Source organism: Oncorhynchus nerka, linkage group LG11, assembly GCF_034236695.1.
Source record: "Oncorhynchus nerka isolate Pitt River linkage group LG11, Oner_Uvic_2.0, whole genome shotgun sequence".
NCBI lineage: Eukaryota > Metazoa > Chordata > Actinopteri > Salmoniformes > Salmonidae > Oncorhynchus > Oncorhynchus nerka.
Window position 1 is genome coordinate 55,858,347 of NC_088406.1, and position 137,974 is coordinate 55,996,320.

The 137,974-nt window shown below is 43.2% G+C and overlaps 4 protein-coding genes and 3 non-coding genes across 14 annotated transcripts; 1 reads left to right on the top strand and 6 right to left on the bottom strand.

Moving 5' to 3' along the window:
* Nucleotides 1–11,894: 11,894 nt before the first annotated feature.
* atg16l1 (ATG16 autophagy related 16-like 1 (S. cerevisiae)) lies at nt 11,895–71,098 on the bottom strand. Of its 4 annotated transcripts, XM_029673314.2 has the most exons (20): nt 70,786–71,098; nt 55,034–55,145; nt 54,819–54,912; nt 54,346–54,451; nt 48,060–48,133; nt 41,821–42,072; nt 41,211–41,276; nt 40,680–40,766; nt 38,577–38,639; nt 38,260–38,304; nt 36,778–36,880; nt 35,407–35,512; nt 26,509–26,579; nt 23,479–23,550; nt 20,870–20,990; nt 20,575–20,680; nt 19,036–19,185; nt 18,602–18,649; nt 18,205–18,306; nt 11,895–14,944 (listed from the first exon to the last, which is right to left on the bottom strand). In XM_029673314.2, exons 2-20 carry the CDS (start codon nt 55,137–55,139, stop codon nt 14,851–14,853), a joined length of 1,866 nt encoding a protein of 621 aa, XP_029529174.1. In that variant the 5' UTR covers nt 55,140–55,145; nt 70,786–71,098; the 3' UTR covers nt 11,895–14,850. The 4 variants fall into 4 exon arrangements, with proteins under 4 accessions (XP_029529174.1, XP_029529175.1, XP_029529177.1 ...); XM_029673315.2 differs by lacking the exon at nt 38,260–38,304 and having other exon boundaries at nt 70,786–71,097; XM_029673317.2 differs by lacking the exons at nt 54,819–54,912; nt 55,034–55,145.
* Nucleotides 21,207–21,470, bottom strand: LOC115137830 (small Cajal body-specific RNA 6). Its single transcript, XR_003864860.1, has one exon. It is a non-coding gene; the product is annotated as a small Cajal body-specific RNA 6 (non-coding RNA).
* On the bottom strand, nt 35,091–35,358 carry LOC115137829 (small Cajal body-specific RNA 6). Its single transcript, XR_003864859.2, has one exon. It is a non-coding gene; the product is annotated as a small Cajal body-specific RNA 6 (non-coding RNA).
* Nucleotides 36,377–36,643, bottom strand: LOC115137828 (small Cajal body-specific RNA 6). Its single transcript, XR_003864858.1, has one exon. It is a non-coding gene; the product is annotated as a small Cajal body-specific RNA 6 (non-coding RNA).
* A 6,713-nt stretch (nt 71,099–77,811) lies between the features above and the next one.
* LOC115137517 (claudin-15-like) lies at nt 77,812–81,860 on the bottom strand. Its single transcript, XM_029673845.2, has 6 exons — nt 81,644–81,860; nt 80,710–80,874; nt 80,501–80,582; nt 80,236–80,331; nt 79,845–79,904; nt 77,812–77,878 (listed from the first exon to the last, which is right to left on the bottom strand). The coding sequence occupies exons 1-6, from the start codon at nt 81,858–81,860 to the stop codon at nt 77,812–77,814; spliced, it is 687 nt and encodes a 228-aa protein (XP_029529705.2).
* Nucleotides 81,861–90,601: 8,741 nt separating this feature from the next.
* Nucleotides 90,602–104,056, bottom strand: parlb (presenilin associated, rhomboid-like b). The gene is made up of 10 exons (XM_029673325.2): nt 103,946–104,056; nt 99,853–100,072; nt 99,528–99,668; nt 98,799–98,847; nt 98,333–98,428; nt 97,713–97,862; nt 97,530–97,600; nt 97,350–97,451; nt 91,850–91,947; nt 90,602–91,371 (listed from the first exon to the last, which is right to left on the bottom strand). The coding sequence occupies exons 1-10, from the start codon at nt 104,014–104,016 to the stop codon at nt 91,248–91,250; spliced, it is 1,122 nt and encodes a 373-aa protein (XP_029529185.1). The 5' UTR covers nt 104,017–104,056; the 3' UTR covers nt 90,602–91,247.
* Nucleotides 104,057–104,298: 242 nt separating this feature from the next.
* On the top strand, nt 104,299–133,083 carry LOC115137183 (nucleotidyltransferase MB21D2). 5 transcript variants are annotated; one of them, XM_029673320.2, is made up of 7 exons: nt 105,004–105,089; nt 112,109–112,184; nt 112,396–112,493; nt 112,641–112,658; nt 112,774–112,815; nt 113,494–113,597; nt 130,355–133,083. In XM_029673320.2, the coding sequence occupies exons 6-7, from the start codon at nt 113,561–113,563 to the stop codon at nt 131,617–131,619; spliced, it is 1,302 nt and encodes a 433-aa protein (XP_029529180.2). In that variant the 5' UTR covers nt 105,004–105,089; nt 112,109–112,184; nt 112,396–112,493; nt 112,641–112,658; nt 112,774–112,815; nt 113,494–113,560; the 3' UTR covers nt 131,620–133,083. The 5 variants fall into 5 exon arrangements, with proteins under 5 accessions (XP_029529178.2, XP_029529182.2, XP_029529180.2 ...); XM_029673321.2 differs by having other exon boundaries at nt 112,448–112,493; XM_029673319.2 differs by having other exon boundaries at nt 112,109–112,493.
* Nucleotides 133,084–137,974: the final 4,891 nt, after the last annotated feature.

The window sequence follows — 137,974 nt, forward strand, 5'->3', positions numbered from 1 at the left end:
AGTGACTATGCATATATGATGAACAGAGAGTAGCAGCAGCGTAGAAAATAGGGGTTGGGGGGGGGGTGGGGGGTGCACACATTGCAAATAGTCCGGGTAACCATTTGGTTACCTGTTCAGGAGTCTTATGGCTTGGGGGTAAAAACTGTTGAGAAGCCTTTTTGTCCAAGACTTGGCACTCCGGTACCGCTTGCCATGCGGTAGTAGAGAGAACAGCCTATGACTGGGGTGGCTGGGGTCTGACAAATTTCAGGGCACTTCCTCTGACAACGCCTGGTGTAGAAGTTCTGGATGGCAGGCAGCTTATCCCCAGTGATGTACTGGGCCGTACGCACTACCCTCTGTAGTGCCTTGCGGTCGGAGGCCGAGCAATTGCCGTACCAGGCAGTGATGCAACAGGTCAGGATGCTCTCGATGTTGCAGCTGTAGAACCTTTTGAGGATCTTAGGACCCATGCCAAATCTTTTTAGTTTCCTGAGGGGGAAATAGGCTTTGTCGTGCCCTCTTCACGACTGTCTTGGTGTGTTTGGACCACTCTAGTTTGTTGTTGTGGACACCAAGGAACTTGAAGCTCTCAACCTGCTCCACTACAGCCCCATCGATGAGAATGGGGGCGTGCTCTGTGCTCCTTTTACGTTGAGGGATAGGTTAGTATTCTGGCACCACCCGGCCAGGTCTCTGACCTCCTCCCTGTTTTGTCGTTGTCGGTGATCAGGCCTACCACTGTTGTGTCGTCTGCAAACTTAATGGTGTTGGAGTCGTGCCTGGCCATGCAGTCGTGGGTGTACAGGGAGTACAGGAGGGGACTGAGCACGCACCCCTGGGGAGCTCCAGTGTTGAGGATCAGCATGGCAGATGTGTTGCTACCTACCCTCACCACCTGGGGGCAGCTCGTCAGGAAGTCCACGATCCAGTTGCACAGGGAGGTGTTTAGTCTCAGGTTCCTTAGCTTAGTGATGAGCTTTGAGGGCACTATGGTGTTGAACGCTGAGCTGTAGTCAATGAATAGCATTCTTACATAGGTGTTCCTTTTGTCCAGGTGGGAAAGGGAAGTGTAGAGGGCAATAGAGATTGCATCATCTGTGGATCTGTTTGGGCGGTATGCAAATTGGAGTGGGTCTAGGGTTTCTGGGATAATGGTGTTGATGTGAGCCATTACCAGCCTTTCAAAGCACTTCATGGCTACGGACGTGAGTGCCACAGGTCTGTAGTCATTTAGGCAGATTGCCTTTGTGTTCTTGGGCATAGGGACTATGGTGGTCTGCTTGAAGCATGTTGGTATTAGACTCAAATCAGGGACATGTTGAAAATGTCAGTGAAGCCACCTGCCAGTTGGTCAGCACATGCCCGGAGCACACGTCCTGGTAATCCATCTGGCCCCGCAGCCTTGTGAATGTTGACCTGTTTAAAAAAAGGTCTTACTCAGGTCGGCTCCAGAGAGCGTGATCACACAGTCGTACTGAACAGCTCATGCATAACTCAGGTTTGAGTAATGGAGGAAAGTTTTGTTAGCAGCCAGGAACCCACCCACCCAGTCCCACGGTAGAAATCTTGATCAAGAACAGGGTTGAAGTGGTGTGACTGAATAGGATGAGAATCCTGAAGAGGGCACGGCTTGTCCAACAGAAGTCCACCAGTGAAGCTTATAGTGGAACGGATTCTGAACATAGTATGGGCAACACACAAAGCCTAGATCAAATCCAATTTTATTGGTCACATACATATGGTTAGTTGATGCTTTTGTGAGTGTAGTGAAATGCGTGTGCTTCTAGTTCCGACAGTGCAGAGATATCAACAAGGAATCTAACAATTCCACAAGAACTACCTAATACACACAAATCTAAGTAAAGGGATGGAATAAGAATATGTACAGTTGTAGTCGGAAGTTGACATACACCTTGGCCAAAAACATTTAAAACTCAGTTTCACAATTCCTGATATTTAATCCTAGTAAAAATGCCCTGTTTTAGGTCAATTAGGATCACCACTTTATTTTAAGAAAGTGAAATGTCAGAATAATAGTAGAGAGAATGATTGATTTATTGCACCACATTCCAAGTGGGTCAGAAGTTCACATACACTCAATTAGTATTTGGTAGCATTTAAATTGCTTAAATTGGGTCAAACGTTTTGGGTAGCCTTCCACAAGTTTCGCACAATAAGTTGGGTGAATTTTGGCCCATTCCTCCTGACAGAACTGGGGTAATGGTCAGCTTTGTAGGCCTCCTTGCTCACACAGGCTTTTTCAGTTCTGCCCACAAATGTTCTATGGGATTGAGGTCAGGGCATTGTGATGGCCACGACAATGCCTGGACTTGGTTGTACTTTGGCCATTTTGCCACAACTTTGGAAGTATGCTTGGGGTCATTGTCCATTTGGAAGACCCATTTGCGACCAAGCTTTAACTTCCTGACTGATGTCTTGAGATGTTGCTTCAATATAGCCAAAATGTTCCTGCCTCATGATGGCATCTATTTTGTGAAGTGCACCAGTCCCTCCTGCAGCAAAGCACCCCCACACATGATTCTGCCACCCCCGTGCTTCACGGTGGGGGATGGTGTTATTCGGCTTGCAAGCCTCCCCCTTTTTCCTCCAAACATAACGATGGCCAAACAGTTCTATTTTTGTTTCATCGGACCAGAGGAAATTTCTCCCAAAAATCTTTTCCCCCATGACGTGCAGTTGCAAAACCGTAGTCTGGCTTTTTTATGGCTGTTTTGGAGCAGTGGCTTCTTCCTTGCTGAGCTGCCTTTCAGGTTATGTCAATATAGGACTTGTTTTACTGTGGTTTTACTGTACCCGTTTCCTCCAGCATCTTCACAAGGTCCTTTGCTGTTGTTCTGGGATTGAGTTGCACTTTTAACACCAAAGTACGTTCATCTCTAGGAGACAGAATGTGTCGCCTTCCTGAGCAGTATGACGGCTGTGTGGTCCCATGGTGTTCATACTTGCACATGTTGGAGCAAAACTCATTACTATGATTACATTTCCATTATTAGCAGCATCTAGGCTGTCCAGTTTGAAGAGCTAAGTCAGAATGGCTATATAAGGAATGGAACATATGACCAGGGCCTGCTACCATTATAACCTATACAGCTGTCAGATGTGGGCGTTAAGCAAGAACTGAGAAGAAAAGATAATGATTAAAAAAGGTCAAGGAAAGCTATTTTCATATAGAGGGAGGGAACTTTATACGTAATGCAAAGAGAGAATCCTATAAAGGCAGGACTCTGTAATATGAGAATTTAGTCTCAGCTACGTATGTAATGAAGTCCTTCCATGGAAGGGCTCGGCTTTCCAACTCTGTATTACAGCCTATATTGAATTCACAGGTTCTAGTAAAAGTGTTATATTTCTGAGTCGATATTCCACAACACGTTCTATTGTCTGTACAGATTAACGTGGTACCTTCAGGAGTTTGGAAATTGCTCCCAAGGATGAACTAGACTTGGAGGTCTACAATTTGTTTTCTGAGGTCTTGGCTGATTTCCCCATGATGTCAAGCAAAGAGGCACTGAGTTTGAAGGTAGGCCTTGAAATACATCCACAGGTACACCTCCAATTACTCAAATGATGTCAATTAGCCTAATCAGAAGTTTCTAAAGCTGTGACAATTTTCTGGAATTTTCCAAGCCGTTTAAAAAAGGCACAGGCAACTTAGTGTACGTAAACTTCTGACCCACAAATTGTGAATTATAAGTGAAATAAAATATATGTAAACAATTGTTGGAAAATGTACTTGTGTCGTGCACACAGTAATGTCCTAACCAACTTGCCAAAACAATAGTTTGTTATCAAGTGGAGTGGTTGAAAAACGAGTTTTAATGACTCCAACCTAAGTGTATGTAAACTTCCGACAGCAACTATACACATATGGGATGAAAAATCAAGATATGAAAACTTTAAAGTGACTAGTGATCTATTTGTTAGTGACCAATGATTTCAAGTCTGTACAGTCGTGGCCGAAAGTTTAGAATTACACAAATTTTCAAAGTCTGCTGCCTCAGTTTGTATGATGGCAATTTGCATATACTCCAGAATGTTATGAGGAGTGATCAGATGAATTTCAATTAATTGCAAAGTCCCTATTTGCCATGCAAATTAACTGAATCCCCAAAAACATTTCCACTTCATTTCAGCCCTGCCACAAATGGACCAGCTGACGTCATGTCAGTGATTCTCTCGTTAACACAGGTGTGAGTGTTGACGAGGACAAGGCTGGAGATCACTCTGTCATGCTGATTGAGTTCAAATAACAGACTGGAAGCTTCAAAAGGAGGGTGGTGCTTGGAATCAGTTCTTCCTCGGTCAATCATGGTTACCTGCAAGGAAGCACATGCCGTCATCATTGCTTTGCACAAAAACGACTTCACAGGCAAGGATATTGCTGCCAGTAAGATTGCACCTAAATCAACCATATATCGGATCATCAAGAACTTCAAGGAGAGCGGTTCGACTGTTGTGAATAAGGCTTCAGGGCGCCTAAGAAAGTCCAGCAAACGCCAGGACTGTCCCCTAACGTTGATTCAGCTGCGGGATCAGGGCACCACCAGTACAGAGCTTGCTCAGGAATGGCCGCAGGTAGGTGTGAGTGCATCTGCACACACAGTGAGGCGAAGACTTTTGGAGGATGGCCTGGTGTCAATGTAACAGTATAGACTTTACGTCCATCCCCTCGCCCCGACCTGGGTGCGAACCAGTGACGCTCTGCACACTTCAACAGTCACCCTCGAAGCATCGTTAACCATCGCTCCACAAATGCAGCGGCCCTTGCAGAGCAAGGGGAACCACTACTTCAAGGTCTCAAAGCGAGTGACGTCACTGATTGAAATGCTATTAGCTCGCACCACCGCCAACTAGCTAGCCATTTCACATCCGTTACATCAAGAAGAGTAGCAAAGAAGCCACTTCTCTCCAGGAAAATCATTAGGGACAGACCGATATTCTGCAAATGGTACAGGGATTGGACTGCTGAGGACTAGGGTGAAGTCATTTTCCCTGATAAATCACCTTTCCGATTGTTTGGGGCATCCGAGAAAAAAGCTTGTCCGGAGAAGACAAGGTGAGCGCTACCATCAGTGCTGTGTCATGCCAACAGTAAAACATCCTGAGCCCATTCATGTGTGGGGCTGCTTCTCAGCCAAGGGAGTGGGCTCACTCACAATTTTGCTTAACACAGCCATGAATAAAAGAATGGTACCAACACATCCTCCGAAAGAAACTTCTCCCAACCATCCAGGAACAGTTTGGTGACAAACAATGCCCTTCCCAGCATGATGGAGCACCTTGCCATAAGGCAAAAGTGATAACTAAGTAGCTCGGGGAACAAAACATGGATATTTTGGGTCCATGGCCAGGAAACTCCCCAGACCTTAATCCCATTGAGAACTTGTGGTCAATCCTCAAGAGGCGGGTCGACAAACAAAACCCCACAAATTCTGACAAACTCCAAGCATTAATTATGCAAGAAGGGGCTGCCATCAGTCAGGATGTGGCCCAGAAGTTAATTGACAGCATGCCAGGGCAGATTGCAGAGGTCTTGAAAAAGAAGGGTCAAATCAGCAAATATTGTCTCTTTGCATCAACTTCATGTAATTGACAATAAATGCCTTTGACACTTATGAAATGCTTGTAATTATATTTCAGTATTCCATAGTAATATCTGACAATATTATATAAAGACACTGAAGCTGCAAACTTTGTGAAAATGTATGTGTTATTCTCAACTTTTGGCCACGACTGTAGGCAGCGGCCTCTCCTGTGTTAGCGATGGCTGTTTAACAGTCTGATGGCCTTGAGATAGCTTCTATCAATAGCTTCTGTTGATGCACCTGTACTGACCTCACCCTCTGGACGGTAGCGGGGTGAACAGGAAGTGGCTTGGGTGGTTGTTGTCGATGATCTTTTTGGCCTTCCTGTGACATCGGGTGCTGTAGGTGTCTTGGAGGGCAGGTAATACTGAATCCAGAGCCTCACATGTAGTGGAATCGTCACTTTCATGACATTGTTAGTTCCAGAGCAGGCCATATCATTAACCTGTGAATAAGCTTATTTACAAGATGAGCAAATCAGAAGCTTTTGCACAGCAGACAAATAAGTATAGAACATGAGCCAGTTCACTATTCAGCATTAATTGATTCAGGTCCAAAGGAACAGAGATTATTAGTTCTCTTTATTATGAGTCCTAAAAGGTCATATTTTAAAAGTGACTTGAGTTTGAATTGAATATGAGTTTTGTAGACTGGTACATGTAATCACTTAAGGGTTAATGACAAGCACTCTCCCTCATGAATTCTTATGATACAGCCTTGTGGTTTGACATTGTTGAGCAAAGAAAAATTCAATTTAAGTGTAATCTGAGGGAAAAATGAACTGTTGCACTAAAACTATTGAATATGTTCTGATATTTTGCCGTATTCAAGGAGGGGGAGAATATAGCAGGAGCAGTTTTCACCTGCAAGTAATTGTATGAAGTGTGAGAATGGGTCAAGATGTTTTTCCTTTAGTCAAAGCTATTATGCAATGTTCTTACACCCCCTCCTGGTATAAACTGGTATTGGTCTTGTGTCAAGTTCACCGTTGAGGCCATCATTTGAGTTCCCTTTCATTTATGATTAGGGCAGAGACGGTACGGAGAAAGTTGAGCTCCGCTCCTTTTTGTGCTATAACATGTCATAATCCTCATACAAGTCTAGTCTAACTGTATAAGACCCAAATGAATATACACTGCTCAAAAAAATTAAGGGAACACTGAAATAACATCCTAGATCTGAATGAAATATTCTTATTAAATACTTTTTTCTTTACATAGTTGAATGTGCTGACAACAAAAATCACACAAAAATTATCAATGGAAATCAAATTTATCAACCCATAGAGGTCTGGATTTGGAGTCACACTCAAAATTAAAGTGGAAAACCCACACTACAGGCTGATCCAATTTTGACAATAATGTCCTTAAAATAAGTCAAAATTAGGCTCAGTAGTGTGTGTGGCCTCCGCTTGTCTGTATGACCTCCTTACAACGCCTGGGCATGCTCCTGATGAGGTGGCGGATGGTCTCCTGAGGGATCTCCTCCCAGACCTGGACTAAAGCATCCGCCAACTCCTGGACAGTCTGTGGTGGATGGAGCGAGACATGATGTCCCAGATGTGCTCAATTGGATTCAGGTCTGGGGAACGGGCGGGCCAGTCCATAGCATCAATGTCTTCCTCTTGCAGGAACTGCTGACACACTCCAGCCACATGAGGTCTAGCATTGTCTTGCATTAGGAGGAACCCAGAGGCAACCACAGCAGCATATGGTCTCACAAGGGGTCTGAGGATCTCATCTCGGTACCTAATGGCAGTCAGGCTACCTCTGGCGAGCACATGGAGGGCTGTGCGGCCCCCCAAATTAATGCCACCCCACACCATGACTGACCCACCGCCAAACCGGTCATGCTGGAGGATGTTGCAGGCAGCAGAACGTTCTCCACAGTGTCTCCAGACTCTGTCACGTGCTCAGTGTGAACCTGCTTTCATCTGTGAAGAGCACAGGGCGCCAGTGGCGAATTTGCCAATCTTGGTGTTCTCTGGCAAATGCCAAACGTCCTGCACGGTGTTGGGCTGTAAGTACAACCCCCACCTGTGGACGTCGAGCCCTCATACCACCCTCATGGAGTCTGTTTCTGACCGTTTGAGCAGACACATGCACATTTGTGGCCTGCTGGAGGTCATTTTGCAGGGCTCTGGCAGTGCTCCTCCTGCTCCTCCTTTCACAAAGGCGGAGGTAGCGGTCCTGCTGCTGGGTTGTTGCCCTCCTACGGCCTCCTCCACGTCTCCTGGTAGCGCCTCCATGCTCTGGACACTACGCTGACAGACATAGCAAACCTTCTTGCCACAGCTCGCATTGATGTGCCATCCTGGATGAGCTGCTCCGTCTCATGCTACCACTAGAGTGAAAGCACCGCCAGCATTCAAAAGTGACCAAAACATCAGCCAAGAAGCATAGGAACTGAGAAGTGGTCTGTGGTCACCACCTGCAGAACCACTCCTTTATTGGGGGTGTCTTGCTAATTTCCTATCATTTCCACCTGTTGTCTATTCCATTTGCACAACAGCATGTGAAATTTATTGTCAATCAGTGTTGCTTCTTAAGTGGACAGTTTGATTTCACAGAAGTGTGATTGACTTGGAGTTACATTGTGTTGTTTAAGTGTTCCCTTTATTTTTTTGAGCAGTGTATATTTATATCAAACTGTGAAGATCACACTCAGATATTTGAATATCTCAGTATCTTGATGCTATCTGAGCTAACGTTCTGAATGTTTACTTTGTTAGCCATTTCACGCCTGATTGGCTAACGTTAACACGAGCAGTCAAGACAGTTGAAACTGTTACATTTTCATGTACAGGAGCTGGAGGAATTTACATTCATAATGGTCTGGGTCTAACTTCAACCCCTGTTGCGTGCTTCATTGCCAGACTACAATAAAACGGGGCACTCGCCTGAACCCAAAGATCCTGTGTGTGCGCGTCTCACGGAACCCAAACCGTATTGTGAATACATGTATTTTGTCCCCCTACACCAAACGCGATCACGACACGCAGATTAAAATATCAAAAACAAAAAAACTATTATATTACATTTGGGGACAGGTCGAAAAGCATTAAACATGGTCAATTTAGCTAGAAAGACCTCTACTCCAACAATTAACCCACACAAACAGGTCAACCGAATCGTTTTTAGTCATCTCTTCTCCTTCGACTTTTCCTTCTCTTGACTTTATATTGAGTTTGGCAATTTTCATAATTTTCAGTCACCCACATGGGTATAACCAATGATGAGATGGCACGTGGGTACCTGCTTCTATAAACCAATGAGATAGGAGAGGCAGGACTTGCAGCCCTTGGCAAAAAAAGATGCTCGTTGGTAAGGGCGAGCAGTGTGGATAAAATCATTTAATAATCTATATTTCTAAATTTATTTTGCTACGCTGGAGAGTAGTCAGGGTATCAGTTCTGCAACGTAGCGCCAGTCAATAATTGAGGGGTTACACATGCGCAAGCAAAATCACAATTTGAAATCACCAATCCTGTTCCACAATCTCACTAAAACATATTCAGCCATCACTCAGATGCTACGGTACACACGCTTTACTCACCGATGCATTGTAGAATTGAGGCATCTTCCTTAAATTGGATTATTCTCCTTGAAGTGAATACTTTACCCTGGGAAGCAGCCCTTACACACGTGACAGCCCCCAAGTGTCACACTTAAGATTACTTCATTGGTCAATTCCACACAAGGTTCAACCAAAACTTGACTCCTGCTCTTAACCCGAACCCTCCTAAAGACAGTTTTTTTTTTGAGAGGTGCTGCTGCGGCCAAGGGCACAACGACAGGCAATGGAATCTAGGAACCTACAGTTGCCAACTCACTGCACGCCAGATTTTTCCCGTCATACCCGAGATTTGAACTGGCAACCCCTGGCCACTGGCTCGCCTCTCTAACCGCTAGGCTACCAGCCACGCCAGTAGGGTAGCAGGGTGGTGGCCCAAGAGCAGCTAGGGCTTTTGCCACGTTCCTTTTCTTGCGTAAGTTGGCCTTATTGGAAGCCTCCTAATAGAACAGGAAGAACAGTCGGAAAACAGGAGACATATCTATCCCTACCACACACCTCAAGTTAAACCATAACTAGACGGAGATGCTCTTCCTCCCTGGAAAACCTGCCCACGCAAAGACCTTTGACGAGACTGTCGTTCTCTGCGACAGATACTTCCCTTGAGGAAAAGTCTTAGCTGATTCTGTTGTGTGTAGAGCATGAACCCACAGGTGCGGGTCACCACTGCAATTAAACTGCAACTCCCTGTTAGCTTATGCCATCAGTGGCCGTATGTGTCCAGTGTCTCACAGTAGGAGTTCTGATTTAAGGTCTCAATGAATAAGATTACATGAACATGGGGGGGGGGACCTTCTCCTAGATCAGCACTTTTACTCATAGACCTCTAACTCATCTAGAATACTGAAGTCGATCTGCATGTTACAACTTATTTAATACATAATTCACACAGCAAGCTTTTGATGGCCATTGTGTTCTGCCAGTATATTACCATAGGGCACCATACATTCTATAAGTATGTCTAAAACAGACACTACCCCCTTTCTGAAACACATTATCAAACTTTCCAACGACCTAATGCAGGCACAAATGTGTCATCTGAAAGGAAATGGACAACAATTCTATGGATGCAGGGCCTAAAATAGTCCATGAGATCATGATACACTATAAATATATACACACACACAAAAGTACATGGACACCCCTTCAAATGTGTGGATTTGGCCATTTCAGCCACATCAGTTGCAGACAGGTTTATAATAAAAATCGAGCACACAGCCACACAATCGCCATAGACAAACATTGGCCTTACTGCAGAGCTCAGTGACATTCAACATGGCACCATCAAAGAATGCTACCTTTCCAACAAGTCAGTTAGTCAAATTTCTGCCCTGGTCAACTAAGTGCTGTTATTGTGAAGTGGAAACATCAAGGAGCAACAATTGCTCAACTGCGAAGTGGTAGGCCACACAAGCTCACAGAACGGGACCGCAGAGTGCTAAAGCGCATAAAAATCGTCTGTCCTCGGTCGAACTCACCGAGTTCCAAACTGCTTCTGGAAGCACAATAACTGTTCATCGGGTACTTCACGAAATGGGTTTCCATGGCAGAGTAGCCACACAAGCCTAAGATCACCATGCGCAATGCCAAGCGTTGGCTGGAGTGGTGTAAAGCTCACCGCCATTGGACTCTGGAAACGTGTTCTCTGGAGTGATGAATCCCCCTTCGCCATCTGGCAGACGAATCCGAGTTGAGGATGACAGGAGAATGCTACCTGCCCCAATGCATAGTGTGAACTGTAAAGTTTGGTGGAAGAGGAATAATGGTTTGGGGATGTTTTTCATGGTTCGGGCTAGGCCCTTTAGTTCCAGTGAATGGATATCTTAACGCTACAGCATACGACATTCTAGACGATACTGTGCTTCCAACTTTGAGGCAACAGATTGGGAAAGGCCCCCAAGCGAGGTCCATACAGAAATGGTTTGTCGAGATCGTTGTGGAACAACTTGACTGGCCTGCACAGAGCCCTAACCTCAACTCCATCGAACACCTTTGGGACAAATTGAAACAGCGACGAGCCAGGCCTAATCTCCCAACATCAGGGCCTGACCTCACTAATGCTCGTGGCTGAGTGGAAGCAAGTCCCTAGAGCAATGTTCTAACATCTAGTGGAAAGTCTTACCAGAAGAGTGGAGGCTGTTATAGCAGCAGCCAGCCCTGCATTAGACAGTTAAATGAGATGCCGCATGAGCTTAGTTTAAGTTATATTCACCAAGAATCCATGGGTATATCATGAATTGAAATGGCAATAAATATTGCATTTGTACTTTCAAGGATCCAATATTTCTGAATGAAACTACTTTGACATTATGCACCCATTAATCTCTAGTGGACAGATTTAGTTAAACATAACTGGTACCGTAGAATCTGTCACCATCATATGGGATGCGTGATAACAAGCAGCAATTAGTGCCGGCTCTTGGGTTTCGTCACTGGTAATTCGGACCTAACAGGATTGGGTGAAGGCGGTGCTCAAACTGCTTTGGTTCGACGGATGACAAACAGGCTGAGAGTTCCCTTTTGTGAGGATGAGGACTTCGCATACAGGAAATCTCAATTTCTAACACGCTTATCCCCAGAACCTAATCGAGAACAAATCACAGAATATTTTACGGGCTAACCATTACACAATTTGTGGAAAAGCTGTTCGCTGTATTGAGAAGACCATGTGCCTAAATAGAATCTCTCATATGACTAATAATTCTGTAGTTTGTTGTAGTGCACATCACCAACAGTAAGATAGTAATTTTATTGACACACGTCATCTGTAGTCAGCTACCATCTGCCTCACCCCAAAAAACGATATAACACAAATGTTCCCACACTTTCTCAGTGTGCATACATTAACACATACATGTTTCATATACATACATAATATAACTTAAGCTTTACAATCTTTTTGCTGATCGCAGAGGGGTGGGGTAAAGGACTGCTGATCAGCAGTTTACCAAGCACATTTCAAAACCAACCTCCCCTTCCCCTGGCCTGTACACAATGACTGAAGCTTGGAGTTAACTGTGGGAAAAGGAGTCCTGGGTCATGTTCATAAGAACATGGAACAAAAAAATAAATAAAACTGGAAACGAAAATTAGCTGTCTTATTGGACAAGTCCAGATAGTCCTCCCCGGTTTCAGTTCATTTTCTCCTATTTGGTGCCTACTGAACATGACCCCGAAGAGGGCAGGATATGCTGGCCTGTTTCAACAAAACACTCTTAAGAGAGAATCCCCTGTTCGATCTTATCAGTGCCTTGCATCCTCCTGGGCATGTATTCATACAACTCAGATCAGATAGTGAACATTTCATTATTAATGAGTGAAAGACACTTTTCTGGGCCAGCTTTACTCAGTGTTTGCACCAGTTATTGTCAGAGTGGAAAACATGACCAACAAAGCCAAAAACATGACACCATTGATCTTCAAACTTTATCTTAAACTTTTCCCCTCTGGAAAAATTACAAGTGCAAATTTGGGTGCTTTCAGCAGACGTGTATATTACAAGCAGGATCAATGAGTTAGCCAGCTAACTTTGATAAACAGAAATAAATCAGATTTTCTGGTTCATTAGGAAATCTAAACTAAGATATGTGCTTCTGGTTGTTAGTTTAATCAGACCATGCATTTTCAAACGTGTCCTTCAAAAAAATGTTATTTCAGAATATTTAGGCAAGTTTGCTGGCTAAAGCATTGATCTTGCTTTGTACTAGACCCCTCAGGACTCAACGTTGTGGAACTTTCAGATAGAAATAAGTAGAACATGGCTCTGACATATTGAACAAAGGAATCATTGATTCTATTTATGGTATTTCTACCCGCAATGTTCGACAATATTTCACTACTGAACCTGGCCCTTTGTCAGCAGATCCCATTGGACCGAGTGATCCTTGCGGGACTGGGGTTCCCTGCCCATGTGGTGAACGATAGATACTAGTCATTGATATTTAGAACAGCATCATGTAAACATGACACATGTCATGTGTGTCAACAAGTCCATTGAAATAAAAAAGAAAAACAAACAAAAACAGCATGCAAGTGTTAAGGAGTGGAGCTAATCCCCAGGCTATGGAGGACCACAGTATCTGCTTAACGTCTTCGGACGATGGGGTCAGCTTTAGGCCTACATAAAAGTTCCGATACAAATACATTATGTAGATTAGAACATACTGTACATGCTTTTATAGTGGGGAATCATGTCAGCTCTACAGGAAACATCTCTTGCAACGTCCTGAACTATGCATCCCTCCAGAACGCGGCCCAGCATTTCACCCCTGGAATCGAGGTGAGCTGACCAATAAAACGGGTCTAACAGTTGACCGATCAATAACAGAATTTCAAAAAGACCAGCACATGCTGTGGCCCTCCAAGACCGGAACATGGCATTATTTTAATGTTGACAGTGACTGATAGGACATAACACTGAACAAACACCTGAATAAATAGTATTAAGCAGATGTGCCAAGTGTGTGGGTTCATTCCAGCTGTCTAGAGAATTGTCATCTCAAACAGCATTCCCTGTTTAAATGTTACATGGGGGGCATGGTCATTGTGATTGGCACATGAGTTTGTTTTAGAGAATTGTGTTTACTCTTGTTCACAACACGTGTTCACTCCTTACAGCAGTGTTCTTCAATCCTGGTCCCAAGGACCCACGAGGTGTGTAAGGCTTTTGTTCCAGCCCAGTACAACTACTTAAACTTGTTGTGGTGTGTTGGTGCAGAGCTATATAACAGGCCCTGTGGGTATCCAGGACAAGGTTTGAAGAGCACAGCATTACAGTATTAACTTGACAACTCAATGCTCCCATACAGTTGGAGACAACCAACCAATCACCCACCTTGTGCCATTTCAGACACAGCAAAGGTGGTGCAAAGTGAATGGAAACACCGCTACATTAGAAAGACAGGGAACTGCACAAAATGCTTTCCGTTATTGTTGCCATGCATTCATTTTTTTTAAGGACAAAAAAAGGAATTGTACTTAAAACTGAAACCTGGGCCCAGTTTTTCAAAGTTACCTGATCGGATTTTGGCAATTTGTTTAGATTAAATACATATAAATAGAACGAATCTAACAGACGTCCCCATTCAAGTCAATGATGCACGTGTTCTATTAATTCTATTTCTACAGATGAATTCTATCCAATTACCGAAATACGATCAGATCAGTATGGAAAAAGTGGGCCCAGGAGACAGACTTAAACTTTAAAAGCTTCTGCCCACCCCAAGGTCTTGTAAAACTAACGACGTGTCCAATTGCAGCCTTAAAAACCAGACAATCCAGCTCTGTTTATAGTGGCAATTTGGCAACAACTGTTTTATAATGTCATCTTTTAGTTAAACTGTCTAACTCATTCGCCTTGCCATGGTTGGATATAATTTCAAATGGATATATAATTTTGTTTAACTTTGAGAAAACTCTGCCTTCATGGCTCACCACTGACACGTTCAACTGGACACTAAAACTCTGCTGTCACCCATTGGCCACCGGATGACCTCCTTTGGGTAAGAAAACAACTCCCCCAACGTATCGGAGCACAGAATGGTCCAATGCCAGTGAGGCAAAGTTGATGCGGGGGTTGGCCGTTAGAGGGTGGGGCTAGGGAACCCCCGTCCAGTCTGTGCCTCCATTGAACAGTCCAGACAGAGCCAGTCACCCATGGCAGAGGGCCAGAGCAGAGCATAGCCAATCACATATCAGACCAGAGGACGGCCTTGCTGCCCTTCTCCACACTGACCACGTAGGCTCCCGATGGCGACCAGGACACCGAGTTGATGGCAGAGCTGAGAGAAGAGACAACAGAACGTCAAACCTGAGCAGGACGGCATAATGGGAGTGTCAGGTAGAAGTTGCACCTTTACCCCAAAGAGATAGAAAAAGTGCCTTTCCTTGCATCTGCGCCAGCATGGGCTGCGCCATTGAGGGCTAACTTCATTTTAAAGTACAATCTCTTCTACCATGAGTCGGTCAACAAACAAAGGGGTCATACTGCCACCTGGAGTGTGTTGTCTGAACAGGCAAAACACACGGTTGGTGATTTAATGCCATTGCAGTAATTTAATGTTTGCTGACGAGTAGAGCATTTGGAAAGTACTCAGACCACTTGACTTTTTACGTTACAGCCTTATCTAAAATGGATTAAATACATTTTTCCTCGTCAATCTCTACACAGTACCACATAATGCCAAAGTTAATTTTTTATTTACCTTTATTTAACTATTCTTATTTTCAATGACGGCCTAGGAACAGTGTGTTAACTACCTTGTTCAGGGGAAGAACGACAGACTTTTTACCTTGTCAGCTCGGGGATTTGATCTTGCAACATTTCAGTTACAAGACCAACGCTCTAACCACTAGGCTACCTGCTGCCCCAAATGTACACACACAAGTTTGGACACCTAGTTATTTAAGGGGTTTTCTTTATTTTTACTATTTTCTGCATTGTAGAATAGTGAAGACATCACAACAATGAAACATATATTTTATATTTCAGATGTTTCAAAGTAGCCACCTTTTGCTTTGATGACAGCTTTGCACTCTTGGCACTCTCAACCAGCTTCATGAGTCACCTGGAATGTATTTCAATTAAAAGGAGTGCCTTGTTAAAAGTTAATTCATACCTTCTTAATTGATTGGATATGATTTGGAAAGGCAAACACACCTGTCTATATAAGGTCCCACAGTTGACAGTGCATGTCAGAGCAAAAACCAAGCCATGAGGTCGAAGGAATTGTCCGTAGAGCTCCGAGACAGGATTGTGATAAGGCACAGATCTGTGGAAGGGTACCAAAACATTTCTGCAGCATTTAAGGTCCAACACAGCCTCCATCATTCTTAAATTGAAGAAGTTTGGAACAACCAAGACTCTTCCTAGAGCTGGCCGCCCGGACAAACTGAGCAATCAGGGGAGAAGGTATTGGTCAGGGAGGTGACCAAGAACCCAGTGGCCACTTTGATAGAGCTCCAGAGTTCATCTGTGGAGATGGGGGAACCTTCCAGAAGGACAACCATCTCTGCAGCACTCCAGCAAATCAGGCCTTTATGCTAGAATGGCCAGACAGAAGCCACTCCTCAGTAAAAGGGACATAACAGCTTGCATGGCGTTTGCCGAAAGGCACCTAAAGGACTCATACCATGAGAAACAAGGTTCTCAAGTCTGATGAAACCAAGCTTGAACTCTTTGGTCTGAATGCCATGCGTCACGTCTGGAGGAAACCTGGCACCATCCCTACGGTGAAGCATGGGTGGCAGCATCATGCTGTGGGAATGTTTTTCAGCAGCAGGGACTGGGAGACTAGTCAGGTTGGAGGGAAAGATGAACAGAGCAAAGTACAGAGATCCTTGATAAAAACCTGCTCTAGGGCACTCAGGACCTCAGACTGGGTCGAAGGGTCACCTTCCAACAGGACAATGGCCAGAAGCACACAGCCAAGACAATGAAGGACTCCATATCCAACCTGACAGAGCTTGAGAAGATTGGGAGAAACGTCCCAAATACAGGTGTGCCAAGCTTTTAGCACAATACCAAAGAATAATCAAGGGTTTAATCACTGCCAAATGTCATTCAACAAAGTACAGAGTAAAGGGTCTGAATACTTATGCAAAATTTCAGTTTTTTTTATTTTATACATTTGCAAAAACATCTAAAAATCTGTTTTTGCTTTGTGATTGTAGGGTATTGTGTGTACTTTTTTGAAAAAAAAAATAAAAAAATATTCAGAATATGGCTGTAACCTAACAAAATGTGGAAAAAGTCAAGGGGTCTGAATACTTTCCAAATGCACTGTATATTTAAGCAATAAGGCCAGAGGGGATGTGGTATACAGCCAATAAGGGCTGGTCTTCTGCACGAGGAGAGTGCTGGGACACAGCCCTGAGCCGTGGTATATTGGCCAAATATCACAAAACCCCGAGGTGTCTTATTACTATTAGAAAACTGGTTAAAAAAACAAACATAATTAGAACAGTAAAAATAGATGTTGTCACACCTGTGGTATAGCATGGCTTTCAGCCAAATCAGCATTCAGGGCCCAACCCACCCAGTTCATATTGGTTGATACAGAATTCCATCCAGGATGGCAGCAGGTGATATTTCCGTAACCCATAGCATCAGCCAATATAAACTTTGAAGAGTCTTGAACTGTCAACATGTACTTTTCCTCTGCCAACAAGAGTAATGAACAGCAACAACCCCATAGTAGAATAGTTTACCGAGGTATTTACCTAGTCAGCTTGTCGTTGTGTGTGTTCTGTGTGAGAAATAAATATTCCTTGAGGTGCATTCAAGTTGCGAGTGCCACAAGGAGAGAAATATGTATTCTGATAAGCAGTCAATGCACATTTCTTAATGCAATTGCAGTAATCTTCTGAAAGCAATTTTGATCGACTTTGTTAAAAAGAGGGGAATCCCAGCTTTCCATGGCTACTACTCCTTCTCAACTCCTAAAACGGAGCGCTCAGTGCTGTATACGAGCATGGTTTAGGCGCATTTAGCCTCCATAATTCACTGTGTGCATAGGTGAGACCAGGGGATAAATGTAACACATTCACTGTGTTTATGTTAAGTTTTTGGTGGAACACTAAACACATTGATCATGTTTAGAGTTTGGGATCTAGCTACTGATTAGCCCAATTGAGTATGTATATGGTTAACCCTGTGTCTCAGCCTATTTAATTATATTTTCATTAATTTTTGAGTAGAATATCACTCCCCAGAACTGCCTTTCTCAGTCCTTATACAAGTCTCCAGGTGGTTCATGCCCCTGGGACCCTCAGATAATCCTTACCCGAAACTTTGCCACTACAGCTAAAATTCTATGGGAAACACCACATAGAAAGTCCCACCCAGTTCACTACTTCAAAATGGTCAAAGTCCTCAATGGCACTGCTCAAGTTAAAACAGGCTTTGTGGTACTAAAGCTGTATATCCAGGTCTATGGCTTACCTTCAAATCCTGAACCTGAAACCATTACAAAAAGTGCAAAACTGACTAGAAAACAGTGCGGAAGGAAGACTTGATCCTACTCCGGAAGTTCAAACTGACCAGTGGTTCTTGTCCAGGGTGCGCTCCAACTTGCCCGTCAGGACATTCCACACATACAAGGCGCCATCTGCAGAGCCCCCCGCCACGTAACTGCCATCAGGACTGAGTACACAAGGCAAATAATAGGGTCAAAATAAGGGGCTCAAATGGAGTCATGGGACTGTGGTTGGAGAGGTGAGCATGTGCACACTTGCATGGAGAAAGGTAGGGAATTTGACCACAACCGATGTTAGTAAAAACTAAACCAATAATAGCCATTTGGGACACAGTCCAATCTATTCCCTACCTAGTGAACTCCTTTTGACCAGGCCCAATGGGCTCTGGTCAAAAGTAGTGCACTATGTAGGGAATAGGTTGCCATTTAGGACACAATATTGGTGTAAAAGGTGTCACTCACCTGAAGGTGACTCGGGTCCAGTCAGCGCCACACTTGAAGCCCTGAGCACTGGGAGGAGAGATGAGAACACACAACATAAACCTCCAACACCACTAATCCACCACTAATCCGCGTCAAACATGGGTTCAAATAGTATTTGGTTTCCTTTGAAATACATTGAGTGTTTGATTGCGCCTGGATTGCCAGACATGCAGGGTTTGCACTATTAGGACAATTCCATTGCCTAGATATAGCATCTATTCACCAATAAGAATAAAGAGAATCTCTGACTACCAACGCATCCGATTGCTCAATTGACAATATGGGTGAGGCTCTCCATAACTAAATATATTAAATGAAAACCCTGAGCGCTGGCTTGACACAGCAATTGGTGTGTGGTGGTCAAGTGAGTGATCTGTAGTGTGCAGTACTAGAGCAGTGACATGTCCCCGTACCTGAAGGTCTGGCGGACCGCGTTACTGCGCAGGTCGATGATCTTAACCAGGTCGTCCCGGGAGCAGGTGAGCAGCTCGGTGCGGTCGTGGTTCAGGTCAAGAGATGTGACTCGGCCCAGGAGCTCCAGCTCGCAGACTATACTCTCCGCTCTAAAAAAACGAACAATCAAATGATTCAGCAGACACCACAGCTAAAAAATGTGTTAGGAGAGGGGGGCATTCATGATAGCACACGGTAGCAAAATAAGTTTATTGGCCACATTCATGTAGGTCCCTCCCAGTTTATGCATGTATGCTTCCGCTTGGTTCCTAGTGAGTACATCCCAGGACAAAAAGCCAGTGTCACGACAAGAAAATTACCCTCAAGGCAAAGAGCCTATACAACCATTGCCCACGACACAATTACACTGGGTATGTATGATTTTCCCCAGCTGGGTTCTCCACTTCCAGTATTTGGATACTCTCCTATCGCAGCATGAGAGCAACATGTTCCCCCTTTTCTAGCATGAGTACTACTTTTAAGTTTGGTAGGGCGCATGCTAAATCGGTTAGCATGCTAACTGGAATTTAAGCAAAGTCAGGGGGACCTACTGGCTAAATTAGCGAGCTAGCCACGTAGATTAGCTAGCTATAGCCATTTACATTTCTTTTTCCATTTTAGGTAGTTTTTTTGTATGTTTAACTAGCTTAAGTTGAAATTGTGCTGCATATGAAATCTATTTCATGTCCATGTTGCTCATTAGTGCACTCATACCCTCCATTTCCAGCAACATTGCGATATTGCTATTGTATCATAGTCTTAAGGGGGTACTGTAAAATGTAAATTTTCCCCAAAAACTGTTACATATCTTCCGTTTTATTTTTCCTTGTTTTTGATTATTTTGCATTTTACTGCTCAAAATTACAATCATTTATAGAGAAACCAGTCCAGATGTTCAGGTTCAGATGACCTTTGGAGGTCTGGGCAAAAAAAAAAAAAAAACATTTTTATTTGAGTGTAATTCCCCTTTAATTCCACATCTAGGAGAGAAGAATGCATTTGCCGAGAAGTTTCTGTACTGCTGCTGCTAATTTCACAGAAGACTTTGAAAAACAAATGGGAAGCATACATTAAGCATTACTAGGGATATGGTTATGTTTACAGTTTGTCAGGTTAAAGGGGCAATCTGCAGTTGCGCCATCCATTTTCGGACTTCAAAATTGATAATATGTACCTATTGATTCTTGAAGAATATAACTTAAACACATCATGAGCTTAGTTCAAACAACGAACCCCATCAGAACCCGAAATAAGGTTATTTTACTACAATGTTTGTTTACAAAGTAAATATACAAAAACACTAAATAACCTCAAAATATGGTTAAAACTAATTTTGATATCATGGATGGTAAGTCCCATTTCTCCAGCCCTATCCCACAGTACTTTACCGAAATAGGGGAGGGGAAATCGCTTGATTGTTTCCCCTGCGGATTGCCCCTTTAAGGTTAGTTGGATGTATACACCCCATCTAAAAATGGGGACTATCCCTCCACACTCACCTGATGTCCCAGAACCGCACTTTCTTATCAAAATGGCCGCTCATGACACACTGCTCTGTGCAAACTATGTCATTACAGCTGGACCCAGCAAACACAGTCTTCATGCCTGAGGAAGAAACAGACTGGGGGTTCCTAACAAGAAAAACTAATCCGCAATGCGGATCTGCGTTAAAATCTTAAAAGCCATTTTGTGTGGCTGAAAAAATACAAATCCTTTTAAAAAAGGGGAACCAGAGACGAGGAACAAACAAAATGCTAAAACTAAAAGGGGATAAGAAAAAAAGTAAACTCTTACAGACTTTGCTGCGCAGGTCCCACAGTTTCAGAGTCCTGTCGTAGCTCCCGGAGACGATACGAGCGTTGTCCAGGAGAAAGCGAGCCGCCAGCACCTTCCCGCTGTGGCCTGTCAGCGTGTGCTGGGGGGAACGAATGAAAACAAGCATTTATTGGCCAAGCTCAGATAGCGTTTCACTGAGCATTTTCTTCCATTTCGTGCCAAGTGAACACAACCCTGCTCAGCACAATCTCTGGGCCATAGTTGGAGCCTATAACTAAATAGGCCTGGAGATTTCACTCAGTCACGTTAAGGTGAAGGAAAACTCATGGCCCTTTGTGTTTGAGAACACAGGTGTGGTCTCAGTTTGAAAGTTGAGATCAGCGGCCCAGCCCCATATCACAGCCTGATACTCCTTAGGGATTGGTTCTGTTGGACTTGTCACAGTGACTCCATGGTTTCTTAAAGACACAGGATGTGACATCATCCTCCATGTCAGCAGCCCGTGTCCAACGATGCACAACTAGAGCAGGCTGGGCGTAGAGCAGGAGCTGTTAGGAGCCGATGGATAGCAGGCAGTGGAGCTGTGCATCAGACCTTTTACATCATCACATCATTGACCATCAGCACAGGATTTTTGACGTCTCTCACAAACAGACTAAAACAAAGTTATTTTAGGCCCCGAAAGGGGCTTATGTTCTTCTGTACATTGCATTCGGAAAGTATTCAGACCCCTTGACTTTCCATATTTTGTTACATTACATTAAAATGTATCTACACACACACACACACACACACACACTACCCCATAACCTGCAAAAACAGGTTAGACATTTTGCAAATGTATAAAAATAACAAATAATTTAAATAAGTATTCAGACCTTTCTTGAAGCACTTTTGGCAGAGATTACAGCCTCAAGTTGTCTTGGGTATGATGCTATAAACTTGGCACACCTGTATTTAGGGAATTTCTCCCCCTTCCTCTGCAGATTATCTCAAGCTCTGTCAGGTTGGATGGAGAGCGTCGCTGCACAGCAATTTTCAAGTCTCTCCAGAGATGTTCGATCGGGTTCAAGAACAGGCTCTGGCTGGGCCACTCAAGGACATTCAGAGACCTGTCCCAAAGCCACTCCTGCATAGTCTTGGCTGTGTGCTTAAGGTCGTTGTCCTGTTGGAAGGTGAACCTTTGCCCTGGAGCAGGTTTTCATCAAAGATCGCTGTACTTGTATTCAAGGAGTTCAATCTTGGTTTCATCAGACTAGAAAATCTTGTTTCTCATGGTCTGAGTGTCCTTTGGGTACCTTTTGCCAAAAACTCCAAGTGGGATGTCATGCGACTTTTACTGAGGAGTGGCTTCCATCTGGCCATCCTACCATAAAGGCCCGATTGGTGTACCACTGCAGATATTGTTGTCCTTCTGGAAGGTTCTCCCATCGCCACAGAGGAACTCTGGAGCTCTGTCAGACTGACCATCGGGTTCTTGATCACCTCTGACCAAGGCCCTTCTCCCGATTGCGCAGTTTGGCCGGGAGGCCAGCTCTAGGAAGAGTCTCCGTGGTTCAAAGAGTCTTCCATTTAAGAATGATGGAGGCCACTGTGTTCTTGGGAACCTTCAATAGTGCAGAAATGGTTTGGTACCCTTCCACACAACTGTGCCTCGACACAATCCTGTCTCGGCGCTCTACAGACAATTCCGTTGACCTCATGCCTTGGTCTTTGCTCTGACATGCACGGTCAACTGTGGGACCTTATATGGACAGGTGTGTGCTTTCTAAATAGTGTTCAAATCAATTGAATTTACCACAAGTGGACTCCAAGTTGTAGCAACATTAACATTGATCAATGGAAACAGGATTCACCTGAGCTCAGTTTCAAGTCTCATAGCAAAGGGTCTGAATACTTACGTAAGGTTTCTCTTATAAATGTGCAAACTTTTCATTATAGGGTATTGTGTGTAGATTGGTGAGGAAAATATTTAATTCATCCATTTTAGAATAAGGCTGTAACGTAACTAAATGTGGAAAAAGTGAAGGGGTCTGAATACTTTCCTAATGCACTGTATGTATTGAGCTTGTCTGATACTTTAAAGCACACTGATCAAATAATTATGACACACAAATGACTCAAGAGGAAGCCAGAGATGATGGCCTAACCAGGAGAAAAAAAAAACATTTTTTAAATGTTCCTGATACCCCCTCCTGCCGGACATCGCAGATTCTGCGGTTAACACCTCTAAAGTAACCGGTAATAGGCTACACCAGAGGTCGGCAACCTTTTCCATTGAGAGCCAATTTATCTTACAATTTCTACCGATGTGCGAGCCAGTTATGATTTTCATTTGCACATTTGTGGAATGTTTAATTTAGTTTGTAGTCTTTAGCTCAAAATCACTTACATTTTGGTTAATCTAAATGATACAAATCTAAAAATAACCTACATAAAACAAACAGAAACGTCGCAGCCTGCAGGTAGAAAATATACTGATAAAAATAAACATTCTATAAATCACATTGGCTATGCATGGCCTGTCAGCCCTACAACCTTCATTTGCATGCTAGAACAATAAGGACAAGCTAATTGGGTTTGTTTTGTCCTGGATGTATAGAAGGGCCCTTCTGAGGCATACTTACCCTCAGTCTGTAGTCATCCACAGTCCAGATCCTACTGGCAAAGTCATTGGATGCAGCCAGCAAGTAGGAGCCCTGCGACACACATCACCCAGTTAAACAGTGGAGTGGAAGAGCATCATTGCAGTCAGACATAGGTTATTCAATTACATTTTCTAAACCTGAACTCTGAGGCCCACTGAAAAGAAACAAGAAATCTAGTTCAGAGTAAGACAAGAAAAATAGTTCAGGTTGCAACAGCTCACAAAAGACCAAAGATGGACAGTCGTGACTCATTAAACTTGCTGTGCAAGTATCCACAAGCAAAAAAAAAAAAAAAAAAAAAGTCAACATGTCATCCCCCACGCATAATGCAGCCCTTTGGCCAATTATTGCCAACAATTCAAGTTCAAACAGGACAGGAGATATGCTTGTTCAAAGTTTATAAAAGCCGGATCCCTATGGAAAAACGTGTCGTCATTCACAAGTTTGTCAAAATTGGGCTAGTGGTGTCATAATATCGTGTATAACTAACGCACGTATGAACGGAGACAGATCCATAGTCTCCCCTCAGATTTCTATTACTGGTCATGCTGCAGGGTTGGGGTCAATTCCATTTAGACCTTCAATTTCTGAAATGTAATTGATCCCAACCCTGCTGCAGAGGTAGCAAAACAGAAGGCAGAGGTTGCCTGTGATCTGAATAGGGGAAATGAGATATTGCCTGAAATGGTAGCCTATTTCCTATAAAGTGCGCTTCACTTTATAGGGCAGGGTCCTTTTTATTTTCTTTGTTGGACATGACTAAAAACACAAGCAAATCAGCTCCAAGTGATTTCATAGTGAAATATACTTTCCAAATGCAGTGAACTCAGACCTCGACTTTTTCCACATTTTGTTATGTTACAGCTGTACTCGAAAATGCATTCAATTGTCCCCCCCAAGTCCACACACACAAATATCCCACAATAACAAAGCAAAATACAGAAAATATCACATTTAGACAAGTATTCAGGACCCTTTACTCAGTAATTTGTTAAAGCAACTTTGGAAGCAATTAAAGCCTCAAGTCTTCTTGGGTATGAAGCTACAAGCTGGGCACGAAGCTACAAGCTGGGTACACTGTATTTGGGGAATTTCTTCCATTCTTCTCTGCAGATCCTTTCAAGCTCTGTCAGGTTGGATGTGGAGCGTCGATGAACAGCTATTTTCAGGTCTCTCCAGAGATGTTTGATTGGGTTCAAGTCCGGGCTCTGACTGGGCCACTCAAGGACATTCAGAGACCTGTCCCAAAGCCACTCCTGCGTTGTCTTGCTGTATACTTAAGGTCGTTGTCCTATTGGAAGGTGAACCTTTGCCCCAGTCTGAGGACCTGAACAGAAAAAAATGGATCTCGCTGTACTTTGCCCCATTCAGCTTTCCCTTGATCCTGACTAGTCACCCAGGCTCTGCCAAAAACATCCCCACAGCATTCTACCACCATACGTCACCCTAGTGATTGTGCCAAGTTTCCTCCAGACGTGGCGTTCGACATTCAGGCCAATGAGTTCAACCTTGGTTTCATCAGAGCAGAGAATCTTGTTTCTCATGGTCTGGGAGTCTTTAGGTGGCATTTGGCAAACTCCAAGCGAGCTGTCATGTGCCTTTTACTGAGGAGTGGCTTCCATCTGGCCATCCTACCATAAAGGCCCAATTGGTGGACCACTGCAGATATGGTTGTCCTTCTGGAAGGTTCTCCCATTTCCACAGAGGAACTCCAGAGCTCTGTCAGAGTAACCATCGAGTTCTTGATCACGTTCTCCACAGACTGCTCAGTTTGACCGGGCGGCCAGCTCTAGGAAAAGTCTTGGTGGTTACAAACTTCTTCCATTTAAGAACGGAAGCCACAGTGTTCTTGTGGACCTTTAATGCTGGAGAAATTGTTTGATATCCTTCCCCAGAGCTGAGCTCTACGGACAATACCTAAGACCTCATGGCTTGGTTATTGCTCTAACATGCATTGTCAACTGTGGGACCTTATACATACACAGGTGTGTGCCTTTCCAAATCATGTCCAATCAATTGAATTTACCACAAGTGGACTCCAATCAAGTTGTGGAAACATCAAGGATGATCAATGGAAACAGAATGCACCTCAGCTCAATTTCGAGTCTCAGAGTAAAGGGTCTGAGAATACTTATTTAAATAATATGTTTCTTATTTAATACATTTGCAAAAATTCTTAAAAACCTGTTTTCACTTGGTCATTACAGGGTATTGTGAGTAGATTGATGAGGAAAATATTGAAATCAATTTTAGAATAAGGCTGTACCGTAACAAAATGTGGAAAATGTCAAGGGGTCTGAATGCACTTTATATACAAAAGTGGACACCCCTTCAAATTAGTGGATTTAGCTTTTTCAGCCACACCCGTTGCTGACAGGTGTATAAAATCGAGCACACAGCCATGCAATCAATCTCCATATACAAACATTGGCAGTAGAATGGCCATACTGAAGCGCTCAGTGACTTCCAACATGGCACCGTCATAGGATGCCATCTTTCCAACAAGTCAGTTCGTCAAATTTCTGCCCCGCTAGAGCTGCCCCGGTCAACTGTAAGTGCTGTTATTGTGAAGTGGAAACGCCTAGGAGCAACAAAGGCTCAACCACAAAGTGTTAAGCCGCACAAGCTCACAGAAAGTGACTGCCGAGTGCTAAAGCTGGAAGCAACGTCAGAACAAGAACTGTTCGTCTTCATAAAATGGGTTTCCATGGCCGAGCAGCCACATTCAAGCCTAAGATCACCATGAACAATGCCAAGCATCGGCTGGAGCAGTATAAACGCATTCTCTGGAGTGATTGATCACGCTTCACCATCTGGCAGTCCGACAGACGAGTCTGGGTTTGGCGGATGCCAGGAAAATGCTACCTACCCGAATGCATAGTGCTAACTAAAGTTTGGTGGAGGAGCAATAATGGTCTGGGGCTGTTTTCATGGTTCGGACTAGTTGATGATCCATGATATAGGGTGCCATTTTAGACAGGCTAGGAGATTAATCAGGATGACACTCACAGCACTGTCAAACTCTATACTGGTGATCCCGGCGTTGCTGCCAGTCAGAGCACCCTTAGGCTCACAGCGACCTGCATACAGGAAGAAAACAGGGGTATTCATTAGTGCACACACACCGTAGCAAAAAATGTTGCATAAGAAAACGTTTAGCAATCAAAACAAGCTTTTCTTATTGGACAAATTCAGGTTAGTTTATCGCCGTTTCCATCCATTTGCTTCCATCCATTTGCTTCCTTTGGGTTGCTAGGGAATATACCCCAGAACCATATCTAACCGGTGCCTACGGAAGTCCCTGACCAGTCTACTCAAATCTTAGAGACAAATAAATGGCAGTCAATTTGAAAGGGGGTGATGTCTGGGCCATGTTAAATTGTAGCACGTGACGGAAAACAAAAATTAGAGTTTCGTATTGGACGAAACCCCCCCCCCCCTCAAGCCGTTTTTTTTGGTGACGAATGAACAAGACCCATGACAGACTGCTACAACACAGAACAAAAGAGTACCCATTAAAATACGCACCAACTGAACAGTCAACCATTTCAAAATTACAACCTTTGTGCAATTCTATGTAGCTATGGTAAATAATCTGCATTGACATAAGGGGTGGGAACGTTTAAACGAAAATTGGGATCCTTAATTTTAAGAAAAATCCCTGACAGAAAGCTGTTCCCCTCCCCCAAAAAATGTATCACAGTGCAGCTGGATAGCCCGCGCTGCTCTTCGCTAATGATGTGAGCGTGTGTTCAGTCTTCGGTCTGTTTCGTGTAGAATATCCTGGCCTATTCATTGATAGGCCCTGCTTTACTGAATTTGAGAGACATTGCAAGCAAAGAAATTGCGAAATACAGCTTTTGATTGCCGACAGATGGGCCTAGTGTGTGGTTCTGACTCGGACAGCCTGGTGGCCAACCTGCCTATACTTTGCCCCTCCCCCGCAATGAAAGCTGCGCCTGTGGTAACAGAATCAGAATTCTTTAGGTAACATCTGAAAATGAATAAAAAACATCTTATTTATCGAAGTATGCTGATGTGGAAAAGTTACTTGGGCCCAGAGAGGGGAGAGGTTGGGTTGGTCTTATCTGTGAATGTGTCTAACTATTCCTAAACCATGTGAAGGGATGGTGTGATTAATGGGGAACCAGTTAGGTGGCTCCACAATGTCTGTGTGCAAGTCACTCATCTCTCTGTAAGCTTGTCCAGGAGGGGTTGTATTTTTTATGGGAGTATCTAGAAATTGACAATTGATATACATGTCATTGGATGAGATAATGTTTTGGTTCTAAGTGGTACCAAGAACGAGATAAGAAATTCGGTTTAGGAGACCAAACTGAAGGATAATTTATAGCCAATGCTGTCTGGCTATAGGATACTCCTTTTCTTCAAGTAAAAGGTTCTTTGTGTAATGTTCCTAAGATCTGTTATTTGTCATGCGAGTTTAGATGGGTGTGTCTTTGCTATAAAGGATCTCAGTTGCCATTATGTTGACACTCTGAGAATTCATTTATAGACACTGAATTGATTTGAGAGTCACAGGGCTATGGTGAAGCTCATAATTAAAGATGGACTTTATGATAACTCTGACTTGTGTGTGGTTTCCTCTCATGACTTGGTAATACAGGAAATTTCCATGACACGTCTCTCATAGAAGTACGGCAACTAATATCAGTCTCCTCCAGTCCAAAAACATTTCATCTTTGGAGTCTATTCCTAGTGGACGATTCCTACCAAAAAAACATCCTTCCCTGGCTTTTCCAAAATGATTGTATTTTGCATTACTTATTTTAAAGCATTTTTATAAAGGTTTTCATACCTATTCACAACTTAACCCACAAAGACAACGCGCTGTATGACATTGGTACCCAGCCACGTGCAAAATACCTCACTGAATGACAAATGTGACCCGTTTCAGGAAACTAGGCGTATGTCGCAAGTCAACTTCACAGGAGAGCCGTTTGAATGTAACAAATATTTTATTGGGCAGAAATGCCTACTGGAACATGTGAACTTTCATGTGCCTTAATAACAAACAGTATGCCATCTGTAAATACGAATACAATTGTGAAATTACGAGCCTTGTTGGTTAACTTCTTATGGCTGGGGGCAGTATTGAGTAGCTTGGATGAATAAGGTGCCTAAAGAAAAACAGCCTGCTCCTAAGTCAGTTGCTAATATATGCATATTATTATTAGTATTGGATAGAAAACACTGAAGTTTCTAAAACTGTTTGAATGATGTCTGAGTGTAACAGAACTCATATGGAAGGCAAAATCCTGAGTTGAAATCAAAACAGGAAGTGAGAAATCTGAGCTTTGTATGTATTCAGAGTCCCCAATGAAATCCCCTTGAGATAATGTTGCACTGCCTAGGGGTTCCACTAGATGTCAACCATCAATATAAATTATAATGAGACTATGGTGTTGTGGGAGTAAATGATAGCAGAATGAGTCAGGTGTCTGGCAGTCAGCCATTTTCTGATCATGCTTATTCCTCATGGTAGTCACTTGCGTTCCATTGCTCACGAAGACCAGGAGTACTCCGGTTGGAACTTTATTGAAGATATATGTTAAAAACATACTAATGATTGATTCTGTACTTAGTTTGATAGTTATATTACAGGTCGAAGAAACTGAAGTTTTTGTCCGATATAACGCTGACCAGAATGAGCGTTTGGATATGTATACCAAACGCGCTAACAAAAGAAGGTATTTGGACATGAATAACGGACATTTTCAAACAAAACAAACATTTATTGTGGACCTGGGATTCCTGGAGTGCTTTCTTATTTAGATCAAAGATAAGGGAATATTTATCATGCAATTTCTTGTTTATGTTGACGTCAATATGTCAGCTATTGTGACAAATTTTTCTGAGCGCCATCTCAGATTATTGCATGGCTGGCTTATTCCGTAAGGTTTATTTGAAATCAGACACAGCAGTTGCATTAAGGAGAGGTATATCTATAATTCCATGTGTATAACTTGTATTATCAACTACATTTATGATGAGTATTTCTGTTGAATGATGTGGCTATGGAAAAAAAAAATCACTGGATGTTTTTGGAACTAGTGAATGTAACGCACCAATGTAAACTCATATTTTGATAAATTAACTTTTTCAAACAAAACACATGTATTGTGTAACATGAAGTCCTATTAGTGTCATCTGATGAAGATCAAAGGTTAGTGATTAATTTTATCGCCATTTCTGCTTTTTGAAACTTTTTAGGAAAAAAAGCCTGTGTTTTTCTGTGGCTGTGGTGACCTAACAATCGTTTGTGGTTTTGCTGTAAAGCATATTTTAAATCGGACACTGGTGGGATTAACAACGAGAATAGCTTTAAAATGGTATGACATACATGTATGTTTGACGAATGTTAATTGAGATTGTGTTTTGAAAATGGCGCCCTACACTTTGGCTGTTGTCATATCGCTCCCGTTAACTGGATTGCAGCCATAAGAAGTTAAGCCACAGAAAGACAGCACTCTTCCCACTAGCCATTGTTAGCCGAGATAATGAGTGGGCTGGACATGCCGAGAGAGGAGTTTGGATTGGTCTGCCATATAGGATGCTTCTGTCCATTTGAGCTGGTCAGTGTGTGTTGGTAATCCTGTTGAAAGCGGCTTTTTTTTAATGTATAGTGGAGCTGCATAAGTATTGCTCTCCACTTTCTGGAGGATCAAGTTTTGAAATCAGTGGAATTACAGTATGATAGCTAAAGAGAGGGAGAAAACACCCGTCTCCTGATCACATCTTCAAACTAAGGGCAACCGTGGCATGGCATTCGTGAAGGGGAGACTGTTCCATCATGCATGATGATATATGGGTAAGATAGTCTATCTAGCTACATTCAGATATTACACATTTCTACTTGAGAGAAAGTAGTTTCATTTCAAACTAAAGTGCACTGTTAGCTGGCTGGCTCCCTAGCTAACATGTATGACATTGGTATCCCAGAACTGTTTGCTTTGCTAGCTAACATTAGGCTCGAACATGGAACTTGGTTGGTTAGCTCCCAGCAGATTCATGCAGGATAGTAACGACATGATTTGGCACTATGTTCATTGTTGTTTCACTAGCTAACGATAGCTGGCTGGCTTCTTAGCCAACTTTACGTGTGTGATCTTATGCCGCTTACCTAGCTAGGTTCATTGTTTACTTAGCTAGCAACATGTCTTAAGCTAAAGTGTACTGTTAGCTAGCTAACGTTAACCTTTTGGGATAGGGGGCAGCATTTCACTTTCGGATGAATAGTGTTCCCAGAGTGAACTGCCTCCTCCTAAAGATTCATTCCATACATCGTTTAGCTTGTTTCTATGACCTGTAACGGAACTTTGAGTTTTTGTCTGGACGAAGTGCTCGTGCCTCATGAAGATGGATTGCTGGGCTGAACACGCTAACAAGTGGCTAAATGATAGACTTTATGGAACAAAGTCATTTATTGTCGAACTGGGATTCCTGGGAGTCCCTTCTGATGAAGATAAGTGAATATTTAGTGTTTTTTCTAACTTCTGTAGACTCAAATGGAGGACATTCCTCTGGCTGTTTTTGGGTTCTGAGAGCCGTTCTCAAGTTATGCTTTTTCTGTAAAGTTTTTTAAAAATCTGACACAGCGGTTGCATTAAGGAGAAGTCTATCTTTCATCAATGTTTATTGTTTAAGTATTTCTGCAAAATCACCAGATGTTTTTGAATCAAAACATTACTGCACGTAACGCAGCAATGTAAACTGAGATTTTTGGATATAAATATGCACATTATCAAACAAAACATACATGTATTGTGTAACATGATGTCCTATGAGTGTCATCTGATTAAGATCAAAGGTTAGTGATTAATTTTATTTATATCTCTGCTTTTTGTGACTCCTATCTTTGGCTGGAAAAATGGCTGTGTTTTTTTTGACTTGGCTATGACCTAACAATCATATGTTGTGCTTTCGCTTTAAGGCCTTTTTGAAAATGGACACGATGGGTAGATTAACAAGAAGTTTCTCATTTGCTGTATTGGACTTGTTAATGTGTGAAAGTTACAGTATATCACAAAAGTGAGTACACCCCTCACATTCTCGTAAATATTTGAGTATATCTTTGCATGTGACAACACTGAAATTACACTTTGCTACAATGTAAAGTAGTGAGTGTACAGCTTGTATAAGTGTAAATTTGCTGTCCCCTCAAAATAACAACACAGCCATTAAATGTTTAAACCGCTGGCAACAAAAGTGAAAATGTCCAAATTGGGCCCAAAGTGTCAATATTTTGTGTGGCCCCCATCATTTTCCAGCACTGCCGTAACCCTCTTGGGCATGGAGATCATCAGAGCGTCACAGGTTGCCACTGGAGTCATCCTTCATGCCTCTATGACGACATCACGGAGCTGGTGGATGTTAAAAACCTTGCACTCCTCCACCTTCCGTTTGAGGATACCCCGCAGATGCTCAATAGGGTTTAGGTCTGGAGACATGCTTGGCCAGTCCATCACCTTTACCCTCAGCTTCTTTAGCAAGGCAGTGGTCGTCTTGGAGGTGTGTTTGGGGTCGTTATCATGTTGGAATACTGCCCCGCGGCCCAGTCTCCGAAGGGAGGGATCATGCTCTGCTTCAGTATGTCACAGTACATGTTGGCATTCATGGTTCCCTCAATGAACTGTAGCTCCCCAGTGCCGGCAGCACTCATGCAGCCCCAGATCATAAAAATCCCACCACCATGCTTGACTGTAGGCAAGACACACTTGTCTTTGTACTCATCACCTGGTTGCCACCACACACGCTTGACACCATCTGAACCAAATAAGTTTCTTGTTCTCATCAGACCACAGGACATGGTTCCAGTAATCCATGTCCTTAAGTCTGCTTGTCTTCAGCAAACTGTTTGCGGGCTTTCTTGTGAATCATCTTCAGAAGAGGCTTCCTTCTGGGACGATAGCCATGCAGACCAATTTGATGCAGTGTACGGCGTATGGTCTGAGCACTGACAGGCTGACCACCCACCCTTCAACCTCTGCAATGCTGGCAACACTCATACGTCTATTTACCAAAAGACAACCTCTGGATATGATGCTGAGCACGCGCACTCAACTTCTTTGGTCGACCATGGCGAGGCCTGTTCTGAGTGGAACCTGTCCAATTAAACCGCTCTATGGTCTTGGCCACCGTGCTGCAGCTCAGTTTCAGGGTCTTGGCAATCTTATAGCCCAGGCCATCTTTATGTAGAGCAACAATTATTTTTTTCAGATCCTCAGAGAGTTCTTTGCCATGAGGTGCCATGTTGAACTTCCAGTGACCAGTCAGTATGAGGGAGTGAGAGCGATGACACCAAATTTAACACACCTGCTCCCCATTCACACCTGCGACCTTCTAACACTAACAAGTCACATGACACCGGGGAGGGAAAATGGCTAATTGGGCCCAATTTGTACTCACTTTTGTTGCCAGCGGTTTAGACATTAATGGCTGTGTGTTGAGTAATTTTTAGGGGACAGCAAATTGACACTGTTATACAAGCTGTACACTCACTTTACATTGTAGCAAAGTGTAATTTCTTCAGTGTTGTCACATGAAAAGATATACTCAACTATTGACAAAAATGTGAGGGGTGTACTCACTTTTGAAATACTGTACATATTTATAAAAAAATAAAATAAAAAGATTTGCCTTTTCACCAGAATGTTGTGGAAAGGTTAACTTGCTGGCTCCCTAGCTAACTTTATGTGTATGACATCACACCCGTTGAATATGGCCAGTGTCAGTAAAGTCGGCAAAAAAGCGTAATGAAATTGTCAGCAGAGCAGGTTAGGCTGTTCTCATGTTATCCAGTGGTAAACAAATCATTGGCCAGAGCATCAAGTGTGCTCTCTGAATGCTCAGAGTGAAACGAGATGGGTGGGGCTAAAGCTTAAGAGGGTGTGAACAATGCTGAATGGGTGAAGACAGCTCTTCACAAGAGAAAACATTCAAAAGACCCTTTTCTCAAGTGAGTTTACAAGTTTAACTTTTAAAAACAGAATTACTTTCCCATTGTTCCTCAAATGCAGTGCATGACATTGTGTAGCTCTGATTCTCTACTTTAATGAAATGTAAAAAATTACAATTTCAAATTCTGCTACATAAAACCAAATCCAGGTGGTGAGTCAAATGGATTAATGGCAATGATCATGCACATTACCACACAATTGAATTTAAATTAGGCCTAACTGAATGATAACGAGTGCTTATTTATCAGCATTGGCACTCACATTTAAAGCAAATTATTTGACCGCACGCCTTATGGGTAGATAAGATACTCTTCTGTTTTAATTTGTGAAACGCAGCAGTTAGGGTACCACTTTATTTACTATAAGAAACAAAAACATGCTACGTATTGCAGTAGGCTTTTAGAATATTGCAAAACGTATGCTTGACTCTATCCGAGTTGATGCGTGAGGGGAAGCAAATGATAGCCAGCCTGTGCAGCCAGCCCATCAAAACCACATTTAAAGTATACAGAAACTAATTTCACACATAAGAGTTAGCCTAAAGACAAGATTAAATTGACAGTCTGATGAGTGACAATATTATCAGTGTACACGAGATGGGCACAGCTTAAAATTGACAGATGCAGGGAAAGGAGCATCACAATTAAATCCTGCTTCAGAAAGACTCCATGCAGGTAAGACGTTTTGATTTCTATATAGTATCAGAAAGAGCATATTCTGCAGTTTGTGACACTTAGTTGTTAAATAACCAATTCAAGAGATGCAGCTCTATTTCCAAATAACCTCCCCCAAGAATATCCACGCTGTCCATGCATTCAGCACCACTCGAGCAGCAGCATAGCTCTGACTATTAAGCAAAGACGAGTAACTTTAAAAACAAATAAACAGAAAAGCATATTTTAATACATTCTTATTTCCACAATGTTTCTTTAAACCTGACAAAACAAAATAATGGATTTAACTCTTGAACTAGCTTTTTTCTTTTAATTAGCCTAGCCTATGAGATTTGGAGCCTGCTGGTTCTGTTCTACCCGATAATAAATTGCACACACACGGTGTCCCGGGTATAAATCAGTCCCTGATTATATGGGAAAATGAAAAAAAAAAAAAGCAGTGTAACTGGCTTCAAGGTCCAGAGTTGAGGGCCTTTAAGTAAAAAACAAATGCCATGTTTAAAAAAGGTTTTTAAAAAAATAAAAAAATAAGTTTAAGTATTCTAATGTGATCTTCATAAACAACCAAATGATTATTCTTCAGGTCACATAATTGAAATGTATTCATTGGACTGTTAGAATGTTGAGTCATTGGCTGGAAAAGGGGATCCCGAGTGGCGCAGTGGTCTAAGGCACTGCATCTCAGTGCAAGAAATGTCACAGTCCCTGGTTTGAAACCAGGCAGTATCACATCCGGCCGTGATTGGGAGTACCATAGTGCATTAACCCAGCGTCGTCCAGGTTTGGCCAGGGTAGGCAGTCATTGTAAATAACAATTTGTACTTAACCGATTTGCCCATTTAAAGATTTTTTTCTTAGCGTTTTAATGGAAAGACTAAAATTGTCACATACCTAATTGACACTCCATTTGGTGCACTAATCATTCTCCTGTCATGAAGGTCTCAGCTTGAAAACTTGAGATAATCTACCTATACCAAACCCACACCCTGATACTCCTTGATGATTGGCCATGTTGGATGTCCAACATCACTGTGACGCCTTGGTCTCAGAGACACAGGATGCGAGGTCTTCCTCTCTGTCAGCAGCCCCTGTGAGCAACAATGCACAACTAGAGCATGCTGGGAGTACAACCAGGGCTGCTGGGAGCAGAGGGGACAATGGGAAGAGACTTGGGCAATCAGACCTTTTACATTTCATCACTGACCTCCAGATCAACAAGTCACACACTTTCCTCATACAAAGACGTCACATACCCGAGACCACTTCCCACAGTTTGACCCTGCGGTCCATCCCTCCGGTGGCCAGGAGTCGGGAGCCTGGGCTGAACCGTACCGCATTCACTTCCCCATCATGGGCTTCCTGAACAGACAAATGCCACACTCAGTGGTGACCAGAGGTCATCAGCGTCATTCATGTTGATATAGGCACACACGCAACTGAACATTTTTCAAAAAGGGGTTTGCGACAGAAAACATCTTATTTGCAGAATTCGTCCATTTGGTGCCAAATAAAAACTAAAATTGGGTTTTCACAGTAAATACAGGCAGTGACTGTAGATACAGAGGTTGTTTTTAAACCACAAACAAATGTCATACACACTTTGCCAATTGGTCCACAGTTCCTTTGAAAGTCCATAAAAGCCATTTGTGACTAGTTTAGCCGTATGTCGCCAAGTTGTTTTTGCAGAAATGCTTTCTGGAACATGTTAACTTTTATGTGCCTTGTACTTGTACGCCATCTGTAAATACGAATAAAGTTGTTAAAGTGTCATCTATTTATAAAATATTTTTATCTGGACACTTTGTTCACCTGGAATTTTTCATCATTGTAGGCTACTACTTTTACCACTTAGTCTTAATCTTTACTACACTACTCACCGTTAGCACATGACCTCACATGTGAATCCTTAAAGAAATGGGTGGGGCTGGCTTAAAAAGGTGTGAACAATCCTGAATGGGTGTACACAAAGAGCTCTCCAGTAGGTGTCCCAAAATAGTCAAGGGCCATTTTCTCAAGTGGGGTTACAAGTTATCAACGTTCAAAGCAGAATTACTTTCCCATTGTTCCTCAAATGCAGTGTATGATATACCATTTTGTAGTTCTGTGTCTCTGCATTTATTCAATATAAAAAAACACAATTTAAATTTTTTCTACATAAGACTGAATCAAGGCAGCCGATCACATTTATTTTTCTTTCTCTTCTGCATCGTTTTCTGAAGTCTAGGTCTCAGCTTGAAAACTTGAGATCATCTACCTATCCCAATCCCACAACCCCACACTCCTTGGTGATTGGTCATGTTGGATGACCATCACTGTGACACCTTGGTCTTTTAAAGAGACAGGATGTGAGGTCATCCTCTCTGTCAGCAGCCCCTGTGGCCAACGATGCACAACTAGAGCATGCTGGGAGTAGAGCAGGGGCTGCTGGGAGCAGAGGGGACAATGGGAAGGGACTTGGGCAATCAGACCTTTTACATCACATCATCGACCTTTCAGCACCTGACCTAAACATTTTTTTTTTTTTTTAAAGACTCCCGCCTTCCATAAAAATGTGTGCATGTCCACATTTGTGAGAGCTGGCCTGATCTCAAAACACTGTAGGAAAATGAAACCAAGATACTTACAAATACATGGAGGGCAGTGGAGGGAACGCGGACATCGGCACACACTCCGGAGGTCGTCTCAGTGTTTTCAGGTGATGTTCCGTACGAGTTCCCAGGACGACGCCTGTCAACAGAGCGGAGAGCCGTAAAACTACTAATCACCTCAAACACGCAGACAATCAAGAACAAAATGCATTCAGGGAAGTCGAAATACAACCATATGTTCACAGAACTCATAGCACAACATGCAATGGTCCCAGGGAAGCCAGTGCATGGTCAGAAAGCAGAGCGATGGAAGTGGGAAGTAGTCAGGGAACTCTTGTCAGGAAGCAAATGGAAGCCAGGGATTTCTAAGATCCCAAATCAGTTGCCGCTAACGGCCAAACTAGACCGCAAGCGTAGCATAGCTGAAACGGTAACCAACGAGACATGCAGAAGCAACTCACAACTGTCTCACACTTCATTTTAGTCTGTTTCTATGCTAACGGAAAGGAAAATGCAACACTCGCAGGGTAGATTGAGTAAATTCACACCGGAAATCCTTCAAACAAGGCTACATACTATATCCAATACGCTATAGCCAAGTGTCACAGTAGCTAAATAGTGTAGGAGCGGTTGCCAACTGTAAACAACTTTAGCTGGGAAGCTAACCAACATGGAGCAAAAACAATTAACTTATTTACAGTAAGCCAACAAACGTAATGCTGCCTCAAAAGACGTGAAATTACCATGGTATTAGACTTCAAATCTAACAACCCATATTAAAAGTACCCTTTTTTTTTTTAAATTTAATTAATTTTATGAATAAAAAAAAAGGTACTTTTAATATATATATATATATAAATAAATAACTGCTTATCAAAGCTGACTGGGTAACTTAATCCTGCTTTATGGAACACCCCAAAGTCTCCACGCTTGTTTACATACCGGTATAAGGGTGGGGAAATCACATACAAAGACGCAGGTGCTTTGAAAAGCATGTCAGTATGTGATATTTGCACCCTAATGAGGGTATACTTATGAGATGGAGCACTTTGGAATAATCAAACAAATTACCCCATTCACAGATGGAATTAGTCTTATACTCAAAACAAGCAATAAAAAAAAAGACAAAGGTAACATTCAGCAAGAGTTCCAGAATTTATGAATTTGCATAAATATGATTTTTTAAAAAGCCATTGAATCACTAACAAAGCAAAAGTTATGTCCGAGACCATGTTTTAAATCAATCGATCAGTTTAAGATTTGATGGTCAGTCGATAAGTGCCACTGTCATTCCCAGATTTGGCCCTAGATAAATCCCACGTGGGAAACTAACAATCTGACCAAGTGTTTTAATTTGTTTTCACTGAGAAGCCAAATTTAATAGTGCCGTCATCCTGGATTATTTTTAGTAGCTACATCAAGATGCCTCCACTAATACACACACACACACAAAACGCACACCCCCACACAGGCGTGCACACAGCTGTGAGCCCTACAGACACCACAGTGACGTTTCACCTGGAGTCTGGAGGAAGGAGTCCGGGATGCACAGACTCAGATACGCTGCAGACGGACAGACAGAGAGAAGCCATCAACAGGATGGACACACCCGTCCAAAGGATCCACAGTAACATAAGGGAAAATGTTTGAAAATGTAATGAAACAGAAAACGAAAAAAGACCCTTTCCAGGGGTGTATTCATTAACGCACACTGTTGCAATACTTTTTGCAACTCTTCCGTTTGGTGCCTTATGAACACAACCCAGGACAGACGAACAGACAGACACCCATAGAGCGGAAGACTTCAGACTCGCCAGAGAACCAAGCAAACGCACCCAAATATGTTGGAGATTGAGTCCAACAGGCCGCTTTGAGGAGGCTGTCCGGAGATACGTTTACTACAAGAGAGGATCAGAGAGGGTTATTTCATACGCGACGCAAAACCTTCGCCAAAAATATACGTCCCGGTCCAGAAAAATCCCTAGCCCCAGCTAAATATTGAGTATAAACCAGACTTCGGTTGAAAAAATATTTAGGGTATTTCAATTACTTTAAAGACATTTGGAAGTACAGCACCAGTCAAAAGTCCAGACACCTACTCATTCAAGGGTATTTCGCTATTTTACTATTGTCTACATTGTAGAATTATAGTGACGACATCAAAACCATGAAATAACGTAGTAACCCAAAAAAGTGATAAATCTAAATATATTTGAGATTTGAGATTCTTCAAAGCAGCCACCCTTTTCCTTGATGACAGCTTTGCACACTTGGCATTCTCTCAACCAGCTTCATGAGGTAGTCACTTGGAATGCATTTTAATTAACAGGTGTGCCTTGTTCATTTGTGGAATTTCTTTCCTTCTTAATGCGTTTTAGCCAATCAGTTGTGTTGTGACAAGGGTGGTATAACAGAAGACAGCCCTATTTGGTGAAAGAACTGCTCAAATAAGCAAAGAGAAATGGCAGTCCATCATTTAAGACATGAAGGTCAGTCAATCAGGAACAAGTCAAGAAGTTTGAATGTTCCTTCAATTGCAGTCGCAAAAACCATCAACGCTATGATGAAACTGGCTCTCATGAGGACTGCCACAGGAAAGGAAAACCCAGAGTTACCTTTCCAGCAGAGGTTAAGTTCATTAGAGTTACCACCCTCAGAAATTGCAGCCCAAATAAAAGCTTTACAGAGTAACACACATCAACTGTTCAGAGACGACTGCGTGAGTTAGGCCTTCTTGGTCAAATTGCTGCAAAGAAACAACTAAATGGACACCAACAAGAAGAGACTTGCTTGGGCCAAGAAACACGATAAATTTAGACAGGTGGCAATCTGAACTTGTCTGAGGAGTCCAAATTGATTTTGTTCCAACCGCCGTGTCTTTGTGAGATGCAGAGTAGGTGAAAGGATGATCTCTGCATGTGTAGCACCCCACCATGAAGCAAGTGGTGTGATGGTGGTGGGGTGCTTTGCTGGTGACACCGTCAGTGATTTATATAGAATTCAACAAACACAACCAGCATGGCTACCAAAAGCATTCTGCAGCGATAGGCCATCCCATCTGGTTTGCGCTTAGTGGGACTATCATTTGTTTTTAACAGGACAATGACCCAACACACCTCCAGGCTGTGTAAGGGCTATTTGACCAAGGAGAGTGATTGAGTGCTGCATCAGATGACCTGGCCTCCTCAATCACCCGACCTTAACCCAATTGAGATGGTTTGAGATAAGTTGGACCGCAGAGTGAAGGAAAAGCAGCAAAGTGCTCAACATGTGAGCTTCCTCAAACTCCTCCAAGACATGAAAAAGCATTCCAGGTGAAGCTGGTTGAGAGAATGCCAAGCGTGTTCAAAGCTGTAATTAAGGCAAAGGGTGGCTACTTTGAAGAATCTCAAATATAATTTTGATTTGTTTGACACTTTGTAGAATAACAGTCAAGACATCAAAACTATGAAATAACACATATGGAATCATGTAGTAACAATGTAGAAAACAGTAAAAATGAAGAAAAACCCCTGAATGAGTAAGTGTCTCCAAACTTTTGACTAGTACTGCAAGTATTTGGATTATATATTTAATAGCTGAATATTGGAATGTATTTGGAAATAGTGTATTTTCTAATACAACAAATAAATACTCCCATGCATTTCAAACCAGGTCTGTATGGTATTTGAAAAAAAAAAATCTGATTAAGTGGGCTTTTTATAGTAAATTAATTTGAAAATAAGTATTTAAAGAACAAAATAATTTGAACCAAGGTATTGTATAAAAAAAATGCCGATTGAAGATTTCACCCAAGCCTTTCATAGGGTAAGGTGGAGCTACTTCCATATGGTTTAGATCTATCAAATTCTTAGATCTACATCAAGTGTGTAGGACTGGCGAAAGGGGACATTTCTGGACAGGGTTTCACTAAGAACATGTTTGAGTCACACTCCCACCTGGGGGTGCGGCTGAGCGGCCGGTTGGGAGAGGCCTCTCTAGTGCCTTTCCCAGAATCCTCAGCTAGAACCTCGATGTCGTCGTCCCTGAGAACAGGAGACCAGAAAAGTCAACCACCAATCCTAGGGGTGAGTCTCAATTGTAATTCCTTGATCCCTCGCATCCGCTCTTGCCATAATTAACTGTATAGTGTGATATGCATTTAAATTGTACATTTGATTAATAAAATATTTAAATGTCATCTTCCTCAAATATTGAACCGAGAATGAAGGGTATGATGAAGACGCTTTGCGACAGTAAAGAAAATCTGATTGGTCCTCAACTCGCAGCTCAAACACTTCATTCAGGATAAAGTGGAGTTAGCCTGCCACGGAAAAGGTTAAAGCTGATGCATTCGTTGCCATAGAAATGAACCCAACTAAAAAAGGTGAGTCACCCCAAGTGGAGTTAAGAATTGACCAGTTTAGCTCACAAACTACTCTATCCCTCTGCTCAGAGCAGTCTGTGGTTCTATGGTAAATAATACTCACGGGTCCATGGGCAGGGGCTCCTTTGCAGCGTCTGCAAGCTCCTTCTGAAGCTTGGCTTGTCTGCGCCTGGAACGAAAAGCATGAGAATAACTAGATAAAACGCACTCATTACTGGATTACACAACAACCTAAACTTATTTGGAAGGTTTTACTTAAAATTAACGTGACATGAGGTCATCCTGCCTGCTTTAGTTGAATCCATTGATTGCTAGTTGCTCCGGATAAGAGTGTTTGCTACATGATTAAAATACAAAAAGTACTAAAATTGCATGCAGGCCACTTGGGGGCACCTAGAAGATCGATCCCTGAGCCACAGCTGGGTCTCCAAGCCTTCTCAGCGCCAGGCCAGCCACCCAGTTGCTCTATGCACCCTCATCACACTAGGATATGATACAATTAGAGCTGAGTCAAGCTGTGACGCCCTGGTTCACTCACTTGTAGGTTCGGTTTCTGTAAAATATGGAGTGCTAAAGCTTGGAATAAATTAAATGTGACTCAGTGACAAGACAAAGTTGTTTTCCTCAAGAAATAGAATATGCTTCATATTTTGTTTCGTTGCCATGATACTTCCTGGTATCGTGATACCCGGTATCAGGACCACCCCACTCACTTGCAGTCTTTCTCATTTTCCGCATTGAGCTTGTTGGCCTCTTGGGATTTCTCAGCCATCCAGCGCGACACCAACTCCTGGTTGTCATCGGTGGTGCGCCGCAGCTTCTCCTCCAGGGCACCGAAGGTGATCTGCAGGGCGTCGTACTCATCCTTCAGCGTCTGGTTAGCCTGCTCCAGATCCTGCAGCTGTCCACGCAGCTCCCGGCACTCTCCCTCCAGCTCGGCAATCTGCCGCTGGTACTCCTGCATCCTGGCAGATGAGATTGGCAGATAAATTTTATCATAATTTAATCATATCAGGGGGAAAAGGAGGAAAGACCATTTGGGATGGTCAGTTGCAATGTTGAATAATCTAATCTATACCGAAGAAAAATATAAAACACATAAAACAATAGTTACAGTTCATAAACAAATCCTTCAATTTAAATCATTAGGCCCTAATCTATAGATTTCACATGACTTGGAATATAGAAATGCATCGTTGGTCACAGATACCTTAATAAAAGGTAGGTAGGTGCTTGAAACAGAAAACCAGTCCGTATCTGGTGTGACCACCATTTGCCTCACGCAACGCGACATCTCCTTAGCATAGAGTTGATTGAGGCCTGTGGAATGTCCCACTCCTCTTCAATGGCTATGCAACTTTGCTGGAACTGGAACATGCTGTCGTACACATTGATTCAGAACAGCCTTTCTTAAAAGTTTGGGTCGCAACGTGTTCAAGTAAATGTATAATTATTTCATTAATTAGGCCAAGTGCAACTGTGCTCCCTGTTCAGTGGCAGCGGTGCCTCTGCTCAGCTTGGCAGCGGTGCCTCTGCTCAGCTTGGCAGCGGTGCCTCTGCTCAGCTTGGCAGCGGTGCCTGCTCTGCAGCGGTGCAGCTTGGCAGCGGTGCAGCTCAGCGGTGCCTCTGCTCAGCTTGGCAGCGGTGCCTCTGCTCAGCTTGGCAGCGGTGCCTCTGCTCAGCTGCCTCTGCTCAGCTTGGCAGCGGTGCCTCTGCTCAGCTTGGCAGCCTCTGCTCAGTGCCTCTGCTCAGCTTGGCAGCGGTGCCTCTGCTCAGCTTGGCAGCGGTGCCTCTGCTCAGCTTGGCAGCGGTGCCTCTGCTCAGCAGCGGTGCCTCTGCTCAGCTTGGCAGCGGTGCCTCTGCTCAGCTTGGCAGCGGTGCCTCTGCTCAGCAGCGGTGCCTCTGCTCAGCTTGGCAGCGGTGCCTCTGCTCAGCTTGGCAGCGGTGCCTCTGCTCAGCTGCAGCGGTGCTGCTCAGCTTGGTGCCTCTGCTCAGCGGTGCGGTGCCTCTGCTCAGCTTGGCAGCGGTGCCTCTGCTCAGCTTGGCAGCGGTGCCTCTGCTCAGCTTGGCAGCGGTGCCTCTGCTCAGCTTGGCAGCGGTGCCTCTGCTCAGCTTGGCAGCGGTGCCTCTGCTCAGCTTGGCAGCGGTGCCTCTGCTCAGCTTGGCAGCGGTGCCTCTCTGCTCAGCTTGGTGGTGCCTCTGCTCAGCTTGGCAGCGGTGCCTCTGCTCAGCTTGGCAGCGGTGCCTCTGCTCAGCTTGGCAGCGGTGCCTCTGCTCAGCTTGCAGCGGTGCCTCTGCTCAGCTTGGCAGCGGTGCCTCTGCTCAGCTTGGCAGCGGTGCCTCTGCTCAGCAGCAGCGTGCCTCTGCTCAGCTTGGCAGCGGTGCCTCTGCTCAGCCTCTGTGCCTCTGCTCAGCTTGGCAGCGGTGCCTCTGCTCAGCTTGGCAGCGGTGCCTCTGCTCAGCTTGGCAGCGGTGCCTCTGCTCAGCTTGGCAGCGGTGCCTCTGCTCAGCTTGGCAGCGGTGCCTCTGCTCAGCTTGGCAGCGGTGCCTCTGTGCAGCGGTGCTGCTCAGCTTGGCAGCGGTGCTCTGCTCAGTGCCTCTGCTCAGCTTGGCAGCTGTGCCGGTCTGCTCAGCTTGGCAGCTGTGCCTCTCAGCTCAGCGTGGCAGCGGTGCCTCTGCTCAGCTTGGCAGCGGTGCCTCTGCTCAGCTTGGCAGCTGTGCCTCTGCTCAGCTTGGCAGCTGTGCCTCTGCTCAGCTTGGCAGCTAAGCGAGTGGGAGGGAGATGTGCTTCACCCGATCTTTTTTCGGCAGTTCTCTTGAAGATCACTCCGCAACCCATTAGCCGCAGCGCTGTCGTTCAGCAGAAGATGGGCTGTCTGCCACTAACTTGTCATTCCCACACACCATCACTCACCGCTGTCATCGAATTGATTCAAGCTAGCCAGAAGTTCTGACTGAGATCAATCGTTTTGAAACAAATGCAGCGATGCCTTGGTTTCATACAAACATTGACAAATAACGAGCGCCCACAATGTGTTTTGTGTGGAGAAGTGCTTAGTAATGGTCTCTTAAAACGAATCAATTTAAATGAAGCGTCCTGACCAAACATCCACAGCATGACAGTAAACCCAGGGACTTGGGGGGGAGGGACAAAAAAATAGCATTTTTGTCCCCCCCAGTCTGATCAATGCAATGTGATACACAAAGTAGCAACAGTGTGCTTTGGGACCATGCGGACGCCTCCGAGCGGTTGGGTAGGCTGTTTGGAGTGTTCAACCGGCTGGATTTAGGACCTCGTGGACACCACAAAGCGGGCTGACATGCCGTGTGAAGGCAAAGCTCCTGGAAGGCTGGCTGGACCAGCATGGGAGAGTTGAGCATAGTTCAGTGTGTATGTGTAGCGCTCTTTTACTAAGTTGCAAAAGCAAATAGAGCAAAAACAGCAAACTCTTTAGTTGACTGATGTAGCTGGCAAGGTAACTGCTGTTTAAGTTAACTAGTGTTTATTCCCAGTGCTGAGCTAGTATTGTAACTAACATATGAAGTTAGCTAATGTTTTATCCTCTCTTGACTGAGGTGAAGGAATACGCTACACGAGCTACCACAGCCAGGTCAGAGAGAGAGCTGGCCAAACGTTGGCTAACGTTAGCTATTGATTTTGCATCAATCCCACTAGACCGGAATCAAACGATGAAACCATCAGCCAAACGATTGACTCTTATTTCCGTGCACTGCCAGTTTTTATAAGGCCAATATGGCAATGTAATGTTATTGAGCTGTCAGTTTCCCTAGCTAATTACCTACTTTACAGACACTATCGTAAACTGTAAACATATTTACGTTTACTGCCACATGTATTTAGCCTACTCTATTTCAAATGAGACCACACATACTAGAAGGTAGGCAACTGAAGTTGAAGCAGCGAGTATGTGAATAATGCAAAAAAAATATTTTAATACAACAGAAAGAATTATGCATACAAAGCAGAAAGAGGACCATTTCTAAATAAATCGGCGGGACAACAAAAATATTTTCATCCCAAAGCCGCAGCATGAAAAATGCAGACCGCGCCGCAATGATCCCTATCGGGACCTGCAGTCGTCCCACGGGAATGCAGCCCTCTAGTCCACAACACTGCTCACCAGCAGGGTCAGACAACCAACGAAGGATCAGTCCACGGTCTTTTCTGTATATTAAAAATACCAGTGAATGTTACAAAGTTCCATCTTGAATTGATGGGTAGCTAGAGGAAAGCAGTTTAAGCTTAACCTGTTGGTACTAGGGGGCAGTATTTTCATTTTTGGAAAAATAACGTTCCAGAAATTAAAAACGGGACATTTGTCAGGACAAGATGCTAGAATATGCATATAATTGACAGCTTAGGATAGAAAACACTAAAGTTTCCAAAACATTGTCTGTGAATATAACAGAACTGATGTTACAGGCGAAAGCCTGAGAAAAACCCAATCCGGAGGTGACTCATCTTTTGAAAGCCCTGTGTTCCGATGCGTCCCTATTGAGCTGTGAATGCCCCATCAACCAGATTACGTTTTCTACGTATTCTCCAAGGTGTCTACAGCATTGTGACGTAGTTTTACGCATTTATGTTGAAGAATACCCGTAGGCGGCTTCATTGCGCAAGTGGTCACCTGACGCTCCCAGAGAAATTCTCGCGTAAAATACAGAGGTTGCCATTATTCCAATCGCTTCTGAGAAACCAATTGTCCCGGTTGATATATTATCGAAAATATATTTGAACAACACCTTGAGGATTGATTATAAACAACATTTGCCATGTTTGTCGATATTATGGAGCTAATTTGGAATATTTTTCAGCGTTTTGGTGACTGCAATTTCCGGGTGATTTCTCAGCCAAACGTGAAGAACAAACAGAGCTATTTCGCCTACAAAAATAATATTTTGGGAAAAAAGGAACATTGGCTATCTAACTGGGTGTCTCATGAGTGAAAACATCCGACGCTCAAAGGTAAACGATTTAATTTGATTGCTTTTCTGATTTCCTTGACCAAGTTACCTGCTGCTAGCTGGACAAAATGCTATGCTAGGCTATCGATAAACTTACACAAATACTTGTCTTGCTTTGGCTGTAAAGCAGATTTTCAAAATCTGAGATGACAGGGTGATTAACAAATGGCTAAGCTGTGTTTCAATATATTTCACTTGTGATTTCATGAATAGGAATATTTTCTAGTAATATTTATGTCCGTTGCTTTATGCTAATTCGTGTCAGTTGATGAGTGACGGGACGGGCGCCTGCAAGCTGACTTCGATCGACAGCTGGACGGCGTTTCCTCTGACACATTGGTGTGGCTGACTTCCGGGTAAAGCGAGCAGTATGTCAGGAAGCAATGTGGCATAGCAGGGATGTGTTTGAGGACGCATGGCTCTCAACCTTTTTGTCTCTCCCGAGTTGGAACAAGACAAACTACCAATTGGATATCACAAAATTGGGGGGGGGGGGGGATGGTAATAATGGGCTTTTACCCCTTTACAAGTACAGAATCAATGCTGCATATGACGTCAGGGTTGCAGTCAAAAACAGCGGCCAGAATAGGCCTTGTTTAAAAAGTCAACCAGCCAAACTCTCATTAGGATTGCGTGTTTGTGTTTTCTGGTCTACACCTGTGTGATGTGATCAGATTATTACATTTCATATAAAAATTGTATTTTAACAGTCACAGTTCTGACCTATACTTTTTTTCAACAATCATTTCTAAAGTAAGATGTACAATAGGCCTGACCATTTTTCATCTGTATTGTTACTTAGGCTTGCACTATTAAACTTAGCTTGTGGGTTCTGTTAGACATGTGTGATGTGATCAAATCAGTTTATTCCTGTTCAGAATTTATATTATTTATTGTATTTTAACAGCAACAGTTCAAACCTAGACAGATATGCAAGAGTTTTTAAATGGGGATCAAACATGAATAGCTATTTATGAGTATTAAGTTATTGTTGTCGTCTATATTGCATTTGTTTTTGGCGTTAGGGCAATGTAATGTACCCATATTTACGTATAGTTGCAGGTCTTCCTGGGCCCCTGATTCAGAGCATCCCAAACAGCCTCAATGGGTAACACGTCTGGTGAGTATGCAGGCCATGGAAGAACTGGGACAGTTTCAGCTTCCAGGAATAGTGTACAGATGCTTGCGACATGGGGCCGTGCATGATCATGCTGAAACGTGGTGGCGGAGGATGAATGGCACGACAAAGGGCCTGAGGATCTCATCGCGGTCTCTGTGCATTGAAATTGACATCGATAAAATACAATTGTGTTTGTTGGCTATAGCTTATCCATGCCTATACCATAACCCGAACATGGGGCACTCCGTTCACATCAGCAAACTGCACACGATGCCATAGACGTGGTCTGTTGTGAAGCCGGTTTGAAGTACTGACAAATTCTAAAACATTGAGGCGATTTATGGCAGAGAAATGAACACTCGATTATCTGGCAACAGCTCTGGTGGACATTCCTGCAGTCAGCATGCCAATTGCATTCTCCCTTACCTTCTGACATCTGTGGCATTACAAAACTGCACATTTGACAGTGGCCTTTTGTCACCAGCACAAGTGTAATGATCATGCTGTTTAATCAGCTTCTTGATATGCCCCGTGTCAGGTGGATGGATTATCTTGGCAAAGGAGAAATGCTCACTAACTGGGATGTAAACAAATTTGTGCAAATGAGAGAAATAAACTGTGCGCGTATGGACATTTTCTGGGATCTTTCATTTCAACTCATGAAACACCACATTGTTCAGTGTAAATAGGATGGTCAGAAATCCCTGATTTATCAGGAAGAAACCATACCTCTGGTTCATGGGAACGACATCAGTAGGTAACAATATAGCAAATAGCTGGAGTGTTGGAAAGTACAAAAAGTCCCAATCAAGCACAGAGACTAAATAACATGTAGAGTAAACTCACTTGGCCTCATTGTGCTGAATCTCCTTGTCCTTCTGCTGAATCTGGTGGTTCAGCTCAATCACACTCTGGGCCAGCTATATGAAAGCAGAGCAAGAGAGAAGAGAAAGACATTGTCAAAAAAATCCACAACTGTTGGCAAGTTAGTTACAAAACAAACCCAATTATAAACAAATGGAAAGTCAAGGTCTTAAATCCAGACCTTGCTCCAAATTACATAGTCGCAGACATTTTAAGACTTATTTGAATCAAATTAAATAGCTAACCAACAGTAGTACGCTCTTCAGATATTATCTGGTAAATAAAGTCATTTGAGCAACAAGCTTACTTTGAAATCACAGCTAGCCATCCACATGGTTAACACGAGACTCATACACATTTCACCCCTTTGATTGATCATGACTCATGATCAATCCTTTATTTCCAGCCATCAGTCACTGCATCTTTGGGGACAGGGCTACATAAGTATTGTGAGTTATAAAGCAATGAGTGGGTTGATTCACTGATGTGGTCATCCTGTCAACCCCCCCTTGGGTTGTGCCGTGGCGGAAATCTTGTGGGCTATACTCAGCCTCGTCTCAGGATGGTAAGTTGGTGGTTGAAGATATCCCTCTAGTGGTGTGGGGGCTGTGCTTTGGCAAAGTGGGTGAGGTTATATCCTTCCTGTTTGGCCCTGTCCGGGGGTGTCCTCGGATGGGGCCACAGTGTCTCCTGACCCCTCCTGTCTCAGCCTCCAGTATTTATGCTGCAGTAGTTTGTGTCGGGGGGCTAGGGTCAGTTTGTTATATCTGGAGTACTTCTCCTGTCCTATGTGAATATAAGTGTGCATTCTCTAATTCTCTCCTTCTTTCTCTCTCTCGGAGGACCTGAGCCCTAGGACCATGCCCCAGGACTACCTGACATGATGACTCCTTGCTGTCCCCAGTCCACCTGGCCGTGCTGCTGCTCCAGTTTCAACTGTTCTGCCTTATTATTATTCGAACATGCTGGTCATTTATGAACATTTTAACATCTTGGCCATGTTCTGTTATAATCTCCACCCGGCACAGCCAGAAGAGGACTGGCCACCCCACATAGCCTGGTTCCTCTCTAGGTTTCGGCCTTTCTAGGGAGTTTTTCCTAGCCACCGTGCTTCTACACCTGCATTGCTTGCTGTTTGGGGTTTTAGGCTGGGTTTCTGTACAGCACTTTGAGATATCAGCTGATGTACGAAGGGCTATATAAATCAATTTGATTTAAGAGGCTCCTCTGTCCTCCACTCGTTACCTGTATTAATGGCACCTGTTTGAACTTGTTATCAGTATAAAAGACACCTGTCCGCGACCTCAAACGGTCATCCTCAAAACTCTACTATTGCCAAGACCAAAGAGCTGCCAAAGGACACCAGAAACAAAATTGTAGACCTGCACCAGGCTGGGAAGACCGAATCTGCAATAGGTAAGCAGGTTGGTTTGAAGAAATCAACTGTGGGAGCAATTATTAGGAAATGGAAGACATACAAGACCACTGATAATCTCCCTCGATCTGGGGCTCCACACAAGATCTCACAACGGTGAGCAAAAATCCCAGAACCACACGGGGGGGGGGACCTAGTGAATGACCTGCAGAGAGCTGGGACCAAAGTAACAAAGCCTACCATCAGTAACACACTACGCCACCAGGGACTCAAATCCTGCAGTGCCAGACGTGTCCCCCTGCTTAAGCCAGTACATGTCCAGGCCCGTCTGAAGTTTGCTAGAGAGCATTTGGATGATCCAGAAGAAGATTGGAAGAATGTCATATGGTCAGATGAAACCAAAATATATCTTCTTGGTAAAAACTCAACTCGTCATGTTTGGAGGACAAAGAATGCTGAGTTGCATCCAAAGAACACCATACCTACTGTGGAGCATGGGGGTGGAAACATGCTTTGGGCCTGTTTTTCTGCAAAGGGACCAGGATGACTGATCTGTGTAAAGGAAAGAATGAATGGGGCCATGTATCGTGAGATTGAGTGAAAACCTCCTTCCATCAGCAAGGGCATTGAAGATGAAATGTGGCTGGGTCTTTCAGCATGACAATGATCCCAAACACACCGCCCGGGCAACAAAGGAGTGGCTTTGTAAGAAGCATTTCAAGGTCCTGGAGTGGCCTAGCCAGTCTCCAGATCTCAACCCCATAGAAAATCTTTGGAGGGAGTTGAAAGTCTGTGTTGCCCAGCAACAGCCCCAAAACATAATTGTGCAAGTTCTCCCACTTAAAAAGATGAGGCCTGTAATTTATCATAGGTACACATCACTGCTCTAGAGGAGATCTGCATGGAGGAATGGGCCAAAACACCAGAAAGTGTGAAAACCTTGTGAAGACTTACAGAAAACATTTGACCTCTGTCATTGCCAACAAAGGGTATATAACAAAGTATTGAGATAAACTTTTGTTATTGACCAAATACTTATTTTCCACCATAATTTGCAAATAAATTCATTAAAAATCCTACAATGTGATTTTCTGGATTTTTTTTCTTTCTCATTTTGTCTGTCATAGTTGAAGTGTACCTATGAGGAAAATTACAGGTCTCTCATCTTTTTAAGTGGGAGAACTTGCACAATTGGTGGCTGACTAAATACTTTTTTGCCCCACTAAGTATTCAGACCCTTTCCTACGAGACTCAATTTAGCTCCGGTGCATCCTGTTTACATTGATCATCCTTGAGATGTTTCGACAACTTGATTGGAGTCCACCTGTGTTAAATTCAATTGATTGGACATTATTTGGTAAGGCACACACCTGTCTGTATAAGGTCCCAGGGTTGATAGTGCATGTCAGAGCAAAAACCAAGCCACGAGGTCAAAGGAACTGTCCATAAAGCGCAGAGACAGGATTGTGTCGAGGCACAGATCTGGGGAAGGCACTTCTGCAGCATTGAAGGTCCCCAAGAACACAGTGGCCTCCATCCTTAAATGGAAGAAGTTGGAACCACCAAGACTCTTCCTAGAGCTGGCCGCCCGGCCAAATTGAGCAATTGGTTGAAAAGGGCCTTGGTCTGGGAGGTTCCCAAGAACCCGATGGTCACTCCGACAGAGCTCCAGAATGCCTCTGTGGGAGAAGGTTGTCCTTCTGGAAGGTTCTCCCATCTCTGAAGCACTCTAAGCAGTTGATGTTACTCTTCAGGTAGATGTTCATTCTCCCCTGTGCTTCTCTCCTGTGATTCTCTCCACAGAACAAAGGGACAGGATGTCGTTTAACCCAGCCCTAGCCTGTGATTGACCAATTAGAATTTCTTGCAATAAAACTGGGCCAATGGCCAAATTACAAGTATCCTATTTCAGGTTCAACATAAACAAATTGGACCAATGAGAACTTGCCATGTAGCCATGAGTCCAGGACTGAAATTCCTCCCATGTCTCTGACCCATTGATCATTAATCCCCCATTACAGACAAACCACTAATTCCATTGACCGTTAATACTCTTGAATGTTAGTCCTCTTGACCTTTAGTACTGTGCGTTGTGTATTTATCTTCAAAATATTCTTACAACCACCAAATCAGGCCTTTATGGTAGAGTGGCCAGACGGAAGCCACTCAGTAAAAGGCACATGACAGCCTGCTCAAAATTTGGCAAAAAGCACCTTGACACTCAGACCATGAGAAGCAGATTTTCTGGCCTGATGAAACCAAGATTGAACTCTTTGGCCTGAATGCAAAGCGTCAAGTCTGGAGGAAACCTGGCACGGTGAAGCATGGCGGTGGCATCATCATGCTGTGGGGATGTTTTTCAGACGCATGGACTGGGAGACCAGTCAGGGTCAAGGCAAAGATGAACAGAGCAAAGTACAGAAAGATCCTTGATGAAATCCTGCTCCAGAGCGCTCAGGACCTTGGAAGGTGAACCTTCGCTCCAGCCTAATAGGAACAACGACCCTAAGCACACAGCCATGACAACGCAGAAGTGGCTTCGGGACAAGTTTCTGAATGTCCTTGAGTGGCCCAGCCAGCGCCCGGACGTGAACCCGATTTAACATCTCCGAAGAGACCTGAAAATAGCTGTGCAGTGACGCTCCACATCCAACCTGACAGAGCTTGAGGATCTGCAGTTAACAGTGGGAGAAACTCCCAAAATACAGGTGTGCCAAGACTGTAGCATCATACCCAAGACTCAAGGCTGTAATCAATGCCAAAGGTGATTCAACAAAGTACTGAGTAAACGGTCTGAATATTTAGGTAAATGTGATATTTCAGTTCTAAAAACCTGTTTTTGCCTTGTCATTATAGGGTAGTGTGTAGATTGAGGGGGGGGGGGGGAACAATTTAATCCATTCTAGAATAAGGCTGTAAAGTAACAAAATTTGTTTCATTTTTTAATTTTTTTTTAAAGTCTGAATACTTTCCAAATGCACATTTTTAAATTTGGGGTATGCTTGATCTATAAAAAAAAAAATTAATGGAGATTCTGAACTCCCATGGTTTACTTTGGCCTTAGTTGGTGATGTCATAAATCTAGTAAAAGTGATCAACATCTTTTAGCCTCTCTCCCTAATCTTGACACCCACCGCCTCATCGTTGGCGGGGACCTGCGGGAAGGCAAAAGCTCTTTCTACATTCATGACCCAAATGGGTTGTGTTGATCCATGGTGCGTCCACCACCCCCGGTCACATTGTACTTAAACTTCTCTCATGTTGATCAAGCCTACTCGCGCATAGACTACTTTTTAGATATAACCTTTCTCCCTTCAGTTAAGACTACAGAATATTCTGCTATAGTAATTTCAGACCTTTTGCCCAAAATAATGCCTAAGCGCCAACTCCGTACACAAGAAATTAGAATTGGAGATTTAACAGGACCATATTGTCTAACAAAGAATTCTGTGACTTTATCTCAACCAACAGATGTATTCATGACGACACCTCTCCCTCTTCTTTGGGAGACTTCCAAAGGTGTATTACGGGGAAAGAATTTCTTACAATGCTCATTATGGTCAAACAAAGAACTGAAACTTCAAGAACTACTGGACTCAATCTTGGCACAAGACCACCAATATACAACTTCACCATTCCCTGAATTATACACAGAGGCTAAAACTTCAAACTCAATTTAACTGAAAGCAGAGTTTGTTGCAATGAACAAAAGGGGGAGTTCTTCGAATATGGTGACAAGGCCAGCCTCCTCTTGGCACACCAACTTAAAAAGCCAGTCAACATTCATCTTATTTCTCAGGTATATGACTCGTCCCATAATATAAGTGATCCCTCTAATATTAATACAACTTGTAATTTTATTCCAACCTCCACAAATCCAAAACACCATCAGATAATACAGCTATGGACAACTTTAGATATTCCATCCATTGATATCCAAGTTATGGACATGAGTAAAGTTCTGGATAACCCTCGGCATCTAGATGAAATAAAAGGGTCTAAAGGTAACGCAAAGTGGCAAGGCCACAGGCCCGGATGGCTTTAAATAAATGGAAGGGCAAGCCAATCAACTTGCCCCATTACTATCAGATATGTTCACCGACTCACTATCACAAAGGTAAGGCATGAATTATATTGTTATTTCTGAGTTGTGTATCGCGCCTGGCGGGATGAAATATGATTGTCTTTTTGTTTGATGGGGTGCTGTCCTCAGATAATCGCATGGTTTGCATTCACCGTAAAGCCTTTTTGAAATATGACACCGTGGCTGGATTAACAAGAAGTCAAGCTTTAATTTGACATATTGCATGTGTATTTTCAAAAATGTTAAATATTTACAATTCTGTAGTTTGAATTTGGCGCCCTGCACTCTCACTGGATGTTGGTCAGGTGGGATGGTAGCGTCCCATCTAGCTTAGACAGGTTAAGCCATCTGTATTCCCAGTCATGTGAAATCCATAGATTAGGGCGTAATTAATTTAATTCAATTGACCGAATTCCTTATGAACTTTTACTCAGTAAAATCTTTGAAATTGTTGACTGAGTTAATATTTTTGTTCTATGTATGAAGTGGTTAATTTAAACCCGTTCCATTTTTGCCTCAAACCGGGGCCAGTTTGTTTGAGAGGAAATGAGAAAGCAAGGATTTGGCATCTAGTAACATTTTCAGACACAGCCAAGGGGTGAGCAACATTCATTCGGGAAATCTACCCTCCAGATTTTGTCCCAAACCTAATCTAGCACACCCAATTCTACTAATTAGCTGCTCCCCAGAACCTCAATTAGCTGAGTCAGCTGTGCCAGGTTAGGGTCAGCACGAAAGCCTACAGTGTAGTTCTCCAGAGGAAGATTTGGGCTGGACTTTGGACGGTCAGGCACAATAAACAAGCTAACCTCGCCCCTTTTCTTATGAAGCTCTGTCAGCTCCTCCTGGTGCCTGATTCGCATCTGGGCCATCTCCTGCTGTAGGTTGTCGCTGCGACTCGAGTCTGCCCCCGGGCTGAGGAATCAAACACAAATGGTTATACAAGGTCACAAGCAAGGTTAGTGCTATCCGAGATTCTTGGGAAATCCCTACCCTAACCCTTACCGTAACCGTTTCAACATCAATGTGGTAACTAAGATTTGGACATCCCAAGGATCCCATTTAGAATTTCTCCCAAGCAAGGGATTTCTGGAACACCATCCAAGCTAATGCAAACAACGGTTCTTATAACACCAATGCCCACTTCTAAATTATCCTCTATCCCCTAGGCACTCGAGTAGATCTGAAAGGACTTGAGTGGATAGGTATAAGCAATATTGTAGTAGCTTGATTTCGCAACACACACAAACAAGTTCAAAGGTCAAATCCTGGGGAGGCCTACCTGCCGTCATGTCTGTTCTGAAAGTCATATTTGTCCGACTGGTATCTCTCTGAAAGAACAGCCTGTAGATCGGACTTCTCCAAGAGACGGTTATCTGAGACAAACACAAAAAGGAACTTTATTAAAAACATACTTTCTGGGATACCTGCATAGGCAGCAGAACTAAAAAGCATCAATAGCATCTTGAGCACTGAGATATGGTATGTGGCTCTAACATTGGTGGATGATCTCCTCGAAGGCCTGCCTCTGCACACGGTCCCTCTGCTTCAGCTGCTCTCCGACGTGCCTCTTCCATGAACACTCCACACGACGTTCTGCCATCACTACCTGCACACACACCCACCAAAAAGTTTATACATCCGTCACACCCTGTCTTGTGAACCCATTTCAAGAGAAATGACTGGCAAAAGCATCTAGGCACACCACGGCTTCCAATATTAAGTAATAATATATAAAGTAAAGCCAAGTCTAATAAGAATAAATGGGCAAGGCGAGTACTGCTGCTTCATCCTTGTTAGAATAAATTCATGTTCCATTTGATTATGAAATTTTTCAAAATGCCATATGTGCTGACCAAACCGTTCACATGCATATTGATTTCGTACCCCCACACCAGACATGATCAACGATCAACTCTGAATTATATTCATTTGGGGACAGGTCAAAAAGCTTAAGATTTAGGCAATTTAGTTAGCTAGCTTGCTGTTGCTAGCTAATTTGTCCTGGGGTATAAACATTGGGTTGTTATTTTACCTGAAATGCACAAATGTCGTCAACCCGACAATTAATCCACAGATAAAAACAGTAAACCGATCCCGTTTCTCGTCATCGCTCCTTCTTCAGGCTTAATATGTCGGTTGGCAACCAACTAAAGCATTACTACAACCTACCGGAGTGTGGACCGTCATCTTTTGCATATACCTATCCACTCCAATCCTTTCAGATCTACTCAAGTGCCTAGGGGATAGAGGTTAACTTAGAAGTGGGCATTGGTGTTATAAGAAGCGTTGTTTGCATTACAGGGTCAGGAAATCACCCATGATGGAATATGCTCCTAAAAACCAATGAGATGAGGCCGGACATGCAGCGCATTGCGTGTCACAAGAACTGATTTCGATTTTAGCGCCGGGCCACCCGGATGCTCGCTGATGCCCGCGAGTAGCGTGGGTGCAATGACCGCGAAATAAATGTACACATGCAAGCAATTCAACGATCGCACAATTGACGTGTCCAGTCTGGTCAGCATGGTATGTTAGGTGGAATATATCAATAATTTTTTTATAATAAACATGGACGAGAGCCAGAGATAGAGGTGAAGCGAGTCATTAAAACTCGCTTTTCAACTACTCCACAAATTCCTTGTTAACAAACCAAAGTTTTCACAAGTCGGTTAGGACATCTACTTTGTGCATGACAAGAAATGTGTCCAACAATTGTTTGCAGACAGATTATTTCACTGTCACAATTCCAGTGGGTCAGAAGTTTACATGCACTGAGTTGACTGTGCCTTTAACTTCTTAATGTATAGGGGGCAGCATCTCCACTTTTGGAAAAATAGCATGCCCAATTTCAACTTCCTGCTTCTCATGCCAAGAATAAGATATGCATATTATTAGTAGATTTGAATAGAAAACACTGAAGTTTCTAAAACTACTTGAGACATGTCTGAGTATAACAGAAATGATGTAGCAGGTAAAACCCCGAGGACTAACGTTCAGATTTTTTTTTAGGTCTGTCCGTTCAGCGAGTTCTCATTGGGAAATGATATTTTAGGCACTTTATTTTAGTTCCTACCACTTCCACTGGATGTCACCAGTCTTTGGAATTTGGTTGAGGTTATTCATTTGTGCAATGAAGTACAACCATCTAGGAACTGGGTAACACTGGTGAGAGTTGAGCAAGACTTGAAAAGTAGCGTTAGTTTCCTCTCGTCCTCTATTGAAAACAGATAGACCCATCTACAATTTGATCGATTATTAACGGTTAAAAATACCCGAAGTTGTATTACAAAAGTAGTTTGAAATATTTTGGCAAAGTTTATAGGCAACTTTAGAAATAATTTGTAGTGACATTGCGTTTTTTTCTGGATCAAATGCGTCAAATAAATGGACATTTGGATATAGATGGACGGAATTAATCGAACAAAAGGACCAATTGTGATGTTTATGGGACATATTGGAGTGCCGACAAAAGAAGCTCGTCAAAGGTAAGGCATGTTTTATATTTTATTTCTGCGTTTTGTGGAGCGCCTGCAGGGTTGAAATATGCTACTTTGTTTACTGTTGTGCTATCAGATAGCTTCTTATGCTTTCGCCGAAAAGCCTTTTTAAAATCTGACATGTGGGCTGGATTCACAATGAGTGTAGCTTTAATTGAGAATCTTATATGTGTGATTTAATGAAAGTTTGATTTTATATCATTTTATTTGAATTTGCCGCGCAGCATATTCCCTGCCTTTTGGCCAAGAGGGACACAAGCCTCCCCAATACCATAAGAAATTAAACAGCTTGGAAAATACCAGAAAATGATGTCATGGCTTTAAAAGCTTCTGATTGGCTAATTGACATCATTTGGGTCAATTGGAAGTGTACCTGTGGGTGTATTTCAAGGCCTACCTTCAAACTCAGTACCTCAGATCATTTGAAAATCTAAATAAAATCAGCCAAGAACTCAGGAATTTTTTTTTTTTTTTTTAATTGTAGACCTCCACAAGTCTGGATCATTCAATTTCCAAACGCCTGAAAGTGCCACGTTCATCGGTACAAACACCATGGGACCACGCAGCCGTCATACCACTCAGGAAGGATATGCTTTCTGTCTCCTAGAGATGAACATACTTGTGTGAAAAGCGCAAATCAATCACAGAATAACCTTGAGAAGATGTTGGAGGAAACCGGTACAAACGTATCTATATCCACAGTAAAACAAGTCCTATATTGACATAACCTGAAAGGCCGCTCAGCAAAGAAGCCACTGCTCCAAAACCCCCATAAAAAAAAGCAAGACTACGATTTGCAACTGCACATGATCGTACTTTTTGGAGAAATGTCCTCTGGTCTGATGAAACAAAAATAGAACTGTTTGGCCATAATGCCCATCGTTATGTTTGGAGGAAAAAGGGGGAGGCCTGCAAGCTGAAGAACACCATCCCAACCGTGAAGCATGGTGGTTGCAGCATCATGTTGTGGGGGTGCTTTGCTGCAGGAGGGACTGGTGCACTTCACAAAATAGATGGCTTCATGAGAAGGGAAATTATGTGGATATATTGAAGCAACATCAAGACGTCAGTCAGGAAGTTAATTGTTGGTCACAAATGGGTCTTCCAAATGAACAATGACCCCAAGCATACTTCCATAGTTGTGGCAAAATGGCTTAAGGACAACAAAGTCAAGGTATTGGAGTGGCCATCACAAAGTCCTTACCTCAATCCTATAGAAAATGTGTGGGCAGAACTGAAAAAGCGTGTGGAGCAAGGAGGCCTACAAACTTGACTGAGTTACACCAGCTCTGTGAGGAGGAATGGGCCAAAATTCACACAACTTATTGTGGGAAGCTTGTGGAAGGCTACCTGAAACATTTGACCCACGTTAAGCTATTTAAAGGCAATGCTACACTCAATAAGTATTTGGTATGTAACCTTTTGACCCACTAGGAATGTGATAGAAATAAAAGCAGAAATCACTACTATTATTTGGACATTTCATTCTTAAAATAAAGTGGTGATCCTAATTGAACTAAGACAGGGAATTTTTACTAGAATTAAATGTCAGGAATATTGAAAAACTGAGTATAAATGTATTTGTCTAAGGTGTATGTAAACTTCCGACTTCAACTGTATCTGCCGTCTCAATGTCTAGAACGGTCCCACCTGCTCTTGCATCCCATCTTTGAGGTCATGCATTTCTATTGTAAGAGCGGTCACTTGACCATCTTGACAATATAATAGATCATATTTGCTATAGCTAGCTATATTACCACAGTCAAAAGGTTGAATTCAAAGCCTGTATCTCTCATAACCAAACTGCTTTGGTTGGAAGGCACGATAAAAATAAATTAGTTGTCACATGCTTTGTAAACAACGGGTGTAGACTTACATAATGGTAACTTACAGGTCCTTGTCCAACAGTTAGACAACAAAAAAAGTAACACAAGCAATAATTACACAGTGAAGGGACTACCAATACAAAATTGATGTACAAGGTAATTGAGGTAGCTATGTACCTTTTTCAGGACCCTGTCTTTCAAAGATACTTGGGATTTTATGAATATATATATTTTTTTTTTCACCTTTATTTTTAACCAGGTAGGCTAGTTGAGAACAAGTTCTCATTTGCAACTGCGACCTGGCCAAGATAAAGCAAAGCAGTTTGACACATACAACACAGAGTTACACATGGAATAAACAAACAGTCAATAATACAGTAGTACAAAAGAAAACAAGTCTATATACAGTGAGTGCAAATTAGGTAAGGTAAAGGAATTAAATAGGCCATGGTGGCAAAGAAAATACAATATAGCAATTAAACACTGGAATAGTAGATCGGCACAAGATGAATGTGCAGGTAGAGATACTGCGGTGCAAAGGAGCAAAATAAATACCAGTATGGGGATGAGGTAGGTCAATAGATGGGCTGTTTACAGATGGGCTATGTACAGGTGCAGTGATCTGTAAGCTGCTCTGACAGCTGGTGCTTAAAGCTAGTGAGGGAGATATGAGTCTCCAGCTTCAGAGATTCTTGCAATGCGTTCCAGTCATGGGCAGCAGAGAACTGGAAGGAAAGACGACCAAAGGAAGAATTGGCTTTGGGGGTGACCAGTGATATACAGTGGGGCAAAAAAGTATTTAGTCAGCCACCAATTATGCAAGTTCTCCCACCTAAAAAGATGAGGCCTGTAATTTTCATCATAGGTACACTTCAACTACACTGCTCAAAAAAATAAAGGGAACACTAAAATAACACATCCTTATTCTTTACATAGTTGAATGTGCTGACAACAAAATCAATGGAAATCAAATATATCAACCCATAGGGGTCTGGATTTAGAGTCACACTCAAAATTAAAGTGGAAAACCACACTACAGGCTGATCCAACTTTGATAATAATGTCCTTAAAACAAGTCAAAATGATGCGCAGCCTCCCTACAACACCTGGACATGCTCCTGATGAGGTGGCGGATGGTCTCCTGAGGGATCTCCTCCCAGACCTGGACTAAAGCATGATGTCCCAGATGTGCTCAATTGGATTCAGGTCTGGGGAACGGGCGGTCCAGTCAATAGCATCAATGCCTTCCTCTTGCAGGAACTGCTGACACACTCCAGCCACATGAGGTCTAGCATCGTCTTAAATTAGGAGGAACCCAGGGCCAACCGCACCAGCATATGGTCTCACAAGGGGTCTGAGGAGCTCATCTCGGTACCTAATGGCAGTCAGGCTACCTCTGGCGAGCACATGGAGGGCTGTGCGGCCCCCCAAAGAAATGCCACCCCACACCATGACTGACCCACCGCCAAACCAGTCATGCTGGAGGATGTTGCAGGCAGCAGAACGTTCTCCACGGCGTCTCCTGACTGAGTGCGCTGTCAGAGGAGAGGAGGAGGTACTGTTTCCTGGTGGACAGACAGTGTGCCGTGGCCAAGAACAGCAGCTCCTTCCATAGCAAGGTGAGATGTCGGACTCACGTTTTCATCTACAGGTTTCTGTTACCTTTTTGTTCTCTCTTTGCAGTTCACCCACTGCTTTAGATATTGAGGGTTAAAACCAACTAGCTCTGTCTGACATCAAAATTAGATGTTCATCCTTGTTTCTCAAACGTTACATTTCGAAGTTGTTCCAAACATTACATCAAATCCAATCTAATTGGTCAAATAAACGTGTTTAGCAGAAGTTATTGCAGGTGTAGCGAAATGCTGGTTGTTTCTAGCTCCAACAGTGCAGTAGTATCTAACAATTTCACAACAATCCACACAAATCTAAAGTAAAGGAATGGAATTAAAAATATATAAATATTTGGATGAAAAATGTCAGAGCGGTATAGACTAAGATACAGTTGAATAGGAGTAAAGTATATACATACAGTTGAAGTCGGAAGTTTACATACACTTTGGTTGGAGTCATTAAAACTAGTTTTTCAACCACTCCACACATTTCTTGTTCACAAACTATAGGTTTGGCAAGGTTTGGCAAGTGCATGACACAAGTAATTTTTCCAACAATTTTTTAGAGATTATTTAACTTATTCGTTGTATCACAATTCCAGTGGGTCAGAAGTTTACATACACTAAGTTGACTGTTCCTTTAAACAGCTTGGAAAATTACAGAAAATGATGTGGCATTAGAAGCTTCTGATAGTCTATTTGACATTATTCGAGTCAATTGGAAGTGTACCTGTGGATGTAGGTCAAGACCTACCTTCAAACTCAGTGTCTCTTTGCTCAACATCCTGGGAAAATCAAAAGATATCAGCCAAGACCTTAGAAAAAAAATGGTAGACCTCCACAAGTCTGATTCATCCTTGGGAGCAATTTCCAAACGCCTGAAGGTACCACGTTCATCTGTACAAACAATAGTACTACGCAAGTATAAACACCATGGGATCACGCAGCCGTCACTCAGGAAGGAGACACGGTCTGTCTCCTAGAGATAAACATACTTTGGTGTGAAAATTGCAAATCAATCCCAGAACAACAGCAAAGGATCTTGTGAAGATGCTGGAGGAAACCAGTGCAAAAGTATCTATATCCACAGTAAAACGAGTCCTATATCGACAAGGAAGAAGCTCCAAAACCGCCATAAAAAAGCCAGACTACTGTTTGCAACTCCACATGGGGGCAGAGATCGTACTTTTTGGATAAATGTACTCTGGTCTGTTGAAACAAAAATGTAATTCTTTGTCCATAATGACCGTCGTTATGTTAGGAGGAAAAACGAGAAGGCTTGCAAGCTGAAGAACACCATCCCAACCATGAAGCACGGGGGTGGCAACATGTTGCGGGGGTGCTTTGCTGCAGGAGGGAGTGGTGCGCTTCACAAAATAGATGGCATCATGAGGGAGGAAAAGTATTTGAATATATTGAAGCAACATCTCAAGACATCAGTCAGGAAGTTAAAGCTTGGTCGCAAATGAGTCTTCCAAATGGACAATGACCCCAAGCCATACTTCCAAAGTTGTGACAAAATGGCTTAAGGACAGCAAATTCAAGGTATTGGAGTGGCCATCACAAAGCACTGACTTCAATCCAATAGAAAATGTGTGGACAGAAGTGAAAAAGCATGTGCGAGTAAGGAGGCCTACAAACCTGCTCTGTCAGGAGGAATGGACCAAATTCACCCAACTTATTGTGGGAAGCTTATGGAAGGCTACTCAAAACATTTGTCCCAAGTTAAACAATTTAAAGGCAATGCTAGCAAATACTAATTGAGTGTATGTAAACTTCTGACCCACTGGGAATGTGATGAAAGAAATTAAAGCTGAAATAAATCATTCTCTCTACTATTATTCTGACATTTCACATTCTTAAAACAAAGTGGTGAGGGGAACGGCACCTCAGTACCTCCAGGCTCTGATCAGGCCCTACACCCAAACAAGGGCACTGCGTTCATCCACCTCTGGCCTGCTCGCCTCCCTACCACTGAGGAAGTACAGTTCCCGCTCAGCCCAGTCAAAACTGTTCGCTGCTCTGGCCCCCCAATGGTGGAACAAACTCCCTCACGACGCCAGGACAGCGGAGTCAATCACCACCTTCCGGAGACACCTGAAACCCCACCTCTTTAAGGAATACCTAGGATAGGATAAAGTATTCCCTCTCACCCCCCTTAAAAGATTTAGATGCACTACTGTTCCACTGGATGTCATAAGGTGAATGCACCAATTTGTAAATCGCTCTGGATAAGAGAGTCTGCTAAATTACTTAAATGTAAATGTAAATGTCATGTCTGTCACTTGTGCTCAGTGTGAACCTGCTTCCATCTGTGAAGAGCACAGGGCACCAGTGGCAAATTTGCCAATCTTGGTGTTCTCTGGCAAATGCCAAAAGTCCTGCACGGTGTTGGGCTGTACGCACAACCCCCACCTGTGGACGTCGGGCCCTCATACCACCCTCATGGAGTCTGTTTCTGACCATTTGAGCAGACACATGCACATTTGTGGCCTGCTGGAGGTCATTTTGCAGGGCTCTGGCAGTGCCCCTCCTGCTCCTCCTTGCACAAAGGCGGAGGTAGCGGTCCTGCTGCTGGGTTGTTGCGGCCTCCTCCACGGCCTCCTGATGTACTGGCCTGTCTCCTGGTAGCGCCTCCATGCTCTGGACACTACGCTGACAGACACAGCAAACCTTCTTGCCACAGCTCACATTGATGTCCCATCCTGGATGAGCTGCACTACCCGAGCCACTTGTGTGGGTTGTAGACTCAGTCTTATGCTACCACTAGAGTGAAAGCACCGCCAGCATTCACAATTGACCAAAACATCAGCCAAGAAGCATAGGAACTGAGAAGTGGTTTGTGGTCACCACCTGCAGAACCACTCCTTTATTGGGGGTGTCTTGCTAATTGCCTATAATTTCCACCTGTTGTCTATTCCATTTGCACATCAGCGTGTGAAATGTATTGTCAATCAGTGTTGCTTCCTAAGTGGACAGTTTGATTTCACAGAAGTGTGATTGACTTGGAGTTACATTGTGTTGTTTAAGTGTTCCCTTTATTTTTTTGAGCAGTGTATGACAGTTAAAATGAGAGAAAAAAAATCTAGAAAATTACATTGCAGGATTTATGAATTTATTTTTAAATTATGGTGGAAAATAAGTATTTGGTCACCTACAAACAAGCTAGATTTCTGGCTCTCATAGACCTGTAACAACTTCTTTAAGAGGCTCCTCTGTCCTCCACTCGTTACCTGTATTACTGGCACCTGTTTGAACTTGTTATCAGTATAAAAGACACCTGTCCACAACCTCAAACAGTCACACTCCAAACTCCACTATGGCCAAGACCAAAGAGCTGTCAAAGGACACCAGAAACAAAATTGTAGACCTGCACCAGGCTGGGAAGACTGAATATGCAATAGGTAAGCAGCTTGGTTTGAAGAAGGGAGCAATTATTAGGAAATGGATCTGGGGCTCCACGCAAGATCTCACCCAGTGGGGTGAAAATGATCACAAGAACGGTGAGGAAAAATCCCAGAACCACACGGGGGGACCTAGTGAATGACCTGCAGAGAGCTGGCACCAAAGTAACAAAGCCTACCATCAGTACCACACTACGCCGCCAGGGACTCAAATCCTGCAGTGCCAGACGTGTCCCCCTGCTTAAGCCAGTACATGTCCAGGCCCGTCTGAAGTTTGCTAGAGAGCATTTGGATGATCCAGAAGAAGACTGGGAGAATGTCATATGGTCAGATGAAACCAAAATATAACTTTTTGGTAAAAACTCAACTCGTCGTGTTTGGAGGACAAAGAATGCTGAGTTGCATCCAAAGAACACCATACCTACTGTGAAGCATGGGGGTGGAAACATCATGGTTTGGGCCTGTTTTTCTGCAAAGGGACCAGGACGACTGATCCGTGTAAAGGAAAGAATGAATGGGGCCATGAGATTTTGAGTGAAAACCTCCTTCCACCAGCAAGGGCATTGAAGATGAAACGTGGCTGGGTCTTTCAGCATGACAATGATCCCAAACACACCGCCCGGGCAACGAAGGAGTGTCTTCGTAAGAAGCATTTCAAGGTCCTGGAGTGGCCTAGCCAGTCTCCAGATCTCAACCCCATAGAAAATATTTGGAGGGAGTTGAAAGTCCGTGTTGCCCAGCAACAGCCCCAAAACATCACTGCTCTAGAGGAGATCTGCATGGAGGAATGGGCCAAAATACCAGCAACAGTGTGTGAAAACCTTGTGAAGACTTATATACCCTTTTTTGGCAATGACAAACTATTGAGAAATAAGTATTTGGTCAATAACAAAAGTTTCTCAATACTTTGCAAATAAATTCATTAAAAAGTCCTACAATGGGATAGTCGATTTTATTTTTCCTCATTTTGTCTGGCATAGTTGAAGTGTACCTATGATGAAAATTACAGGCCTCCTCTTTTTAAGTGGGAGAACTTGTACAATTGGTGGCTGACTAAAATACTTTTTTGCCCCACTATATACCTGCTGGAGCGCGTGCTACGAGTGGGTGCTGCTATGGTGACCAGCGAGCTGAGATTAGGCGGAGCTTTACCTAGCAGACTTGTAGATAACCTGTAGCCAGTGGGTTTGGCGACGAGTATGAAGCGAGGGCCAACCAACGAGGGCGTACAGGTCGCAATGGTGGGTTGTGTATGGGGCTTTGTTGACAAAACGGATGGCACTGTGATTACTCAACAAACTGGATGCAGTCAGAGTGTTGGAGGCTATTTTATAGATGACATCACCGAAGTCGAGGATTGGTAGGACGGTCAGTTTTACGTGGGTGTTTGGCAGCATGAGTGAAGGATGCTTTGTTGCGATTATAGGAAACGATTCTAGATTTATTTTTGGATTGGAGATGCTGAATGTGAGTCTGGAAGGAGAGTTTAAAGTCTAACCAGACAGACACCTAGTTATTTGTAGTTGTCCACATATTCTAAGTCAGAGCCATCCAGAGTAGTGATGCTGGACGGGCGAGCAGGTGCGGGCAGTGATCGATTGAATAGCATGCATTTAGTTTTACTTGTATTTAAGAGCAATTGGAGGCCACAGAAGGAGAGTTGTATGGCATTGAAGCTTGCCTGGAGGGTTGTTAACACAGTGTCCAAGGAGGGGCCAGAAGTATACAGAATGGTGTCGTCTGTGTAGAGGTGGATCAAAGACTCACCAGCAGCAAGAGCAACATCATTGATGTATACAGAAAAGAGAGTCGGCCTGAGAATTGAACCCTGTGGCACACCAATAGAGACTGTCAGAGGTCCGGACAACAGGCCCTCCGATTTGACACACTGAACTCTTGAGAAGTAGTTGGTGAACCAGACGAGGCAATCATTTGAGAAACCAAGGCTGTCAAATCTACCAATAAGAATGTTGTGATTGACAGAGTCGAAAGCCTTGGCCAGGTCGATGAATACGGCTGCACAGTAATGTCTCTTATGATGTCGTTTAGAAACTTGAGCGTGGCTGAGGTGCACCCATGATCTCTGGAACCAGATTGCATAGCGGAGAAGGTATGTTGTGATTCTAAAATGGTCAGTAATCTGTTTGTTGACTTGGCTTTCGAAGACCTTAGAAAGACAGGGTAAGATAAATATAGGTCTGTAGCAGTTTGGGTTTAGAGTGTCACCCCCTTTGAAGAGGGTGATGACCGCGGCAGCTTTCCAATCTTTGGTAATCTCAGACGATACGAAAGAGAGGTTGAACAGGCTAGTAATATGGGTTGCAACAATTTTGGCAAATAATTTTAGAAAGAGAGGGTCCAGATTGTCTAGCCCGGCTGATTTGTAGGGGTCCAGATTTTGCAGCTCTTTCAGAACATCAGCTATCTGGAGTTGGGTAAAGGAGAAATGGTGGGGGCTTTGGCGGGTTGCTGTGCAGGGTGCCGGGCAGTTGACCGGACTAGCCATGTGGAAAGCATGGCCAGCCGTAGAGAAATGCTTATCGAAATTCTCAATTATAGTGGATTTATCGGTGGTGACAGTGTTTCCGAGCCTCAGAGCAGTGGGCAGCTGGGAGGTGCTCTTATTCTCCATGGACTTTAGTGTCCCAGAACCTTTGAGTTAGTACTACAGGATGCAAATTTCTGTTTGAAAAAGCTTGCTTTAACTGCCTGTGTATATTTGTTCCTAACTTCCCTGAAGAGTTGCATATCACAGGGGCTATTCGATGCTAATGTAGAACGCCACATGATGTTTTTGTGCTGGTCAAGGGCAGACAGGTCTGGAGTGAACCAAGGACTATCTATTCCTAGTTCTAAATTGTTTGAGAGGGGCATGCTTATTTAGGATGGTGTGGAAGGCACTTTTAAAGAATAGCCAGGCATCATCTACTGACGGGATGGGGTCAATGTCATTCCAGGATACCCCGGCCTGGTCGATTAGAAAGGCCTGCTCGCAGAAGTGTTTCAGGGAGCGTTTGACAGTGATGAGGTGGTCATTTGGTCGCAGACCCATTACGGATGCAGGCAATGAGGCAGTGATTGCTGAGATCTTGATTGAAAACAGCAGAGGTGTATTTGGAGGGCGAATTAGTTAGGATGACATCTATGAGGGTGCCCGTGTTTACTGATTTGGGGTTGTACCTGGTAGGTTCATTGATAATTTGTGTGAGATTGAGGGCATCAAGCTTTGTTTGTAGGATGTGTTTTAAGCATGTCCCCGTTCAGGTCACCTAGTAGCACAAGCTCAGAAGATAGATGGGGGGCAATCAGTTCACATATGGTATCAAGGGCACAACTGGGGGCAGAGGGAGGTCTATAGCAAGCGGCAACATTGAGAGACTTGTTTCTGGAAAGGTGAATTTTTAGAAGTACAAGCTCAAATTGTTTGGGTACAGACTTAGTAATACAGAACTCTGCAGGCTAATTAACTTCACAGCTCTTCATTATGAAGGGTTTAAACACCGTTTCCCCATGCTTGTTCAATGAACCATAAACAATTAATGAACATGCACCTGTGGAAAGGTCATTAACCTGTTGCTTCTACTCGGGACGCTTGCGTCCCAACTAGAGCTCTGGAAATGCAAATGCGCTACGCTAAATGCTAATAGTATTAGTTAAAACTCAAAAGTTCATTAAAATACACATGCAGGGTATCGAATTAAAGCTACACTCGTTGTGAATCCAGGCAACAAGTCAGATTTTTAAAATGCTTTTCGGCGAAAGCATGAGAAGCTATTATCTGATAGCATGCAACACCCCAAAAGACCCACAGGGGACGTAAACAAAATAATTAGCATTTCGGCGTTACACAAACCGCACAATAAAATAGAAAACCATTCATTACCTTTCACCATCTTCTTTGTTGGCACTCCTAGATGACCCAAATAGTGTTTATGGGACTTTATTTCGATTAAATCGGTCCATATAAAGCCTAGATATCGTTATATGTAGACTGTGTGAGCAACGAAAAAAACAGCCACAGCAGTGATTTAACCAGTTTTTTTAAACGTCTGAGTGTTTTCTATCCACACAGACTAAGCAAATGCATATACTATATTCCTGGCATGAGTAGCAGGGCGCTGAAATGTTGCGCGATTTTTAACAGAATGTTCAAAAAAGTAGAGGGTCGACTTGAGGTTAAGAAACTAACAACTTACAGAAGGTAGGCAATTAAGGTCACAGATATGAAAACTTAGGGCACTAAAGAGGCCTTTCTGCTGACTCTGAAAAAAACAAAAAGATGCCCAGGGTCCCTGCTCATATGTAGTTAAGAAATTCATGTCAGCAGGCAATATTAACTAAGGGGGGCAAAAATGTCACTTCTCTTGCCTTCAGTGCAAGCAGAGTCAAAGTACATGCAGCAGTTTGGGCCGCCTGGCTCATTGCGAACTGTGTGAAGACCATTTCTTCCTAACAAAGACGAATTCATTTGTAATAATTATGTAAAATACCAGCAAAGGTTGTGCAATGTAACAGCAATATTTAGACTTAGGGTTGTCACCCGTTACATAAAATACAGAACGGTTCCGTATTTCACTGAAAGGACAAACATTTTGTTTACAAAATTATAATTCCCGGATTATACCATGTTATACCAAGGGCTCGTATTTGTGTGTTTATTATAATTAAGTATATGATTTGATAGAGCAGTGACTGAGCAGTGGTAGGCAGCAGCAGGCTCGTAAGCATTCATTCAAACAGCACTTTACTGCATTTGCAGCTCTTAGCAATGCTCTAAACACAGTGCTGTTTATGACTAGGCCTAACAACTCCCGAGATTAGGCTGGCAATACTAAAGTGCCTATAAGAACATCCAATAGTCAAAGGTATATGAAATACAAATAGTAGAGAGAGAAACAGTCCACTAATAACTACAACCTAAAACTTCTTACCTGGGAATATTGAAGATTCATGTTAAAAGGAACCACCAGCTTTCATATGTTCTCATGTTCGGAGCAAGGAACTTATCGGGTTGTTTTTTTACATGGAACATATTCTCCAACACAGTGTTTTTGCATTATTTAAACCAAATTTGACATGTTTCATTATTTATTTGAGACTAAATATATTTGTATGTATTATATTAAGTTAGTGTTCATTGTTCATTCAGTATTGTTGCAATTGTCATCATTGCATATATATTTTGACCGATTAAATCGGTATGGGCTTTTTTGGTCATCCAATAAATTGGTATCGGTGTTGAAAAATCAGAATCGGTCGACCTCTAGTTACAACACCTGCAAAGGATTGGTACAAAGTCGCTGGACGAGACAGGACTGGCAAAAAGTGCTCTTCACTGACGTGTCGCAGTTGTCTCACCAGGGGTGATGGTCGGATTTGCGTTTATCGTCTAAGGAATGAGCGTTACACAGAGGCCTGTACTCGAGGTGGAGGGTCCATCATGGTCTGGGGCAGTGTGTCACAGCATCATCAGACTGAGCTTGTTGTCATTGCAGGCAATTTCAACTCTGTGCGTTTACAGGGAAGACCTTCTCCCTTCCTTCCTGCAGGCTCATCCTGACATGACCCTCCAGCATTATGATGCCACCAGCCATACTGCTCGTTCTGTGCATGACATGAATGTCAGTGTTCTGCCATGGTCAGCGAAGAGCCCGGATCTCAATCCCATTGAGCACATCTGGGACTTGTCGGATCGGAGGGTGAGGGCCATTCCCCCCAGAAATGTCCAGGAACTTCAAGGTGCCTTGGTGGAAGAGTGGGGTAACATCTCACAGCAAGAACTGGCAAGTCTGGTGCAGTCCATGAGGAGGAGATTCACTGCAGTACTTAATGCAACTGGTGGCCACACCAGATACTGACTTACTTTTGATTTTGACCCCCCACCCTTTGTTCAGGGACACATTATTCAATTTCTGTTGGTCACATGTCTATGGTAGTTGTTCAGTTTATGTCTCAGTTGTTGAATCATATGTTCATACACATATTTACAGATGTTAAGTTTGCTGAAAACAAACAGTTGACAGTGAGAGGACGTTTATTTTTTTGCTGAGTTTAGGTAGGGGTAAAGTGACTACAACAGCATAGATAAGACAGTAGCAGCAGCATGTGTGAGGCATCAGTATGCATGTGTGCAGGCTCATGTAGTGTGTGTGGTGGGGTGTCAGTATGTGCAAGTGTGTGGGTAGAGTCCAGTGTGTGCGTAAAGTAGGTAAAATCGTGAGAGAGAAAAAAAGGGTAAATGCGAGCAGTCCGGGTAGCCATTTGATTAGCTATTTAGCAGTCTCATGGCTTGGGGGTAGAAGCTGTTAGGGTACTGTTGGTTCCAATTGCCATGAGGTAGCAGAGAGAACAGTCTATGGCTTGGGTGAATTGAGTCTGAAAAATTTTGGGCCTTCATCTAACACAGCCTGGTAAATTAGAGGTCCTGGATGGCAGGGAGCTCGGCTTGTTAAATCATTTACAAGAGCAGTAACAACGTCATGTGGTGTTGGTGAAAGGCATAGCCTTCAGATTGACTGCGCAAACAAGTACTATAGACAATCATAAACAGCTAATTAACCTGTCAACTTTGAAGATTATGGTAGCCCGTTCTGGTCTAGCTAGGAGCTTGTTAGCAAGCTAACGTTAGCTAGCTAAATTTACGCCACAAATGCCTCCTACATTAACTAGCTAGTAGCCAGTTAGTTAAAAAATACCTAACGTTAGTTTGTGTAGCTAATGTTTTCTAGCTAACGATACATGTAGTTTTAATTTTACAAATTCGTACGTTACGTCTATAGTACGACAAGCTAGCTAGCATGCTATCTGCTAACGCTAGCTTGCAAGCTATGTAGCGATGTTTTCAAACACGCAGTCATTAGCTAGCGTGATAAATAGCATCAAGAGGAATGGAAAATGTTAACTTACGTTAGCTAGCGTAGGTAGTTCCACATCCACTCAGATCATGACATTTAGTAGTTTTCAGCTGCTTACTTGTGCTAAATTGGCGTTGGTTGATGTTTTGAAAAAAGTTTTCCTATTTAAACCACATGGCTAGCTTGTGATACCTAAACAGCCAACTAGTAAACGGTAGCGAATTAAGATAGTCGATATTCATCAGCCGAGACAAGAGCCAAAACTATTTATAAAATAAACAGAAAATCATCTCGGATTGCACATTTTGGTCACAAACAACCAGGTGTAGGTACTGCTTCTTCTTCTGTGGGTTTCATGGCGGACTTACATCCCAAAAATATGTATTGGCGCCACCAACTGGACGGGTTTTTTTTTAAAGGGGAAAAGAACCTAATCCATACATGATAGAGAAACTAACTTAATCCACCCAAATAAAAATTGTAAATTGACCAAAACGCCCACTTCTTCCTTCTTTCAAATCTCCATATAACTCCTCCACCGAGAAACCTCTCCGGCACATCCACAATAATACTATTTTCCTGGACCTTCTCTCCACCTTGGCAGTGCCATTAATCACCATATTTATAAAGGCCACAAAGTCTACCTTCTTAACCTTTGAAATATCAGGGTTCTGCTGATGAAAGGCAACCCCTGCAGCCAGTGGCGTTTCTAGCTTGTATGGCTCCTTGGGCGACCCCCGACCCCTTCAGCCCCCCCTCAGACATTTGGAACAACACAAATAAATTATCATAACATTTAAAACTATATATATATATATATATATATATATATATATATATATATATATATATATAAATAAGACTCAAATATCAAAAATAAGTAACAAAGACAAATAGAAACAAATTTGTGTTGATTTGGCACTCGAGCATCAATACGTTACCCATCCCCCAACACTGTCAACGAAGAGTCAAGACTAAACCAATTAGTCAATTGGTGGTGTGCAGACTGGTTTTATATTATTCCTAACGATTCCACACAAACCAGAAAAAAATCCAACAATATTTCTATGAAACTATGAATGAATTGTGGTTTATTTTGTAGCATTTCGTGGTGTGACTGATTTTACTAATTGCATTACTACTGTACAAAGTTAGAGGTGCGTTATTTGATAGATTCCCCTGCTCCCCCTACCTCGGGCTTCCAGTGGGGAGACCTGAGGTCAACCTACGCCCGCCCCCCTCCCCATCTTGTAGTTCTGAGTGGGAGACCTTCCCAGGCAGTAGCCCGTCTAGCTCACAAGCTAGAATCAGGGTGCCCACTCTGTCAAGGTTAATTGACCCACAGTCCCACATGGTGACATGATATCATTGACGTGACGTGCAAATGAGCGATAGAAAACCGATCACACAAATGTCACCATTCCGTATTTTTTTGTGCGGGCGCCCTGTCCCACCCCCGGCAAGTTGCCGCCCTGGGCGGCTGCCCATGTCGCCTCTACCTAAATCCACCACTGCCTGCAGCCTGCAATGAAGGCCTATCCACCACCATGGACACATCAGGAGCACCATTCAAACCCTCAACCCTTTTAACAGCTGCTGCATATGAAATGCTCTGGACAACCTTAACTTTGGCCACATCATTTTCTTTCACCCTTGTCGGGCATTCAAAAGACGTGGCTTCATGGTTCCTACCTCAATTGCAACATGTTACATTTTCATCACTTTTATTAGTCGATTCGGCTAGTTCAAACACACCCGTCGCTGACAGATGTTTAAAATCGAGCACACAGCTATACAATCACCATAAGGCAGTAGAATGGCCTTACTGAAGAGCTCAGAGACTTTCAACATGGCACCATCATAGGATGCCACCTTTCCAACAAGTCAGTTTGTCAAGTTTATGCACTGCTAGAGCTGCCCCGGTCAAATGTAAGTGCTGTTATTGTGAAGTGGAAATGTGTCGGAGCAACAATGGCTTAGCCACGAAGTGGTAGGTCACACAAGCTCAAAGAACACGACTGCCAAGTGCTGAAACGTGTAGCGCGTAAAAATCATCTGTCTTCGGTTGCAACACTCATTACCGAGTTCCAAACTGCATCTGGAAGCAACATCAGCACAATATCTGTTTGTTGCGAGCTTCATGAAATAGGTTTCCATGGCCGAGCAGCCGCACACAAGCCTAAGATCGCCATGCGCAATGCCAAGCGTCAGTTGGAGTGGTGTAAAGCTTGAGGCCATTGGACTCTGGAGCAGTGGAAATGTGTTCTCTGGAGTGATGAATCACGTTTCACCATCTGGCAGTCCAACAGATGAATCTGCATTTGGCGGATGCCAGGAGAATGCTACCTGCCCCAATGCATAGTGCCAACTGTAAAGTTTGGTGGAGGAGGAATAATGGTCTGGGGCTGTTTTTCATGGTTCAGGCTAAGCCCCTTAGTTCCAGTGAAGGGACACTAAAGCATAAAACATGTAAAATAAAGTTATGCTTTTTAATCATCTATCCATAGAACATTCTTCTAGGTGCTTTTTGGCAAGCCTGAGTCAACATTTTGGACAACATGGGTCCCATTATGCCTGGCGAAAACCAAACCCTGCATTCCACAGTAAGAACCTCATACCAACGGGGATGCTTTGCTGCCTCAGGACCTGGACGACTTGCCTTAAATAAAAAATGTACGAATCAGAATAACAAATACAATTTGAATTACAACTCTTGATAACTCCATAAAGGAAATAATTGTATCCCATAAGGTAATTCAAGAAATGGTGAAATAGGCTAGAGACAGGTGTCCCTCATTCAGGGGCAACGCTCTCGGTCCTTCTCGTGGTCCGAAACACACATAGGACTATTAATAAATGATAAACTTCTTCCTATGTATCAGCGCTACACTTAAATCTCACCCAATGTCTCTAGCCTTTCTGGTGAGGGTGATCAGGCCTCACCAGAAAGTCAGAACAGAGACCAGATGTCATGCAACCCCATTAAGTGAGTGTTTCTTTCCCCTTTCTTTCCCTCTTCCTCAGACTCATTGTTTAAAAACATTTCAAACATTTTGTGTACCAGGTTTACATTGGGTTTTTCTGTACATTTCTGATCAATAGACTTTAAATGTTTGCAAGCAAAACTCGCACAATAGATACTTCATGAAATGTTATTTGTGTGCCCTTTAAACTGCATCCTTTCTAACCCATGAAAAAAACACCAAAACCAAATAAGAAGACCCCACACAATAAATGAAGCACAGTATTAACATCACTAACAAATATTCATAACAGGTGGGTTGTGTGTAGGTGCTGTCGTGGGTGGTAAAATGTAGGGTAAAAACAAACAAAATGGCCTGGCATTACTTAATTTTGGAGCTCCCTTAACAACCGGATCTGGGAACCTTTATACTGTTCCTGCCTCAGGACGCCTTTCAATGGGAGAGATACAGAATCATTGGTAAACTCATCAGAACATTTGGTAGTGGACATTCCATCAGTCCTGGAAGAAATAAAATAAACATCTAAATAGTTTTCTTCATTTGAATCAGTCCTAAAAATTCTTAATCAAGTTTACTGCATCTTTGGGCATTATGTCTTGATAAAACCATGCGTACCCAGAATCATACTTGAGACACATCAGATGATACAGTGTCCCATTAAGCAGAATAGGCACCTTCTAAAGTAAACAATCCCAGCGCCCCTTTCTTGTAATCTTATCATTTTTACCTGTTGCATTGACTTATGTTTTGTACTGACTGTCCCTGTGACATCAACTAGTCAAAATATGAAACACGTTGTTTAACAACTCTACTGGGTCCTTCAAAATGTTGGTGCTGGCTTATAAGCTCAATATTCACTACTAAAAACATTTACTTGGATCTACTTCAATTTTGGACACAGTTCCACGTAATGTAATAATATTATTGTTTTAGATTACATTACCTTCTTACTTAAATCACTGGTGTTACCCAAACTATAGAATTGAGTAATAATAATTGAAAATGGTCAACAACATCTCTCATTCAATTATTCATACCTCTGTCTCAAATGTCCCACTGTGTCACTTACAGTCTGTTTGAGTTCAGTGAGTACCACTCACTTTCACTGGCGGCTTATCTATTTGTCCACAGGAAGCTTATCTCTAACCCAAACACCAGAGGCTCAATCCCTCTGTTCGTCATGTGACCTTGTATTAAAACCTCAGCATTTTCAAATTACTAAAATATCTGAAAGCCACTATTAACATATTACCTTTCACATACTGGCAACACTCATTACATCTGACATCAACTGATAGATCGTACCGTTAATCGTTCCACTTTACCTTCTTTATCAATGTCTTTGTTTCTCTCACAAGTCTCCATATCTGTTACCTTCAACTAAAACCCTTCTAAACTTTCCAGCAGAAAAAAACATTCTCAATCACTACTGCTAAGACACATCACTCTCAAACAATGTCCTGCTTTTACCCCTATTGCAAGGTTTAAAAATAAAACAAAACAAACATGATAACTTTCTCCATATTGGAAGGCATTGTTTTCATTTTAGTCTACCCTTACAATTCTCTTCCCTTACAATGTTACTGCTTCACATTATTATTTTAAGAGGAATATGTAATGCACCAAATTTATAAAATACATCTGCCAAATCAGAAGGGAAGAGAAACTTTGGAGGGAGCTTCCTTTTTGAGGTAGCTCTCGAGACTAGAGTATTATAACTAGGCTAACACTACTGATCAGTCCACTGTAGATGGAGTGATCTGTCCATAATAAGTCTGGCACCGGAAACAGGATAGACTGGGCCTTAAGTTTAGTTAATTAACAAGTCTCTACGTGTTCAACATTAATTGGTTCAATTTAAAGGGCATGGGTTTTGTTGGTAGAGGAAATCCCATAAGCATTAATAGTTTTATTGGTTAGGGGTAAATCAGGTCCCCTACATTAGCCAAAAGTGGATATAGTGGCTCTCGTATCTACCAACCATAATGTTTAGGCCAGATTAATCTACTTTTACCCGTGGGCATTGCTGTACCAAAGAGTTTGTTTCCCCTAAGGGGTGTCCCTATAGTGGCTGGTTAATTTAATTTCTAATGAAGACTCTGATTAACGTGGCAATTATATTTTTTCAGTTAAATCCTGTTTTAAAAGCATAGAAAACATGCCAATCTTTGTTTGAGACTTTATTTCCCGAGACCATTTAGGCAGTCATACAATGCTTTGATCTTATCTTTATCAAATGATCCATAAAGGGACCACTCTGAACATTTCTCAGAATACTTTTTACACCACTTACGTACATCTACGTGTGGGTATACAAGTTGTATATATATTGTTTTTTCCATTGTTTATAAAATCCGTGGGGCGATGCACAATTGGCCTAGTGTCGTCCGGGTTAGGGAGGGCTTGGCCGGTAGGGATGTCCTTGTCTCGCGCACCAGCGACTCCTGTGGCGGCCGGGCGCAGTGCGCGCTAACCAAGGTTGCCAGGTGCACGGTGTTTCCTCCGACACATTGGTGCGGCTGGCTTCCGGGTTGTATCGGAGGACACATGACTTTCAACCTTTGTCTCTCCCGAGCCCGTACGGGAGTTGTAGCGATGAGACAAGATAGTAGCTACTAAAACAATTGGATACCACGATAAAGGGGTAAAATTAAAATATATATATAGTTTTTAATTGTTTAACTTGGGTCAAACAATTTGGGTAGCCTTCCACAAGCTTCCCACATTAAGTTGGGTGATTTTTGGCCAATTCCCCCTGACAGAGCTGGTGTAACTGAGTCAGGGCTTTTTCAGATCTGCCCACACATTTTCTATAGGATTGAGGTCAGGGCTTTGTGATGGCCACTCCAATACCTTGACTTTGTTGTCCTTAAGCCATTTTTCCACAGCTTTGGAAGTATGCTTGGGGTCATTGTCCATTTGGAAGACCCATTTGCGACCAAGCATTAACTTCCTGACTGATGTATTGAGATGTTGCTTCAATATATCGACATCCTTTCCCATGATGCCATCTATTTTGTGAAGTGCACCAGTCCCTCCTGCAGCAAAGCACCCCCACAACATGATGCTGCCACTCCCATGCTTCACGGTTGGGATGGTGTTCTTCGGCTTGCAAGCCTCCCTCTTTTTCCTCCAAACATAACGATGGTCATTATGGCCAAACAGTTCTATTTTTGATTCATCAGACCAGAGGACATTTATACAAAGAGTACAATCTTTGTCCCCATGTGCAGTTGCAAATTGTAGCCTGGCTTTTTTATGGCAGTTTTGGAGCAGTGGCTTCTTCCTTGCTGAGCAGCCTTTCAGGTTATGTCAACATCATTTTCTGGAATTTTCCAAGCTGTTTAAAGGCACAGTCAACTTAGTGAATGTAAACTTCTGACCCACTGGAATTGTGATACAGTGAATTATAAGTGAAATAATCTGTCTGTAAACAATTGATGGAAAAATTACTTGTGTCATGCACAAAGTAGATGTCCTAACCGACTTGCCAAAGCTATAGTTTGTTAACAAGAAATTTGTGGAGTGGTTGAAAAACGAGTTTTAATGACTCCAACCAAAGTGTATGTAAACTTCCGACTTCAACTGTACATATGAATGGATAAAACAGTATGTAAACATTTTTTAAAGTGACAGTGTTCCAAATAACAGTGTTCCATGTCTATGTACATAGGTAGCAGCATCTAAGGTGCAGGGTTGAGTAACCGGGTGGTAGCCAGCTCATGACAGTGACTAATGTTCATTGCAGCACTGTGGGCGGAGGCCGATTATTTAACAGTCTGATGGCCTTGAGATAGAAGCTGTTTTTCAGTCTCTCGGTCCCAGCTTTGATGCACCTGTACTGACCTTGCCATCTGGATGGTAATGGGGAGAACAGACCGGGAGTCGGGTGGCTGAGGTCCTTGATGATCTTTAAACCTTAGGGGTCAAGCCGAATTTCTTCAGTTTCCTGACGTTGAAGAGGTGCTGTCACGCCTTCTTCGCTACACTGTGTGGGTGGATCATTTCAGATTGTCAGTGATGTGTACGCCGAGGAACTTGAAGCTTTATACCTTCTCCACTGCAGCCCCATCGATGTGGATGGCGTGCTCCCTCTACTGTCTCCTGAAGTCCACGATCAGCTTTTTCATTTTGTTAACATTGAGGGAGAGGTTATTACCTCTGTAAGCCCATCATGCACATTCAACAGAGGTTATCAGCATTCAGTTCACTCTTCTTACACCGTTACACCCGTAGCACGCGCTCCAGCAGGTGTATCTCACTGACCATCCCTAAAGCCAACACCTCATTTGGCCGCCTTTCTTTCCAGTTCTCTGCTGCCTGTGACTGGAACGAATTGCAAAAATCGCTGAAGTTGGAGACTTTTATCTCCCTCACCAACGTTAAACATCTGCTATCTGAGCAGCTAACCGATCGCTGCAGCTGTACATAGTCCATCGGTAAATAGCCCACCCAATTTACCTACCCCATCCCCATACTGTTTTTATTTATTTACTTTTCTGCTCTTTTGCACACCAGTATCTCTACCTGCACATGATAATTTGATCATTTATCACTCCAGTGTTAATCTGCTAAATTGTCATTATTAGCCTACCTCCTCATGCCTTTTGCACACAATGTAAATAGACCATTTTTTTCTTTTTTCTACTGTGTTATTGACTTGTTTATTGTTTACTCCATGTGTAACTTTGTGTTGTTGTCTGTTCACACTGCTATGCGTTTATCTTGGCCAGGTCGCAGTTGTAAATGAGAAATTGTTCTCAACTAGCCTACCTGGTTAAATAAAGGTGAAATAAAAATATATATTTTTAAATGTAACATCGTCCCCCCATCTGACTCCACACTGAAATAACAATTTTCTAATTGCCAATGTCAGTCTGGGTCTGTAGCTCTAAGGCCATATTTAGACAGGCAGCCCAATTCCCATCAGATCATTGTCAGAGCTGATCTGATTGGTCAAAAGACAGAATTGGGCTTCCTGTCTAAATGCAGCCTATTTAGCCAATAATTAAAATTAACATTTATTAGCTAGCTTGTAAAGTGTCTAATTAAGTGGCTCGTTCCTAAAAACAGGTAGCTTAGTACTCAAACTCTGGAAGAACTTCATCTATTCTTTATTTTCTCATTTAAAAACGTTTTTTTCTCCCCAATTGGTAGTTTTACAGTCTTGTCCAATCGCTGCAACTCCACTACAGACTCGGGAGAGGCGAAGGTCGAGAGCCATGAGTCCTCCGAAACACGACCCTGCCAAGGCGCACTTCTTCTTGACACACTGCTCGCTTAACCCAGAAGCCAGCCACACCAATGTATCGGAGGAAACACCATTCAGCCTGCAGGCTAACTTTCTATCTTCAGAGGCTTGAACATTTTTCTAATAAAAGTTAACCTTTTGACCAACGACCCCAAAAGTTCTATATAGAAACCAAATGAACCATTTTGCTAAGTGGGGTTCAAGCCCAGTCAGTGGCAAGTGGAGGGAGAAAGTGAAACAAATAATCTAGCACAGTGATGCTGGTTATATGAACCAATTACTGTATTTTTCCCTGTTTAAAGCAGTCCAACTGTAGATTTGTACAACAGATTCTGACCAAAGTATCTAAATTAGTCACATTGTAGACATATCAGATGAAATGTTAAAGAACAGAATATCACAATGTTTTTTTCATTCAATGTCAAGCAAGGAGCTGAGCAATCACAAGACATTACTTGAACATATGGCTATAGTCAGATTAGAATCAAAGGATTCACTTCTTACCCACTGGGCACACTGATTGAATCAATCATTTCAATGAAATTACGTTAAACCGATGTGGATTAGAGGTCTGTGGCCAGTGGGTATCTTGTCCATTAATTTGGAGTTGTGGCATAGCTTATATTTTCTATAAATTTAGATATAAAATATCAATAGAACAATAATCATCCATAGAGAAATAGTTTTATTTTCGAAACATTTCAAAGTAATAAACATTGCATTAATATTCACAGTGACTCACGCAACTCAAGAAGACAACAACAAAACAACAAAAATATAACAGCAAATACAAACCAGTAAAATTACACTTTACTGAAGTAATAAATGGAAACATACAAACAAACAACAACATTTTTTTTAAACTCCCCGACGGACACAGGTGCTGCCCTGTAGATCTGTTGTCCACGGCTTGTTTTTGAGTAGTTTGAATATCCCCTAAGACAAGACAAGCAGGGTACAAAAGATTGGGCAACAATGATTTCTTTGACTAGTTCATGTAACAGATGGGAAATCGTCAGCTAACTAGTGTTGGCTAGCCATCACCTGCCTGGAGACCTGAGATAGCGTTGTCCTCTCTTTGCCCAACCAAGACCATGGTTTTGGTAGGATAATGGTTAGCTTGCGCGTTAGCTTTGGGAGTAGGAAGTGTCTTTGGTTGCATCCCAAATGGCTATATAGTGCACCACTTTTGACCAGAGCCCTATACTGCACCATATAGGGATTCATGTGTAATTTGGGACTCAACTTTGTGGGCGCAATTACTCACCCTGTTGGTGGTGCTGATGGACCTCTCTTACAGGAACAGCAGAGCATGACCCCACCTAGAATGGCCGACCTGTATAGACCTGTACCCAGCTCAAACCTACAGGGACAGAGAATGAATCAACTTTACGTGTGTGTGTGTATAACCAAATCAGAATGATTCCTTCAATAAAAGGTTTTTATTAACAAGGTTTTAATTGATTGGTTGAGGATCTAACTAGAACGCCAATTCCCAGGCAGTACCTACAGCTTTTGGGATGTGTATTCACCTTACTCCTGCAAGGAATGGATCATGGAACTCCTGCACCACCCGCGCAGCGTACCATGACACAGCAGTCAAGGTGGAAAGACCTGCAGGAGAGGCAGATTGAGATGGTTGATAAACGGCAGAAGAAAGAGAGATGTGGAGTGGGGGGGAAGAAGAAGCGAGAGGGAGCGATTGGTACTCAGGTGATGATGCTGGCAGTTGGGGACACACCTGATAAGATGAACAAGCTGCCGCCGGACAGAGTGATTTCGCCCTTGGCCTGTTCAGAAGTGCTGCCGATCTCTGTGCATTTCAGCCCCCGCACTGACACAATGATGGACGCTAGACCCAGGAGCAGAGCGATGATCATCAGGGCTCGACATGCCTGTATGTAATCTGACCACAGGAAGAAACAGAGTTCCAGTCAACAACAGACATTGGATCGATAGAGGGCCTGAGCAGACTGGGCCTTGGAGTCAATACGGGAAATATGCTCAACTCTATCCCCTTGCGTGTCTCACCACACACACACACACACACACACACACACACACACACACACACACACACACACACACACACACACACACACACTAAAGAAGGCATAGCAGAAATTTTGCAGGGTGTGCTAGTGGGACATGTTGCCTAAAGAAAATAAACAGACTTCAATTGATGCTATCAAGCAAGTACTGGTGGCCTTTTTTCATTGTTAGACACCGCTAAATGCCTATATCAACTTCCTGTATGTCAACTACAGAACACACAAACAAATGGCGTTAAATCAGATGTAGGGTGTGTCTAAGATACAGAACTGTAGCAATACATGGATCATTCATGTTTGCTGAAGTGACACTCCATTGAGAATATGAAGACAGATTGTGTTCCTCTTATTCTTAAAACATTTGGCAACATCAGGAATCCAACAAAGCGGACTAGTTAAGGTTGCTGTATGTAATTGACTGACCTTCACACAGCAAAATCGCATCGCATAACATTAACCATTTGTTTAAGAGGGAGTCGGCAAGTGACAGAGGAGCAGGAAACTTTTCCCTTTACAGTTCCGTTTGACAAGGGGTGTCAAACTCATTTGCCAATAATGTTTGGGACAGGTTTTGGAGATTATCTATTGGTCCAGTTTGGAAGTAGCAGTCAGTCCAGAACCTACCAGGCAGAGCGAGCATTGACTCAAAGTCTTTCCAGTTCCTAATTCCGGCGCTGTTCTCGGCACACGAGTGAAATAGATTCTGGAACCGACGTGTGGATACGATGACACTGCCAGACACTGAGGACATCTTCCAGTAGTCATTGGCTAGTGAGGAGCCTGTGAGCAGGCAGCTTGCTACGCACAACAGAAACCCAGTTAGTTCCACCGCCGTCGACATGATCACCCAGAGCCCACACACACAAGTGTAGGAAAAGGCTTCTAATGTCTTGAGGTTGAAACCCTCAGACACACAGGATGATTGAAAATGGCCTCACAAGATATGTAAGTTGTCCTATGTTCCTGCTTGGTGTCCAATGTGCTGGGTGTCAGTTGTCTTGTTTCAAAAGCAGGGATCTTTAGTCTTTGCAGAAGGGTTGTAAAGTGATAAGAGGCATGTAAAAATCATAGAGGCTTCACCTATAAGGTGACAGTGACAAGGGTTTTGAGCTTAGGGGTATTCTAAGGAGATAAACAATATGACAGATTGATTAATCGAAAGCAATGACACTGTTTGACTTCCTCAACTATACAGATGTCGTTCCCACAGCAACGATAAAAACATTCCCTAACCAGAAACCGTGGATTGATGGCAGCATTCGTGTGAAACTGAAAGCGCGAACCACTGCTTTTAATCAGGGCAAGGTGTCTGGCAACATGACCGAATACAAACAGTGCAGCTATTCCCTCCGCAAGGCTATTAAACAAGCTAAGCGTCAGTACAGAGACAAAGTAGAATCTCAATTCAACGGCTCAGACACAAGAGGCATGTGGCAGGGTCTACAGTCAATCACGGACTACAAGAAGAAACCCAGCCCAGTCACGGACCAGGATGTCTTGCTCCCAGGCAGACTAAATAACTTTTTTGCCCGCTTTGAGGACAATACAGTGCCACTGACATGGCCTGCAACGAAAACATGCGGTCTCTCCTTCACTGCAGCCGAGGTGAGTAAGACATTTAAACGTGTTAACCCTCGCAAGGCTGCAGGCCCAGACGGCATCCCCAGGCGCGCCCTCAGAGCATGCGCAGACCAGCTGGCCGGTGTGTTTACGGACATATTCAATCAATCCCTATACCAGTCTGCTGTTCCCACATGCTTCAAGAGGGCCACCATTGTTCCTGTTCCCAAGAAAGCTAAGGTAACTGAGCTAAACGACTACCGCCCAGTGGCATTCACTTCCGTCATCATGAAGTGCTTTGAGAGACTAGTCAAGGACCATATCACCTCCACCCTACCTGACACCCTAGACCCACTCCAATTTGCTTACCGCCCAAATAGGTCCACAGACGATGCAATCTCAACCACACTGCACACTGCCCTAACCCACCTGGACAAGAGGAATACCTATGTGAGAATGCTGTTCATCGACTACAGCTCGGCATTCAACACCATAGTACCCTCCAAGCTCGTCATCAAGCTCGAGACCCTGGGTCTCGACCCCGCCCTGTGCAACTGGGTACTGGACTTCCTGACGGGCCGCCCCCAGGTGGTGAGGGTAGGCAACAACATCTCCTCCCCGCTGATCCTCAACACGGGGCCCCACAAGGGTGCGTTCTGAGCCCTCTCCTGTACTCCCTGTTCACCCACGACTGCGTGGCCACGCACGCTCCAACTCAATCATCAAGTTTGCGGACGACACAACAGTGGTAGGCTTGATTACCAACAACGACGAGACGGCCTACAGGGAGGAGGTGAGGGCCCTCGGAGTGTGGTGTCAGGAAAATAACCTCACACTCAACGTCAACAAAACTAAGGAGATGATTGTGGACTTCAGGAAACAGCAGAGGGAACACCCCCCTATCCACATCGATGGAACAGTAGTGGAGAGGGTAGCAAGTTTTAAGTTCCTCGGCATACACATCACAGACAAACTGAATTGGTCCACTCACACTGACAGCGTCGTGAAGAAGGCGCAGCAGCGCCTCTTCAACCTCAGGAGGCTGAAGAAATTCGGCTTGTCACCAAAAGCACTCACAAACTTCTACAGATGCACAATCGAGAGCATCCTGACGGGCTGTATCACCGCCTGGTACGGCAACTGCTCCGCCCTCAACCGTAAGGCTCTTCAGAGGGTAGTGAGGTCTGCACAACGCATCACCGGGGGCAAACTACCTGCCCTCCAGGACACCTACACCACCCGATGTTACAGGAAGGCCATAAAGATCATCAAGGACATCAACCACCCGAACAACTGCCTGTTCACCCCGCTATCATCCAGAAGGCGAGGTCAGTTCAGGTGCATCAAAGCTGGGACCGAGAGACTGAAAAACAGCTTCTATCTCAAGGCCATCAGACTGTTAAACAGCCACCACTAACATTGAGTGGCTGTTGCCAACACACTGTCATTGACACTGACCCAACTCCAGCCACTTTAATAATGGGAATTGATGGGAAATGATGTAAATATATCACTAGCCACTTTAAACAATGCTACCTTATATAATGTTACTTACCCTACATTATTCATCTCATATGCATACGTATATCCTGTACTCTACATCATCGACTGCATCCTTATGTAATACATGTATCACTAGCCACTTTAACTATGCCACTTTGTTTACTCTGTCTACATACTCATCTCATATGTATATACTGTACTCGATACCATCTACTGTATGCTGCTCTGTACCATCACTCATTCATATATCCTTATGTACATATTCTTTATCCCCTTACACTGTGTATAAGACAGTAGTTTTGGAATTGTTAGTTAGATTACTTGTTGGTTATCACTGCATTGTCGGAACTAGAAGCACAAGCATTTCGCTACACTCGCATTAACATCTGCTAACCATGTGTATGTGACAAATAAAATTTTATTTTATTTTATTTTATTAAATCAGGAGTTTCACAATAGATGCCTGCCATTGGAGTTTGCCATTGGTATCTCCTTAGAATATGCTCACTATTATTTTCAGGTTAGACAAAACTCTTTTATTCTCTCTCTGTAACAATGAAAGTACTCTGACCTTTGGTGGTAAGGTGACTACAGTTCTGACTACAGTTCTTCATTCTTATGAACATGTGGTTATCTAGGAGCCTGTTGCTGTGTCATAGAGGTGAAAGGAAACCAAGGTCAGTGTGACTGTCAATGATTGACTGAGCGATGATACAATGATATATACTTGTGCGATTTGTGCGAGTACTTTCATGGCCTGAAACTGAGACCATATGGCATGCATTCTTCAGTCTGGAGGTAGCCAGTTGAAAGTGTCCGTCACATTGGAAAGGAATTCAAAAAGACTACCATACTACAGTGTCCATTATAAGAACAGCTTCAAAAAGTCCTGCTGAGGCTGTCCTAATATAGAAGCCGTACTACAGGCATGCTACAATTTATTTAACAGATACAGTATGTCAGCCTCAACTACACAATACTTTTGTAACGCAAATAGTTCTTTATATCTTTGCTCAGTTTCTTAATTAATTTGTGCTGTATGGACACTTATCAAAGCAGCATATTCACCTTACAAATGTAAAACTACATCAAGAGTCTAAGGATTTTAATGTAACTGCTAGGGTCACACTGTTTGCTGGCATTAGTTAATCGAAAGGCGCCTTTGCAATGTTTATACATTGCTTTTGCCCACAAACTAATGTCCGTGCATACACACTCCTCATTTTGGAACTTGAGGCATCTACCAGGGAAGGAAGTATGTCTTTGTGGTATCCGAGGAAGATATTTGACAGTTTATACCCTGTTGTAAAGTACAGGAGAAGGGGGATCTTTCTCCCCCTTTAGTATCAAGCAAAGGAATGTCTTTGTTAACAGACAGCTTTTCTCGCCAAAACTCTAACACGTCCAAAACTGAATACTGGATCAATATTTCTAACATAAGAATGTGGGGAATGGTCAGTGGGGAGCTATAGAAAACTAATGTCATGTTGTTATTTATTTTGTTATGTCATTAAAACTGGTATAAAATAAATACTGTGACTTGGAAAGTATATCCCCTTTATCTGTCAAGTTTCCATCCAATGTTGTGCATATAATATAATATGGAAAATTATTGAAGTATTTTTGTTAAGATATGAATGTGATTTTAGAAGGGATAAGAGAATCTCTTATATACTGTTCATGGTAAGTAGCCACGCCCTGAATGAGGTCAGAGAGCATGTCAGACTGACGGAACCGTCCCCTTTTGACTTGAGTGCATAAAAGGATTGCCCACAGAAATTAACAGTAGACCAGGAAAGATGGGGAGTTGCAGCCCAAGTCTAAAGTGGTTTAAACGCTGAATCTCAGAGACCAGGAAACATGAGGTGAGAGCTACATGTTTGAAATGGTTGGAACTTTAAACCTCAACATGAGGTGAAGAAATAAACTCACCTTCTTTGAGACCAGAGAGACGGCGAGCTGCAGCTCATGTCCACCATGGTCCGAATCCTGAATACCAATACGAGTGGTAAAACAAATTCCCCTCTCAGACAATCACTGGTACAGCTAATTAGCTGTCCTGAGTCAAATATCTCAAACTCTTCAAACCATCCTACTACTCTTGTCAAATCACAAATGATTCCTTATTCCAAATGGGCAGTGGTTCATGTACAAACTATATGATAAATGTGAGGATAGTTCTGAAAAGTATCGACGATGAGTGTCTTTTTCTCTTTCTCCATGTTGTTGTGTAAAAAGCCACCGTATTGTAAAAGTCCACTAGGGACCTTTGTCTCATGTATTAAGTGTATATGTTATCCTGTTATTATATAGTTAGCTAGTAAATACATAATTAAACCAATTTGTGTAGTACTGAATCAAGAGTAAGGATTCGGTTTTTGCAGATGGATGAGATTACAACTGTTTCCCGAATGATGATATGATAAGAGATAATGATTATTATAAGATGACTGTTTATTGATGTGATAGGTAATGACATTTAAAGTTTAATTCAAGATGATAACTCTTTAAACGACCTCTTCCGTGGTGTCCCAAATCCTAATGAGTTAATTGTTACATGACTAATTTAATCGGGTAACAATTTTATTTTATATATAACAATTAAACATAGTTGGTTGATTAAATAAATAACATTCATAATATTAATGAAAGTAAAGTCATGACAGTGCCTTCAGAAAGTATTCATACCCCTTGACTTTTTAAACATTTTGTTAGGTTACAGCCTTATTCTAAATTTGATAAAATAGTTTCCCCCCTCATTAATATACAAACAATAGCCCATAATGACAAAGCAAAAAAAGTTTTTTAGAAATGTTTGCTAATTTATATATATATACACTGGCTTCCAGTTGAAGCTCGCATCCGCTACAAGACCATGGTGCTTGCCTACGGAGCTGTGAGGGGAACGGCACCTCAGTACCTCCAGGCTCTGATCAGGCCCTACACCCAAACAAGGGCACTGCGTTCATCCACCTCTGGCCTGCTTGCCTCCCTACCACTGAGGAAGTACAGTTCCCGCGCAGCCCAGTCAAAACTGTTCGCTGCTCTGGCCCCCCAATGGTGGAACAAACTCCCTCACGACGCCAGGACAGCGGAGTCAATCACCACCTTCCGGAGACACCTGAAACCCCACCTCTTTCAGGAATACCTAGGATAGGATAAAGTAATCCTTCTCACCCCCCTTAAAAGATTTAGATGCACTATTGTAAAGTGGCTGTTCCACTGGATGTCTTAAGGTGAACGCACCAATTTGTAAGTCGCTCTGGATAAGAGCGTCTGCTAAATGACTTAAATGTAAATGTAAATGTATATATAAATTATATTTACATAAGTATTCAGACCCTTTACTCAATACTTAATTGAAGCACCTTTGGCAGCCTACAAGCTTGGCACAACTGTATTTAGGGAGTTTCTCCCATTCCTCTCTGCAGATCCTCTCAAGCTCTGTCAGGATGAATGGGTGTTGCTGATCAGCTATATTCAGGTCATGTTCGATCGGGTTCAAGTCCGGGCCATTCAAGGACATTCAGAAATTTGTCCCAGGCCACTCCTGCGTTGCCTTGGCTGTGTGCTTAGGGTCGTTGTCCTATTGGAAGGTGAACCTTCGCCCCAGTCTGAGGTCCGGAGCGCTCTGGAGCAGGTTTGCATCAAGGATCTCTATGTACTTTGTTCTGTTCATCTTTGCCTCGATCCTGACTAGTCTCCCAGTCCCTGCCACTGAAAAACATCCCCACAGCATGATTCTGCCACCACCATGCTTCACCGTAGGAATGGTGCCAGGTGTCCTCCAGATGTTACACTTGGCATTCAAGCCAAAGAGTTCAATCTTGGTTTCATCAGACCAGAGAATCTTTTGGCAAACTCCATGCGGGCTGCCATGTTCCTTTTACTGAGGAGTGGCTTCTGTCTGGTCACTAAAGAAAAGAAAAAGGCCTGATTGGTGGAGTGCTGCAGAGATGGCTGTGCTTCCGGTAGGTTCTCCCATCTCCATAGAGGAACTATAGAGCTCTATTAGAGTGACTATCGGGTTCTTGGTCACCTCCCTGACCAAGGTCCTTCTCCCTCGATTGTTCAGTTTGGCTGGGCGGCCAGCTCTAGGAAGTGTCTTGGTGGTTCTAAACTGTGTTCTTGGGGACCTTCAATGCTGCAGAAATGTTTTGGTACCCTTCCCCAGATCTGTGCCTCGACACAATCCTGTCTCGAAGCTCTATGGACAACTTCTTCGACCTCATGTCTTGGATTTTACTCTGACATGCACTGTCAACTGTTGGACCTTATATAGACAGGTGTGTGCCTTTCCAAATCATATCCAATCAATTGAATTTACCACAGTTGGACTCCAAGCAAGTTGTAGAAACATCTCAAGGATGATCAGTGGGAAACAGGATGCAGCAGAGCTCAATTTCGAGTCTCATAGCAAAGGGTCTGAAAACTGTTTTCGCTTTGTCATTATGGTACTCTGTATAGATTGCTGAGGATTTTTTTGAACATGGTTAAAACTATAGTTTGGATGGTCAGGATGGTCAGTTCATGCATCCATCCATGGCATCAATGGCGCTCTTTGAATTTGAAAGTGGTTACATTTCTCCAACAACATTCCTCCGCTGTTTACCAAAACTATTTTGTTTTTGTTTAAACTAAAGATTGGCCCTTTAATACTCCATGTGAGTATTGCACTGAGCCCTGCATGTGTCTCTCAACTGGTAGCCCCAGTACAGTCTTGTATCTCTGGCACTGCACAGAGCCCAGAGACGTGGCTGCGCAGGTCATCCACAGGCCCTCAAACTGCCAGTTGTTTTCCTGTGGTGTCAGGAAAATAACCTCACACTCAACGTCAACAAAACTAAGGAGATGATTGTGGACTTCAGGAAACAGCAGAGGGAACACCCCCCTATCCACATCGATGGATCAGTAGTGGAGAGGGTAGCAAGTTTTAAGTTCCTCGGCATACACATCACAGACAAACTGAATTGGTCCACTCACACTGACAGCGTCGTGAAGAAGGCGCAGCAGCGCCTCTTCAACCTCAGGAGGCTGAAGAAATTCGGCTTGTCACCAAAAGCACTCACAAACTTCTACAGATGCACAATCGAGAGCATCCTGGCGGGCAGCCTGGTACGGCAACTGCTCCGCCCTCAACCGTAAGGCTCTCCAGAGGGTAGTGAGGTCTGCACAACGCATCACCGGGGACAAACTACCTGCCCTCCAGGACACCTACACCACCCGATGTTACAGGAAGGCCATAAAGATCATCAAGGACATCAACCACCCGAACCACTGCCTGTTCACCCCGCTATCATCCAGAAGGCGAGGTCAGATCAAAGCTGGGACCGAGAGACTGAAAAACAGCTTCTATCTCAAGGCCATCAGACTGTTAAACAGCAATCACTAACATTGATGGCTGCTGCCAACACACTGTCATTGACACTGACCCAACTCCAGCCACTTTAATAATGGGAATTGATGGGAAATGATGTAAATATATCACTAGCCACTTTAAACAATGCTACCTTATATAATGTTACTTACCCTACATTATTCATCTCATATGCATATGTATATACTGTACTCTAGATCATCGACTGCATTCTTATGTCACTAGCCACTTTAACTATGCCACTTTGTTTACTTTGTCTACATACTCATCTCATATGTATATACTGTACTCGATACCATCTACTGTATGCTGCTCTGTACCATCACTCATTCATATATCCTTATGTACATATTCCTTATCCCCTTACACTGTGTATAAGACAGTAGTTTTGGAATTGTTAGTTAGATTACTTGTTGGTTATCACTGCATTGTCGGAACTAGAAGCACAAGCATTTCGCTACACTCGCATTAACATCTGCTAACCATGTGTATGTGACAAATAAAATTTGATTTGATTTGATTTGGATTTGTTGGTTGTGACAGCCTGAGAGTGGCTGTGGACCCTCCAGGAATGGGAACTAGTGCCGCTGTTCTCCAGACACCAGCCCATCACCCCTAAAGACAGACCCAGGACCTGGAAGGCTAAAAGCATAGTGGTCGGTCATGCTGCCTGATTTACTTGGAAGAGATAAGGCAGAACAAAATGTTTTTGTTATGTAGTAGTTATTAACCTACAAACAATGAGTGTTAGCTATATCCCAGTTGGCAAAACTGGTTGCACTGTCGTCAATATGATGTATTTTATGTCATCATGGTCAGATTGTATAATGGTTGTACAAAGACGTTTTGTTAACGTGGTTTTAACAACCAGGAAAATACTTTATCTGAACTACCGACATACAGTGCCAATACCCTTTGACTTATTCCACATTTTGTTGTATAGTTTTACAGCTTAGTTAATGGTTTACTGGTGAAGGATTGAAGAGGGAGCAGTCCATCACCTTTCTCAGTTTGATAGACATGAGACTCTTTTAGTGAAATAGTAAAGACAATCCTACATGGTAAACACTGTACATATGGAAATAAATCAAAGTAGAGCTATAGCCTGGAGCAAGACAAATACACATTTGATTTGAATCAAATAAACTAAACGTTTTCTTTAATCTACAACAAATATTCCTGTACACACACTGAGTCTACAAAACATTAACACCTGCTCTTTGCAGGGACCATTGAATAATGAGTGCTTTTGAATATAGACTTCATCATATAAAAACACATGTAGATGTGATATCATTGGTTTTGACATTGTAGCTCCCTAGCCATCCCCTGTATGGAGGGGTTTCGTATCTTAGGGTTTAAACCTCCACCTCAGCATTTGGGGAGATGATGACGACCTGTAAGCTCCTGGGTCCGTATTCACATATAATCTTACTGATTATGATGTAAAAAGGTTAAACTAATTATAGATCAACACTTTATTGAGTTACACTAGGGCCGCCTGTATTCACAATATTTCCCCATTGTGTCCTCTCTTCTCTCACAAACACATAAAAGGATGATTAACACAAAAGCCCTGCATTATTTTGTAGTATGTGTGTATAAGTGAGTGAGAGAGAGTACTGAATACAGATGGCATTTACATGTGTGAGTGTGAGAGACAAACATAGAGCTTGTGTCTGTGTGGGGTAAATGGAGAGTTTGGCTTTGGTTTGTGTGGCCAGCAAGGCTGTTGATACTATTGACAATCTTCTGCCATCCATATGCATTCACACAGTCCAGTGCACTCTACAGGGGGCCGCTGCCACCGTTTCCTCCCCCACCAGGACCCTTCGTCCTAAGGTCGTGCCACACCTTCACTAGAGGCTCGCGATTCTTCCATATCAGCTCGTGGCCATACATGATGTACCAGCTACAAAAAAAAAATCAGAGAGAGAGAGAGAATAGGTGAGGAACAAATAGAGATAGGAAGAGAGGTAGAATGACAGAGGTTAAACGAGAATACAATAACATATCTTAATTTGTCAATTTGGGCTGTCTTGGTACCCGATCCAATACCACACATGTACACAATAGGTTGGGAGCAGCACGGGGTAAGAGAAGAAGAGTGGTCACCCCTGGAGCAGTTTTTAGAGGGGGTGGGGGTAGAGGATTAAGTGACACCCAAACAAAAATCGGCAGAGCCGGGGTATTGTGGAGAAGATGGTCAAAGACAGCTAGCTTGATTAGATGTTGAGATGTTTTGTTGCTGCCCTGTGCAAGTCATTTTAATGGGGATGAGTGTGTGAGAGAGTAATTGAATAAGTGAATGAGAGCAGACAGACAGATGGACTTGAAGCTGACTTGCATGCCAAAAGGTTTTCCGCCTAGCTGAACAGAGTGAGACTTACATGCCAAAAAGAGCTCCGCCGAGATGGGCCGCGTGGTCGAAGTACCGCCATCCTAAAACTAGGCCAGCTGTGTCCATAGCTACTATGGCTTTCAATGCCTGGACAGGAGAAGAGAAACAGATGGTGTGAATAAACAGGACAACAAATAACTTCCTGGACTCACACTTACATTTTAGTCATTTAGCAGACATGCTTATCCAGAGCATTCATCTTAAAACAGCTAGGAGGGACAAGCACATATCACAGTCATAGTAAGTATTTTCCCCAATGAAGTAGCTATCAGTAAAGTCAGAGCTACTAAGGGGGAGAAAAAATACATTTGTATTTATTTGGGATTATTTAAGATACTCTTTTGCCAAGAATCAGTGATCCAAGTCTTGAGAGCTCTCCTGGTGTGTGTATCCTTCAAACAGCATGCTTGATGGCAAACACACCAAGACAGCCGTGAAGAGGGCACGACAAAGCCTATTCCCCCTCAGGAAACTAAAAAGATTTGGCATGGGTCCTGAGATCCTCAAAAGGTTCTACAGCTGCAACATCGAGAGCATCCTGACCGGTTGCATCACTGCCTGGTACGGCAATTGCTCGGCCTCCGACCGCAAGGCACTTCAGAGGGTAGTGTGTTTTGCCCAGTACATCACTGGGGCTAAGCTGCCTGTCATCCAGGACCTCTACACCAGGCGGTGACAGAGGAAGGCCCTAAAAATTGTCAAAGACCCCAGCCACCCCAGTCATAGACTGTTCTCTCTACTACCGCATGGCAAGCGGTACCAGAGTGCCAAGTCTAGGACAAAAAGGATTCTCAAGATTTTTTACACCCAAGCCATAAGACTCCTGAACAGGTAACCAAATGGTTACCGGGACTATTTGCATTGTGTGCCACCCCCCCAACCCCTCTTTTACACTGCTGCTACTCTCTGTTAATCTTATATGCATAGTCACTTTAACTATACATTCATGTACATACTACCTAAATTGACCCAACCAACCAGTGCTCCAGCACATTGGCTAACCGGGCTATCTGCATTGTGTCCCACCCACCCACCACTCCCTCTTTTTACGCTTCTGCTACTCTCTGTTCATCATGTGCATAGTCACTTTAACGATACCTACATGTACATACTACCTCAATAAGCCTGACTAACAGGTGTCTGTATATAGCCTTGCTACTCTTTTTTCAAATGTCTTTTTACTGTTGTTTTATTTATTTACTTACCTACACACCTTTTTTTCCCACCATTGGTTAGAGCCTGTAAGTAAGCATTTCACTGTGAGGTCTACGTATTCGGCGCACGTGACAAATAAACTTTGATTTGATTTTGGTTGTTAGTCACTGTCAAAGCTTACGTGCAAGAGCTGCCCTCTCCCGATTGTCTGTCAGGCGGCAGCGTTGCTGAAATTTGCATAAACTTGGGCAATGTTCGAATTCTAGTCACTAGCTCTGGCGTCTCCTCCTTTATTTGAAAATGACTGGTTGCTGGTAGCTGATTATCTCAGTAAATGTGCACAATGGGTCACATAAGACACCCTACTAAAGGCATTTCACAAAAGCCACAATTAGACCAAATCCTAATTGTCAAAACACATACCAAATCAGACATGCCAACACACATCGTAACAAAAATCTGAAATACCAACAATACTAAATCCCCATGTAGCATAAAGATGTCTGCAAAATGCATACGAAGGACAGTTTGACTACTTTCTGATTCTGTACCCTTCTCCTGAACTGTACACATGTACACTCTAGTGATGAGGGGGGAAAAATAGATATATACACTGAACAAAAATATGAACGCATTGTCACACGTGGTCTGCGGTTGTGAGGCTGGTTGAATGTACTGTCAAATTCTCCGTACTGTGAGACGCCTAAGACAGCGCTACAGGGAGACAGGGTGAACAGCTGATCGTCCTCGCAGTGGCAGACCACGTGTAACAACACCTGCACTGGATCGGTACATCCGAACATCACACTTGTGGGACAGGTACAGAATGGCAACAACAACTGCCCGAGTTACACCAGGAGCACACAATCCCTCCATTGGTGCTCAGACTGTCCGCAATAGGCAGAGAGAGGCTGGACTTGTAGGGGGGCTTGTAGGACTGTTGTAAGGCAGGTCCTCACCAGACATCACCGTCACATATGGGCAAAAACCCACCGTCGCTGGATAAGACAGGACAGGCAAAAAGTGCTCTTCACTGACGAGTCAGTTTTGTCTCACAAGGGGTGATGGACGGAGTCGTGTTAATCGTCGAAGGAATGAGCGTTACACCGAGGCCTGTACTCTGGAGCGGGATCGATTTGGAGGTGGAGGGTCCGTCATGAACTGGGGCGGTGTGTCACAGAATCATCGGACTGAGCTTGTTGGAATTGCAGGCAATCTCAACACTGTGCGTTTCAGGGAAGACATCCGCCTCCCTCATGTGGTACCCTTCCTGCAGGCTCATCCTGACATGACCCTCCAGCATGACAATGCCACCAGCCATACTGCTTGTTCTGTGCATGATTTCCTGCAAGACAAAGAATGTCAGTGTTCTGCCATGGCCAGAGATGAGCCCGGATCTCAATCCCATTGAGCACGTCTGGGACCTGTTGGATCGGAGGTTGAGGGCTAGGGCCATTCCCCCCAGAAAGGTCCAGGAACATGGAGGTGCCTTGGTGGAAGAGTTGGGTAACATCTCACAGCAAGAGCTTGGCTAATCTGGTGCAGTCCATGAGGAGGAGGTTGACTGCAATACTTAATGCAGCTGGTGGCCACATCAGATACTGACTGTTACTTTTGATTTTGACCCCCCCTTTGTTCAGGGACACATTCCATTTCTGTTTGTCACATGTCTGTAGAACTTGTTCAGTTTGTGTCTCAGTTGTTGAACCTTAAGTTCATATAAATATTTACACACGCTAAGTTTGCTGAAAATAAATGCAGTTGACAGTGAGAGGACATTTATTTTTTGCTGAGTTTGTTTATATATACATATATATAATGAGAGAGAACCGCAATATACAGTACCAGTCATTCCAGGATTTTCTTTATTTGTACTGTTCTCTACATTGTAGAATAGTGAAGACATCAAAACTATGAAATAACACATATGGAATCAAGTCGTAATCAAATAAGTGTTAAACATAAATAAAATATTTTAAATTTGAGATTCTTCAAAGTAGCCGCCCTTTGCCTTGATGACAGTTTTGCACACCCTTGGCATTCTCTCAACCAGCTTCTTTAGGAATGCTTTTCAAACCGTCTTGAAGTAGTTCCCACATATGCTGAGCACATGTTGGCTGCTTTTCCTTCACTCTGGGGTCCAACTCTTCCCAAACCATCTCAATTAGGTTGAGGTCAGGTGATTGTGGAGGCCAGATCATCTGATACAGCACTCCATCACTCTCCTTCTTAAATAGCCCCCACACAGCCTGCAGGTGTGTTGAGTCATTGTCCTGTTGAAAAACAAATGATACTCCCACTAAGCGCAAACCAGATGGGATGGCGCATCGCTGCAGAATGCTGTGGAAGCCTTGCTGGTTAAGAGTGCCTTGAATTCTAAATAAATCACAGACAGTCACCAGTAAAGCAACATCACACCACCTCCACCGCGCTTTATGGTGGGAACCACACATGCAGAGATCATCCGTTCACCTACTCTGCGTCTCACAAAGCCATGGCTGTTGGAACCAAAAATCACAAATTTGGAGTCATCAGACCAAAGGACAGATTTTCACTGGTCTAATGTCCATTGCTTGTGTTTCTTGGACCAACCAAGTCTCTTCTTCTTTTTGGTGTCCTTTAGCAGTGGTTTCTTTGCAGAAATTCAACCATGAAGGCCTGATTCACAGTCTCCTCTGAACAGTTGATGTTGAGATGTCTGTTACTTGAACTCGAAAGCATTTATTTGGGCTGCAATTTCTGAGGCATGTAACTATTGAACTTATCCTCTGCAGCAGAGATAACTCGGTCTTCCTTTCCTGTGGCGGTCCTCATGGGAGCCAGTTTCATCATAGAGCTTGATGGTTTTTGCGACTGCACTTGAAGAAACTTTCTTGAAATATTCCGTATTGACTGACCTTCATGTCTTAAAGTAATGATGGACTGTCATTTCTCTTTGCTTATTTGAACTGTTCTTGTCATAATATGGACTTGGTCTTTTACCAAATAGGGCTATCTTCTGTATACCACCGCTACCTTGTCAAAACACAACTGACTGGCTCAAATGCATTTTAAGGAAATAAATTCCACAAAGTAATTAACAAGACACATCTGTTAATTGAAATGCATTTCAGGTGACTACCTCATGAAGCTGGTTGAGAGAATGCCGAGTGTGCAAAGCTGTCATCAAGGCAAAGGGTGGCTATTTCGATTTGTTTAACACTTTGTGTTAAACATTCCATATGTGTTATTTCATAGTTTGTCATTACTATTATTCTACAATGTAGAAAATAGTCAAAATAAAGAAAAACTCTGAAATGAGTAGGTGTGTCCAAACTTTTGACTGGGACTGTATATCGTATCGGCACCGAAGTATCATGATATTATTGTATTGTGAGGTGCCTGGCAATTCCCTGCCTTATTCCTCATACCCATGAGGGGGAGGGAGTGTACTATGGTGAAAACTCCCTCCATCCATGCTTACACCAATCCAATACTTTTAAAGGGAAACTTCACAATTGTATTCATAGTCATCATCTCCAGCACCACCCTATCAACAACGTATGTGAAAACGGTGCATTTCTATGTTTTGTAGTAAAAACGATTGAGGAAGATAAGTGTTTCCAATTCATGTGATTTTGACCAATTGTGAGCAGTGGTGGACAAAGTACTTAAGTATATTTAAAACTCAAGTATGACTTAAGTAACAAAAGTAAATGGAATTGCTCAAATGTAAAAGTATTAATAATTGCGAAATCCTTATATTATGCAAACTAGACAGCACAATTTATTTATTTGCATTTCGTATTTGCAGATAGCCAGGGGGCACACTACCACACTGACATTAATTTACAAACAAAGCATTTGTGTTTAGTGAGTCCACCAGATCAGAGGCAGTAGGGGATGACCAGGGATGTTCTCTTGATAATGGCATGAATTGGACCATTTTCCTGTCAAAATGTAACAGGCACTTTTGGGTGTCAGGGAAAATGTATGGAGTAAAAAGTACATTATTTTCTTTAGGAAAGTAGTGAAGTAAAAGTTGTCAAAACTATAAATAGTAAAGTAAAGTACAGGTACCCCCCAAAACTACTTAATGAATACTTTATGGTAGTTTTACTTAAGTACTTTACACCACTGGTTGTGAGTAGGCATTGTCTACTAATCTTTTTTACTACAAAACATAAAAACGTGACATTTTAACATTGGTGATGTTGGGGGGGTAGTGCTGGAGATGACGAATATGAAGTTGAAAATGTTCCTTTAAATCCCTGAGTGCACACTTCTGGAGATGGGTAGAAAATCAGAATGGAGCTTCTGTGTGGTTATGTGTGCTATAAGGGTTGTTCACTCACATTGCCTGCAGAGAAAGCATACATCGGGAGGAAGATGATTGCCAGCTTAGCCTCTGGCATTTTGGTACAGACGGCAGCCAAGACTGTCATGATGGCTCCTGACTGGAGAGGACAGGAAGTGATGTCAGAAACAGGAAGTAAAGGGGAATTCCGAAGGGAGTCTAAAATGTTAGTGCTTACCGCTCCAAGAGAGGGACCCAAGCGCCCGCTGGCTGTCTTACACACATAGCTGAACATCGTAGATATAACACCTGGCAATGAGGAGATGATTGATTATTTATCTGAAAATAAATCTGTACTGTCAGGATTAGTAATCTGTCTATTACAATCTGCCATTTGTCTCTCACACACGCGTGCTGGTACCTGCAGACACGTAGACAGCCATGAACTGCTCCCTGCCTAGCATGGAGACGATGCTGGAGGAGAAGCTCCAGAGGACGTACATGTTGGCCGCCATGTGGAAGAAGGAGTAGTGGCTGAACGTGGACAGGAGCATGGGGAAACACAGGGTTTCTGTGGGTAGGGTACAGACAGGAGGAGATGATTAGGGAAGTGTTCAATAGGAACGGGGAGGGATCTAACTGAATTTTCTAGGGTTTGCTACTGTGTGCACTATTTCTTATTGGACAAGTCTTTTCAGAGTATAAATCGGTCTATAGAGGCTGTATATTTGTTAATATTGTTTTTTTATGCAGTTTTTACTGTAATTTTTTAATATACATGTCAAATAAACTGGATCTTTGTCAGTGTTAATAGTAATGAAGTGCCATGATTAGGGCCTCTAGTTTTGCCTGACCATGTAACCTGACCAGGAAAAACTATACCCTATAACAAGGTCTCCAGAGGCTCCAGATTTCCCTGGTCAGGTGAAGAAAAACTCAGGGCCCTAATCCTGACACTTATTACTATTAACACTTCCTGAGGCAGAGATCAAGTTTTGTGTGTATTTGTCATGATATGATAGGATAGTTTCCCCTACTCACTGGAGGCAGGGTTGGATGTGAAGTATTTGATCATAGAGCGCTGGAGGGACGGCACCCTCCAACAGCAAAACACCACGGCATTAGCAGCTATGATCCCTGAGAGAGATAGGAGAGGAGTAGAAAAAGACAGAATGAATGAGAGATGAGAGATTAGTGGATAATGAAAGATGGGGGGAGGTGCTAACGGGTGGAAAAAGATGGCAGGATGTTCCCTTGAGCAAGGAACCTAAACTGCACATTGGGTGCTGCACTGCGGTTGCCCTCTGCTCCAGCCTTTCCATCATAATGTGTGATTTGAAGCGGTTGGGTAAATTTCTGTCTCGTACAGACAAAAAGTAAATATTATCTTAAGATAGAGAGGGCAGTAGTGAAAGTGACAATCATCATCTCCAAATATCTGTATCAACTAGTTACTATCGAGAGGACACACAAGAAGAAAAAAATATGGGCTTCAGTACAAACTAACCTGTAACAGTACGTTGTCCCTCACTCAAGCCGTTCCACCACTGGTTGATCTGTAACAGAAACAGAACCGGTCTGAAAAAACAACCACACATGTAGTGAAACCTGGGTTGTGTTCATTAGGCACTGAACAAAATAAAACTGACTGAAACAGGGAGGAACAACCTGGTCCAATAAGGAACATACATTTTAGTTTTCTGTTGCAAAATGTTTTAAAACATTTTCTGTTGTGTGTAGTAAGGAACACAACCCAGCATAGGGAATCAACTCCCTAAGACATCAGTGTGACGACAGTTCAGCAAGAAAAGAGGGGGGGTGCATTAAGATATTTGGCCTTGCAAACCTGGGGGGTGCATTGAGATATTTGACCTAGTGTGAGTGGCAAAGTCCACAACTTGGGCCAAATCAACCATTTTCCTTATAAAACTTGAAAGAGGCCAGCACCTCAAATTCATAATTCGTCACCTCCTCGTAACCTTCAAATCCCATTCAGTTACAAATGGCGGAGACTATAACCTTTAACCCCTGTTCCAGGGACCCTGCGCTGCTCCCAGCCTGTTGTACTGTATGTGTATGTTGTGGGGAGAGGCCGGGTAATGCGACAGCAAAATAAAAAATGTCCAGTATAATGTATCAATAAAGATGAATACAAAATAATGAGGCATGGTATAAAACAAATGAAAAAAAGGATCAACCCAATATCACGCATGTTTTGACCCATCCTTCATCTCACCCATTTGCGAAGATCCCCCTGTTTCTGCGGCCGTAGTTTCTCCAGCCAGTCGGCACGGACCTCGTCAAAGTAGCTCTGGACCCGGGACTTTAGTGACTCATACTGCCAGATGGCCGCTGTGCCAAATGAACAGGCTGTAAACTAACATAGTGTTAGTCCGGCCTTATTCCGTCAGTGCTGTGCTGAATTTGCCAATAGACTTACTGAGGCCTCTGTGATGGCAACAGTAATAGCTGTTCAGTGTGTAACAGGTAATGCAGTTATATTGTACTGTGTTGTAGTATAGCTTATCGAATAGTGTTTGTTAAGTTAAAGAAAGACCTACCCCTATTGTGAACACCAGGGGCTTGACCAGTCTGCCAAAGCTCCTGGGGTGTGTGTATGCCACTGAGGGATGCACAGGGGGAGATGCACCCCTCTTGTGGATGAGCCCTTCACTGGGCTCTGTGTGTGAGGGCCCTGTCTCCTCTATGACCCCCTTCTTGGTCTTTGTCTCCTTCGCTGCTTTCCTGAAGCTACATCTCTGTTGAGTGTTGAGGGTGAATCTAGGGAAAAGCATAAACAGGGAAGAGTAAGAGCTAGATGATTGGTCAATTAGTTAGCTATAATAACATTGAGTAAAAGGAGAAATGGTTTGAATCCTCCTTCTAGCGAAAAGAGAAGTGATTTTGAAAGTAAAGGGAGGAACCTACTAAGTTACTCTGGATAAGAGCATCTGCTTAATCAGTGTTTTTTCATCCTGGTCCTGGGGAGTGGAGTTATTGTTATTGCCCTGGCTCTACCTAATTCCACGAATAACAAGGTTTGATAATGAGTGATAAGTGGAATCCGGGGTGTATTCACTAGTAACCAAATGGAGGCAAACTTAAGCAAAGGGAACAGGGAGGGACGGACCTACCTGAATTTTGTTCAATAGTAACTAGTTCTTTGCAAGACCTTTTCCATTGCAAAACCTTCTGCAGTGTAAAACGTTCTTGCTACCGTTGTTGCTAATGAACACACCCCAGGTGTGTCATGCTAGGGCAAAAACAAAAATGTGCAACCCTTTTGGTCCCCAGGACTAGTGGTGTAGAGTACTTCAATAAAAATACTTTAAAGTACTTACTTAAGTTGTTTTTTACTTAACTACATTCCTAAAGAAAATAATGTACTTTTTACTCCGTACATTTTCCCTTATACCCAAAAGTACTTGTTACATGTTGAATGCTTAGCAGGACAGGAAAACGGTCAATTTCACACAATTATCAAGAGAACATGTGGTCATCCCTACTGCCTCTTATCTGGCGGACTCACTAAACACAAATGCATTGTTTGAAAATGATGTCTGAGTACCCCTGGCTATCCGTAAATTTTAAAAACAATAAAATGGTGCCGTCTGCTTAATACAAGGAATTTGAAATTATTAACACTTTAGTATATTTTAGCAATTACATTTACTTTTGAGACTTATTAAGTATACAGTGCATTTGGAAAGAATTTAGACACAGACTTTTCCAAAACGTTCTTATGTTTCAGCCTTCTTGTAACTTATTTTTTTTATTTCCCTCAATCTACACACAATAGCCCATAATGACAGAGCAAAAACTGGCTTTTAGAAAATTTTGCAAATGTATTAAAAAAAAAAAAAAAATGTAATATAACATTTGCATAATTATTCAGACCCTTTGCTCAGTACTTTGTTGAAGCACCTTTGGCAGCCATTACAGCCTCAAGTCTTCTTGGGTATGACGCTACAAGCTTGGCACACCTGTATTTGGGGAGTTTCTCCCATTCTTCTCTGCAGATCTTCTCAAGCTGTCAGGTTGGATGGGGAGCATCGCTGCACAGCTATTGTCAGGTCTCTCCAGAGATGTTCGATTGGGTTCAAGTCTGGGCTCTGGCTGGGCCACTCAAGGACATTGAGACTTGTCCCGAAGCCACTCCTACATTCTCTTGGCTGTGTGCTTAGGGTCATTGTACTGTTGGAAGGCGAACCTCCGCCAGTCTGAGGTCCTGAGACCTTTGGAGCAGGTTTTCATCAAGGATCTCTCTGTACTTTGCTCAGTTTATCTTTCCCTTGATCCTGACTAGTTTCCCAGTCCCTGCCGCTGAAAAACATCTCATGCTGCCACCACAATTCTTCACCGTAGGGATGGTGCCAGGTTTCCTCCAGAAGTGACGCTGAGTTCAAGCCAAAGAGTTCAATCTTGGTATCATCAGACCAGAGAATCTTGTTTCTCATGATCTGAGAGTCCTTTAGGTGCCTTTTGGCAAACTCCAAGCGGGGTGTTATGTGCTTTTACTGAGGAGTGGCTTCCGTCTGGCCACTCTACCATAAAGGCTTAGAGTGCTGCAGAGATGGTAGTCCTTCTGGAAGGTTCTCCCATCTCCACAGAGAAATTCTGGAGCTCTGTCAGAGTGACCACCGGGTTCTTGGTCGCCTCCCTGACAAAGGCCCTTCTCCCCCGATTGCCCAGTTTGGCCGGACGGCCAGTTCTAGGAAGAGTCTTGGTAGCCAGTCAGGGCTATGGAACCCTGACCTGTTCACTGGACGTGCTACCTTGTCCTGGACCTGCTGTTTTGGACTCTCTCTCTACCGCTCCTGCTGTCTCTAACGCTGAATGATCGGCTATGAAAAGTCAACTGACATTTACTCCTGAGGTGCTGACCTGTTGCACCCTCTACAACCACTGTGATTATTATTATCTGACCCTGCTGGTCATCTATGAACGTTTGAACATCTTGGCCATGTTCTGTTATAATCTCCACCCAGCACAGCTAGAAGAGGACTGGCTACCCGTCATAGTCTGGTTCCTCTCTAGGTTTCTACCTAGGTTCTGCCCTTTCTAGGGAGTTTTTCCTAGCCACCGTGCTTCTACATCTGCATTGCTTGCTGTTTGGGGTTTTAGCCTGGGTTTCTGTACAGAACTGTGCGACATCGGCTGATGTAAAAAGGGCTTTATAAATACATTTCATTGATTGATGGTTCCAAACTTCTCCCATTTAAGAATGGTGGAGGCCACTGTGTTCTTGGGGTCCTCCAATGCTGAAGAAATGTTTTGGTACCCTTTCCCAGATCTGTGCAGACACAATCCTGTCTCAGAGCTCTACAGACAATTCCTTCAACCTCATTTTTTTGCACTGACATGCAGTGTCAATTGTGGGACCTTATATAGACAGGTCTGTACCTCTCCAAATCACGTCCAATCAATTGAATTTACCATAAGTGGACTCCAATCAAGTTGTAGAAACAGCTCAAAGATGATCAATGGAAACAGGATGCACCGGGGCTCAATTTCGAGTCTCATAGCAAAAGTTCTGAATACTTATGTATTTATTTATCCACACGTTCTCATTTGCAGCAACGACCTGGAGAATAGTTACAGTGGAAAGGAGAGGGCCAGATTGGGAATTTAGCCAGGACACTGGGGTTAACACCCCTACTCTTACAATAAGTGCCATGTGGTTTTTAATGACCTCAGAGAGTCAGGACACCCGTTTAACATCCCATCCGAAAGACGGCACCCTACACAGGGAAGTGTCCCCAATCACTGCCCTGGGGCATTGGGATATTTTAAGACCAGAGGAAAGAGTGCCTCCTACTGGCCCTCCAACACCACTTCCAGCAGCAATTGGGCTCCCATCCAGGAATTGACCAACCCTGCTTAGCTTCAGAAGCAAGCCAGCAGTGGTATGCAGGGTGGTATGCTGCTGGCCATAATAATGTCAATAAAGCTATTTCTGTTTTATATTTTTAATACATTTTAAAAGATTTCTAAAAACCTGCGTTTGACATTATGGGGTACTGTGTGTAGATGTATTAAATAAAACAAAAAAATTATCAATTTTAGTATGAGGCTAATATAACGTGGGGAAAAAAGTCAAGGCGCCTGAATAATCTTCGAAAGCACTGTATTTATAACCAAATACTTTTACTCAAGTAGTATTTTACTGGGTAACCCACTTTTACTTGAACAACTTCCTATTAAAAAGGTATCTTTACTTTTACTCAAGTTTGACAATTGGGTACTTTTACAAGCATTGCACAGGACCAGGATTAGAAACTGCGCTAACTGTAAATTCATTCTTTCATATTTACACAGCAGAATTTGTAAACAACAAAGGACTTTTGGGAGCTCCCAAAAGATAGCTAGCTACATGGCACAGAAGAAGTCCAACTAATCAAACAATAATTAAATGGGAATACTGAGGTAACAAGCAGCCACCGATATTACTACAACTGTGGTTGCAAAGACTAGCGGACTGTGGCACCACTAGCAACGTGTCTCAAAGTGATCAGCTGTTCATCATCACGATAACCTACAGCAGCTAGCTCTGGCAGCCGCTAGCTGAGTTTTAGCTATAATTTCTAGACTGACAATACATACATCAGTTGCCAAGATCTCAGCCATGGGCAAAATACATTCCGTACACCATACCTGTTTCCTCTGGTTGCTGTACTAATGATGTCAGCCCTAGCCCATCTTAAAACGCAACCCCTCCACGCCATGTTGGTGAGCGGGTAACCCGAATGACCCCTCCTACATTCGCTACCGGGTCAACAGTCTAAAACAGCCGAACATAACTGGGTCATATGGTTAGAAGGTATCCAGCTTTTGTCAAATTCACGTCAAAATATAATAAAAAATATAATATTTTTGCATTTTAGCTAACCCCCTACCTACCCCTCATTCTCCTAACGTGATACGCTAATTATCCAAACCTGCTACTTAAAGTTACATTTGACGAAAGGCTGGATCCCTTCTAACTATGACCACAGAACTGACAGGGACAACTAGTGGAAAACAGGGACATGGCAGCATAGTACAGTGTGTTTCACTAGAATATCATTTAATGTTGTCATTTTTTCAAAAAATATTCTGACCATTTAAAAAAAAATCAAATAATATCTAATATTTTGAAAGTAAATGTTACAGTGATAACTGTTTTTATTTGAAGTGTTTAAATAGTGAAAACATCTCATCTTCCAAACAGCTCTTTCTTCTATGATTAGGCCGGGCAACGTATCTGCTACATAAAATGCGCTCGAGCAATTACTTCGTCGCCCTAGAAGAGCTGATTCCGCGGCGACTTGACTTCTGATTTTATCACTCTCACACTAGCTATGACAAATACTTTGTCTACTATTCGACATACCATCCCCAACAGTAACGCTGATGAGAGCACTTTGCACACCCCGCATTCAATTTTGAAGGACCTCCGATTTGTTTGGTGCAAGCAGCGGCTGATGTTCTGAACTGAAGCGGAGGCAGCCATTGTGGGGCCTTGGGACGCTTGCGTTCACAGTGCTGTTTTTTTCTTGCAAAATGGCGGCCCCTGCTCTAACCAGCCGGGCTGGGTCCGTAAATAGCTTGGGAAACAGCCCCACTGCGACTCCCAGCTCCACGATCAATAACAACAAGATCATTCCAAGCTACCCCGAGCTCGATTTCAGGTCCGGGGCCAGAATCGAGGATTTGAACCGATTGATTCAGGAATTTAGTAAACACGATCAGCGAGAATATGACGACCAGCGAGCGCTCGAGATCCACACCGCCAAAGATTTCATTTTCTCCATGCTCGGTAAGAGATTGTCGGTGGGGGGGGGTGGATCACGTCTGTTTAGCTGTAATTTGAACCTACAACGAGGCTCAACATTGTTTTATTATGCAAACTATTTATGACAACGCTCAATAACAACTACAGTCCGCTAGCTTCAGGGCCGGACCTAGACGATCTGCCTCCCCCCCTCCCCTCCCCCCAAATATAAGTTTCAGGGTATAATGGACAGAGGAATAGGCATTCTTAGAACATCCTTATGAATCTAAGCATGGCATGGCACTTTCAAAAGTTACCTTTCCACCCAGACATGTGATGCAGAAACATTTAAGCTTCAACTGCTGGCTACCCTTCCGTTGCATAACCCAACAATATAAGTGCTTCCCTTAAAGCATCCATGGGTTTAAACAAACACCTATTTTCAGAAAGAGAAAATCTCAATTAATAGGGACAGAATAGTAAAGTTATTTTTTTATCTCCTCGAATATTATAGGCTGCAGCTCAGCGTCAGAATGTCATAGAGATGAATCAATATATCCCCATATGCGTAGTGGGCATTTTAGAGCTTGTTTCTACCATAAGGCATCACCGAGTTAAGCATTGATAAAAATGCTTGATATCATTTGGATACGTTTTCATGTATTTATTTCAAAATTTAAAGCAAACAATATATATTATTTTAGCCCTTTTCTTTAACAACGGGTATGTGGAACCCCCACTCAATTCAAGCCCTGGGTTTAACCAAACACCAAGCCCTTCCCAGACACGGATACATTTAATCAGTGCATGAGATAGTGTTGGAGTATTTGGCTATACTGACATCTATGGATGGCATAACTGTCTATCAAGCAGGTATGATTACCACTTATTTTTTGGAATTATGATTATGCCCATAGAAAATGTTGGTGCACATATAGGAGGTCCCTTACCAGGCAGAAGTTAATTTTACTTTAACCCCTGCATAGGAGAGTTACAATGTTGCTATCACTATGCAGCCAACTGCCTACACTATAGTATGAAACCACGTTTCTTATTAATAATATACCACCTGTTGTCACACATGGCAAGATCCCATAATTGTTACAATTACAATATAAATAACACTTTTATATAACATATTTAACATATATTTTAATATTCCTGTAGAACTGTAAAAGAGTAAGATCATTTGAGCTTTAGAAGCAAGTGCTTTCATAAGTGCATGGCGGGCCTCGTTTCGCTGGAGCAGTGTAAAATAAGCTTTATGTCAATGACCCAGCCTCAACAAATTTAGTTTGTTTACATATCGAGTTTGATTGTCCAACATCAGTTTCAGCATGTATTTATTTAGTCTCCGCCTCGAGTGGCCTCTTTCCTCTGCTGTGGTGCTGCATTACAGTCAGAGATGTTTTCTCTCGGTAGCTGTCCATCGTCCTGAAATCAAATTATCTGAGGGAGAGAGAAAGATTAGGATGTTGTCTATTTAAATAAATAAAAATACAAAGTGAACAGGTGATAGATAATTGAGTAATCTTACAAATTTAATGCGAGTGGATGATTAACGCTTACCTTTTATTCAAAGACCGGTTGACTCGCCTGGCCTTCCTGGCAGCAAAAGCATGCACTGCTTGTTGGAGATTAAAAGTAAGCTAAAGAGATGTTGTAATACAACTCATGCTCAATTGATATGGTGGCGAGTCCATTGAGTCTCTTGTTTTAAAGCAGAGCGCAGGCGTTTCGGGTGAGTTTGAGACATGGTCTCTGCTCTCTCCCCGTCGCCATCCTCCTATTGTAGTGGGACACTGAACTTTCATTGACCCTCATCTCTTAGGAAATTCCCCTCCTTATACTGATGTGGCCCAGCCTGCACTAATAAATTCCGTAAAGAACTATTCACCGGGATCTTTTATGTTTTTTGTCTGGGAGCCACTGTCATCTGGGATGGGGAGCGATGAATCTAAGTCTGGGTCCAAGATAGTAGGGTCTTCACTGGCATTGTTTGGAGGTGTGGCAAGGACTGGTGCGACCACCTGTTCTTGTCCAGCCAGACGGCTGTCATCATCGGTGGAAGTGCATTGATTGGACATCGGCTGATGGAAATTGCTGCACGCTGATATATTTCAGCAGTGAATTTCTTTGTTTTCGAGATTGTGCTTCTTTTCTCATTTTTTACATTTTTTTTATATTCGCTTCCTGATAGTTTTCGTCTGAGACATGGTAGCAAATTGTTTCCAATCTCTATAGCTTACTTTTATCTAGAATTATATCCACTAGTAGTAGCTAGCTAACGTTAACAGGCTAGGTTAGGCTACTGCCTTGATCACTAATTGTCTTCGTCACACACAAACATTCAAAAACAATACCATAATTTCATTTCATTGGAAGATTAATTTTTATGAATGTTTCACAATTGGATAATCCCATATAAACACACACATCACCATAGCTACCAAGGATAATGGGAATGAATTTTGGGAGAAGCGGGAATGGGATGGGGATGGGAACTGCAGCAACGCTATGAACTGGGACTGGGGCACCGCCGGCGGTGTAGTAGCCGATCAGGGGCACCGGAGGGCAGCAGCCAATTGTCAAAATTCCGCTCCAAGTTCACCGCGGCTGCCTAATCTTGCCTAATGGGAGGGCCGCACCTGGTTAGCTTAATTTCAGCGGTGAATGGTAATTTAATGGCTACCCGGACTATTTGCATTGTGTGCCCCTTCCCCTCAACCCCTCTTTTACGCTACTGCTACTCTCTGTTTATCATGTATGCATAGTCACTTTAACCATACCTACATGTACATACTACCTCAATCAGCCCGACTAACCGGTGCCTGTATATAGCCTTGCTAATATATATAGCCTCGCTACTGTTATTTTTCACTATTTTTTTACTGTTGTTTTTATTTCTTTACTTATCTATTGTTTAGTTTTTTTTACTTAAACATTGCACTGTTGGTTAGAGCCTGTAAGTAAGCATTTCACTGTTGTATTCGGCGCACGTGACAAATAAACTTTGATTTGAATGGATGCAATAATGAAAGCAAGTGTGCTGCTGTTTTACAAATTTATCAGTGTAGATCAAATCAAGAGGCTGACTAAATCTTTAATATCTATTTATCTGACCCATCATTGTCCAGTCCTAGATACATTGATCAATATAATTAAGAATGGATTTAGTCTTAAATCATTCATAGGGCTGCAATGCCTGCAAACTGTATGCTCGAGGGCATACGGTGTGATAGACATCTTTTTCTGTTTGGGAGGTTTTATAACCATATAGCAACCAGATTAAGATGTATTTTTCATAACATCATGAAAAATACGTATTATATTGGTTGAATTCTGATTGAACTACTGACCAGTTATCTAAATGCTATTCAATTAACACCAATCTATATAAACATGTGCATAGTGTTATAAAAGTACTTGTTAAAAATAATTTAAAGTACTACTTAAGTCGTTTTTTGCGGTATCTTGACTTTACTACATTCCTAAAATAAAATAATGTACTTTTTACTCCATACATTTTCCATGACACCCACAAGTACTCGTTACATGTTGAATGCTTAGCAGGACAGGAAAATGGTCAAATTCACACACTTATCAAGAGAACACGTGGTCATCTCTACTGCCTCTTATCTGGCAGACTCACTAAACACATGCATCGTTTGTAAATTATGTCTTAGTGTTGGAGTGTACCCCTGGAAAACTGTACATTTTAAAAACAAGAAAATGGTGCCATCTGATTTGCTTAATATAAGAAATGTAAAATGATTTATATTTTTACATTTGATTCTTAATAAATATATTTAGCACAAAATACTTTTAAACTTTTACTCAAGTAGTATTTTACTGGGTGACTAACTTTTTCTTGAGTCACTTTATAATAAGGTATCTATACTTTTACTCAAGTATGACAGTTGGGTTTGTGGGCCACGCACCCATTGGATATAAGACACTAGAACCATTACAATTCTACAACTGGTGGTAATGTTATTTTTCCAGCAGGGTTTCCATGATTCAGTTTAGCACAGTTGGCAAACAACAGCTGGGAGAGCGCACCAAAGCAGGTTAGGGTCTCATGTACTCCGTCAACACGCTGGGACTATTCCGTTTGAGACCTTGGGACTCAGACTCGAGGCTTCATGCGGGCCGAGCTCTTCCGAGTCCAGCATAATCATATTACTCTAGGCTGAGGCTAATGGTACTCGGGTCGAGTCCACTTCAGCTTATCTGGCACGATTAATGTCTTCAGGAGTTGGGTCATTTTAGATTTTTATCCTGCAGGTGATGGAACACCAATAAATAAATAAATAAATATTTTTTATTTCACCTCCATCAAATTGGCTAGGTCATTAGCAAGCAATATTTTGTGACAGTCTCTGTGGCCCAATCAGAGATGGTCCCTAATTTATAGGATCTCTGATGCTTTAAATGCTTTTGATTTTACTACAGGCTATGGCAATGCTTTTGGTAGTTGCAGTCCACCGAATTGAAAAGTGCACATTCACTTCCAAAGCATTTGTTCTAGGCTACCAGCATGTAAGATAAACATGCACAATAATACAGGATATCCTTACAAAAATGCACTGTTGTTAAAATGCAGTGAAACTGCAGTTCAATTACATTATGTTTTTTAAATGAAGAATATCTGGTGGCTTGCTGTGTGGCTTCTAATGGTAATCATTTGTTTATTTTGCTGTGCATTTTTTATTTTTTTATTTCACCTTTATTTAACCAGGTAGGCTAGTTGAGAACAAGTTCTCATTTACAATTGCGACCTGGCCAAGATAAAGCAAAGCAGTTCGACACATACAACGACACAGAGTTACACATGGAGTAAAACAAACATACAGTCAATAATACAGTAAAAAAACAAGTCTATATACAATGTGAGCAAATTAGGTGAGAAGGGAGGTAAAGGCAAAAAAGGCCATGGTGGCAAAGTAAATACAATATAGCAAGTAAAACACTGGAATGGTAGTTTTGCAATGGAAGAATGTGCAAAGTAGAAATAAAAATAATGGGGTGCAAAGGAGCAAAATAAATAAATTAATTAAATACAGTTGGGAAAGAGGTAGTTGTTTGGGCTAAATTATAGGTGGGCTATGTACAGGTGCACTAATCTGTAAGATGCTCTGACAGTTGGTGCTTAAAGCTAGTGAGGGAGATAAGTGTTTCCAATTTAAGAGATTTTTGTAGTTCGTTCCAGTCATTGGCAGCAGAGAACTGGAAGGAGAGGCGGCCAAAGAAAGAATTGGTTTTGGGGGTGACTAGAGAGATATACCTGCTGGAGCGTGTGCTACAGGTGGGAGATGCTATGGTGACCAGCGAGCTGAGATAAGGGGGACTTTACCTAGCAGGGTCTTGTAGATGACATGGAGCCAGTGGGTTTGGCGACGAGTATGAAGCGAGGGCCAGCCAACGAGAGCGTACAGGTCGCAATGGTGGGTAGTATATGGGGCTTTGGTGACAAAACGTATTGCACTGTGATAGACTGCATCCAATTTGTTGAGTAGGGTATTGGAGGCTATTTTGTAAATGACATCGCCAAAGTCGAGGATTGGTAGGATGGTCAATTTTACAAGGGTATGTTTGGCAGCATGAGTGAAGGATGCTTTGTTGCGAAATAGGAAGCCAATTCTAGATTTAACTTTGGATTGGAGATGTTTGATATGGGTCTGGAAGGAGAGTTTACAGTCTAACCAGACACCTAAGTATTTGTAGTTGTCCACGTATTCTAAGTCAGAGCCGTCCAGAGTAGTGATGTTGGACAGGCGGGTAGGTGCAGGTAGCGATCGGTTGAAGAGCATGCATTTAGTTTTACTTGTATTTAAGAGCAATTGGAGGCCACGGAAGGAGAGTTGTATGGCATTGAAGCTTGCCTGGAGGGTTGTTAACACAGTGTCCAAAGAAGGGCCAGAAGTATACAGAATGGTGTCGTCTGCGTAGAGGTGGATCAGAGACTCACCAGCAGCAAGAGCGACCTCATTGATGTATACAGAGAAGAGAGTCGGTCCAAGAATTGAACCCTGTGGCACCCCCATAGTGACTGCCAGAGGTCTCTTTTCTTCTGTTCCACTGAATGCAATTTCAATTTTCGAAACTAAATTTGTTTTCAGAATTCAACAAAATACATGTAGGCCTATATATTTTTATTTCAATATCCTAATACAATCCACCAATATTTATAAACCCCTATTTGTAAATCCATTTATTTCCATCAATAATTAGTAAAAAAAAAAAAAGATTTATTTTCAGGGTCAAATTCAGGTGCAATCTATGTTTTCCTTTAAAGCTTTTGAGCAATTCAAATTACTGCACACATTGTTATTTTAATTTCAGTAGCTAAATGAAGAGGTAGGCATATCTGGTCCAACTCAAATTTGGATTGGAATCTGCCTTGCTCGCAGCAATGCATGTCTGTGCGCCTCGCAGGCAGCCTGCTTGCTCAAGTGTCAACACAGCTGGAAGACAATGACTGTTTCTCGAAATGTACACAAAAAACATTTTACTTTTGTAAGTAGAGCGGCGGTTTGTTGGGGAGAATAATGTCAAGGAAAGTGTTTCTAGCAAGCTAGCGTTAGCTGGATATTTTTAGCTGGCTAACGTTAGCTCTAGCTAATCCTCCATGGACGTGGTAAGTTTGACTTTTTTTTAACCTGTTGTAGCTAGCTAACTAATGTCTTGACATTTTGATATCTGTTTAATGACAGTAAATGTGTGTGTGTTCTGTCTGTTTGAGAGATGGACAGAGAGCGATGATGATCACAATAACTTTAGAACACATTGTCAACGTCGTCATGCTTCCTTGGTCTGTGAGAGATGGTTGATGAATACAAATATAGGAAACATTGATTGTGTGTGAGAACTTTTTAGCTAACCTAATACTTGAAATATGGATGTTAAGTTTTTGTTGATTCATCAGGGATCCTTGTATTTGACAATATGATGCATTTTGCCTATCCTGACCCCCCCACACACACACACACACAAACACTCATTCTAATGTTACACCTCTCAACTGCGTTTTCCAACTCTAGATTATTTTTTATTTTTTTCAGTAATCTTCTAGTTTGGATGGAGGAGGGGAACAAAGGGAAGGAGTACAGCAGTTATCCAGCCTGCTGACTAAGAAATGTAAATAGACAGCAAAACAGGCTCTCTCTCTCCCGTCTGTCTGCCTGACTACCAGATTGCTGAGGGGAAACATGGTCAATGTACTTGCTAGGCTAAGTCTAACTTAGTGAAGACCTTAGGTCTTCTGTAGTAGCTAGGTTAATGAACTTAATGGTTACTCATGATTTGTCGCAATCTTTATGGTTCCTGAAACATGTCATGACCTCTACAGCAGTCCTTGGCCACCCACTTAGTTACCAATGACCTATTCTGCCACGTCTCAGGAAAAGAAGAGAGCAGAACCACCCCTTAAGTCCATAGTCATTGACAGTAAGTTCTGTGTGCAAGATGTTTTATTTTTTTCCCCTCTTTGATATTCTGATCTTTAATGTGTATTGATTCCTACTAACCACATTGGTAAGAGCTTGGTTTGTACTAGCTATGCTGATGATCATTAAAGTTTTCTCTTTGCATCAGGTCTCAGCTGATCTTAGTGTAAGTAGATCCACTTGATATAGCATTGCTTCCTAATCATTTAAGTTTAAGTAAAGCAATAAAATTTGATATAAAATCCCATTTTAATTATCCTTTTTTTCTCCGTTTTTTTCAGTTGCGAAACCCTTGTGTCCTGATTCCACACAGACCTCTGTTGGTGAGTCATGTAAAGTTTCTCCCCTTTCTCTCTTGCTCGTTTTCCCAGTTGCTCACTCAAACTCATACACGTGTGCAGTTGCCGAGAAGAGGAAGAGATTTGCCAATTACACCCATTTCTAACGATATTTGTTGCAGGAATGATATGACAGACACAACTTTTTAAAAAGAGAATGTTTTATTGTGTCTTTACTGTCTTTACACATACTTACATTTAAAAAAAAAAATATATTTTTATTTTTTTAAGGCTGCCAAGCTGTCCTCAATTGGGGGATCTTCTGTCTGGGATAATGTCCTCAGGATTATGAAGCAGTGTGTTTTATAAAAAGTTGTTTGAATATTACAACATGTATTCAATTAAGCATAACTTCACCATTTATAGATGAGTTTTAAAAAACAACTACTGTCTACTTTTGGTATCGTCTTTCTTAGTGTTTCGGATTGATGAACAATGAATTAATGTCCCACTTCAATATGAAGGGACAGAGAAGCAAACATGCCTTTGCTGTCACTTGTTTGTGCTCCATTGTAATTGTGAGCATTTGAGACATTTGACAATGATACATTTTTAGTAGATTCTGACTGTTAAATATATTTTACTGTGTTCCTCTTCTGTTGTGTCCTGCATGTCCACGTTATGCCAATCTTGATTTATTTTCTTCTCTTTTTATGCTTACAGCAAGTGTCATGAAAAGCCTGAAAACTCAGGAAGTTGATGTGTTACGGGCCATCGGGTCAGTCCTAAAATGTGTCCCGGACTGCCATGGTGGAGAATGGCACAAAGTATGTATATGAGCATATTGCTCTTTTTTTGAAGACGTCTCTAAGCTATAACTGCAACAAACCTCTTCAACTATACTGAACAAAAATATAAACGCAAAGTGCAACAATTTCAAAATTTTACAGTTCACATAAGGAAATCAGTAAATTTTAATAAATTCATTAGGCCCAAATCTCTGGATTTCACATGACTGGTCAGGTGCTCAGCCATGGGTGAATGAGTTTTTCCTCACAAGGGCTTTATTACAGACATAAATACTCAGAAGATCCCGCAGGTAAAGAAGTTGAATGTGGAGGTCCTGGGCTAGCATGATTACACGTGATCTGCATTTTTTATTTCCCTGTTGGACGTACTGCCAAATTCTGTAAAACAAACATTCACGGAGGGCGGTAGATTCCTAGAACAGTTAACTTTAGAATTAGAACCTAGTAGAAGACTAAGCTAGAAATTAAAATGGTTTAGGACTGGATGTAGCCTTTAAAAGAGACACAGAAAGGATACTTTTTGTATAGATAGCAACACCACCACCTTTGCCAATTCTATCAGCCCTGAAAACTTTAAAACCATTAATGGTAACCTCAGATTCCACGATTTTCTCAGATAACCATGTTTCTGATAAAATAAGAATATCTGGATCTGCCTCCGAATTCCAGATCTTGATATAGTCCATTTTTGGCAAAAGGCTGCAAACATTTAGGTGCATGAATTTCAAGCCTTTTCGGGATTTGAAATCACCTTGAGTGTCAAAAGCCGGATCATTACCTGCCATCCTATTATTCATAGCCAAAGGCTGCATAGCAATGAAACTTCCGGGGCCGACAGAGATGGCCGCCTCGCTTCGCATTCCTAGGAAACTATGCAGTTTTTTGTTTTTTTTACGTGTTATTTCTTACATTGGTACCCCAGGTCATCTTAGGTTTCATTACATACAGTCGAGAAGAACATAAGAGCAGCGTCAACTCACCATCAGTACGACCAAGAATATGACTTTCGCGAAGCGGATCCTGTGTTCCACCTTTCACCCAGGACAACGGAATGGATCCCAGCCGGTGACCCCAAAAAACGACTTCGTAAAAGTGGAAAACGAAGCGGTCTTCTGGTCAGACTCCGGAGACGGGCACATCGTGCACCACTCCCTAGCATTCTCCTCGCCAATGTCCAGTCTCTTGACAACAAGGTTGATGAAATCCGAGCAAGGGTAGCATTCCAGAGGGACATCAGAGACTGTAACGTTCTTTGCTACACGGAAACATGGCTCACTGGAGAGACGCTATCGGAGTCAGCCAGCTGGTTTCTCCACGCATCGCGCCGACAGAAACAAACATCTTTCTGGTAAGAAGTGGGGCGGGGGCGTATGCTTCATGGTTAACATGACGTGGTGTTGCCACAACAACATACAGGAACTCAAGTCCTTCTGTTCACCTGATTTAGAATTCCTCACAATCAAATGTCGACCGCATTATCTACCAAGGGAATTCTCTTCAATTATAATCACAGCCGTATATATTCCCCCCCAAGCAGACACATCGATGGCTCTGAACGAACTTTATTTGACTCTTTGCAAACTGGAATCCATATATCCGGAGGCTGCATTCATTGTAGCTGGGGATTTTAACAAGGCTAATCTGAAAACAAGACTTCCTCAATTTTATCAGCATATCGATTGCGCAACCAGGGCTGGAAAAACCTTGGATCATTGCTATTCCAACTTCCGCGACGCATATAAGGCCCTGCCCCGCTCTCCTTTCGGAAAAGCTGACCACGACTCCATTTTGTTGATCCCTGCCTACAGACAGAAACTAAAACAAGAAGCTCCTGCGCTGAGGTCTGTTCAACGCTGGTCCGACCAATCTGATTCCACGCTCCAAGACTGCTTCCATCACGTGGACTGGGATATGTTCAGTATTGCGTCAGACAACAACATTGACGAATACGCTGATTCGGTGAGCGAGTTCATTAGAACGTGCGTTGAAGATGTCGTTCCCATAGCAGCGATTAAAACATTCCCAAACCAGAAACCGTGGATTGATGGCAGCATTCGCGTGCAACTGAAAGCGCGGACCACTGCTTTTAATCAGGGCAAGGTGACTGGAAACATGACCGAATACAAACAGTGTAACTATTCCCTCCGCAAGGCAATCAAACAAGCTAAGCGTCAGTATAGAGGCAAAGTAGAATCTCAATTCAACGGCTCAGACACAAGAGGTATGTGGCAGGGTCTACAGTCAATCACGGATTACAAAAAGAAAACCAGCCCCGTCACGGACCAGGATGTCTTGCTCCCAGGCAGACTAAATCACTTTTTTGCCCGCTTTGAGGACAATACAGTGCCACTGACACGGCCCGCAACTAAAACATGCGGACTCTCCTTCACTGCAGCCAACGTGAGGAAAACATTTAAACGTGTCAACCCTCGCAAGGTTGCAGGCCCAGACGGCATCCCCAGCCGCGCCCTCAGAGCATGCGCAGACCAGCTGGCTGGTGTGTTTACGGACATATTCAATCAATCCCTATCCCAGTCTGTTGTTCCCACATGCTTCAAGAGGGCCACCATTGTTCCTGTTCCCAAGAAAGCTAAGGTAACTGAGCTAAACGACTACCGCCCCGTAGCACTCACTTCCGTCATCATGAAGTGCTTTGAGAGACTAGTCAAGGACCATATCACCTCCACCCTACCTGACAACCTAGACCCACTCCAATTTCCTTACCGCCCAAATAGGTCCACAGACGATGCAATCTCAACCACACTGCCCTAACCCATCTGGACAAGAGGAATACCTATGTGAGAATGCTGTTCATCGACTACAGCTCGGCATTTAACACCATACTGCCCTCCAAGCTCGTCATCAAGCTCGAGACCCTGGCCCTGTGCAACTGGGTACTGGACTTCCTGACGGGCCGCCCCCAGGTGGTGAGGGTAGGCAACAACATCTCCACCCCGCTGATCCTCAACACTGGGGCCCCACAAGGGTGCGTTCTGAGCCCTCTCCTGTACTCCCTGTTCACCCACAACTGCGTGGCCACGCACGCCTCCAACTCAATCATCAAGTGTGGTGTCAGGAAAATAACCTCACACTCAACGTCAACAAAACTAAGGAGATGATTGTGGACTTCAGGAAACAGCAGAGGGAACACCCCCCTATCCACATCGATGGAACAGTAGTGGAGAGGGTAGTAAGTTTTAAGTTCCTCGGCGTACACATCACAGACAAACTGAATTGGTCCACCCACACAGACAGCATCGTGAAGAAGGCGCAGCAGCGCCTCTTCAACCTCAGGAGGCTGAAGAAATTCGGCTTGTCACCAAAAGCACTCACAAACTTCTACAGATGCACAATCGAGAGCATCCTGTCGGGCTGTATCACCGCCTGGTACGGCAACTGCTCCGCCCACAACCGTAAGGCTCTCCAGAGGGTAGTGAGGTCTGCACAACGCATCACCGGGGGCTAACTACCTGCCCTCCAGGACACCTACACCACCCGATGTCACAAGAAGGCCATAAAGATCATCAAGGACAACAACCACCCGAGCCACTGCCTGTTCACCCCGCTATCATCTAGAAGGCGAGGTCAGTACAGGTGCATCAAAGCTGGGACCGAGAGACTGAAAAACAGCTTCTATCTCAAGGCCATCAGACTGTTAAACCGCCATCACTAACATTGAGTGGCTGCTGCCAACACACTGACTCAACTCCAGCCACTTTAATAATGGGAATTGATGGGAAATGATGTAAAATATATCACTAGCCACTTTAAACAATGCTACCTAATATAATGTTTACATACCCTACATTATTCATCTCATATGTATACTGTACTCTATATCATCTACTGCATCCTTATGTAATACATGTATCACTAGCCACTTTAACTATGCCACTTTGTTTACATACTCATCTCATATGTATATACTGCACTCAATACCATCTACTGTATCTTGCCTATGCCGCTCTGTACCATCACTCATTCATAAATTACATTTACATTTTACATTTAAGTCATTTAGCAGACGCTCTTATCCAGAGCGACTTACAAATTGGTGCATTCACTAAATAAATAAATCTTTATGTACATATTCTTTATCCCCTTACACTTGTGTCTATAATGTAGTAGTTTTGGAATTGTTAGCTAGATTACTTGTTGGTTATTACTGCATTGTCGGAACTAGAAGCACAAGCATTTCGCTACACTCGCATAAACATCTGCTAACCATGTGTATGTGACAAATCAAATTTGATTTGATTTAAATGGTCAAAATTGACTCCAATCCGCCCTACTTGTTGCTTATCTATGACTGATTGCTGGGGGCTTTGAGATGTAATAATAGTAGGGGTTACCTGAGATAGCAGCGGCTTCCCTGAATGCTGATTGGCTGACAGCCGTGGTATATCAGACCATATACCACAGGTATGACCAGTTAATAATAGCAATAAGGCACCTCTGGGGTTTGTGGTATATGGCCAATATATCACGGCTAAGGGCTGTGTCCAGGCACTCTGCGATGCGTTGTGCGTAAGAATATCCCTTAGCCGTAGTATATTGGCCATATACCACACCCCCCCGTGCCTTATTGCTTATTATAGTACCATGGAAATACTATTAGCCAGCTGAGTCCACAAAGTTTCTTCAGGAAATGGCAGCAGTTTTACGGGCGCCCAACCAATTGTGCTATTATGTGGGGGTTTCACGTTATTTGTAACTTATTTTGTACATAATGTTTTTGCAACCGTATCTTATGGCAAAAAAAGAGCTTCTGTATATTAGGACAGCGATCACTCACCTCGGAATAGACAAAGATTTTTTCTACAACAAAGATGATGCACAAGACATTCTCCAAACACCCCACAGGACCGACCTCCCCGTTATTTGCAAGAAGAAGCGGCGCAGGTACAGAGGACAAAGAGCCGGATGCCTGGTTAGGACCCGTAGAAGACGACTTGGAAAGCTGCCGTTTACCGTCAATACTACTCGCCAACGTGCAATCATTGGACAATAAATTAGACGAGGTATGATCCCGAATATCCTACCAACAGGACATCAAAAACTGTAATATCCTATGTTTCATGGAATCGTGGCGGGATATACGCTGCACCGGCAGGATGGAACAGCACACGGGGGGGGTGCATATTTGTAAACAACAGCTGGTGCATCTAAGTCTCTAGATTTTGCTTGCCTGAAGTAGAGTATATTGTGATAAATTGCAGGCCACACTACCTGCTTAGAGAGTTTTCAGCTATACTTTTCGTGGCTGTTTGTTTACCACCACAGGCAGATGCTGGCACTAAGACCGCAGTCAGTCAGCTGTATAAGGAAATAAGCAAACAGGAAACCACTCACCCAGAGGCGGCGCTCCTAGAGGCTGGAGACTTTAATGCAGGAAACTTAAATCAGTTCTACCAAATGTCCATCAACATGTTAAATGTGCAACCAGAGGGAAAAACATTGTAGATCACCTGTACTCCACACACAGAGACTCGTACAAAGCTCTCCCTCGCCACCCATTTGGTAAATCCGACCACAACTCTATCCTCCTGATTCCTGCTTACAAGCAAAATATAAAGCAGGAAGCACCAGTGACTCGGTCTATAAAAAGTGATCAGATGAAGCAGATGCTAAACTACAGGACTGTTTTGCTATCACAGACTAGAGATTGAATCATACTACACTGGCACTGACGCTCATTTTATGTGGCAGGGCTTGCAAACTATTACGGACTACAAAGGGAAGCACAGCTGATCACACCAGACGAGCTAAATCACTTCTATGCTCGCTTCGAGGCAAGCAACACTGAGGCATGCATGAGAGCATCAACTGTGTGATCACACTCTCCGTAGCCGACGTGAGTAAGACCTTTAAACAGGTCAACATGCACAAGGCTGCGGGGCCAGACGGATTACCAGGACGTGTGCTCCGGCATGTGCTGACAAACTGGCGGGTGTCTTCAGTGACATTTTCAACATGTCCCTGATTGAGTCTGTAATACCAATATGTTTCAAGCAAACCACCATAGTCACTGTGCCCAAGAACACAAAGGCAACCTGTCTAAATGACTACAGACCCGTAGCACTCACGTCCGTAGCCATGAAGTGCTTTGAAAGGTTGGTAATGGCTCACATCAACACCATTATCCCAGAAACCCTAGACCCACTCCAATTTGCATACTGCCCAAACAGATCCACAGATGATGCAATCTCTATTGCACTCCACACTGCCCTTTCCCACCTGGACAAAAGGAACACTTATGTGAGAATGCTATTCATTGACTACAGCGCAGCGTTCAACCCCATAGTAACCTCAAAGCTCATCACTAAGCTAAGGATCATTGGACTAAACACCTCCTTCTGCAACGCTGATCCACAACACTGGAGCTCCACAGGGGTGCGTGCTCAGTCCCCTCCTGTACTCTCTGTTCACCCACGACTGCATGGCCAGGCACGACACCATCATTAAGTTTGCAGACGACACAACAGTCTGATCAACGACAAGACAGCCTATAGGGAGGAGGTCAGAGACCTGGCCGTGTGGTGCCAGAATAATAACCTATCCCTCAACGTAACCAAGACTAAGGAGATGATTGTGAACTACAGGAAAAGGAGGACCGAGCACGCCCCACCCATTTCATCGACGGGGCTGTAGTGGAGCATGTTGAGAGCTTCAAGTTCCTCAGTGTCCACATCAACAACAAACTAGAATGGTCCAAACACACCAAGACAGTCGTGAAGAGGGCACAACAAAGCCTATTCCCCCTCAGGAAACTGAAAAGATTTTGCATGGTTCCTGAGATCCTCAAAAGGTTCTACAGCTTCAACATCGAGAGCATCCTGCCTGACTGGTTACATCACTGCCTGGTACGGCAATTGCTCGGCCTCTGACCGCAAGGCACTACAAAGGGTAGTGTGTACGGCCCAGTACATCACTAGGGCTAAGCTGCCTGCCATCCAGAACTTCTACACCAGGCGGTGTCAGAGGAAGGCCCTAAAAATGGTCAAAGACCCCAGCCACCCCAGTCATAGACTGTTCTCTCTACTACCGCATGGCAAGCGGTACTGGAGTGCCAAGTCTAGGACAAAAAGGGTTCTCAATAGTTTTCACCCCCAAGCCATAAGACTCCTGAACAGGTATTTGCATTGTGTGCCCCCCCCAACCCCTATTTTTATGCTGCTGCTACTCTCTGTTTATCATAGTCACTAACTATACATTCATGTACATACTACCCCAATTGGGCCGACCAACCAGTGCTCCCGCACATTGGCTAACCGGGCTATCTGCATTGTGTCCCACAACCCCTCTTTTACGCTACTGCTACTCTCTGTTCATCATATATGCATAGTCACTTTAACCATATCTACATGTACATACTACCTCAATCAGCCTGACTAACTGGTGTCTGTATGTAGCCTCGCTTCTTTAATAGCCTCACTACTGTATATAGCCTGTCTTTTTACTGTTTTATTTCTTTACTTACCTATTGTTCACCTAACACCTTTTTTGCACTATTGGTTAGAGCCTGTAAGTAAGCATTTCACTGTAAGGTCTACACCTGTTGTATTCGGCGCACATGACAAATAAACTTTGATTTGATTTTCTTTTAAAATCTCAGATTGATACATTTGTAATGCACGGATTCTCTTCACTCTAGATCTGACACGTCTCATTAGTCTTCAAGAGGACCACTACGATCCAGATCGCCTTCTCTGCTCTAAGGTCCTTGATGACAATCTACCCCATCACACCAATCTTATTAAAAAAAAATTTAAATCCCAATGTCCGTTTACATTTTTTTATTTATTAACTGGGTGGTTCAAGCCCTGAATGCTGATTTGGCTGACATCCGTTGTATAGCGTATACAAAACATGTATTTCTACTACTGTAATTACGTTGGTTAGTTTCTAATAGCAATAAGGTACCTCTGGGGTTTGTGGTATATGGCCAATATACCACGGTTAAGGGCTGTAATCCAGGCGTTTCGTCTTGCATCAGATCGGCCCTTAGCCGTGGTATATTGGCCATACGCCACACCCCCTCTTGCCTTATTGCTTAAATATATTCTGTCCCAGTCTTTCTATGCATGTAATGTGTGTAGGTGAATTATGAAACAATTACTTTGCGATGTAGATTGCTTGATCTATTTTAAATGTAAGAATATGTTGCAGATTGAAACTTTAATTGGTGCCTATGGAAACAAATAATTTTTACAGTAGGCAATACGCTGTAGACAGGTGGTCATTACCAGATTATGATGAGATCTTATGATCGGGTGGTCTACTGATGTCTTTTCAACCAGGTTTTGCCCACTAGGTAATGTAACATGGATAAATTATGACTGACTGACTGATCTACAAATAATAATCAGTAATTTATGATGGAAGGTGATTTACAGATCAGTCCGTCGGCAGTCTCCTAAACTGCTGCAATGTAGAACAAGCCCTGTGTGTCAGATCACAGTGGGCGCGTTCAATCGGATCAGTTTTGTTAAGTCGTTGGTCACAGCCTTTCAAAGTGTGTTGCATTATGGGGATTCAAATTGTACGACCTAGCTCCTACATGTTCACTGCATGGTCTTTACAAAAATCATGTGATCAAAGGTCATGAAGTTTTGACTGCAGCCAACTGCAAGTTTCTGCAGTTGCTCTTCACAAAGTTAATCTTGCAGCCATCACCTACATTGTGGGGGGCTCTATTGTCAACCAATCATTAGGGTGTTTTTGTTTGACTCACACGGAAGTGACCAAAAACATGACTGAAACAGGAACTAACTTTAACAGGAATTATAAATATCAGTGGATATACAATTTAATGAGATTTTTGAGTCTCAATAATTAATTGAACACGCACATTAACAGTACCAGTCAAAAGTTTGGACACACCTACTCATTCAAGGGTTTTTCTGTATTTTACTATTTTCTACATTGTAGAATACAAGTGAAGAAATCGGAACTATGATATAACACATGGAATCATGTAGAAACCCAAAGTGTTAAATCAAAATGTATTTTACATTTGAGATTTTTCAAAGTAGCCACCCTTTGCCTTGATGACAGCTTTGCTCACTCTTGGCATTCTCTCAACCAACTTCATGAGGAATGCTTTTCCAGCAGTCTTGAAGGAGTCATTATGCTGAGCACTTATTGGCTGCTTTTCCCTCACTTTACGGTCTGACTCATCCCAAACCATCTCAATTGGGTTGAGGTCGGGTGATTGTGGAGACCAGGTCATCTGGTGCAGCATTCCATCACTCTCCTTGGTCAAATAGTCCTTACACGGCCTGGAGGTGTGTTTGGTCAATGTACTGTTAAAAAACAAATGATAGCCCCACTAAGCACAAACCAGATTGGATGGAATATTGCTGCCGAATCCTGTGGTAGCCATGCTCATTAAAACCTCTACTGACTCCCCATCCCGCATGCGGGAGCGTAATCATCGCCTGACACTAATTAGCATAACGCAACGGACATAAATATCCCTAGAAAATATTCCTATTCATGAAAATCACAAATGAAATATATTGAGACACAGCTTAGCCTTTTGTTAATCACACTTTCATCTCAGATTTTCTAAATATGATTTACAGCCAAAGCTAGACAAGCATTTGTGTGAGTTTATCGATAGCCTACATAGCATTTTGTCCAGCTAGCAGCAGGTAACTTGGTCACGGAAATCAGAAAAGCAATCAAATTAAATCGTTTACCTTTCGATAATATATGCGTCGGGACAATTCATTTTTCAGTAGGACCGATTGGAGTAATGGCTACCTCTGTATTTTACGCGAGAGTCACCCTGGGAGCCATCAGGTGACCACTTACGCAATGTAGCCGCCTACGGCTATTCTTCAACATAAATGTGTAAAACTACGTCACAATGCTGTAGACAGCTGGTTGATGGCACATTCACAGCTCAATAGGGACTCATTGGAACGCAGCGCTTTCAAAATATGGGGCACTTCCGGATTGGATTTTTCTCAGGCTTTCGCCTGCAACATCAGTTCTGTTATACTCACAGACAATATCTTTACAGTTTTGGAAACGTTAGTGTTTTCTATCCAAAGCTGCCAATTATATGCATATTCTAGCATCTTGTCCTGACAAAATATCCCTTTTAAAACGGGAACGTTTTTTTCCCAAAAATGAAAATACTGCCCCTAGAGTCGCAACAATTAAGTGTGCCTTGAATTCCAAATAAATCACTGACAGTGTCACCACCAAAGCACCATCACACCAAATCAAAGTTCTTACATCAGCTGATATCCCAAAGTGCTGTACAGAAACCCAGCCTAAAACCCCAAACAGCAGGCAATGCAGATGTAGAAGCACGGTGGCTAGGAAAAACTCCCTAGAAAGGCCGAAACCTAGAGAGGAACCAGGCTATGAGGGGTGGCCAGTCCTCTTCTGGCTGTGCCGGGTGAAGATTATAACAGAACATGGCCAAGATGTTCAAATGTTCATAAATGACCAGCATGGTCAAATAATAATAATCACAGTGGTTGTCAAGGGTGCAACAGTTCAGCACCTCAGGAGTAAATGTCAGTTGGCTTTTCATAGCCGATCATTAAGAGTATCTCTCCCGCTCCAGCTGTCTAGAGAGTTGAAAACAGCAGGTCTGGGACAGGTAGCACGTCCGGTGAACAGGTCAGGGTTCCATAGCCGCAGGCAGAACAGTTGAAACTGGAGCTGCAGCACGGCCAGGTGGACTGGGGACAGCAAGGAGTCATCATGCCAGGTAGTCCTGAGGCAACGTCCTAGGGCTCAGGTCCTCCGAGAGAGAGAAAGAGAGAGCATACTTAAATTCACACAGGACACCGGTAAGACAGGAGAAATACTCCAGATATAACAGACTAACCCTAGCCCCCCGACACATAAACTACTGCAGCATAAATACTGGAGGCTGAGACAGGAGGGGTCAGGAGACACTGTGGCCCCATCCGATGATACCCCCGGACAGGGCCAAACAGGCAGGATATAACCCCAGCCACTTTGCCAAAGCAAAACCCCCACCCCACTAGAGGGATATCTTCAACCACCAACTTACCATCCTGAGACAAGGCCGAGTATAGCCCACAAAGATCTCCGCCACGGCACAACCCAAGAGGGGGTGCCAACCCAGACAGGAAGACCACGTCAGTGACTCAACCCACTCAAGTGACGCACCCCTCCCAGGGACGGCATGGAAGAGCACCAGTGACTCAGCCCCTGTAATAGGTTTAGAGGCAGAGAATCCTAGTGGAGAGAGGGGAACCGGCCAGGCAGAGACAGCAAGGGTGGTTCGTTGCTCCAGTGCCTTTCCGTTCACCTTCATACTCCTGGGCCAGACTACACTCAATCATAGGACCTACTGAAGAGATGAGTCTTCAGTAAAGACTTAAAGGTTGAGACCGAGTCTGCGTCTCTCACATGGGTAGGCAGACCATTCCATAAAAATGGAGCTCTATAGGAGAAAGACCTGCCTCCAGCTATTTGCTTAGAAATTCTAGGGACAATTAGGAGGCCTGCGTCTTATGACCGTAGCGTATGTGTAGGTGTATACGGCAGGACCAAATCAGAAAGATAGGTAGGAGCAAGCCCATGTAATGCTTTGTAGGTTAGCAGTAAAACCTTGAAATCAGCCCTTGCCTTAACAGGAAGCCAGTGTAGAGAGGCTAGCACTGGAGTAATATGATTCAATTTTTGGTTCTAGTCAGGACTCTAGCATCCGTATTTAGCACTAACTGAAGTTTATTTAGTGCTTTATCCGGGTAGCCAGAAAGTAGAGCATTGCAATAGCTTAGTCTAGAAGTGACAAAAGCATGGATACATTTTTCTGCATAATTTTTGGACAGAAAATGTCAAATTTTTGCAATGTTACGTAGATGGAAAAAAGCTGTCCTTGAAACAGTCTTGATATGTTCATCAAAAGAGAGATAAGGGTCCAGAGTAACACTGAGGTCCTTCACAGTTTTATTTGAGACCACTGTTCAACCATCAAGATCAATTGTCAGATTCAACAGATTCAACCACCTCCATATTCAACCACCTCCTGCTTCACAGTGGGAACCATGCATGTAGAGATCATCACCAGTGGCGCAACTCAGTGCTAGAGGCATCACTACAGACCCTGATTAGATTCCAGGCTGTATCACAACCGGACATAATTGGGAGTCCCATAGGGCGGCGCACTAATTCGTTAGTGTTTGGTTGGGTAGGCTGTCATTGTAAATAGTTAAATAAAGGAATTTGTTCTTAACTGATTTGCCTAGTTAAATAAAAGTTAAGTATTACTTTTTTTATAAAAATCCATTCACCTACTTGGTGCCTCACAAAGACACGGTGGTTGGAACCAAAAAATCTCAAATTTGGACCAAAAGAGAGATCTATTGTCCTTTTTTCTTTGCAGCGATTCGACCCATGAAGGCCTAATTCACGCTGTCTCCTCTGAACAGTTGATGTTGAGGTGTGTCTGTTATTTGAACTCTGTGAAGCATTTATTTGGACTGCAATCTGAGGTGCAGTTAACTCTTACTTATCCTCTGCAACAAGAGGTAACTCTGGGTCTTCCTTTCCTGTGGCAGTCCTCATGAGAGCCAGTTTCATCATAGCGCTTTTGGTTTTTGCGACTGCACTTGAAGAAACTTGACATTTTCCGGATTGACTGACCTTCATGTTTTAAAGTAATTATGCACTTTCGTTTCTCTTTGCTTATTTGAGCTGTTCTTGCCATAATATGGACTTGGTCTTTTACCAAATAGGGCTATCTTCTGTATACCACCCCTACCTCGTCACAACAAAACGGATTGGCTCAAACGCATTAAGAAGGAAAGAAATTCCACAAATTAACTTTTAACAAGGCACACCTGTTAATTGAAATGCATTCCAGGTGACAACCCCATGAAGCTGTTTGAGAGAATTCCAAGAGTGTGCAAAGCTGTCATCAAGGAAAAGGGTAGCTACTTTGAACAATCTCATATTACACACTTTTTTGGTTACTAAATGATTCCATATATGTTATTTCATAGTTTTGATGTCTTCACTATTAATGTAGAAAAGAATACAAATAAAGAAAAACCCTTGAATGAGTAGGTGTGTACAAACTTTTGACTGGTATTTTTATCATTTAGAAATAAAGAAAAATCTTTATAATCAATGCCAACACTGCCATGTTGATCTGACCCCTGTTGTTGGAAAACAACGTTAGTGTTCAACTTTCGGCTGTCACAGTTGCACCTCCCATGACTTCACGCCTCTGCTTTTGTCTAGAGTCGGTTGCTTTAGCCTTACCACTTAAACTTGCCCACTAACTCGATGGTATTCAAAGTCTGGTCATGACCTCTAGTGGGGTCGCCAAAATGATTATACGTTTTAGTATATAAAAATATAAAAATTGGACAGATTATTGTATGGGACAATATACAAACATTTTTGAGAAAGATTATTTGAAAAATACAAGTTTGAGTAAATGTATTTATTGGTTTCATGAAAATGCAATGAATTGAAGGTTATTTGTTGAAAATAGTGTCCCTACTGAAAAAGTTTGAATACCACTTTTAACTAACTTGAATAACTTTGATTTGACTGGCATATTAGGCTAACTGTTGTGGTGGTGTACTGGTTCAGCAGCGGTGTTAGAAAAATGCATACCATGAAAAATCACTAAGATGATTTGAGCAGAAGATACAAAAGGAGTAGAAGACAGACGCACACAGTCTGACACACACACACAGCATATGTTTACTATCCTTGTGGGGATCTAAAATGGATTTACATTCAAAATCCTATTTTCCCTAACCCTTAACTCGAACCCTAATTGTAATCTTAACCCTAACTGTAATCCTAACCCCTGAGCCTAAAATAGCCTTTGTCCTCGCAGAGACCTGGGAAACGTCTACACAAGGGGAGAATTTTCCTCGTTTTACTATCCTTGTGGGGACTTTTGGAGATTTCCGGTACCCACAAGGATAGTAATACAAGCCCACACTACACACACACTTGCGCTGTAGGCCTACACACTTAAGCTTCTTGCGCTCGGTGTCTCAAACAAACAGTGACAGTAGACCACAGCGCCGAGCCACTCGGGCCCGTCTCTTATGTCGGGGGTTATGGCTGCTGAGAGGGAACAGACACTTCCTGGAATCAGTGAAGAGGAAAAACAAACGAGGCAGAGCACTGCAGTCCACATAGATACACTCAGCCAATGCTTATGGAGCATGCTAGGCCAGCTCAGTCCAGTGCAGTGCACACAGAACCCAAGAGCAAACTGCACAAGCTAATGCCAAGTTTTTTTTTACATCTGAAATGTTATGGAATGGCAGGATGCCTTTGACAGGGGAGATTTCTTTGGCCTGTGTTAATATTATGTCATGTAAATATATCGGGTTGGAACCGGTTCAGGGAACAGAAACTCTAATTTTTAGAGGAACGGAACCAAAACCGGGAATGAAAATGGTCTCTAGTGTTCCGGTACAGTCCCGTTATTTTCAAATCTTGAGAACCGTTTAATCTTTAGTTCCAAAAATATTCCTAATGTCTAGTACCTTTCCCTCAACGTCATCAAGACATACAGTAGGAGATGATTATGGACTACAGGAAAAAGAGAGCCGAGGACCCCCCAATTCTCATCGACGTGGCTGAAGTGGAGCAGGTTGAGAGCTTCAAGTTCCCTGGTGTCCACATCATCAACAAACTATCATGGTCCAAACACACCAAGACAGTCATTAAGAGGGCATGACAACACCTATTCCCCCTCAAGAAACTGAAAATATTTGGCATGGGTCCTCGGATCCTCAAAAAGTTCTATAGCTGCACCATCAAGAGCATCCTGACTGGTTGCGTCACCGTCTGGTATGGCAAATTCTTGGCCTCCGACCGCAAGGCACTACAGAGGGTAGTGTGTACGGCCCAGTACATCACTGGGGCCAAGCTTCCTGCCATCCAGGACCTCTACATCAGGGGAAGGCCCTAAAAATTGCCAAAGACTCAAGCCACCCTAAGCGTAGACTGTTCTCTCTGCTACAGCACGGCAAGCGGCACCAGAGCACCAAGTCTAGGGCCCAAAGGCTTAACAGCTTATACCCTCAAGCCATAATACTGCTAAACAGCTAATTGAATGGCTACCCAGACTACCCCCCCGCGTCCATTTTTTTATTTTTTACATTGCTGCTAATCGCTGTTTATTATCTATGCATAGTCACTTTACCTCTAGCTACATGTACATATTACCTGGATTACCTTGACTAACCTGTGCCCCTGCACATTGACTCAGTACCGGTACCCCCTGTATATAGCCTCAGAACTTTATTTTGTGGTCAGAACACCGGATGGATTTTTTTTTTTAAAGGTTCGGTTCAGAACCAAACGATTGGAAAATAATTTAGCTTCCAACCCCTGAAATGTATATGCATAGAAATACTAGTGTAAAGATCAATATAGCCTAGTGTCTGGATTTGTATGTTATCCCCCACTGGGCAGCGTGGTGGTTTGACTGTGACAGGCACCCTGGTGGGATGCGAAATAGGCATCTTGTGTCCGAACTTGCAGCCTGGGGGGATTAGGTGGAAATTGGCTTGCACTGCCCCCTAGTAGAGAGATGTAGTACAACACTAGTATCCAGAGGGATATATATATATTTGACATTTTAGTCATTTTGGAGACGCTCCTATCCAATTTCGCCAGTTATCAGATGCCATCTTCATCCGCCTTTCCAGCTGTTTGGGAGATGGGACTCCTGTATCTGCCTGGTCAGCAGCTTTGTAATTGGAGTTGTCCATCTCCTAGACTAGCTGCAAGTCAGGGTTTTGAAAGCCCAGTCTACTCTAAATTTTCCCGTAACCCTGGGGCCCTAACCGGTGTTGTGCGGGTAAGGGTCATCACTCCCTGAGGTAGCATGCCAGATTTGTGCAATATACGACTGATTGTTGTCCTATGGACAGAGTCTCCCACCTCAGCTGTAGATCTCTGCAGTTCATCCAGAGTGATCATGGGCCTCTTGGCTGCATCTCTGATCAGTCTTCTCCTTGTATGAGCTGAAATTTTAGAGGGACGGCCAGGTCTTGGTAGATTTGCAGTGGTCTGATACTCCTTCCATTTCAATATTATCGCTTGCACAGTGCTCCTTGGGATGTTTAAAGCTTGGGAAATCTTTTTGTATCCAAATCCGGCTTTAAACTTCTTCACAACAGTATCTCAGACCTGCCTGGTGTGTTCCTTGTTCTTCATGATGCTCTCTGCGCTTTTAACGGACCTCTGAGACTATCACAGTGCAGGTGCATTTATACGGAGACTTGATTACACACAGGTGGATTGTATTTATCATCATTAGTCATTTAGGTCAACATTGGATCATTCAGAGATCCTCACTGAACTTCTGGAGAGAGTTTGCTGCACTGAAAGTAAAGGGGCTGAATAATTTTGCACGCCCAATTATTCAGTTTTTGATTTGTTAAAAAAAGTTTGAAATATCCAATAAATGTTCGGTCCACTTCATGATTGTGTCCCACTTGTTGTTGATTCTTCACAAAAAAATACAGTTTTATATCTTTATGTTTGAAGCCTGAAATGTGGCAAAAGGTCGCAAAGTTCAAGGGGGCCGAATACTTTCGCAAGGCACTGTATATGCTGTCTATTCATCCCCATATTTATTTTTTAAATGTATTTTTATTGAACAGAAAGGACAGGTAAGGAAATGTAGGAGGAGGTTGAGTCAAAGGGCAGTAGGCCAGATTCGAACCCATGCCAACTCTAACCGCTGGACCACACAGGCCACCAATAATCCCCCTTTATCCTTCTCCCATCAGGTATGGTGCAGAAACTGGACCAGAAGCTCCCTGTGGCCAACGAGTACCTACTGCTGTCAGGTGGCGTGCGAGAGGGTGTGGTCGACATGGACCTAGACGAGCTGAGCGTCTACGCCCGCGGCACCGACTATGACATGGACTTTACCCTCCTCGTGCCTGCGCTCAAGTTGCACGACCGCAACCAGCCGGTGACTTTGGACATGCGCCACTCAGCCCTGTGCCACTCGTGGCTGAGCCTGCGCCTCTTCGACGAGGGCACCATCAACAAGTGGAAGGACTGCTGCACCATGGTAGACCACATCAACGGCGCCACCAACTACTTTTTCTCACCCACGCTGGTGGCTGACTGGTTCTACGAGTCCATCAGTGTGGTCCTGGTGGAGATCCAGAAGAAGCCCCAGCGTGGCATGCCCCGCGTGGAGAAGGTGGAGCGGAACGGCACCATCATCTCCGTCATCCTGGGCGTGGGCAGCAGCCGCATGCTCTATGACATCTTGCCTGTGGTCTCCTTCAAGGGATGGCCGGCGGTGGCCCAGAGCTGGCTGATGGAGAACCACTTCTGGGACGGCAAGATCACAGAGGAGGAGGTGATCAGCGGCTTCTACCTGGTGCCTACCTGCTCCCACAAGGGCCGTAAGGAGAATGAGTGGCGCCTGTCGTTCGCCCGCAGCGAAGTGCAGCTCAAGAAGTGCATCTCGGCCAGCCTGATGCAGGCCTACCAGGCGTGCAAGGCCATCATTATCAAGCTGCTGTCAAGGCCCAAAGGCATCAGCCCCTACCACCTGCGCAGCATGATGCTGTGGGCCTGCGATCGGCTCCCCGCCACCTACCTGTCCCAGGAAGACTTCTCAGCCCACTTCCTGCTAGGCCTCATCGACGACCTGCAGAACTGCCTGGTCAACAAGATGTGCCCCAACTACTTCATCCCGCAGTGCAACATGCTGGAACACCTCTCGGATGAGACGGCCATGCTCCACGCCCGCAAGCTCAGCTCGGTGCGCTCTGACCCGGCCGAGCACCTGCGCACCACTATCGAGCATGCCAAGGCGGCCAACCGGCTGACCCTGGACCTGCATTGGCGCGGCAGTGCCTTAAACCTGCCGTCGCCACAGTCGGACGCGGGCGGCGAGCACCAGCCAGATGACCGATTGGCTAAGAAGCTGCAGCAGTTGGTGATGGAGAACCCCGGCAAGTCCATCTCGGTGTTCATCAACCCCGACGATGTGACGCGGCCGCACTTCCGCATCGACGACAAGTTCTTCTGAGACTTCAAAATAGAAAAATACTACTCCCCTTTGACTAGATTGGTCGAGTCATCAAATTAGTCGGTTTCCCAAGTAACGGTCGCCACAGAGCGGTGTGAGGTGCTTTTGTCCAATAGTGTCTTCCCATTTTGTTTCTCTGTCCCTGACACCTGTCCCCACACCCCACCAACCCTAACCCTGTCACCTTTAGAAGGCCTTTACAGGACTACATGAAACAGGTGGAAGAAGAGGTACTGCGTCTTGCCTCGGATGGTTAAGGAATGTCTTAGTCCCTGTAGGAGAACTGATGGTACTAACGCCATAACTGTACATAGAGAGAGTTGAGTGGATATGTGTGTGTGGACTTTGATCTTATTTTGCACAGAATGTAGAGGCACACAGTTATCATGTTGGAAGTGCTATGAAGTGAAGTCTGAAATGTTGCTTATCTTTTAGGAAGGCAATTTCAATGGTCTTTTTTTTCTCCACTGGGCTAAATGCTCTGGATTTATACCTACTGGTTTAGAGTATGTTTAGAGCTGTTATTCCAATAAGCTGTATCACAATGACAAGTTATTTCTAACTTAACGTTCTCTGTAGTCATGTCCATGCCCTATGTGTATAGTGAACAGTTCCAGACGTATCCCGAATATGCCAAAACCCTGCAGATATCTGACCGGCAATGTGATACACATATCTTCATCCTCAAGTGCAATTAGTAAACAAACACACACCACACCATACATAAATGTGCTAACACTCATCATACACACTCCTGATCAGTGAAATTGTGTATTTAATACGTATTTGTGATATTCTAGAACTCTGGGACGTTGTCATTTTGTTTGTCTTTGTTATATGGAACTCAAACATTTTACTGCGATTCTTATTTTCCATATTTGCTGCTGACCTTAAGATGTTTTATGATTAACTGGTTAAACAAATTAAGTTAACAAACACAATTATGAATTTTAATTGTACATGTGCGTAACTACTTTGTACACACGAATCCTGTTGAGTCAAACCTGTCATGGACCAATCAGAATGGACCAACCGTGCAACCTCACCATTGGCAGGGATCTAACACTGCTTTATCATTAATTCAGACCAATCACTGCAGTGGCCTGAGGAAACGTGTTCTGTGCCTCTACTTTTTCAAAGGCATACTGGCCGCGTTTCCCGGGCTGACTACATTACAGATGCCTGCCAAATCTCACAATGCCTGAAGAGCTGTCATATCACATCATATGATATGTCATATCACATCATATGATATGCAATCTGATGCCTGACTGTACAAATCGATTGACCACGGGTTGATGCAATGTAGTTGGCCTGAAACGTGACCATACTGTATGAGAGGGAGAGCAAGTCCCGCATTCGGCCTACAATGACCACATCAAATCAAATTGTGTGAATAATCTGAGAGCTGTGTAGATGGTAACACTATAAACAAGCTAAAATGTAATAAAACATTTAACAACCCTAAAGAGAAACTGCTGGAAAATAATTGACAAACAATGTTGTATAACATTTAAGTCACTTGTCTGATGCACATTAATGATGTGCATCGCAAGGCTAAGATCACTATGCGCAATGCTAAGCGTCGGCTGGAGTGGTGTAAAGCTCGCCGCCATTGGACTCTGGAGCAATGGAAACGAATTCTTTGGCGTGATGAATCACGTTTCACCATCTGGCAGTCAGATTCCAGGAGAACGCTACCTGCCGAATGCATAGTGCCAATTGTTACGTTTGTAATCGCACAACCTTACTAATGCTCTTCTTGCTGAATGGAAGCAAGTCCCTGCAGCTGTAACGGGATTCTTCCTGGGAAGGAGAGGAGGACCAAAATGCAGAGTGGTTATCTTTATACATCTTCAATGAAAGATGAACAATATACAAAACAAGAACCGTGAAAAACCGAAACAGCCCTATCTGGTGCAACAAACACAAAGACAGGAAACAATCACGCACAAAACCCAACACAAAACAGGCTACCTAAATATGGTTCCCAATCAGAGAAAATGACTAACACCTGCCTCTGATTGAGAACCATATCAGGCCAAACACAGAAACAGACAAACTAGACACACAACATAGAATGCCCACCCAGCTCACGTCCTGACCAACACTAAAACAAGGAAAACACACAAGACCTATGGTCAGAACGTGACAGCAGCGATGTTACAACATCTAGTGCAAAGCCTTCCCAGAAGAGTGGAGGTTGTTACAGCAGCAAAGGGGGGACCAACTCCATATTAATGCCCATGATTTTGGAATGAGATGTTAGACGAGCACGTGTCCACATACTTTTGTCATATAGTGTCATTACATAGGTTTTGGCTTCTTTATGTGTGAATAAGGTGCATGTAGGCACATTTACAATTTGATCGTCTCTGAACCGCTCACATGAAATGAGCTTCGGTGCCCCGAGTAAACAGTGAGTTGGGGATTTTGTCTAGGATCTCAAAACGTGTCTGGGACAGTTTTTGAGATCCTAGACAAAATCCCCAAGTCGCTGTTTACTCGGGGCACCGAAGCTCATTTCATGTGAGCGGTTCAGAGATGATTAAATTGTAAATGTCACATGCCCCATATACAACAGGTGTAGTAGACCTTACCGTGAAATGCTTACTAACAAGCCTTAACCAACAATGAGGTTTTAAGAAACTGAGCGTTAAGAAAATAATATGAGGCTATATACAGGTGTTACTGGTACCGAGTCAATGTGCAGGGGTACAGGTTAGTCAAGGTAATATGTACAGGTAGGTAGGGGTAAAGTGACTATGCATAAACAGTGAGAAGCAGCAACGTAAAAAAGGGGGGGTCAATGCAAATAGTCTGGGTAGTCATTTGATTAACTGTTCAGCAGTCTTATGGCTTAGAGATATAAGCTGTTAAGGAGCCTTTTGGACATAGACTTGGTGATCTGGTACCGCTTGCCGTGCTGTAGCAGAGAGAACAGTCTATGACTTGGGTGGCTTGAGTCTATGACCATTTTTGGGGCCTTCCTCTGACACCTCCTAGTATAGAGGTCCTGGATGGCATGAAGATAGGCCCCAGTAATGTACTAGGATACCGAGGAACTTGAAGCTCTCGACCCGCTCCACTACAGCCCCGTCGATGTGAATTGGGGCGTGTTCGGCACTCCTTTTCCTGTAGTCCACGATCAGCTCCTTTTTCTTGCTCACGTTGAGGGAGAGGTTTTTGACCTGGCACCACAATACCTCCTCCCTATAGACTGTCTCATTGTTGTCGGTGATCAGGCCTACCATGAAAACTTAATGATGGTGTTGGAGTCATGCTTGGCCACACAGTCACATGGGTGAACAGGAAGTACAGGAGCACGCACCCCTTAGGGACCCCCATGTTGAGGATCAATGTGGCAGATGTGTTGTTGCCTATCCTCGCCACCTGGGGGGCGGCCCGTGAGGAAGTCCAGGATCCAATTGCAGAGGGAGGTGTTAAGTCCCATGGTCCTTAGCTTAGTGTTGAGCTTTGTGGGCACTTTGGTGTTGAACGCTGAGCTGTAGTCAATGAACAGCATTCTCACATAGGTTTTCCTTTTGTCAAGGTGGGAGAGGGAAGTGTGAAGTGCAACTGAGATTGCGCCATCTGTGGATCTGTTGGGGCGGTATGCGAATTGGAGTTGGTCTAGGGTTTCTGGAATGATGGTGTTGGTGTGAGCTATGACCAGCTTTTCAAAGCACTTCATGGCTACCGAGTACTATGGGGAAGTAGTCTTTTAGGCAGGTTATCTTGGCATTTGTGGGCACAGGGACTGCTTGAAACATGTTGGTATTACAGACTTGGTCAGGGAGAGGTTGAAAATGTCAGTGAAGACACTTGCCAGTTGGTCCGCGCATGTTCTGAGTACACGTCCTGGTAATCCGTCTGGCTCTGTGACCTTGTGAATGTTGACCTGTTTTAAGGTCTTACTCCCATTGGCTACGGAGAGCGTGATCACACAGTCGTCCAGAACAGCTGGTGCTCTCATGCATGCTTCAGTGTTGCTTGCCTTGATGCGAGCATAAAAGGCATTTAGCCCGCCTGGCAGGCTTGTGTCACTGGGCAACTTTCGTCTGGGTTTCCCTTTGTAGTCCGTAATAGTTTGCAAGCCCTGCCACATCCGATGAGCATCAGAGCGTTGTAGTAGGATTCAATCTTAGTCTTGTATTAAAGCTTTGTCTGTTTGATGGTTCGTCTGAGGGCATAGCGAGATTTCTTATAAGCGTCCGAATTAGTGTCCCGCTCCTTGAAAGCGGCAGCTCTAGCCTTTAGCTCTGTGCGGATGTTGCCTGTAATCCATGGCTTTTGGTTAGGTTATGTACGTATGGTCACTGTGGGGATGATGTCATCGACACACTGTCAGAGACGTGTGTATAGGTGGCAGGGAAGTCAGGCGCAGGAGAGTCAAACGGAGTGTAAAATGGAGTCTTTTAATAAATGTCCAAGTAACATGCTCCATAACACTAATAAGAAAAATGAATATAAACAAATATTACAAAGACATGAGGGGAAACAGAGGGTTAAATACACAACAGGTAATGGGTGGGATTGAAAACAGGTGTGTGGGACCTGACAAAACCAATGGAAAATGAAAAATGGATCGATGATGGCTAGAAGACCGGTGACGTCGACCGCTGAGCACCGCCCGAACAAGGAGAGGCAACGACTTCGGCAGAAGTCGTGACACACACATTGATGAAGCCGTTGACTGAGGTGGTATACTCCTCAATGCCATCGGATGAATCCTGGAACATATTCCAGTCTGTGCTAGCAAAACAGTCCTGTAATTTAGCTCATCTGACCACTTCCGTATTGAGCAAGTCACTGGTACTTCCTGCTTTAATTCTTGCTTGTAAACAGGAATAAGGAGGATATAATTATGGTCAGATTTGCCAAATGGAGGGCGAGGGATAGCTTTGCATGCGTCTCTGTGTGAAGTGGAGTAAAGGTGGTATTTTTTCCCCTCTGGTTGCACATAAGACAAGGTAAAAAATGAGGTAAAACAGATTTAAGTTTCCTTACATTAAAGTCCCTCGCCACTAAGAGTGCCGCTTCTTGATGAGCATTTTCTTGTTTGCTTATGGCCTTATACAGCTCATTGAGTGCTGTCTTAGTGCCAGCATCGGTTTGTGGTGGTAAATAGACAGCTATGAAAAATATAGACGACAAACTCTTGATAGATAGTGTGGTCTACAGCTTATCATGAGGTATTCTACCTCAGGCGAACAAAACCTTCCTTAATATTTCCTTAATATTAGAGATCGCGCAACAGCTACTATTGACAAATACACACAGACCACCACCCCTCGTCTTACCGAAGGTGGCTGTTCAGTCTTGCCGATGCGAGGAAAACCCTGCCAACTGTATATTATCCATGTCATCGTTCAACCACGACTTGATGTTACAGTTTTAATGTCCTGTTGGTAGGATAGTCTCGAACGGAGCTCATCCAGTTTATTTTCCAGTAGTTGTATGATTGCCAATAGCACGGATGGTAGAGGCGGGTTACTCGCTCGCTGACAAATTCTCACAAGGCACCAGGATCTGCGGCCCCTGTATCTCCATCTCCTCTTCATGCGAATTATGGAGATTTGGGCCAGGTCTGGGAGCAGCAGCATATCCTTTGCGTCAGACTCATTAAAGAAAAAAATCTTCATCCAGTTTGAGGTGAGTAATCGCTGTTCTGAAGTCCAGGAGCTATTTCGGTCATAAGAGACGGTAGCAGAAACATTATGTACAAAATAAGTTACAAACAACGCAACAAAACACACAAAAATAGCACAATTGGTTAGCAGCCCATAAAACGGGAGTCATCCCCTCCAGCGCCATTATCAGTTGACACCCGGCTTAAGATGTGGGAGCTGCTGTCCTTTGAGTACTTGACTCTTTTACAATTGTCTTTCCTCGATTCCATGTGTCCTCTCTCTCCTCACATCCTTCTCAAAGTGCATTGGATGGTAGTCAGAGATAATCCAGAACCTTGGATTTTATCCTCCAATCTATACAACAAGGTTTATTTGATATTGTAAACATTCACAGCTTAAATCTGAATCCCATATACTGCCAAACAAAGACAAAACATAAATACATAAGTTGATTTAGATAAGGGAAAATGTAGAGAGATGGCTGAAGGGTTGATTGAAGCAGTTCGGGATGACTGGACATTTGTAATGTAGCCTACTTTATAGGTCCTCAACTTTTCTTGTAGATTTAATAAAAAGTACTTCTGAAAGGAAGGGGTTGATGAAATTGACAGTTCTTTAGGTGCAAGTATGTTATATTATCTGAATGTATACTGATTATATCTGTGTTCTCTGTATTTGTCCTCACAGACTGGCAGCTCTGGCCTAAAACATTCAAATGTGTT

Coding starts and splice junctions, on each gene's coding strand:
- atg16l1 (XM_029673314.2), bottom strand. CDS start 55,139: ATGGCAGAACGTCGTGTGGAGTGTTCATGGAAGAGGCACGTCGGAGAG. Junction 38,305..38,576: donor TCAATCTCCAACATATTTGG/GTGCGTTTGCTT, acceptor GTCCGTCTGCAG/CGTATCTGAGTCTGTGCATC. Junction 19,186..20,574: donor GTGCGGTTCTGGGACATCAG/GTGAGTGTGGAG, acceptor TCGTTTTTTTAG/AGCGGAGAGTATAGTCTGCG.
- LOC115137517 (XM_029673845.2), bottom strand. CDS start 81,860: ATGTCGACGGCGGTGGAACTAACTGGGTTTCTGTTGTGCGTAGCAAGC. Junction 80,583..80,709: donor CAGCTTGTTCATCTTATCAG/GTGTGTCCCCAA, acceptor CCTCTCCTGCAG/GTCTTTCCACCTTGACTGCT. Junction 77,879..79,844: donor ATCTACAGGGCAGCACCTGT/GTCCGTCGGGGA, acceptor ATGGGCTTACAG/AGGTAATAACCTCTCCCTCA.
- parlb (XM_029673325.2), bottom strand. CDS start 104,016: ATGGCGTGGAGGGGTTGCGTTTTAAGATGGGCTAGGGCTGACATCATT. Junction 99,669..99,852: donor CCCTGGTGTTCACAATAGGG/GTAGGTCTTTCT, acceptor ACACTATGTTAG/TTTACAGCCTGTTCATTTGG. Junction 98,429..98,798: donor GGGACAACGTACTGTTACAG/GTTAGTTTGTAC, acceptor TATCTCTCTCAG/GGATCATAGCTGCTAATGCC.
- LOC115137183 (XM_029673318.2), top strand. CDS start 104,834: ATGGCGGCCCCTGCTCTAACCAGCCGGGCTGGGTCCGTAAATAGCTTG. Junction 105,090..130,354: donor TTTCATTTTCTCCATGCTCG/GTAAGAGATTGT, acceptor TTCTCCCATCAG/GTATGGTGCAGAAACTGGAC.